The sequence below is a fragment of the Plectropomus leopardus genome, chromosome 1, assembly GCF_008729295.1.
Source record: "Plectropomus leopardus isolate mb chromosome 1, YSFRI_Pleo_2.0, whole genome shotgun sequence".
Taxonomy (NCBI): Eukaryota; Metazoa; Chordata; class Actinopteri; order Perciformes; family Serranidae; genus Plectropomus; species Plectropomus leopardus.
In genome coordinates this window covers 15,157,856-15,281,517 of record NC_056463.1, presented here as the reverse complement: position 1 = coordinate 15,281,517, position 123,662 = coordinate 15,157,856, and the positions used below count along the sequence as shown (strand labels likewise).

General features: G+C 39.1%; 5 protein-coding genes and 1 long non-coding RNA gene across 7 annotated transcripts; 3 read left to right on the top strand and 3 right to left on the bottom strand.

The window, feature by feature from the left end:
- Positions 1-2,833: 2,833 nt before the first annotated feature.
- cmtm4 (CKLF-like MARVEL transmembrane domain containing 4) lies at positions 2,834-31,866 on the bottom strand. The gene is made up of 4 exons (XM_042493362.1): positions 31,008-31,866; positions 16,249-16,425; positions 7,506-7,604; positions 2,834-6,255 (listed from the first exon to the last, which is right to left on the bottom strand). The coding sequence occupies exons 1-4, from the start codon at positions 31,191-31,193 to the stop codon at positions 6,091-6,093; spliced, it is 627 nt and encodes a 208-aa protein (XP_042349296.1). The 5' UTR covers positions 31,194-31,866; the 3' UTR covers positions 2,834-6,090.
- Positions 31,867-34,296: 2,430 nt separating this feature from the next.
- dync1li2 (dynein, cytoplasmic 1, light intermediate chain 2) lies at positions 34,297-50,099 on the bottom strand. Of its 2 annotated transcripts, none has more exons than XM_042493335.1 (13): positions 49,953-50,099; positions 49,130-49,203; positions 48,167-48,283; positions 47,818-48,048; positions 43,712-43,875; positions 42,639-42,732; positions 42,099-42,234; positions 41,695-41,806; positions 41,534-41,593; positions 40,804-40,848; positions 40,535-40,652; positions 39,378-39,506; positions 34,297-37,756 (listed from the first exon to the last, which is right to left on the bottom strand). In XM_042493335.1, exons 1-13 carry the CDS (start codon positions 50,036-50,038, stop codon positions 37,644-37,646), a joined length of 1,479 nt encoding a protein of 492 aa, XP_042349269.1. In that variant the 5' UTR covers positions 50,039-50,099; the 3' UTR covers positions 34,297-37,643. The 2 variants fall into 2 exon arrangements, with proteins under 2 accessions (XP_042349269.1, XP_042349278.1); XM_042493344.1 differs by having other exon boundaries at positions 37,639-37,751; positions 49,953-50,098.
- Positions 46,344-47,939, top strand: LOC121948088. The gene is made up of 3 exons (XR_006106129.1): positions 46,344-46,520; positions 47,319-47,442; positions 47,851-47,939. It is a non-coding gene; the product is annotated as an uncharacterized LOC121948088 (long non-coding RNA).
- A 6,616-nt stretch (positions 50,100-56,715) lies between the features above and the next one.
- Positions 56,716-61,820, top strand: si:dkey-56m19.5 (fibrous sheath CABYR-binding protein). The gene is given in 4 exon segments (XM_042486968.1): positions 56,716-56,899; positions 59,289-59,369; positions 59,372-59,824; positions 59,827-61,820. Coding segments are annotated over 3 exon segments (1,932 nt in total). The 5' UTR covers positions 56,716-56,899; positions 59,289-59,296; the 3' UTR covers positions 61,233-61,820.
- Positions 61,821-93,226: 31,406 nt separating this feature from the next.
- On the bottom strand, positions 93,227-101,304 carry nae1 (nedd8 activating enzyme E1 subunit 1). The gene is made up of 20 exons (XM_042485740.1): positions 101,208-101,304; positions 100,670-100,773; positions 100,518-100,578; positions 100,413-100,443; positions 100,147-100,218; positions 99,786-99,865; positions 99,231-99,340; positions 98,869-98,978; positions 98,720-98,782; positions 98,527-98,590; positions 98,343-98,434; positions 98,126-98,185; positions 97,859-97,992; positions 97,626-97,701; positions 96,610-96,649; positions 95,665-95,751; positions 95,490-95,582; positions 95,190-95,304; positions 93,979-94,028; positions 93,227-93,867 (listed from the first exon to the last, which is right to left on the bottom strand). Exons 1-20 carry the CDS (start codon positions 101,255-101,257, stop codon positions 93,758-93,760), a joined length of 1,602 nt encoding a protein of 533 aa, XP_042341674.1. The 5' UTR covers positions 101,258-101,304; the 3' UTR covers positions 93,227-93,757.
- A 1,147-nt stretch (positions 101,305-102,451) lies between these two features.
- On the top strand, positions 102,452-110,986 carry ca7 (carbonic anhydrase VII). The gene is made up of 7 exons (XM_042486867.1): positions 102,452-102,555; positions 103,550-103,747; positions 106,361-106,479; positions 106,711-106,806; positions 107,271-107,333; positions 107,429-107,584; positions 110,389-110,986. Exons 1-7 carry the CDS (start codon positions 102,519-102,521, stop codon positions 110,506-110,508), a joined length of 789 nt encoding a protein of 262 aa, XP_042342801.1. The 5' UTR covers positions 102,452-102,518; the 3' UTR covers positions 110,509-110,986.
- The last annotated feature ends 12,676 nt before the right edge of the window (positions 110,987-123,662 follow it).

The following is a 123,662-nucleotide window of genomic DNA, read 5'->3' as shown; positions in this document are numbered from 1 at the left end:
GTCAAAAACACCATGATATAGCATGTTGAAAAAATGACCTAAAAGGCAAGGCTATAGTATGGCAAAAATGTCAAAATTTGACACGTCCCAAAAACAGCTGACAACACCTCAAAACAGCATGAAATAGCGTGCCGAGACAAGCCATGGCATAGAAAGTGGCGAAAACAGTCAAAAACACCATGATATAGCATGTTGAAAAAATGACCTAAAAGGCAAGGCTATAGTATGGTAAAATGTCAAAATATGTCATGTCACAAAAACAGCTGAAAACACCTCAAACCAACATAAAATAGCATGCCGAGACACGCCACAGCATATAAAGATGCAAAAATGGCCCAAAACACAATGATACAGCATGTTGAAAAAATGACCGAAAAGCAAGGCTATAGTATGGCAAAAATGTCAAAATATGACACATCCCAAAAACAGCTGAAAACAACTCAAAACAGCAGAAATTAGCATACTGACACAAGCCATAGCATAGAAAGTGGCAGAAACTGTCAAAAACACCATGATATAGCATGTTGAAAAAATGACCTAGAAGGCAAGGCTATAGTATGGCAAAATGTCACAATATGTCATGTCACAAAAACAGCTGAAAACACCTCAAAACAGCATAAAATAGCGCGCTGAGACAGGCCATAGCATATAAAGATGCAAAAATGGCCCAAAACACAATGATACAGCATGTTGAAAAAATGACCAAAAAGCAAGGCTATAGTATGGCAAAAATGTCAAAATATGACACATCCTAAAAACAGCTGAAAACACCTCAAAACAGCATGAAATAGCGTGCCGAGACAAGCCATAGCATAGAGAGTTTCAAAAATTGTCAAAAACACCATGATATAGCATGTTGAAAAAATGACCTGAAAGGCAAGGCTATAGTATGGCAAAATGTCAACATATGACACGTCCCAAAAACAGCTGAAAACACCTCAAATCAACATAAAATAGGTGCTGAGACACGCCATAGCATATACAGATGCAAAAATGGCCCAAAACACCATGATATAGCATGTTCAAAAACTTACCGAAAAGCAAGGCTATAGTATGGCAAAAATGTCAAAATATGACATGTCCCAAAAAAAGCTGAAAACACATCAAAACAGCATGAAATAGCATGTCGAGACACGCCATAGCATAGAGAGTTTCAAAAATGGTCAAAAACACGATGATGTAGGATGTTGAAAAAATGACCTAAAAGGCAAGGCTATAGTATGGAAAAAATGTCAAAATATGACACGTCCCAAAAACAGCTGAAAACACAGCAAAACAGCATGAAATAGCGTGCCGAGACACACCATAGCATAGAGTTGCAGAAACAGTCAAAAACACCATGATATAGCATGTTGAAAAAATGATCTAAAAGGCAAGGCTATAGTATGGTAAAATGTCAAAATATGTCATGTCACAAAAACAGCTGAAAACACCTCAAACCAACATAAAATAGCATGCCGAGACACGCCATAGCATATAAAGATGCAAAAATGGCCCAAAACACAATGATACAGCATGTTGAAAAAATCACCAAAAAGCAAGGCTATAGTATGGCAAAAATGTCAAAATATGACATGTCTCAAAAACAGCTGAAAACAACTCAAAACAGCATGAAATAGCGTGCCGAGACAAGCCATAGCATAGAAAGTGGCGAAAACAGTCAAAAACACCATGATATAGCATGTTGAAAAAATGACCTAAAAGGCAAGGCTATAGTATGGCAAAATGTCAAAATATGACATGTCACAAAAACAGCTGAAAACACCTCAAAACAGCATAAAACAGCGTGCCGAGACACGCCACACCATAGAGAGTTGCAAAAAAGGCCAAAACACAATGATACAGCATGTTGAAAAAATGACCTAAAAGGCAAGGCTATAGTATGGCAAAACTGTCAAAATATGACATGTCCCAAAAACAGCTGAAAACACCTCAAAACAGCACAAAATAGCGTGCCAAGAGACAGCATTGCATAGAAAGTGGGAAAAACAGCCAAAAACACCATGATACAGCATGTTGAAAAAATGAACGAAAAGCAAGGCTATAGTATGGAAAAAAGTTAAAATAGTGGAATTAGCATGGAATAGCATAGCATGGAATTTTGCAAAAACATAATCATAATATGGCATGTCAAAAAAACAACCGAAAATGCCACACTATAGTATGGCGTAAAATCTCAAAATATGAGATGTCCCCAAAACAGCTGAAAACCGCATAAAATAGTGTGCTGTGATACAGCTTAGCATAGACTGTTACAAAAACAGCCAAAAATATCATAATATAGCATGGTGAGAAAATGACAGAAAATGCCATACTATAGTATGGCTAAAAATGTTAAAATGATTATTTTTTCGACATGCTTTAGTATATTTTATGCCACTTTGGATGACATACTATAGTATGACTTTTTTATTCTATTTTAGACAACATACTACACTATGACTTATTTTGCTATTTTTTACGACATACTATTCTCTCTCTTTTAAGGCATTTGGACAGAATGCAATGCTATAACTTTCATCTGTGCTCCTTTGTATGACATGTCACACTATGATTGCAAGTGGGAGAAATTTCAACCATCAAGGAGCATTAAATCCTTCTGTCTATCACCAAAACTACAGATACTGTATGTGGTTTTCACTGAACAGCAAGAAAACTCAACCATACCCCTTTGTTGTGCATAAACAACTTCAAAATAATGTTCAAATCTATATCAACACGACTCTTTTATGAATGCAGAATAGCTGTCGGTGAAATGTAAAGTCTGTGGTTCTACTGTTTTGCCCCTTTGTGCAAAAATAGTTTAAATGAAAATGTGAGCAATTTTCAATAATGTCCAAATCACTTTATTTACTATAAACTGATGTGAAGCCTTTTGCAAATGTTTTAAATACAAAAATGCAGCAAGTATGGCTCCATGCTGTACAAGAAAGATCTCGTTGTAATCAAAGCACACAGAATTAAAAAGGAAACAGAAGAACATCTCACCTCTAATCTCATCCAAACAGTCAGACTGATTGATTCTCTTCCCTATAAATACAAATAGTTCTTAACATACTGTAGCATGAAGTTGTATACAGAGAGCTGCAGCTTGATATTTTTTACAGACACAATGGTCAGTTTATATCGTCAGAGAGCATAATGCAATTGCATGATTGTGTTGTAAAGTTACAAATATTCCAACATTTTTACATCATACTCATAAACAAATCTATCAATGCAAGAGAAAGATAGAATAACATATATGATTGTCTGTTCATAAAATCAGGAGAAATTTAAGTTGTACATGATATAATTTACGAAAAACACAACAAAATCCTGATCAATCTTTTTTTTTTATAGTGTGGAATCTTTTCAGAAGTCTTACAGTTTTTATTTTTCATTAAAACCCACAGTCAAACATGTCTCTGGTCCTTTTCTCACACATGCACGCACACGCACAGTTGTAGGTTTCTGGCTGTACTGTCAGTCCACTGCACCAGGAGATGGAGCCACAGAGTCAATTTAGACCCTACACAAACATACACACTAAGAGGTCCCACACAACAGAACACACACGTGACTGTAGTGTAAATTCAATACATCAGAGCAATGTAAGACACTGAAAATTATATTTCTTCCTTCATCTGAAAAAGCAAATGATGGTGTGATTTATAAAGATTAGGCCTCCTGTTTTTTGAGTGCACTAGCCAAACAGAAACACATTTATGACGAATCGGTTTCTTGCTCTGCAATGTGGAATGATAAAGATTTCATAATACATGAAGTGTGTCATAATATACTGTAAATACATATGCTGCATGCAAATATTTTAATTTAACCAAATACAGACTGAAAGCTGTGACAGCAATGCTAAAAGTACCATATTTTTATCCCACCATGCCCACCTTCACTTCCTTTTTAAATTAATTTTCACTTCACTAAAAGAAATTAATTTCCATTCTCTATAATCCTATCATGTCTGCTAATTAGGTAGGCATTACAAATATAGCGTTCAGTTCGAAGCACACTGTAATTTCATTTCAAATGGTTCGTTAAGAATCAAAAGGTGGAAGGAGCGTGTCATTACCTGAGATAGTCTATAGGCTAAGGGTACCTACTGATGTAACTTTCAAAATAAATCTTCCTGATGAATCGTCAACTTTCATGTTACCTAAAGCCTTGGATATGTGCAAAAGTAACAAGATACTAATTATCTTATCATTGCCTGACACAACCTACTCCTGGCTCACAGTGTTGACCCAACACAGATCGCAAAATTCGAATTTTAGGAATGCTATTATGAAACTGTTTCAGATAGTTCACACACAGTATGGGACTAAATAGATGGAATGGCAGAATTGGGATCAAGTCATTGTTTTGCAAGTCCCAAGTAAGTCTAAAGTCTTTGCACTCAAGTCCCAAGTCAAGACAGACAAGTCCCACATCAAGTCCCAAGTCTTAAACTATGAGTCCCAAACAAGTCACAATCAACTTTTCATCAAATGTAATGCCATTTTAACAAGAGTGATGAAGTTAGATGAAGATAACGTTAGCGAAGCTTAGCATTAGATTACCATGTGTATATTAGCCTTGACTCACTGTTCTCTGTGCAACTTTAAATGCCGCGTCTCTGTCTGTAACTTTCTACCTGCATGTTTTGCATACTGCAATTTAGGTTTTTCGATGACAACCACGTAGTTTTTGTATACAAATGAAATTATCTTGGGTATAATTTTTTTTCACACTGGCACTCGGTAACATAATATTAATTCTTTATGGTTCTCTCCTGTAACTTGACTGGATGCTGTCAGATTGGTTCAAATAAGGTGGATCATCTGGGGATTTAAACCTCAACTAGCCGGGAAGAAACAGCAACGTTCAATGAATTAGAAAATAAATTGATTCGTGGAACACTTTTTAAATAACATACTCTTCCATCTTTGGGCTTTGGAGAAAGTATAAATAACTGTCAAGTCAAAAGACTCAAGTTCAAGTGAAGCCATAAGTCATTCGTGTTATAGACCAATTCAAGTTGTAGGCCGAACAAGTCTGTTTTTGATTTTGTCAAGTTGAGTCTAAAGTCTTTAAATCTGTGACTTGAGTCTGACTTGAGTCTAAGTCACATCAAGTCACATGACTCAAGTCCACACCTCTGTGGAATAAAGTATTTTTTTTATTGTGGTTTCATAACTGACACAAACTCACTGAATTTATTTGTGTTGCAAAGAAGTGAATATTTTTTCACTCACTCCAAAGTTTTGACCTTTTGTAGTACTGAGCATCTTTGTTGCAATTAAGAATGACCCTGTTATTTTGCAATTGCTGGCACAAGGGATCGTAGAAGTGTAGTGAAGGATGCATGTTGAAGGCATTTTTTAAAGTTAGTTGAGGTGAAGGGGAAACAAACATGTCAGCATGTGTCATCTTCAGGTCAAAATTTCTAATGTCAGCCTTACTCACAGTGAGAAACCAAAGGCTGGTGTCAGTCTCTAGGAGAGAGCACTGAAGTCTCGGTGCTTCCGTTGTGCTGCAGGTTACTGTACGCTGCTGGTCCAGCGGCTTCCTGGATCCACAATCACATTTATTACCACAGACTTCACAGACAGCGGCATGAAATAATAAAAGCAAACTGTGCAAAAGCTAACCTTCTGAAACTCTTCACAGTGAAACACAAAACTTTCTTAAAAGTCAACACCTACACCAGAACAGGAGTTGGTGCACAGTTGGAGTGAGGTTAGCCTTTTTTATTTTTGGCTCTTTGTGAAAGTCACCCTTCATACTGACTTTAAAGTGATGTGGATGAAAAGTTTTACAGAGAATACCTTTAACTCTGACTGGAGCTCTTCACTTTGGAGTCTTAATGTGTCACTGAAGCCTGATAAACAAAGCCACACAGCTCATCTGTGGCCAAGAAATGAAGATGTATTCAGTGGCTGGGCGGGCAGAGAGCACAGCTGAGGTGTTACAATGAGAAGTCAAAAGCATGTGGCGAGCTTGAGATGAGCCCTTCCACTCACGAGTAGGATAAAATACTGTTCTGAAGGCAGAGTCCATCTCCATCAGCTGCCGGCAGTGAGGCTTTCCTTTAGTCTCTCTGATTGTCTGCACTCACGCAAGCTCGGGTCTCGCCTCCATTTCTCCACGAGATGCCGTACGCGCTCGCATGTACTCACTGGTCTGAGCTGCCCCCGGACACCCATTGCCACGGCGCCACCTCCGTACAGCCAGGAAGGTGTTTATTCCATACACACCTGTCACCAGGAAGCCAAAGATCTGCATGTATGTGGAAACAGGAAGTAGAACAACAAATGTGAATAGGAACCAAAGGGCCAAACACAACATGGCCACACAGGTTCTGAAATGTGCCAATGCAAACTTGATTTAGGCACAAAAATCTGAAGACTTAGAAGACCAGCAGGATTCCTACAGTTTAAGGCAAATTAAATTTAATACTTTTCACTTTTTAATGCCATTCAGGATGAAATTTTAGACCAATTTTACAATAACCAAAACTAGGGAAAAAACTTCAAATTGATTACTTTTTAAGACTTATTTAATGCCACTCAGGATGAAACTGAAGACCAATTTTACAATAAGCAAAATCAAAAAAAAAACAAAAAAACAACAACAACAAATAAATAACCCTGAAACAACATTCTTCATGTAGAGTTACGAACTATTTTTCCAAAACATTTTATGTAACACAAAACATTAAATTTTTGCCCCATTGGAAAAAGGTTGCTCTGGTTAGCATTGGGAAAATATTTGGCATATATTGGTGATTCTTATTTTGCACGTCACTCTGTATGTGGGATTATTCCACTGCTTCAATACTCATCATGAAGCATTTAAGAAGAGAGATTCTGTAACTTATTTTAAAAACAAAACAAAAAATATTGCCCAATATTTTGACATCTTACAGTGCAACGTCAGAAAAAGCGATTCATAAAATCCTACTTTCAATGTTTTTGCATTTTTAAGACTTCTGGAAAAATGATTTAAGACAATTTAATACCAATTAAGGCCTTACTTTTAGATTAATGAATTTAAATGCCTTTTCAGACTATTTAAGAATCCGCGGGAATGTGGATGTTTTAAGGGGCACGGATAGACACATACGGATAATTGAATATAATCATGCTTGCTAAAAAAAAAAAAATACAAACACAAATGGTCTAGAGTTTAAAAATGTGCATTCGGGTTTATTTCGGCAGCTTTCTGTTCACTAATCAGAAAACATGTGAGTCAGATCAGATAGCAACTGGAGCTAACAGGCAGCAGCAGCCAGATAATTCAAACAGAACAATTCCTCAATCTTCAGCTCACCCACACACACTCGAGATAAAAAGTCAGATACCTAAATGAGACCTTTGCTGAGCTCTTGGCTGACACTAATGAAATGCATCAGTATACTTCTGCTTCGCAGGGAAACTTGATAATGAGAAGGGGAGGTTTGTAAAGATGCCTGCTATGTTTTGTTTTTGTATATCTTCGGCGAAAAAGAGACAGTTGTGACTACTCACCACTGCTGCTATTTCAGCTCCAGTGTTGTGGTTGATGCAGGCCAACACAAGAGATGACAAGAAGAAGAAGGTGGTGCTGGCAGCCGTGTTAACCAGGTCCTGCAGGAAGACACAAAAACAAACATTAAAGTGATCTGCACTATATTTTCAGAACTGAGTACCAGGTATGTCATGATGCAGAGCGATTTAAAGCATTATAATTTGTCATTTTTCATGTTTTTAGGGGTAAAACATGAAATGAAAAAGTTTTTGAATTTGAATTTTCCCAATATCACAGCCAAAATATTTGCGTTTCGGCACCACTCATAGATTGTAGAAAGGAAGTGAGGGTGAAGTGTTTAAGCCTCAAGTTTACCATTTTGGCTATTACTGTCTTAACTTTTGGAGTAAAACGTGACCATATTTGAATGAGAGGTTGGAACTTTGGAGGAGTGAGACGTTGATCGGACTGAGAACCCGAGGACAAAGGCCCGGTGGCAACTTTTCAATCACAAGTTAGCCATGCTCTAAAGTATATCCGGCTTTATTGTGTGTGTCACTATTCTAATGGGACCATACTTTACAAAATGAAGATATGATAAGATAGATGGTCACGCTGCATTAAAGAAGAAACTTGTGATTAAGAAGATAAACCTATTAAGAAAATGTTTATTGAGGAATAAATCAAGGGCCCTTTCTCAAGTACTATATATATATATATATATATATATATATATATATATATATATAAAATAACTGATAACAATGTGATTTTTGTTGGGATCTGAACCAAACAAGCATGTTCTCTTACACAAGTCTGCGTTGACATGGCATTTGTGATGGTATGTTGTGAAATATTTCATGCCAATCAAAAATTACAGCTCCAGCGATGTGGATACTACACTTGGCCATTTTGTGATTTGGATCATTATTTCAAATTATTGTACAGCCTTACTTCCAATACCAACACTTTTTTTTTTTAAAAACCCGCTTTGGGGGATACAAACATTTTTTTCTACAAAATTCTGGTTTCATTGAAAAAAAAAAAGGAATAAAACCCCTAGCACAAGCAGTTTGCCTAAATTATCAGAGTTTAAAATGGTAAAATCTGAACTCCAAAACATTTAAAAAAGACACTTGATCAATGATCATGATTGATAAAACTTGTTGGCATTGACACATTATCAATAATGAAAACGTATTATTGTTCAATACGCAGTCCGACAGAAAGTATATATCATACATGAATTAAAAAAATAAGGTACACAAAATATCTATATTGTGAACATATAATATTACTTTAATGGACATAAAGCAGTAAAAGTGATAATGCTACAACAGCTGCCTCCTGCATTTTACATTTCAATCGTTTTCATTTTTCTAACAGCAGGAGATGTTTGAATATCACTGGAGTATTAAAATAATCATACAATATCTAATTCATCACCAATGTAATGCTGCACACAAGTACAACAGAGGTACCATCGCTGATACCAAACAACTCTTTTAAAGTCCAAATACATTTGAGGCCTTTCTGCCACTGTTTATACCTGCATTAGTCTAAGGAGCAAGGCAGGCCACGTCCAGGCAGGACATCCTGGATAATGTTGTACCATGTTGAACAAACAAAAAGTTTCCTCACACTCTTCTAACCAGCCAGACTGCATACTGGTGCTTCATTATGAGTTTCAAACTGCAGGAGGGCAAAGACGCCATCAGCACACAGTTAAAAGCCACCTAGCACCTCGTATTACACACAAACACACATAACTCACGCCACCCCCAGCTTTTTACACCGGAGAATGAAAGAGACACTTCCCTTTCATGTTTTACTCTCCTGTTTTCAGCAGTACAGGCAGTGAGTAAAGGGTTAATAATGAAGTGCTCAGCCTGACTGGGGCACTGCCCTCGTGATCACATGCATGATTGTGATCACGGCAGACGTGGTCTCTCATATGACACACAGCGCTCTTACAATGGGGACTGAAACAGAGACACACGCACAGAAGAGATGAAGCTCAGCCGGGCAGAAAAACTTTGCGAGTGATCCTGCAGTTTAATCAGTAACACACTGATATGGAACCATGACACCTCGCGACATTAACTGGCACAGTTAATGTTCACCAGTGTTATAATCGCAACACACACTCAAATGCACACACTACAAACATTGCTCACAATACACACACACTCCCATCAATCTTGCCCAGCCGGTTGAACAGGAAATACTGTGTATACACATTCTAGTGAAAAGCTTCTCTACAGCTTTCAGATCCCATTTTCTCTCGAGATCCAGTCAGATCAGCTCCTGCAGTTGACTCTCAGCCTATCCTCTTCACTCATTTCCCAAATTCCATGTTTTAACCAGGCCAGCAGTCTGTAAAACCGTAAATAACATGAGTATAGACTGGACCAAACCACTGGCTCTCTGGCCCATTATTGGCTTGTATCATTGGCTTCTATCAGTGTTTAACAATCTTCTCTCTATCTGCTGAGATTCAGGGCACTGGACCAAACTGGAGTGCTTTAAAAATATAGAGTTTTAACTTTTCCCAAGCTTATTGCCTAAGGACTGAATTACTGCTGCTCCCAAAAATACATGTCTTCATTGTGGAACTGGAATACTGTCCACCATACCATCCTATCTCCCAACCTTTGTGTGAAATGTTATCATAATTTGTGTATGAATTCTTGCTTTACGGCCAAAAACATGTTTTATGAGATCGCAGTGCCCTTTGACCCCTGACCACCAAAATCTAATCAACTCACTCTTGAGTCCTAGTGGACATTTGTGCCTAATTTGAGGAAATACCCTCATGGTATTCTTGAGATATTGCGTCCGCAAAAAATGAGACAGAAGAGGTCACAGTGACTTTGCCTTTTGACTTACAAAAAATCGAATCAGTTCATCGTTGAGTCCATGTGGACATTTGTGCCAAATTTTATGAAATTCACACATGGCATTTTTGTTATATTGTGTTCACGAAAATGGGATGGACTGACTGATGGGCAAACAACCGGAAAACGTAATAACTCTAGCCACAGCTACTGCCAGCGAGGCATTTGAAACATTTGAAAACAGGCCTAGAAAAAAATCTTTTTTTCCATGTTTGTGCCTCTGTAGATATGGATCTGTGTCACAACAGGCGTCTTTTTAATAGTAAACAAAGAGTCCTCCTACAGGAGGATCAGAACTGTCATCTGAAATCAGTGATCATTTTTTTTCTCCCAAAAGAAGGTGCTTGTTTATGGGTTCATCATTTATGAACACAAAACGTTCCACGTTACTGTATGTGGTCTATACTTCTGTTGTGCTCTCAAGATAAAAGCTACCAATACTCATTGGACTGCAACTATGGAAACCCTAGAAAACGCAGCACAAGACTAATTATGAAATATTTTCTCCTGACAGTTGCAGCAGGTCCCACAGGGCCAGCTTCATGCAAAAATAAAATGTCTCTCTGGCTTTCACATCTACGCCCGATTCTTCCTGAAAGACAAATAAAGATAGCGGGGAAGTATTTCATGTCTTTTGTCTGCTTGGGTGGCAAACTTCAGCTGTCAAAACCAAGAACGCTTTTATTGGATTCCGCTCGTAGGTAAAGTAAATACAACACGAGGAAAGTGGTCTCTGCTCTGAAACAGATGATAGATTAATGACTATAGCTAATAATAACCACAAACCTCAGCTGTGTGTGTGCAGATTCAGGATGAGAGCTGTAGATCATTACCGGCAGAATAACGCAGGTTTGAACAGAGAAACAAGGATTATCATACACATGCATACATACTGTACGTACAGACAACCACTGAAACCATCAAGAATTTAAATCCTTTACTTGCAATATTATCCAGTATGCAGAGGTCCTAAATGGATGCTTTGATACCAAAATGTGTGAGTAGTTGGGATGTAAACAAATACATGATTGAAATATGAAGACATAGTGCCAATTAAACAATTACAATACAAACACCTATAAGAGTGGGCGATATATTGAATGTACTTGATGTATCATGGCTTTTTCCACATAGCATATACAAAATTGCTACAACAAACGAAAACAAAAAATAATTATTTAACTTAATTATGACAGTACTTTATTTAACATTATCACAACAGTACTTTCTTTAACTGTATTACAACAATACTTTATTTGACTTTATTATAGCAGTACTTGAATTAGCTTCATTTAACTTCACTAGGACACTACTTTATTTAACTTTATTGAAATATATTTTATTAAGTAGTTTAGTATTGTAGACATCTTTGGTGGTTTAGAGGAGATTTCAAATATCAAGATATATATTGTGTACCATAATGTAGCCTAAAAATATGGCAATATTATTCATGGACCATATCAACAAGCCCTACAGACCCATAAATCTGTGAGAAATCACAGCAAAAAATAAGGCATCCAATATACCTTCTGATCTTAGCCCATGTCCATCAGATTCTGACTACAGTATATCAAATACTACGCTACAGTGAAAACAGGAATTACTTTTTGTGATGCAGAGTTGCCATAATGAAAACAACAGTCTATGAAAAGGGTGTAGATAGTTTAAAAAACATATTGTGTGGGGTTAACACACAAATCCATCCAACTTATATATGTAAAAAGTAAAAATGGAAGTAACAGCCTATTTAACACAGAAAATTAAACAGTCTAACACCTAACATCTTTAGTCAGAGAGTGCCTCAGGAATTTTTCTGCAAACCAACCAGGAAGCAACGGTCATCCTGTTTTGCAAAAAACAAAACCAAAAAAATCAATGTGATTTTTCCACTGGACCAAACTAAGGTTTGGTGAGCAAAAGTTTATGATACTTTCACGTTTTGTTTGGCAAGATAACCTTCACAAACTAACAACACTTTAGGATTTCTGAAGCATAAATGCAATCGCCAGAGGCAAAAAGTTAATGTTAGGCTATACAAATTACACCATGGCCACTTCAATTCAACGCCGCCACCACAACTAGGCTGTAAAGCTGTGTTCGTCATGATGGTGCTCTGTTGTGTCAGTAAGCCACTTGTCAACAACCATATTTTTAAAGCCACACAAAAGCTTCAAAGTTCAAGAGAGGAATATTTACATATATTTTCATGCAATTTCAGTGTTTTAGGACTCGATCCTGGAGTTCATCATAGATGTTTTTGTGTCATAAACAGATACAGACGGCAGTTAATATGTGAGGCTGTGACAGATTAAGTCATTCATTCATACCCCATTCATTCATGCATTAACTGTGATGACATAGTGTCTGTCCCTAGAACAAAAACAACCAGAATATATTGTGCACTCTTGCCGAGTATTCAAACCGTTGCTCTCCTTACAATGACAAGACTAGTCCCTCTCTCCCTCCCCTTGCTACGCATGTTCTTCCCTGTGTCCTCAGGGTTGTCCCATTTCTGTCCCACAGCCCCTCAGCATGGCTGACAGTTATTTTGCTGTGAGAATTAGAAAAAACAATCCACGGAGTGGTCTGAATTTATCTCTCTTTCTAGCTCAGTCATGCAAACTAAACCCTGAAGTTCAACAAGTCACTAAGTGGCTTTACAACAGGAACCCTGGACTGTGCTCATTTCCTTGTTGAAGGGGCGGGAGAGGGGGTCAGGACCTGTGTTTCCCCCTCAGTGCTGCCAAAGTCATCAGAGGGTGAATTGGAGGAGATGGGATCACATAGCACATAATTGTACGATTAAAACCCTCTGAGACTCTGAACCGCATTATAAAACAGCTCACTCCACAGATGAGGGATGGCTGCGTCAGTCCACGGTTTTGAGTATGGAAACAGGGGAAGGCAGAAGAAGGGTTAGTGGTTTGTTAGCAGTCTGAAATGCTTACTCATAGTGAAAATCCCAAGGGGACGAATGTGACTGGAGCAGCTTTGAACTTGATAGACATAAACAGCATGGGGTACGGCCTACAACTGTGGGCATTGTGTGCCTGTTAACTACAACAGTTTGTAGGCAGAGCAGACTGTGAAATCAAATCAATGCTAAAAAGTGAGCAGCAGAGGGTTTTTGTGTTGTAAACACTGAATGTGTTGCTCTCCAAATATAGATTTCTCTTTACAAAATATGAAAAAACTCAATATCTTTGTGCATAACAGCATGTTTCCAGCAATAACAATGAGCCAAACCGCAGCCCACCACATCTTTGAAGAACAACCTCCTCTGTGAGTCTAATGGCAACCCACAACCAAACCTCTACTCACGCCTTTGCACACAAAAAATACACGTTAATGACATATTTGTAGACTATTAATCACCTGCGAGGAAAAATAATTAACTAGTCAGACCTGACATGAGAGGAACCAGAGAGCTTCAGGAGAAAAGAAACACACTATGCAAGAAAAAGAACAAACAGTAGGATTTTAGATTATATGGACTGCCACTCGGAGACTGTAGGAAGCGTTCATGTGGTGTCGTTCTGCCAAAATGTAGAACCCAAAAGCACACTCTCTCCTCATGTATGAGGTGGAACATTGTAACAAGGATGCCATAAAGCAATCTGATAGCTATAGTTGGATTTGGACATCTGGCTTAACATCATTACTACAATACGTACGCTGTGTGGCCTCTGGAAACACAGTTTAAGACGTTTTTTCCACTCCTCTCTGTAAAAGATACTTGGCTGCAGCTCAGAACACACCAACGTGTGCATGTAGGCAAACGCTGAAAGGCAACCAGTATCTGCTGGAGAACACCCACCAGCTCATTTGCTTACAGCTGACAATGCATATCCTGCTGGTAAAACTGAAACTCTCCACCTTCCCCCAACCAGCTCCACACTCACTACACACTTCAAGCAGATGTCCATATCAAGCTGTTTTCATTTACTGTTTTTACGTATACCTACAAAAAAGTAAGGCACCACAACTCTTACACAATCCAAATAATCGTGAGCCAGTAAATTTGTGAGAAACCCACATAATATTGAAGGCTGTGATCACATCGCAAATGCGCTGACGGATGTAAAGAAGTAAGTATAATAATAGTTGGGTTGGTCCGGTGAGAAAATTTTCAAGCCGGTTTGATATTAAACCAAACACCAGACCAGACCAGTTTAACAAATTTTACCATGTGACCGACATGAGTCAGCAATCACTCCTGGAGAGGAATAATGACACAATGTCCCAAAAGAAAACAAGTGTCTAACTTTCACATAGCACCGTGTATCACCAGAGCTTTTTGTCCACACTGAATCCATTAAATATGCACCTCTGTCCCTTTATGTAAACGAACAACATGGCTATCAGCTGTGCGCTTGCTATCTGACTGGAGACATAAAGACTAAGAGATGGTTGAGTACTTGCTATCTTCCTACGTTTGTAACATTACTTTTTTAAGTCAGAAAACATGTTTTATATTTTAATATTGATTTGAAATTACAAAAAAAAAGATACCAAATAGCAACTAACGTTAGCCTGGCTTGTTAATAACGCTGGCCATTTACCTTGGCAGAAACTTTCAGCTTCCCGACAATCTCCCTGCAGCCAGCTGACAGTGTTTAGGTTTTCGTAATGAAAAAAGTAGGGTTTTTATGAATAATGCCTCATTTCGACCTCATGAATCAATTGAATTGGCAGCAAACGTAGTAATACTGAGGTTGTTAAAGTGAGTAAAAAAATTAAAGCACTGATCTTCTACTCAAGGCAATATAAATGCTATGCTGAACTGGTGAAGAAAATTGTCAGATGCTGCCACGTTCAACAAAGAATCCAAAAACTGAGAATGTTCTTGATGAATAAGATTAAAAGGGATCTGCATTCAACAGCAACGCTATATCAAAACACCCATTAACAAACTCAGGCAGTATAATCCAAGTCTCATTTTCCCAGTCGTATGCTCAGTACTTCCCAAACATGCATTTTCACTAAACCTTAAGATTAAAACACTATCATAAACTTTCTCACGTACAGATGAGTTATGTTCCTGGGCAAGAATGTAAACGCACATGCTTTCCCAGGTGTGCTACTCACTTGCTGAAATGTTTTAAATCATAATGTTATCCAAAATGCACATGCTTGGCAAGAAGTAAGTACCTGTCTGAATAAATCAGACTGCACGAGTTGGGTGAGAGTTTGTGAAGGGATGTTTTGATATAGTTTTGCTGTTATTAAATGTGGCCCCCTCTGACTTCAAATAAGAATTTTGTCAGTTTTTGCATTTTTCACAATGGAGGCGTGCAAGAAAGACAAACTTTTCTTCACAGATTTAAGGCAACACAGATACAGAAATGATCAATTTGTGGGTGAAGTATTCCTTTAAGTCAGTTAAAACCATTTGGAGGACTCCTGCTTTTCAATTTGCTCTTATGAGATGAAGTATGTTGCTGGATTGTGAGCCAAAATGATAACCTGTCAGTCAGGCTTTGACTAAGTATGAAAGAAATATGATGAGGAATCATCTCATTAACAGTCTTGTTACTGTAACCAAATGCTTCCACACAGCATTCTTGCAAATTGTCATTGTTGCCAAAGTTGTGTTGTGTACAGTACAGAGACACGAGTAGCCTAATGATCCAAGCTGAAACTTTCCAGCCTTGCAAACTTTTCAACGCTCGAGAGTGGAAACCTGTCTCATGTTTCACATTCGAACATTTCCAACTCTAGTAGGCCCAGCGAATGTGTAAAGAAAACATTGTGGCAAAAAGGGAACACTGTTACCAACTGCCATTGTGTCTTTTGTCAGATCTCTGGTCAACAACCTTTTGTTCTAAACTCAGTCCTGCGACACTTCCTGGATGCAAGCACGTACCGTGAGGCTCCAGTTGACCTGGGGCACCTTGGTGTGCAGGTTGAGGCTGAAGATGAGGAGGAGGACTCCTGTCACCACAAAGGCACTGCAGCTGACAAACTCGAAGAAGTAGACCCCTCCACAGGGAGAACACATCATGATGGTCTCTATGCAGATGAATCCAATAAGTGATAGGACCTGAGGTGAAGAAGAACAGCAGGATACATTGAGTATAGTGAATACTGTTTATTTTAAAAGTCTCTAAATGGCAATGATATCAGTCAAACACATACCATTACTGACCGAATGACTGGAATCTGGATAAATACCACCTCATCCCAATAACTCATCCTAAAGGCTGAGCTAGTTTACAGAAAAAATATCAAACTTAGTGTCGCATAATAAAAAATCACAGAATCCTGTAGGTCGGGCCATTTCTGTAACTTTATGTGAGTGCCTGTTGGTGCTGACATTCCAAGCTTTCCAGATGATGAAGTGATTGTCCTATGAATAGACCAGAGGCTGTGAGCCCATCTCATGAGTCCCACTCCTGGCAGCCTGAAGATGCCTCCCTCCAGCCAACATCCATCAACAAACCACAGCACGGGAAGAATTCTGTTATTTAGGTGTTCCTCTTGCCATCTAGACCCCGACAAAACCACACACAGATTACCGATTGGCTCGGAGCGGTCCAAAACCCAGAGACATAACAGAACCAGGAGAATTCCACTGTGATATATGACCGACCTAAAGCAGCCAAATTTAAACCAGTTTAGACCAGATCTGCTTTGTCCACCAGAGTGGGGCAGGTTAAACGTTTTGTATTAAATGTTGACACAGTATATATTGTATAATGAGGGGTTTGAGTTAAGGGACGGTTGGAGGTTAAACTGCAAGAAAAAGGTCCATGGCAACGTTCTGAAAGCTCAAAACGGCAAATGGCACAACCACTTAAGGCCATTATTGTCTTAGCTTTTTACCCTTTGTATCACAGTCACTATGCACTTATACCTGAACCAGTTTGATTGTCAACTATGGCATGCTTTGTGTTTCACCAAAGTTTATCTCTCTTCCACACACTTACAGAGACAGTTCACCCCAGAGTCAAAAATGCATATTGTTTTCTCTTATCTGTAGTGTTATCAATCTGGATTTTTTTTTGTATGAGTTACTGTGTATTGGAGACAACAGCAATAGAGATGTCTACCTTCTCTCCAAAATAATGAAACTAGATGGTACTCATGGTGCTTAAAGCACCAAAAAGTACATTTAAAAAACTAAACAAACATAGTTTCACAGACCTATTTTCTTTCTATCAAACCATACCTGCTAAGTGTATCACTGCGCAGAGGGAAGCATGCATCTACTCATGCTCGTGACAGAGCAAAATGTAAACATTAACGGCGTCCTCCTCCGCTGAGGTGTAAAGTTGACTTGATGTTGAAACAGTTGACTACATTGCTAAATAGTACTACGGATAAGAGGGAAAATATGTATGTTTGATTTGGGGGTGAACTGTTCATTTCGGGTACAGCAGATCTGAGATACTGCAGCATGATAGTGTTTGATTACATGGGAATTTATAAATGTTCATACAATCTCCAAAGGCCAGTTTGTTTTTCAAGAGCAGGTGGGATTTAACACACTCCTATTGTTTCTCCTTCATTTACATAGGTACTTGGAAGTTGCATGAAATCCCTGTTCGTGTAATAAAGTTAATCTGAAGTCTGATGGCTGGTTTAGAAACTGCCACAGCAAAAATCAAAACAACAAACAGTATGTAGTCACAGCCTGACTGTCTCTCCTTTAGCAGCTTGTGTTGAGCTCACCAACTCATTCACTTCACTTAGAGTGCAGAAAACACAGGCGGTGTAAAGTTTCCAATAAACTGCAGATGTTATTTCTTCCATGAACAGATGACTGAAGTGCTGCTTCATTAGCTGCCTCTTCTCCATCAGCAAGTAGGGGTGGGGAAAAATCCACTCACATAAGAATTTCTATTCCCGCTTTTAACGATTCAGAATCAGCTCAAAAATCCTAAGCATTGATTATAGACTATATTTACTAAATACAGTCTATTCTTAACCCTCGAAAATGATTATCATTTAGAAAAGTCCGTTTGTCGGATCGTCTTACTTCTTTCGCCGGTGAAAGCTGTCGGCTGTCCCGTTCAGAGGGATTTCACAGATGCATCGTTGCTCTTTTAGAGGCCTCAGTATCCAGCCTGGGAATTCAGGTGCTTTTACGGGACCTTGTTCAATAAATACATAATGATAGATCCGATATTCGGTGTCTTCGTCCATATTTTATCCATATTTCGATGATAAATGTACATCAGCATTGATGCTAAACGCCATACTGGTTTCCCATGATTCATTTGGAGAGGTCAGAGGTTTGTTTTGGTCTTGTCCACCAATCGGAAGATGAGCCGACGCTTTGTATCCGGTTACGTATGCTACACGTCATCTGGAGCAAACTGCACTGTGATTGGCCGAATCCTGCTGTAGCTATCGCTCTGTGATACTGGTAGCGCCTCCTACATTAGAATAAACTCTGGAAGTCCCTATAATAATAGTAATAGAATAATAATAATAGTAACAATAATAATAGTAATAAATAATAAATAAATAAAATAAATAAATAAATAAATAAATAAATAAATAAATAAATAAATAAATAAATAATAATAATGAGACAGGGTAAATCAGGAGACAGTCTAACAAGCAGCAGGGCCTCATATGGATGTAAACTCTGTGTTCACTGCAGGCAGAGCAGGCAGGAGAATCAGGCCCCTCTCTGAAGTGTCAGGAGTGTGATGTGGCCCTCTGCATCATCACAGATAGGAGCTACTTTGCAGAATGGCACAGATAATGGGATATACAAACAACTGCAAAAACACAATGGGACTTTTTTTTTGTGTGTCCATTCTTTGAACTATAATTATTACAATGATTGTTTTTCACTTTCTGATTCCCAACACTTGGGAGAAATCTTGTACAAAAAAATATCTTGAAACTCCTGAAATTACACCTCCTATATTTTCAATAGGGAATCGATTTTGAACCAGAAATTGTTTTGAATCGAGAATCAATTCTGAATCGAATCGTGACCCCAAGAATCAAAATCGAAACCGAAATTGAATCGAATCAAATTGTGAGATACTGAACGATTCACACTCCTATCAGCAAAACACCGAATGTCTCACTGTTCCACTTTGCTCTGATGATTTGATACACGGTTGCAAGAAGAAGAAGCCTGTGGATTACACAGGAGGTGGCTCAGTGACAAGTTTTGACTAATTTGAGGTTGCCTGGGGTTTCCTCACACCGACAAATAACCCCTGACTGCAGAGAGGGTAGGTTTAAAGAATTATGCCAGTCGAGTTGGGTTTGACAGTTCAAAACAAATATTTGACAATTCATTTTGTTTTCCGTATTAAGTTTTAAATCTTGAACTGGCTCTGTGGGACGTTCAGTGTGACAGCGGTATTCAGGTAATATAAAACAAGCTACAAGCGCAGATCACAAATATGCAATAACATTTTTTTGCAAACACTAGATATCAAACAAAAACCAGAGACTGTATCATATTAACTTGATGTGAGCTGGAAATTCACTTCTTCACCTTACATTAGGTCTCTCCCTCCGTGCCACTGCCTGCATGTCTGCAGCTGCAAAGAGTAGCATGAAAGTAAAGAGCGCTCACTCCACGGCTAAATCTGAGGAACAATACATCTCCAGAAGTACACTGCACAGACAAAAACAACGGCTCAACTTGAAGTGATCTCAGTCGACTAATGGTCTCAGACTGATGATTCGAGTCTCCGTCTTTCGAGGGGGAGCCCTTGTTTATATATAGCAAAGTTTTCATTCCAGGCAACCTCAAGGTTGGATGAAAGCCATTTACACTCACATCAAGTGGGCCTTAAGACCCACAAATCATAATTAAACTAAGGCGCCAACTTCTTTGAAACCCACTCCCTCTGTGTCATCAGGGCAACAAAGTAAAGGGAATTACACGGGCATGAGTTTAAAGATGTGGTCAGATTATCTAAAGAATTTTGGTGGGCAGTGAGAGAAGGAGGAACATTAGAGGGATGGTAACATGCCTGCTATATGTGTCAGGGTAACTGGCATGGGGACAAGGAAGAGCGATGGAAAATCACAAGCGACTCGTCAGATGACAAAGAAGAAGAGAGGAAAACATTTGTGAGACATCAATGCCATGGACTAGACTATGCAATACACCAATTGTTTGTTTCGCCTTTCACAAGTTTCTTCTTTGAACCCTGAGCACACTGGTAAGATTTCTTTTAGTAACATGGGGGAAAAGCAATGAGCAACTGGGTAAGAAATGTTCCACAAATTGCGAAAAATGTGTATATTTAGAAAAAAAATATTTAAAAGCTAGGGGGAAATGGCTAAGTAAAATACAAAAAAGCTAGGGGAAAAACTATATTTATCATTATCATAATTACATATTCAAAATTATGTTACAGAATCACACCATTTTCACTTTTAACCAAATCTTGTTTGTTTTTTATTAGTTCTGTGTTTTGTTTTGTTTTTTTGGTTTTTATTTCACATTTTTTAGTTTTCTCTTGTTTCTTCTTTTTTTTCAGGTAATTTTCTGCAAAGTTTTCGCAAATGTCCTGCTATTTTTTGGGCCATTTCCTCTTTGATTGTTCAGTGTGTTCTTTCCATGTTTTTTAAAGAAATCAAGCAAATTTGCTAAAGTTTCAAAGGGTTGAAATCAAAGGTTTTAATAACATACATTATTCCATAAATCATTGTACTTGTATTACTAATTCCTGACATAATACTATGTGGCCCAAGATAAGACCCATGTCAAAAGAATATTTAAATCTTTACAGATGTTTTGCCACCAAAACAGAGCTGACAATAATAGAAAGATGCAGTCAAATAAGCATACAGCTGCAGACACAAATATCACTGGCCAATACGCTCTCAATGCAAAAATGTGTGCAACAGCTTTTGATATGGAGATGAAGTAAGAGCCGTAACCTACTTTGTGTATCTGGGTATGTGTGTCTACAAAATAGGCCCCACTTATAGAAGATGTAAGAAGAACGATAGTATCCATATTCCTTGCCTAATATAAAGACGGGTCATATACATCGCAAAGTTCACTTTTCAACAGTGAAAACTGAAAACTGACTAACAAATAATGGGTATATAAGAATCAGATTTATTTTACTGATCCCCTGGGGAAAATTGTGGTTGGTTATAGTCCCTATGATGACAAGCATAAAGAGTAATAAAGCAGAAATAAGTACAACCAAAGTATGTAAAAATGTACAATATAAATACAAGTACAGTAATAGTAAAAAAAACAACTGACACAATTATGTGAATATTTAAAAATTCTAAATATTTATGTTTTATGTGCTGAGTGTGTTAAGTGTGTAAAAATATATACTAGAAAACAGTAGTAATAAGAAACAATTAGCACCAGTATGTATGTATTAAAAATTACAAGTATTATAATGTGCTGAGTGTGTGTGGGATTAGTCATTTTTCGCAATCAGTCGAATTTTACCAATTGCACTTTCTTTATTAACCTTTTGAAACCTGAGAAAACTGGCTCGATTTCTTTTTGAAAAAACATGGGAAAAGGCAATGAGCAAGATATTAGTAAATAGTACAAGGAGATTACCTGAAAAATAGTATTAATAAACAAACAAAAATACTGAATTAAAAATTAAAATTAAAATCTTTGAAAAAATAATTAAACATTTGTGATAATTATGCAACATAATTTTAAATATGTTATTTAATTATAAAAAAAATTTTCCCCTGGATTTTTTTTTCTTTTTTCCCCTAACATATTCCCCTAGCTTTTCAAAAATAATTCCCCAAATCTACCAATTTCTTGCAGTTTATGGAACATTTCTTACCATATCACATATTGTATTTTTTCATGTTTTTGAAGAAATCACACCAAATTGCTCAGGTTTCAAATGTTTAAATACTTCTGAAAGGCATCTGAAAGTAGCACAAGAAAGTGACGTTGCTCCAGGTTTCAAAGGGTAAAGGATTTAATCTGACTCCGAAGTATCCATGTGAAACAAGCTTCAAAAGAAATCCTAACAAGGAGGGTTTGTGAAACCCACTATAGTTTCTCTCAATCTTGAATGCACCTCAGTTAGTTGCATCTCATTGCTTGACACTGCTGAACAAATGCATTTGAGAACAAGCACAAACAGTCTCATTAGCAGAAGACCCCCTCTTCCTCTTTCCTCACTCTCAGCAGCTCAGTAGCCAACCCTATTTATCCAGTTTAATGAGCAGAGTCTACTGTTTCTGACAAGCACCGTGTTGTTGTCTGATGACTGGCACTGTTGAACAGTCAGTGGAGAACTCTTCTGTTTGTGACAAGACTCTTTGTCAAAGCCTCCAAATCTCTGGCTGAGACGTCACCTCACAGGAAACATTCAAGATCCACAGATAGTCATGGTGGGAATCTCTGAGCAATGCGATTAATACCGACTATACACTGAAAGAGTTGGAAAATACTTTTAATTTTTTCTCACAGATAAAGGCAATGCAAGGTTTTTGTTCCACATTATACAATTTTACAAAGACTGGGGATCTTGCAGGGTCTACATTTTCAAGACCACATATACCACATACTTTTAGGATTATTTCCCATCCTGCTCCTGTGGAAGTTATTATTCCAAACTCCCATTGATAAATATGATATATTAACAATTTCTAACTTGTCTGTAAAAACACACAATTCTAGAAACACAAGATAAAAGCGGTCATGTGTCGACAGTATTCTTATCAATACAGCATCAATATAACCCAGAGAGATAATTTGTATTTGCATAAAAACTTTACATTTAAGATTTTGTTGCCTTGGTTAACTGCCGTGTTTTAGTGGAAGAAGACTGGGGAATAAAAGGTGGATTTCTCACTAAAATATGTGCTGGTTGGTGGATTAGGTAAAGGCCAAATTAACACAGACTCTTGTTCACTTCTTTACTATTTGCATGAGTCATGGCTTAAACTTACAACAATTTTGTTGTCAATTACGTTTGATTTTGCCAGAGCGGCAAGAAAAGAAAAAGACTGAGACCTAAAACAACTCTGAGTTTTATGACTACCTTACACCAAATGATCTAGATCATGGGAATGTGCAGCAACTGAAGTAAAACTCTAATGAATTTATTCTGTCTTTGGAAATTTGTCCGGAACAAAGAAATTACTTGAAAAGTCATTTGTTGTAATGTCGGCATTTAGTCGAGACCGTTTCGCTGTCGATATATGTTTCCTTCAACCTAAACCTAAACCTTAGCCCTAACCCTAAGCACCAAGGGGGCACTATGCTCTAACAGGGGGAAACATTATTCGACAGGGAACACATTTCAGTGCAACACTGGCATTAAACAATTACAAATGCATCTTCTGTGTTTTTAACATGGTTTATTTTTTAATCTCACTGTGTGACAACTATAAAATAAACAGAAGAATTTAATGCCAACATCTGTATTAGTACAATAGTAGCAAGTTAGAACATAAACAGAGCGCACATTATATCCATTACATTTCACCATCCAAAGGGTTTAGAAACCTACAGCCCTGCCTTATAAGATTGTTACAGGTGATCACAATTTTGAGAATTGGGTTTTAATTTTCCCATTGACTTCTCTGCTGACACATAATCTTTCAAAAGAGAATCATGATGCATCTAAGAATCGATTTTCCCTCCGCCCCTAACAAATACTAAAGCATGTTCAGAGCATGCACAGCAATCACATTACTGGTGGCACACTAAAGAAAAGTGAAAGCAAATCCACCTTCAGTAAGACAACAGTTTCATTTTGTGCAGCTGCTAAAGCTTCATTACAGCATGTAGTTGGATAGCCGTCTGTCTGTGACTGTAACACAACCAAAAAGGTTACACCCAAACAGAAGTGGAGGGCTGCACGAGCCGAGGGGTGATGTCATGTCTCTTGAAGACAGCATATTGCTTTTCCCGACTCCGAGTCCCTGTGTAGCAGGTGTCAGGCAGCCACGGTGGAGGAGGCGGGGGATCACAGAGCACCACACTGGATAATCTTGTAAGTAATGATTTTATGTCAACCTTCACCCCCTCACAACCTGTTTATCGTGCATGTGTGAGTGCACAATCATACACATCAACTCTTCTCTTCTCTCTCCCACATGCACACAAATCCTTATCTTTGGGATTAAAGCACATTATTAGTTGCCTTTAAAGGCCTGTTGAACTCAGATCCCCCTTCTTATGCACCATCTGTTCTGAGTAGAAAATTGATGGAGGAGAAAAGAGGCCTTGCTGTGGAGACCATGCAACATTATATGCTGCACTCCAAGTTGCTATGGGACCTCATGCACAAAAAAAAATTACCCAAAATGTTGAATATGCTTCAGCAGCAGCCCAAAGTTGTGTATGTGACGGAAAATGTAGCCTGAATGAAGGTTCTATTTCACCCCAGAGGATAGGGTAAGTGTGCGTTGCTGTGTGTAGGCATGCATTTCTCCCCACATGCATGTCGTCTTTACGTCTCCCTACAAGCTCCGGATAAGTAATCTTTCAACCAGAAGAGAAGGGAGCATATGGTGTCGCTCTCAGAGCAGGAAGTGCTTGATGACATTTGGGAGCATCTGGTAACTTTATTACACAATATCCACAGACTGAAAAAAACCCTACTGTAAAGTTTAATTACCACTTGTTAGAGTTGGACTTCAATTGGGCAAAACAAGGGTTGACATACCATAATAAGTGAATTATTATTTATCATGAAGTCATGAGGCTTGTGGGGAAACAAAGAGGGTTTGATTGGTGTCCTGTCAGGTCCTGTTAGGTATCAAGTTCCTGTGAGTGTAGAGGGGTAAGGGCTGAATATCAGTTCTTTGTTGACCCAGTCACAGCAGAGAGACAAAGACAAACCTGCTGTCAGGATGGACACACCTTGCTCAGGTTACATCCCACTGGGGGTTGTTTCTGATCAGTACACGGTCAGCAGCAGCCTGCGTTTCCATTCATCCAAGGAATGCCAAGTTGACTGGCTCTAAAAAAGCCTCTGCAAATGCATTTTAGTGCTCTGGTGTCAAACAGCTACGCAGCTCTATAAGCTCAGCACCTTGGTCTGTTCATAGGGAAACAGAATCTCACGGTAAACATGGGTCAAATGTCAAAAATGTCTTCCACAGTACTAACAAGGCCTGGATGTAACCTTTTCTTGGCAATGTCATGAGGACATATGAACATGGCCAGAGCAGACGGGGTGTGTGAGGCATTTAGGGCCCACTAACTTTTGAGTGACAACTGTCAAAACTGACATCATCCAAAAAGATTTAAATTCAGCCTGTATTTCATAAAGTAGAACTCATTATTCTGCCATGTGTGCAAAAATTTGTCTGAATCTTTAAAGAAGTATTTCACCAATATGGAATTATCCTCACAAAAATGAAGCCGTCTCTGTAGTAGAAAGACACAAACACTTCTGACAGTGGTGCTACATAAAAAGAAATAAGAAGAGACAAGAGGACTGTGGCATTTGCTTTTGCTTTTGCTCAAGAGGTAGAAAACCTACAACTACCAGGATGCACTGCACCCTACCAGACTAATAAAAGCTTCCGCTGGTGGGTGCCATGATGTGAACTCAACCGTTGGTTGAACTCAACAATGGTGGCTGACTAGTAACAAACAATCTCTTATTACAGTTAAAGTGTAAGCTAAAATATGTTTCTGAAAACATTTGAAGCGACAAATATGAAACTCAGTAACAGAATCTTGGGTTATCTTTAATCAGCACGGCTTATTTTTACAGTTTGATCTCAGTTTTTCAGCCTCTTTTTTCTTTTTTTGATACAAAGCTAGATTAAAATTACTGAAATATCCCTTTAAAGAAATGTGTGGTACAAAGCTGCATGTATTGCACAGTGCCAGTCTATTTTGCATTGATGCTAATCGTTACTGCATATAACTTACAAAGATGATCTATTAACAACACACAACTGCTGCCCTCTCAGCCGCAGAGCAAATTTCCACTAACACAGTGATATGAATAACAGGCACATCACCTCCTTAGCAGTGTTTTCTAGATTAACTGTGTTTGTGTTCTACATTTGCTACTCGACAGAACATTGCATGCTTTGCATTGTCATCTATCCGTTCCTAATGATCATCACACAGCCTCAGCTGGCACACAGCTAAATGATTAGAGGTCAGAACAGTAAAAAAAAAGCCAGTGAAGCTATTATCGTTTGGCAGCAAGCCTTATGGGCCTCCTCTAAGATACTGACTGTAAACTTGGATGACTTTCAATGGTCCTGTCCTTGTCGGCAGGAGATACGACTAACTCAAACTGGAAAGTCTGTATTAGCACTGAACAAACTATAGAACAAACAAATAAAAGGAACTAGGATCATATTCATGCCCCTGTATTTACCTAAGCGGTACCAGAGCTGTTACATTTCACTGCATATGATAATATGAAGGAACTTCCAGGCAAAGAGATGGGTGTGCGCTTGTTTTGTTCATCATTGTTTTACAAAGTACACCAGCCCCTCTGCGATATTTGCATTGCATATTTATCTTCCTGTGCTACATTATGCTTTTTTTGTAGTATTTACATTCTATTTGCATCAGTGTCTTAGCAATATTGTGTGCACTTTCTATTTCTGTTACACATGTGGGCATTGGTGATAAATGCTCTGAAACAAAGAGGAGCTGGTTATGACTCTTAAAACTTTTTTGGTGTCATGTTCTGTCAAGTACTAAAAGATGGCATCAAAAGTGTCACCAGAGGCAAAGATTTTGTACGGCTGCTTATATTTAGACAACAATTATTAATTAAATGTCCAGTGTGCAGGGTTTAGTTGGATATATGGGCAGAAACTTAATATAACAAGTACGTTTTCTCTCATGTATAATCACCTGACAATAAGATTTGCTGTTTTTTTGTTACCTTAGAATGAGCCATTTTTATCCACACAGGGAGCAAGTTTTTGTCCACAGATGTTCGCCATGTTGCTATGTTGCACCGCAATGTAGTTCTACAGTAGCCCAGGATGAACACACTTTAAACTGGCTCTACATACGGCCATTCGCATGTTTTTATCGGCCACCATAGTCAGCAGCCCCTCCAGGGTGAGAGTGCTGGAAAAACATTGATTTTTTAACATTAAAATGCTTTTTTCAGTGTTTTACAGGTTTAAATCGCCAGGTCAATTTGTTTTGGAGAGGAAAGTACCTCTGCAGATAATTTGGCTCCCTGTAAAAACCTCCTGAACAAAAAACCACTGTAGCAATTATAACCGCGTGACACTGGTTGCAATCTGTAATGATCACCGCTAGATACCACTAACTCCTACTAAATCTAAGATGCTGTTCCTTTAATGTTTAATAACTTTGGCTTATTCTGTAGAATAAGAAGGGTTTTGTTGAAAAGAAAAATTCTTAATGGAAAGAATCAAAAAACATATTTTACAAGCAGTGAAATGTGGGTATTGTATCAGCATAAGTTGAAAAAAAAAACAATTAGATCCCCAGCCCTACATAAGGGCCCATATGGTTTTGCATGAAAGGAATCCCTTCTGTCCAGATATTTAAATCACTGTGTACACGCTGCAACACATAAGAGCCACGAAGCCAGCCATTAGCACACATGAATAATAAGAACATGATTTTTATTGTGCTACATTCCTATAAACTGTGGGCAGCCTCTGTGGCTAAAGGAATGTTCACTGCGGAAATAAAATCAATTTTGTGCTGTCAAAGACAATATTCTCTCATTTACTGTGGGCCAGATGAAGATTGTGAATCTTCTTTTTACTGCCTGCTCCAAACTTCTCCCACACTGATGACAGATGGCTCCCTATCCTAACTTCCCACGTACACAGGAGGTAAACATTACAGGTGTGTGCAATAGCAGAGCCTGACTGTACTCCTCTGTAAGACCAGTGGGACACTCAGACACCCACAAGACTTTAACTGTTTTCAAACTTTAGAGCGAAACAAAAGTCTTAAAAGTGAAGCAGAGAAGCCAGAACTCTGCAAGATTATCTTCTAACAGTTTGGACTTCGACTTTGCTTGTGCTCTCCACAAACATTGTTAGAGGTAATTGCTACTTTCCTTAACTCTATGGTTTTTCCTGTTGTGGACACACTACATCATGTGTATGAGTGAGCAGGCCTGCGCCTGAGTTTTTTGGCACCAGAAGAAGAGAAATGGCTCTGGCTCGATAGATATTTCCTCCTCTGGTGAATTGTCAGAGCTTTGGGAGCCCTCATTTCGCTTTACTGGTGCCTCCGCACCAGTTCAGACATCTGGTTTAGGTGTATTGAGATGAAATAACAGAGAAAATGTTTTTCTAGAGACAACTACATCCTGACAAAGAAATTGTGATCATAATTATTTTGAGAAAATCAAGACCTTACGAAAACTAAGTTTTTTAAGAAATACTACTTATCACAAAAGAAAGACAATACTACTAAACTCAGTTAGATCTGCAACGATTAATCGATCCATTGTCAACTATTAAATGAATCGCCAACTACTTTAATAATCCAGTTATCAGTTTAAGTGTTTTTTGGGTTATTTTTAAGAAAAAAAAATAACATTTTCTGATTCCAGCTTCTGGTATCTTTAATCCTCTAGGACAGTAAACTGAATACTTATCGGTTTTGGACAAAACCTTCTTAGGCTTTGGGAAAAACTGATCAACATTTTTCACCAATTTCTGACATTTTACACCCCAAATGACTAATCAATTAATTGAGAAAATAATTGACAGATTTATCAACAATGAAAATAATCAGTAGTTGCCGTCCAATACTCAGTAAGATCATGACAGACGAACTGTTGGAGATAACGCCAAAGTGTACCATTAAATACAGTATGATTTTGTTGGAGCCAATGTGCATCCTTCAAAATAAGAGTCTACTAAACTTACACAATTGACATGACAGTCTGCTTTGTCAGTGGACTGTCACGTCTAAATATGGCACACTAGGTACCCTCTCGTTGGTTTTTGATATTCCGGGACAGCGTGTCAATTTACATGTTTCATGCATTGTATCTTTTTTAAATTCAATTCCATTTTTAAAGGAAAAGTACACTTTCTGCTCATTAGATGTATACAGTATTTCTCAAAATACATTCACAATATTGGTAAAACACCACGTATTTATTTTCATTTATTTTGCTTTTGCAAAAAAAGCACATGGTTAAATTTAAGGAACAACTGCACATGGTTAGGTTTAGAAAAAAACCCATCACGACTTGGCTCTGTGGTCACGCAGGAAGTGAACAGCAGACTCACGGGTGAAAGTGATTTGTTGGACCCATCCACCTCTCCTCTCATCCACCCTTTACTGACTTTCCAGCTCCTTATATAACATTTTGCCAGCTGTCTTACAAGCTGATGCCATCCTGCAGAGTTACACACTGACTGCAGCTAGTAGGATATCATACTGCAGCGAAAAGTGCCGTTTGTGTTGGTATCTAGTGTGTTTGACAAATTTACAATGGAAACAGGCTAGGCAGGCATACTCAAGGGTGTAGGTCTTGTTTACAGGTAATGATTCACCTCACTGACATCAGAAAACTAGCTGCGATGAAAGCCCCCTGCTGTGTCGCCTCACATCACCGTGTCTTGGCCAAAAAGTTGCACATGAACCCACCAAACCAACAGCCAACCATACGTTCTGTGCCTGCGTGAGACGAAATAGCCCTCCATACCAGCAGAGCGGACATCTGTATTCATCATTCAAAACGGGAAACTGGAAGACTGCCATGACGCTAGTTAGCCATATCAACAATACAATCTAAAATCAAAAGAACAAAGCATATTTACTCTGCGTAAGTGAACAATAACACAAACCACCAAGAGCTCAAAAGCAGAAGAAAAGCAATCTATCCTTACATAACAAGTTTGTTTTGACCTCCCTCCCTCTTGACTTTGGCCATTTGTTTACATTTTTCACCGCCATCAGTATTCTCATGCGGTAAGCTGAACAGCCAATCAGAGCGATTTCATTCACCAGACTCCACGGTCGCGGCTGCCACCGATTCAACAGGCTGTATAACGCAAGCAAGTCGATGAAGGCCAACAGTGCAGGACACACCACGGCGATAAGGGCCACTGTTGACCCAACGCGGGCAGACGGCTGACCGTCAGCGTGGTGTGTCACGGCCTTAAATACTGGTGGGGTCACATGCGAATGGGGGGGGGGTTGTAACTGCCCCACCGCAAGATGTTGAGTGTCAAACCATTCATTACATCCACTCTGATGATTTTTATACCCTGTATTGTGTCTTGTCTGTATCAGTTTTACTAAGATATACTCTGCCATGTTCATGTTTTTTTGTTTTGTTTTTTTGAGGGGGAAAATGTACTTTTCTAAACAGTGAGGGGGATGTGTGCTTTGTGCCCCCTGCCCCCTCCAAAATAATCTACGCCTATGGGCATACTGTAAGCATGAAACCTGACTGACCACTATCAGGGATGTGGTGCAGGGTAAACCAAGACCTGTAGAGCCACATGTATTTAAATTTTGGGTTTACCACTTCAGGGACGGAAGTAAACAGTAAGGTTTTAATGCTGAATACAGGAGAAATGTTAGTTTGGAGCTTTAAATATTAGTATTTTCCCTGAAAATAGAGTTATCCTGTCCGTATGTTAGTAGCTGCTCAGATGTTATCCACCAATGGTGCGTCACAGTTGGTTTTACTCACTTTTAAGAGGCTGCACATCACAAAAAATGAAAGTCGTGATCAAACTTACCACTTCAACCACCTTTAAAATCCCAAAGTAGGACTTGAGGTACTCCACGTCGCACCTTATCCCCCCCAACACGTTCCTTGAATGGACGGGCTCGGTGGTGGGCTGGTAGGGACTGCTGGCCCCGGAGATCATGGAAGTGTTGGAGGCCTCGCCGTCAAAGCCCTCCGCCTCCTCGGTGGTCCTCATGATGACTGTCGGCAGAAGCTGGACTCTCGACGGGCAACGTTACGACATATAAAAACCCGCTGACAAACCGCCTCAGTCGCGGGCGCAGGTTATGTTTCAGAAAGCACACTTTGTTCCATGCAGGCTGGAAGTGGCTGGAGAAAACAAACCAGACTGTCCACTTTTCATCGCCACCCCACAGAGGAAACAGCCGCGGAGGAAAACCAGGCGTTTGATGCAACCCTTGCGCTGTTTCCTCCTGGTTACAATGTTGCGTCTCTCTGAAAACTATGTTAGGCGGGTCACTTGTTCGATTCCCTGTGTCACTTCACCATGGACGGTTCTGGTGAGTTCAGCACCGCCGAAAACAAACGCCCACCGGGACTGTGTGACTCGTCTCTGCAGCCGAAAAACGTCCACCCATTATGGGCCAGAAGAACCGAGAGAGACCGTATTGTTTCCTATTGTAAACTTAGTCTGCACAGCAGCCCGCAGTCAGGCTGCCTGCTGTACGCCGCTACTCGCTATGGATGCGAGGCGGGCTTGTCTCCGCCCCTCTGAAAACTGCACATTCTTGTGTCGGCTCTGCGCCCGTTTTAAGTGCTCCCAAACAGCCTGCAAAACGGATCCAGCCGGAACCACGCCGACAGGACCGAGCTGTGCTGCATTTTTTCTGGCTCCCCGACTGGTCCTTTCTCATCGTCGGTGTGCCTCCAACCAGGCCTGATGAAAATATTTCCTCATTCTTCAGAGGATTAGTGTGCCTGCAGTGGGAAGTTTATATTGTAGTTTATCTGTCACCATCAGATCTAAATAGTTTTTGCTGTATTATCTGTAAAAGCATTTGGGGTGAAGCCAGGTAAAATGGGTCATCAGGTAAAATGTGATAAAAAGGCTTTAACATCTTGGGCTCTATTAGCAGCCAGTTTTGTTTAGTTTATTTGTACACAAGTAGCCTAAAAACTACATAAAATCCAGTTGAGAAAAAGAAACAAAAAAAAAAGTGTCAGGAGAGGTCAAGAAGCCAGAGGCTTATACAAATGGAGCCCCTCAACTTGAAAACAACAAACAATAACAAAGCAAAGAAAAAACAAACAAACCCCCCTAAACTAACATTTTACAGCAAAATACAACAAAAGATAAATGACAACAAAGAGCTAAAAAAGTTACCAGTGAGTCAACACTAATTTTAAAAAAAAAGAATTACATAGAACACAATACAAAGTAGCCTAAATAGGAAAAAAATAAATATTTAGGCTGTATTTATATAGTCACCAAACATGTTTTTGGGGTGATGCTAAAATGTGCTGATTGGGTTCACTTCTGACACACCCACCAAACAGGAGAAAACTACCTCAAAGCTCACTGCACAGTGTCACTACCTTTTGAGGAAACATGTTCAACCTGGAAACTATAGCGAAAGGGTGCACACTGTTTTGAGATTGAACGTGCCCAAATACTTACAAGGAAAGCCATGTGACATGTTTTTCTCATGCTGGTTATAAAAATTCTGCAGCTAAAATAATGAGGCTCTAACAACAAAAATAGCCTACCAGGTGCCATAACATTCTGACTTATATAAATGTGTGCCACCCTGTAAGATTTCTGATATTTATAGTATTTTTGTTATATAAAAAATATTAAATATGATACTGGGAGTCCATATCCGCCACAATACTCCAGAATTAGCCCGAATTGTTCACTGCAGACAACATGGCACCAAAGAAACAGGAAACTGAAGGACGAGGAAAGCAAAGCAGAAAAATTGGGCAATCTTTTTATAATGAATTACTACAGTATACATTATGATTTAATGAATTCATTGTTGAACTACTAAATAGATTTAACCATTTAAACAACAAGCAGAAATTACTGTAAATTATTTTTCTTGACAACACATTTTCTATATAGGAATATAGCAGAAAACCATAAGTATAAAAGTAAAATTTATAATTGCAGAGTTTTTGGTGTTTTTCTTGGTAATCTACAAAAAGTGTACCAAATTACCTGAATTAACCCTATCACTCTAAAATAAAACCTTATCAAAATATAAACAAAGAATACATTATTATTTACAGCTGTTTTCTCCGAGCTTGTTGATGCAGAAAAAGCATCATGGCTTTTTTTTTTATCAGATGTCAGGTCAAGGAAACTTTTAGAATTAAGAGATAAACGCAAAATTTCCCTTCAATGAGATAAACAATGCTTCCCTGTACTGTACCGCCCTCTAATGGCAATTAGTGGTATTAAACGGTTGCCTAGGTGATTGCAGAGAGCTACAGATGCTGCATGTCTATCTGATACTTGAATGTTGCAGAAGGCTTTTATTCATTAATGAAGTGCTGCTGTTACAAGTGGATTTTCAGTTCAAGAGAGTTCAGTTATTAAAATAGCCCTGCTGGATCTACAAAGAGTAAAGGCTCTGCAGCAAATGTGCAGAATTACCCTTTTATGGTGTTTCCACCAAAATTGTCAGGACTTCACAATGTCAGAGTGAGTCCCTGCAGCTCAAGACAAGTTCAGTGTGAGACTTTGAAATATTTTTTTATTGTCACTCAGCTAAATTAAGGACCAATTTTAGAATAGCTGAGGAAAAACAAAATACTGAAGTAAAAACTGAAATATTCCAAATGCTGACTTAATTTTAGCTTTCTAGAATGGCAAACATTGAAGATAATGAAAATACTATCATAAAAGTATCCACGTAAAGCTTGTTTATTTGTTAATTGATTGGATGCGGTAATGTGTGTTGGTTACTTTTATAGAGATCTAATTGGTATTTGCTAAGCTATTTTTGAAAAGGTAGGTATCACAAATTATTTTGAGATTTTACAATTCAATGTCAGGAAAAAGATTTGGAATATCCTACTTCCTATGTATTAGTTATTGTAAGTCTTCTGAAAGATTGACTTACGACATTTTATGACTAATTAAGGCCTTGTTTTTAGATAAATTAATTTCATGCCTTTCACAGCTTTTTACAGACTGGCAGAAACCCTGAATATTTCATATTGTTTTCTGCTTTGGTGTGGGGGTTTAGTAGGTGTTGTAGAATAATTAAAATCAATTAATCAATCAAATCAAGACCATTGTATAGATAGATGCAAAAACTGAGTCAACCAAATTTTGGATTCTTGGTTTTATTGAAGCCAGGGGTCTGATAAACATTTTTCGTATCTTTGTCGGCGTAAGAAGCGAGAATCCACATGGCAGCTTAAAGGCTACAGAGTTGTGTTAAAGTCATACAATCAAACTTCTGAATTAATTCAGGATACACAAAAAATGCAGCCAGCCATGTGCTTACAATGTCTTGATATCCTGAATACAAAAGGACTGGAAGCAGAAGCTCTTAGTCTCACATAGTTGTAGACTGTCAATAGTGGTCGAAGGCAATTCAGTTAAAGGATGTGAGGAGGCAGTTGCTTTCAACTGACATCCGAGTACAAAAGTTACAACAACGGTTCATTATTCAATCTTGGGAGCAACGTCCAACCTTTACAAAGAGTGAGTGCAACTGTGAAACCAAGCAGCATGAGAGCACTTCATTCCACTCAGCTAAATGCCAAATTTAACAAGTGTGGCCATGTTTTATGAGGAGATATCAGTGTGGTCAGTCAGGTCAAGGTGGCATTTCAAAATAATCTTTAAACAGAACGTGTCTATGGGTAGAACCACATTTGACAACACAAACAGAACATGCCTGATAAGGATGTAAACATAAACAAGGGGGTGTTTTGGGGAGGGGTCAAACCTGAAAATAATTTGGTTTATCTACTTCAAGATGTCTCAAAAACATCCCAATGAAAGTGTAACGATAGTGTTTCCTAGAGGATCGATTACATTTACAATATCACCATCAGAAAGCCATAGTTCACCACCAGGGGCACCTTCCATTACTTAAGCAGCAAACGCAGATAAACAGAGCAGTTTTAAGATGTAGATTAACTTCTATCTTAACTACTACATCTTCTAAAAAGGCAAGGCAAAAAGTAAAATAAGCATTCTGTATCTTTAACTGTAGCAACAGGGAATTAATATAAGTGTCCGAGGAAAAGTGCTTATTTCCACATGCGGTGGTGTTGCTCCTGGCTGTTCTTAAATTGTGCTTCATCCACCTCAGACCCTCAGGTGCACATTCAACCCAGTTACGAAAAGAAAAACAAACAAACAACAAAAACAATAAGCGCTTCATTTTGATCCAAAGTAAATCCAATACAGTTGTGTGGGATCATTTTTATAACAAATAAAACCCTGTGGTTATTCCCTTACAGAGCAAATTTAAGTTAATTGCATTGTGCAGACCATTTTTTAAAGAATTTACCATTATCTACTGTACACAATTATGGTACTGATTTCCGTTGACTGGTGAAACCTAAGATATGATTGAATGGAGTAAGGCATTTCTACCAATTTTATAGGGTGTTAGTCAAAACAAGAGTTCATAGGCAGGTCTGCAGTGTGGAATGCGAGGGCTCCATGCAAGAGTGGGACAAAAAATGGCCACTGGTTAATCTTATGGATGATTACAAACTATAAAAGCAGAAAATATTAACTAATATGCATCTTTGGTTCAGTGTCCCAATTCACTCGTTTTCCTTTTTTGCTATTATCTGAATAGCAAATAGCTGCTCCCGTCACACATGCCATTTATTCTGTGAAAGCTGCTGATGTACACTATCCATAAGATTAAGTAGGGCCTTGCATACAGACTTAATGATAATGTACACTTAATTCATTTTGATTATTGTGTCATGAAACCATAAACGTTGTTACAGATTATTTGATATGGTACACAGTATAATGTTTTAAATTAAAAAAATAAAAATAAAAAAAAAGAGAAATGACAGAACACAATTAAGCAACCCCTTAAGGACACACAAATGAATTAGGAGCATTCCTGTGAAGGCAGGGTGCCCAGTGTGACAAACTGTTAGCTGTACATTGAAGGCAAAGGTTGTTGTTTTAAATGGGCACTGAAGGAGACCTAACAAAAAACCCTGACTGGACAAACAGGTTTCACTACAGGGATGTGTTTCTACAGCTACTTCATGTAGAAACTGGGAATGTTTTTAACTGACATGCAAAAGTACAGTGTGAATAAAACATGTGAAACCAAAAGGAGGACAGTGCTGTCAAACACTGACGGATACAATATCTCATTTTGTTCAAACCACAGAAAATCGTTGTGTCTTTTGGCTGCAAAGTGAGTGGTTTCAGCCACAGTAAGTGTTCCTCTGAGGGACCCAAAAGTTCCATCATGTGGTTTCTTCTTTAAATATCAGCAGCCTTTTACAGTTTGTATAAAGGCATTCAATCTATTGCTCTATTGAACACTATCGACTAGGCCACAGAAATCTTATTTCTGAAAAATAACAGACCACAGGCTTGTTGTACATTAACAAAAATGTAAAATAAATTATTTGGATGACAAGAAATGGACAAAAACCTTTTAACCGATGGTGCTACAGTGCATTTCCTCTCACGTAGTAGACAAGCACCTCTACTATGACACAAACAGCTAACTGTGCGAGGCACTTAGGAGTTATAGTAGGAAAGATGCTGCCCAACCCCATCCCCCCAAATATACACACCTGTAGCTAAAGAAGCAATTCCGTTGCAACCTCTAAGCCCGCCAAATCCCAACCAGTCTCATTTAGTCAAAGAAGCTCTTTTCAGATTTTGGACAGAATTGCATTTTATACATGAATCAAAGTTAACCTGAATAGATTTTTTTGTATTTATATTTACAGAATCCTTTGAGATGAACAGGGCGAATGATATGATATGCTATCTGCTATCCGGACTTGTCGCATTAGTGTCATGACGTCAGTGGCATTTTAACATGTTATGCGATACAGATGATCATAAATCGATAGATGGTGCACAAAATAAAATAAAAGGAGAAGCCTTGTATAAATACATCAGCATCATATCCAACATTTTTTTACATACTACATCATGTATGTCTGCAAGTATTTTAATTACGTTTCTCAATGAATATATTTAAAGTTTAAATACTTTCCAATCGCAACCAAATTCCTTCCATAAGATAAGCTGAACCAGAGGACACATAACCAGTATATTTCCACTTTTTGAGCCCATGAGGAGAGCGTGTTTTACCCCAGAAACTGGGGGGCCTGCAGCCCAGCACATCCAACTGGCTGCCAGGGAGTGTGCACACATTTCCATAAGCTGTCATCCCTCACAAAATAGCATTTACAGTAGAAGAGAGGACAGAAATAAAGCCAAGCACTTATCATCTCATCAACACCTCTATCTCTGTTATCTCTCTCTTCCCACCTCACCAGAACACCAAAACATCTGATAGCATCCTGAAACTCATTTTGGTGAAACCACTGTGTGTGCTGACTGATATAGACATTGGGAATTTGGTCAATTTTTTATGCTCACATGTACATGTATATTTCCAGAGTATTAACGCAGTGGACGATGCAGCTGTTTTCGTTGCCTTCACGCTTCGTTCTCAGTCGGCGGCGGTATGTTGTTAGCTGAAACCATGGAGTCTTGTTTGCGAGTCATCCTGTCCAACTCTGCCTGGACGTCAGTCAAACCCGGCTTCTGCCCTTGGGAAAAACAGGAGACAAAGTCCAAAAGTAATCTCCTGTAGCTTCTGTGTGTACTCACAAATAATAGTTTTCTACGGCCAGCAAGCAGATGGATGGAGGTTGGATGGTGATGCGGTCCCATGCTGGAGTTTGGCGGCTCGCTGCCACAGTTAACACATGCAAAACTAATCACCAGACAAAGGGAGCATGTACTCATGCATTATCTTTTCAGCTGGGTCTCAGAGAGATGTGAACACGGCTCAGAGCTGGAACAAAAAGTACATGTCAGTGGTCCCTGCAAGGACAGATGAGTTATGCAAAGTTTCCCTGGATGCATCCAGCCATTTTACAAACATTATTTGACTTTGTTATAGTTACCTGATATAACAAAGTTAAGAAAAAACTGTTGACATGCAAAACAGCTGAGGTTACTCAAGCAAAAGAGTAGGTAAATAAAGTTAGTTGAATAGGAGAGCAGTGGGATATTACTAGGGATGGGTACCAAAACCCGGTGTCAAACAGGCACTAGCCGAATTCTTAAAGACCGGAGTATTGATTAGCTCTTCAGTCAACAGTTCTGCTATCGGTATTGGAGAAATGAAGAAAATATTTTTTTGTTTATTTAAATTGCATAAAATAGTTTGTCAGTCTCACCAACTTCATTTCTAATTTGCAGATTAAAATATTCATTTACGATGCATTTTCACTCAATGCAGAGGAGAGCTCTTTGACGGAGCCTGCAAACTGCTGCATGTGCAAGGACCAGGTAGCTTCAGCGCTGTCACTCTGTCTCAAACACACACACACACACACACACACACACACACACAGACACACAGGAGCCCTACTGTGTGTGTGTGTTAATACAAGTGCATTGTTCTGCACCTAAGGACGAAAAACACGAGCATTCTTTTAAACCATCTATCCAAAAGCACATTCATAACCACCTAGCTTAAAGTTCATCTCCTGTTACCTGACCCACCTCAGGTATGTTATAGTCTATAATAGTGATTTCTTCAGACTGATGCTATTGATGAACACTAATATATATACTGTGTATACATAGAGAATAAAGCAAATTTATTTTATTTTATTTTTAATTGTTTTTCTCTTAAAAAAACCAAAGAACCAATAAGAGCACGGTCAAATACCAGATCAATATGTAGTATCAGTAAAAGCAGTAGTGCTGTTAAAATTTTAACGATACCCATCCCTAGAGGTGACATAGAGTGAATGACATTAGTTTCATGGGGGCACTTATGACGTGAGGTTTGGTGCATACAGGCCTGTCACAAGTTTCCTCGGACTTCAGAAGTTCAGTCAAAGAAGACAACTTTTCTGATTCTCTTGTTTTAACCTTCTCTGTTTCTCTCAGGCTGTAGAGATAAAACTCCAGACAGCAAAATGGTCCACAGCCTCTATCAACAAAAGGCCGTTTCTAACTCCAATTGTCTTACAGTGCATGCAGCTTGTGCCCTGAGACGGATCTAAATACACAGGGGGCTAAAAAGTCATCAGTAATTCTTTTATGGCAGTTTTGATAAAAGAGGAACTGCTGACCTGTTAGGAAGAAGGTTTGTGATTCGGACGCTACTGTTGCTGAGGTCAGAGGTAAGCGTGCTGGAATGAGAGATTGTACCTGTTTTCTTGGCGGACCCTTGCACTCCTGCTCCAACTGCTCCACTTCCTGGGCTCCCTGGGGCCCCAGTTTTTTTACTCAACAGACTGTTGAAGAAGTTAGCCAGCACTCCCTCATTGGCAGCCCCCGCTGCAGGAAGAGGAGAAACATGGAGCTTAAAATCACTTCTTTATTAGGAAACCCCATTTTCTTATAAAAATTGTCAAAAACAACAACATTGCAAACATGAGTTTTAGGTAGGTTGTATAAATTCCTATTTGAGAATAACCCTCACCAACCATACTTTATTATGGAGTTGCTGGTTGACTTTTTTAACACTAAGACTACAGAGAACACAGTCTGATTATTAAAAGATTATCTCGCTTTAATGCCAAAAAATGAATACTGTTATGGCTCCAGATTAGCAGTCCTAGGTATCTTCAGTCACTTACATATGTATTGTTCCTGGCATGTATAATCAACTGTTTGTAGACTAAGGCCACATCTTCATCTTTAAAATTGAAGACAAAAGCCATATCAAGGGGTAATATAGTGCACCCTGGTATATGCACCACCCTAAAATCACAAGTTTGCCTCAGAAGGCTTTGCAAGCTGTACAGCATATGCATCCCCTATCTTAAATCCTTGATTTGGATAAGGAAATTAAAAAAATATGTTGATTAAGTTGCAACAAAAAGAAAACTTTTTTTTAGATCCCATTTTCTTTGACACAGATTAAGAAAAAAAGTCTAAAAAAGTGCAATTTTAAATTCACATGGGTTAACAGAGCTCTAATAAATCCAGTTAAACCCACTCTGGCTGGAATGCACAAGCCCCCTACTGCACTTAATGAGGGAGAGAAAGTCAATATTTCTGCTTAAGGGCGGTCAGCTCAGGAATCTGTCGTTACATGAAATGTTTCGGCTGTTACCTCTTGGGGGCGATATCGTAGCGCATTACAGCAAAAGATCAAAGAAATATGAAAAGGACTGTGATTAAAACTGTTTTTTTTTTGCCGGGGTCGAATTAATGTGGATGATTAAAGAGAATCCTGAATTAAATAAAAAGAACTGTGCAAACCCCTGGGACAAACAGCACAAACCAGGGAGCACAGAGTGCACTGTATGATTCTCCATAATTAGGTAAAATATAAAATTAGGCACTCATAGAGGACTTACCTTTCATGTTAGGGTCAGGCTTCTTGACTGCAGCCATTGGTGAGCTGCTGGTGACGCTGGGTTGGCCGGCGCGACCTGCGGGCCTGGGAGACCCTGAGGCTGTCCGTCCTGGAGACTCCTGCAACACAGAAACATGAGCAAGACATCTGTCAAACAAAAAACACTTAACAAAAAAATTTTTTTTCTCTAATCAAGAGAAAAAAAGATTTAATGAAAAAAAAAATCATCATTACTAAGATTTCACATTTAACAGGTGTTGAGACACTTACTGTTGCTCCTCTTGTTGGTGTGGCTGGCTGCTTTGCTAACAAAGACTGTAGAGGAAAAATAATAATAAAAAGAACAGCTTAATTTAGATGTGGCTTATGATTCATCCTCATCCTTCAACTCTAAATATTTAGCAGGGTCTTGGACAAATTGTTATTCTACTTTTTTAAAACTTTGTTTAAAAATGACTAATAAATCTACCCTCTTCCTTCTATGATTCCCACTTATTTATCTCATTTAAAAAACCTACACTGTGTATTCCACTTAAAGGTTGACAGTTTCCATCATCGTCAGTACAAACTTAATTTGTTGTATATACAAAGAGGGGTCGTTGGTGCATATAAAAGAAAAAGCAATTTGATAAAAATAAACCTCAAAAACAATGTAGAATTATCTGACTTGAAAAAAGTGAAGCCATTTCAGAGGGGATTTTTTTAGACTGTCTTCCTGGTTTATTTTTTGACAAAATGGGAAGTGAAGGTAATGTCATGTGGAAGTTGCTCACCAGTGCATGGGTACAGAATATAACTTTTGTTTAACAGTGAAAATGCCACTTTGGGATTGCAACAAAAATATTGCAAAGGACAAATTCTTGGGTCCAACTAGTCACAAGATTTAAGCCAAACTAATCCAAAATACATACTACCATATCATGCTATCCATTTTGAGAGGAGGATATCACAGCAGCTGGTGACAGAAATATTGAAATATGCACAAAAGGTTGACCCATACCTGTTGCTTCATCAGGAATACCTGCTCATCCTCTGCACTTATCTCTTTGTCATGAACCAGCTGTGAGAAGGAGCAAAGCAGAGACGTGAATGTTTATGAGACTCTGGGTTGTAATTTCATCTTTGAAAGTTCCCATTTTGTTAGTATTTGCATCACCTCACCTTTCGTACTGGAGGCTTCGTGATAAAATCTTCATATGGATCGTCGGGTCTGACTGTTGTTAGGTTTTCATGCAAAATCCCAATTTTCTTCTCATTATCCCATCCAGATGGACTGAAAAGGAAGAACAGACGGTTCAATTACAGCAGCTATTGTAGATATTTATGTAAAGTATTTCCTAGAAAAATTTGCTTTTTGGCATGTCACTGATAACAAACCAAAGGAAAGTAGGCATTTGGCAACATGGAAACCCTTTACACCTTACACTACAATGTATATTTGGAGATCACATTGCTGATAGTGCTTGACCACATTAAAGTACAGGTGTAAATGCCCTCACAACAATAATTAACAGCAATGAAAAATCAAAGAAACATGGTAAACTAAATTAACTATCTTCACTTACATGAACACTGCATCCTTCTCCACCACTAAGGCAGGCGTGGTGAACTGGAACTCATACATCTTATGCACTAAATATTTGTAAAGCAGATCCAGGTTCTTCTCCTCTTTGACTGAAGTATAGATCAGGCCAGCTCCATCTGTTTCATTTAGTTAAGGCAGCAATTGTTGGGGTAATGGCATAAAAGGTGGATTGATGAATTAATTGATCATAATCAATAAAATATAATGGGCCACATTGACTTTTTAAACATTTCTGTTTAAAAAGTCAATGTTATTGGGGCACCTGGTGGCTCAGTGGATAGAGCGGGGGCCCCATGTATAGAGGCTGTTTCCTCGCTGCACCGCCCGCAGGTTCCACTCCGGCCTCGGCCCTTTGCTGTATGGCATCCCCTCTCTCTCTCTCCCCCTTTCACATTTGTGCTGTCCTATCAATTAAAGGCAAAAATGCCCCAAAAAATAACTTTAAAAACGTAAAAAGTCATTGTTACAGATAAAATGACAATATTAATAAATATAAAGTAGTTATTTAATAAAAGGATACATCTTAAGCAAAATTGCCTGATGTGGGACTGGATGAAATCAAAGTGCTCCTCTCTGTAGTCGTGCTCCTTCTCTAGTACGCTGACTGCGTCACACTAAAGCGGAAAAATAAGAGAGGGGAAAAATAAATGTTTTAATGACAAAGACAATTAAATGTCAGCATTCACAAACAGGAACAACAAATATTTGTCCTCTGATGGGGGTCTGGCAGATCACTAATTAAAAAAAGCACATTGACCATTTTCTAGTCACAGCTAACATGTGAAGCTCTGCTCATGGCTAAACTGTGTTTCAGCACTAGCCTTTGCCCAGAGGGTTAACAAGCGAGTATAATGGCAGCTTTTTATTAGAAGATTCAGCCTCACAAAGCACAACATAAAAGTAACAGCATACATAAAAGTCCATTCTCCACCGATACAGATGTATAAGTGGGTTATATGGGGAGACTACAAAGGGTCTGAGCACAAATGTGCTCATCATGGAAGCAATTCAGGCAGCGACTCAGCAAAGAGGGAAAACTACAGGTTACAAAGGCTCTAGCTACTGGAGTTAAGAAACCACAGCCCCAGTGTAAGGGGAGTTTTGAGAGGCTTTGGACCGTGGCCACAGGTGACCTGACATAGATGGTCAAAAAAACATTCTGGAGATGACTTTGTAGTGTACCAAGTAAACTTATCCTAAAAAAGGTATCCCTGGCCTTTTTGTAGATATGGTTTTAAGAAAGAGAGCTATGAGGAACTGCATATCCCAGTGGCACACCTCTACATAGAACAAAACAGCAATGGCACATTAGAGGAATTTAGGGGAAGTACACAGTATTTAAGTATCAATTTTAAAGAGCAAAACTGGAGGCTGCATGTATGATTCATTAGAAGCTGCATTATTTAAGTATTGACGATGGTTAACTAATCTAATGCTTTTTGACACCTGCCATAGGAATTTGGAGTTGACCCTATATTTGGATGGACACAAAATGAAAACATAAAGACTATACAAACTGATCTTTTTTTTTTTAAAACACAGGTTGTCTATGGCCTCATACAAAAGATTTTTTAGGCTGTAGGAATAACTTACCTTTGTGCAAACTATTAGCACTGGAATGCCCAGGTTGTGTGTGAGTGTGTTGTCCCCAAGCGGCAGCACAACGTCCTCGTCCTCCCCTGCTGTTGGGGCCCGTCTTTGTGGGGAGGATGGGTTGGCCTCCTCAGGTTCTGTGTACTCTTGGAACGCTTTCACCACTAGGGGAAAGACAAAGGCAGCAAAAGATGGGAATTGGACCATTAGTGAACACACAACAGCAAGTGAGCTTAAAAACAATAAGATTAGTTCAGTTTCCGAAGCATTTACCTGCCTCACCTTTTCTCTTTCATTATTGGACAAAGGCATTTTTTTACGGTATTTTCAATACCATGGCAGACCTTTTTTTTTTTTTTTTTTTCAAAAACTCATTTGAGCTGTAATTTTTATAACAAAATCATAAGGCAAAATGTATATATTTAAAAGAGATCTAATCATGTGCCAGTAAGCATGAATACAAATTTTAACCCTCAGTGCTTTTGCAGACTCAAGTTAACCTGCTTGTGTGCTGCTCTTATCAAATAAAAATGCCTCTCTTACCCCAACTGGTATTAAATTGGTTTAAATTAATGATAATTTAAATTAATTATTAATTAAAATAACAGAAAAGTTATATAAAGTAACAAATTATGTGCTCAGAGTTGCTGAGATGCCTTTCAAAAAAGATCTAAACTATGAATGTGTTGGGCATTATCAACACATTCAGCAAGATCACTGAGCCTAACTTAGCTCTTTGTTGTTAATAATAAACTCTTCCAACGCTGGAAGAACACAAGAACATTAAGCTGGCCAATCATAGTTCTTGTGGTCTCCACTTAGCATCTCTGTAGCCCCAACATGTAATTTCATGAGGCACACGTCATCTTTGGTGGTACCTTTGGTAAAGCTACTCAAAGCCACTGCAACAACCAGATGCAGAACTACATTCCTGGTTGTATAGCGCAGTGTACACTGTTGTGCTCAGTTTCAAACTAAGTCTGAGATTAGATCATATACATGCATGGCACTCAACTGCCATATTATGCCCACTCCACCTTGGTAAATATGCTAAATTTCTACTCATACATTGGTCTCAGATGAAAGGTTGAAAACGATAAATACAAAATACATGACATCGTTCAAGTTTCTGTTGTGCTGCTGCATCTGTCCAGACACAAAGCCGTGAGGTGGGGTGGGGTGGGTGGGGTGGGGGGTTGCATGTGCAGAAAGCTTTGTCCTACTTCCTCAGGAGCTTCAGAAATGCAGTTGGGGACAGCCCACAAAGCCAGATTGACTTGCCACTTTGAGCCAGCTCCTTTACTCTCAAACATGGGATTTAGTATATGGGCTGAGAACTAGTGTTACAAGCAATCTCAAAGGGAACCCTCCCAGGACACAGGATTACACAAATCCAGCGCATATGCACAAACAGGTTGGCGTATGTACACTAGGAATTTAACATGCTGATTTCAAACCATCCAAAAGAAAGATTAATAAAGCAATGTCTGACCCTTTTTCAAGCTCAAGATTTTATACTGGGGACATCTGAACCTAATTTGACAGAAATTTGAGTGACTGCTAAGAGAAGTCAGATATTCATATAATCGTTTCCAGTGCAGAGGCATCAGCCTCAACGTGGTGCACATTTATTGATTGAAAACACAAAAGAGAAACCAGAAAACACATCATAAAATAGGAGTAGCTAGCTACTAGCAAAAGAGAAAACATTACTTAAATGTTATCTTCACTGCTATCCTTTTCATCATAGAGCCTCGTTTCCACCACAATGGTGTTTGAGGAAGTAGAGCACTAGATTATGCTGAAATGATGAGTTGAGTAGTCTGTATACACATTTTGATATTTAGTTTGCCATAAAATCTACAATAACTATGACTCAAAGCACACAGTTGTGAGTAATTGATACTTAAGGGTGAGATGTTGGGTGGAGTATCATTGTAAAATACAAAGTGAAACAGACAAAGAGGGACAAAGTCTATCTATCTGTTTCACAAACAAAGGTGGTGTCAAAATATGTTGGCACACATAATCAAGATCTGCTCAGTCTTCAGTAAGTTCAATATGCTGTGCTTAAAGTGCTTAAACTGTATCTCAAAAAAAGCTACAAATAAAGGTGGAGTTTCAGGCCAACTAAATGTTTGATCAGCAAATTTGGTCTCACTGGTTATTGTAATGGTTTTTTAAAACAAAAAATAACTTGTCAATGCTGTTGACTCAAAACTAAAATATTTTACATACATACTTCCAGTAATTAAAAGTGTAACCCACCTAGAGTCAAAACAAAATAGCCTTTCTCTGATACTGTGGCTAAAAAGAGAAGTCCCTGTCTTGTGACTACCACAGAAGTCGCTAAACAAAATATTTCTTATTTCAACGTGTGGTCCAGGCAGCAATAGGTTGATCCTGTAATTCAACTTGAGACGAGTCCAGCAGCATGACTACTTCAGTTGCAACACAGCAGGAGCCAGTATGTCCGGCCCACTGACTGAATTCAGACCCACTCAGTTTACGTCCTTTCCTCTCCCTGACGCTGCTGACGGAGGGGAGGGAACCATGATGCAAGACGCCTGCAAGACTCCCTGGACAAAAGCCACTCACACTCACTTCCAGTCTGTCTGTCTCTCTCTCTCACTCACATGCTCACATCTACAAATATGTAACCTGACTAGGTCTCACCAATCTGCCACTGACATCACGACAGACATGCTGGAAGATACTTTATGTGGATGACATCTCTCGGCTAAACTGGAAATCTGACCATGTCAGTGGATGGGGTCAAAACGTTGGGCCGAAAAAAAGAAAGTAGGAGGTAAGACCAAGGAATTCTGACAAAAACATATAATGTTAAGACTGAAAACAAACACACATAAAACTGAGAAGACTTCAAGAAGAAATATTCTACAGTACACACAATGATTGAAAATTTGCTCAAGTCCACATTAACTGAATACAAGTTATAATGTATTCATTCCAAACAGTGTGTCCTTTCTACTGCATTGTATGATTAATTTCAGCTATGTTTAACTAAACAGCCACTTTAACTGAATTATAAAGCCAGCTGAAAATCTGCACCCATTAAAAATCATTAGACCCAAGTGTTTGTAATTAACAATCTGCTTTAGTCATCACTTGGCTACCAGCTTCCCTTTTCTTTCTCATATGTTTGCCAGCAGACGTGTTACCACATGTCACTGTATTAGCATGTTACATGACTTTTAAGACCTGTTCTGTCAAATTCATCTGAAATCACTGAGCAGTTTGGTAATAAGTCTTTCCAGATTATAAGAGCAACAGCAGCAAGATGTCCTTGGCAGCAGACAAGAATCTCCTGTAAGACCCTGCAGGCAGAACTAACTTGCAACCTCCAAAAGTACTTTTCCAAACACAAAAGAACAGTTCATAAGCAAGAGATGATCAGTTCTAAAATTAACAGAACAACATCTGAGTGCATCACACTCATTGATCTGCAGAACTTGCCTCCAGCCAGAGCACACAGCTGAGGATCATGGGCCTCTCTGGTGATGACCTAGAAACATCCATGACAATGTGTAATGTTATACAGTGCTTCCACGCTGCGCAGCCACCAATCTCTCATTCTCCCCAGCAGACAGGCAGCAAGGAGACCGGCTCTTATTATGCAAGACTCCCAATGCTTCAAACCACGGATGCTTCAGGCACTTTTCCTGAGTGCCGTTTCTTTGAAACCTTCTACTGAGATATACAATTCCACAGTATGTATGCATGTCATACTTCAATTTTTGCTGATTTTTTAACTTTGAGATATAAAATGACCAACTTGTAATAGGTCACCACCTTACATCAATTTTATTCAACTGTCTGTTGTAATTAAACAAAGCCTCGTTCAGATTTACACTAGTAGCTGCCTTTTTAGCTATAAACCAGCAATAAACCATGCCTCTTAAAAATACCACAAACCTCTTAGAGGTTGCCACATAGTTATGAATGTCCAGCGAGGTCCAGCAGAATTTTTAAAAAGCCTTCTATAAATAAAAGCCTTTTGTTTATTACCAGTTCACTCATCGTTGACGTTTTATTGTCGTTCCCATACGATCCAAAATGCAATTAACTTCAACAACATTACTTACTCTTCTGCTCCATTTCTCTCATGTCTTCTGGAGGAATCTTGAGCTTGTCCACATGGTCACGGAGGACACTGGCCCACTTCTGCAGTGACTCCATAATGGTCCATGGCCGTGACATATCCGCAACGAACACAGCTAGACAGTCAGGAAGAGATTGAGCTGAAACAGCAAACTTCAGCAGGCCTTTGTGGTACAGGTCTCCATCCAGGATCCACACATTACAGCGAGTAAGGTCTGGAAAGGAAACCAAAACACTAGGTTATACACAATATTATTATTGTTTTTAGCCACTTATTTTGAAAATGCTACTGCTGTATAACAAGTAAAGAAAAGCTACAGCAGGAAAACTCACCATCTCTGTCTTCGTCATGGACATTTAAGTACAGATACTCCAGTCCTCTTCCTCTCTTGTTGTGATCAGTTCCTTGAAGTTTGGCCATGAGTGCTGTTTTTCCTGATCCATCCTCACCTGGAAGATATTTCATCCATCAGCTTGCATGTAATATCATTTCATTATTAAAGCAGCCGTAATATTGTTCAATACATTATGTCATTGTGGATATTTTAGAATAATAATGGATGGGATGTTGCAAAAAAATAATATTAAATCATATCTTGATTTAGGATGCAATGATATGGTATTTTCCTGGTTCATGAACTGTCCCCCGAAAATATTACACAGTATGATTGTATAACAGTATTACTATTATTTATAGTTACAATTCATTCATTCATTTGGTTGAATAAATGTTTTATTACTATAATTGAAATGTTTTTAATCAAAAATGTGTAAAAATTCTACCTTTTGAAAATACCTAAAATAATTATGAGAATCTCTGTCCAGTTACACTGTTCTCAATATAACAAAGAGGCAATTGCACACTGTATGAACCATCAATTTTTAAACATGGTATGCACTGAAACCGGTATATCACTGCAACCCCAATCTTGACTTTACAATCTAGGTTTCCACTTTAAATGCAATGACTATGCAGATGTTGTCATGGCTGTTGGAGGCTGCAGTGTCTCGCACACATCCTTCTGGTCGAACAGCAATATTTCTCACATTTTCGAAGCCCAACCCATATAAGTACACCCCCACCCAAGATCTCTCTGAATTTGGGTTTATTATATCTTCCTTTGGGAGCGTGTGGGAAGAAACACAGTTTAAAGTGCAGACTGTTTTAAAAGTCAGAAAGGTTTTAGTTTTCATCTTGTGCTTTTGTGAGTTCAGTGTTGTTTTGCAGTTTGCAGCCCCCCCCCACACTCCAAACACTGCAGGAGACTTTCACACATGCAGATTAATTACACTTACCAAATATCAGGATATTTTTTCCCGATGGCAATTTTAAACTCGAACTAGTTGACACTTCACTCAGTATTGAGGTCCTACAAGACAACAAAACAGACAGTTGACAGTTGAGTGGCGCAATGACAGCTCCAAATCTCTAAATGTTAATGTGAACACACAAAGATATTGGTCAGCTTGTGTTACCTAACTTCACTATTACTTCCAACGCTGAATAATATTATTCAACTGTTTCAAGCCCAGTTAGCTCAGTGATGTGTCCACGACAACACAAAAAGACAGGAAATGATAAGTCATTTCCACTGACCGGTACGTTAGCATAAATACCTAGGGATTTGAATTCATCTAATCTGAGAAGTCAAAGTATAATAATAGCGAAAAAAGGCAAAGTTAATTTCCGCATAACGTTACTCCAGTTGACGTTAGTCGGTTGTGGTATAGCTTTTTTACGTCCCTGTTAGCTTGTTGTATCCTGCATAAAGAAGCTAGTTTTTAGATGTTCCCTTGACACGAACTATCAAATCTAACATTCACTTATGAATGACTCTTTAAAATTTCACTCGTTCATTTAAACATGTTCATTTCATTAGTAAAAGTAATAAGCAATCTTGCCTAACTACAATGTAGCTATTCAGCCACTTCGCTGACGTTAGCCGAGCTGCTAACACGGTTAACGTTAGCACACAGACCGCCCAGCTAACGTCGCTGCTAGCCGGGCCGGTGTTTGATTGTGAGCAACCGGCAGTGACAAAGCAGAACCGTAACGGCTGTGTTTTTCTGAGTCGGACCTCGGCAGACGTGAAGTTGTTAAAAGAATAACAGAACTTGCCAAAGGTTTTGTCCTTCTTCCTCTTCGTTGTTGTTGTCGCCTGTCCCGGCTGCGCCCGGGAGCTGTTTCTCCAGAACGGGAGCCATCTTCTCTTTCTACAACCACAAAGGCAAGGCCCTGCTGCTGCTGGGGCACCGCAAGCACCGCCTTCATCCAACCGGCCCAGGGTGCGTTGCATTCATGCACCGCTTCGTCGCGCCGGGACTGTGGGTACACCGCTGCACAACCGACGTTCGGTGTAATAGCTGCAAAGAGTTTTTATTTGCTTTAGTAATTATTATAAAGTAATAAAAGTGTATATGTACAGTATATGATAATAAAATATAAAAAGGGGGATTTTACTATTTTTTTTGTGTCGCAAGTGTGGATTCAAACATCAAGCACTTCTGGCCGCATGCCAAAAAGTGATGTCATGCAGGTTTTTGCCCTTTAACAGCTGATCGAGAACACCGTGTGATAGCAACACTTGACTTGTGACCAGAAGTTCAACATCCCGATAGCCCATAGCAATTTTCAGTGTTGATTTAACCTTTTAATTCTTCATCCTAGAAATTTACCAGCTATGCTCCACGGATAAGAATGGGACCAATTCCAAGTCGGTCAATTTTAGCACCTCAAATCTGTTTATTTTAGTTAGTGATTTAAGGTAGCCTATCATTTAGGTGTAATTACAGCTTTCGTGAATCACATGCACTTGTACTTCTGCTAGCAAAGCTGGTTCTCAGCATGGACACAGATGGGTGCAGCTTGAACATACACATTTCTAGGATTTTAGGACATTTCTAGGATTTATGATTTTTCAAGGATTTAAGGACAGTTCTTGGATTTTGGAACATTTCTAGGATTGTTGTACTTTTCTAGGATTTTAGGACATCTTGTAGATTTAAGGGCATTAAAAGATTTATAGACATTTCTGGGATTTTAGGACATTTTGCAGATTTAAGGGCATTAACAGGATTTATAGACATTTCTCGGATTTTAGGACATATTGAGGATTTATGTTTCTTGGATTTAGGGCATTTTCAGGATTGTAGGACATTTCCAGGATTTAGGGTCTTGGCTAGGACCCCTGTCAGGGGGAGTGGGGGGATCCTCCCAGGCCCTTTTTTGTTTAACAAGCTCTATTTTGATGCTGTTTTGTGTACTCTGGCACTTTGTGTACAAAAAAATACAAAAACAATCCCCTGTGTGAATCACTTTATTTTTTATTGTGAATTAGAAAATGGTTGGGCCACCCAGCACCCCCCCCCCCCCCCCCCCACACACACACACACACACCACCCCATTTAAAACAGTCTATAACTGTGCTTGTCTGCTCGTCTTCACTATATGCACGAAAAAGCGAGACAGGCTCTGAAGGGGAGTCACGGTTGCCCAGCAGTCTAATAAACACATACCATGAAGGTATCCATAGATACAGCTGTTACTGTTACTAATTCAAGAACTAATATTACTATAAAAGGATGTTGATTTGGCACAACAAAAAAAGGTTATTTCAATAGGGCTGAGAATGATAAAAGGAGTATTGTTTGGGCTGTTTATTGTTCCAGTACGCCTACGAGTGTTAGATGGCCAGTAACATTTATTCAAAAGTGTTGCAAGGACAAAAAAAAATGAGTGTGCCAGCCAGCCCAGCTCCAGTGCCACCATCAGTCCAAACATTACTCCCTTTTTTAGGGAAAATCACATCAAGCCTTTTACTCTGGAACTACATTATCAATAAACAACTTTGTCTACCTACAGTGGTTTTCGCATTAAGATGAGTCAAATAAATTGAAACTGAACCCATTAAATTAAAACCATCATACATTTGGTTATAACTCAAATTACAATCTTTACCAGCCTTCAGCATACCAAAATAAGGCTTTGTGGGATATCATTTTGCATTTACAATGTTATACTACTGTTTTGAAAAGAAATCTCCAGTAGAGGGTGCTATTCACGTTTCTCTGAATAGGTAGATATAAAAACCAAATCATTTTTTAGCACACCTCTTCTCCCTTTCATGAAAAGGCTGATAGGCATACTTGAAACATTTAAACTGACACTTGATGAAACAATATGAAAGTGTAATATCATTATTATAGTGCCCAAAAATCATTGTGGCTATCAGCAAGTCAGGCAAATCAAATTAAATTCTATTAAAATTAAATGCAGAAAAATCTATAATCCATAAACCACAACTTTAATTTAATAACGAACAGACTGTTTTAAGATGGGCCTAATCGGTTGATAATTATCAGTGGATTTGAGTTGGTGTGCAGGTGTCATAATTCCATTTCTAGTAACAGTTCACCTATCGGGTTTGTGTGTGTAACCGTATTCTTGTTAGCACTGCTGACATTTTCAGGTGGTGAACTACAGTATGCCCCCGAGATAAACTTAGCCATGCAGCACAGTTATCATCTAACGTTTTTTTAAAAGGGGGCTTTTATGAGGAGCACAACATATAAATGTTTCAAAAATTTTCACCACAATTTGTGTTGCTGCAACCTACGTACGAGTAGTAATAGACTATATGTCAACATCAACACAAAATCAACATTTGATTTTCTTAAAAATGTTGAGAAAATTGTGCTAAAAACATAGTTTGAGTTCTCCATGTTGAATGGCTTTAGGAAACTGAGCTTCAATTGTGAAGAGAACATTAATTATGAAGATACATTTTGAGAGGATGAAATTATGTTATTAGTTAATTCATGTATTCATTAAATACATTAACCTGTCCACGTTATAGCCTCCCTTGCACTGGGAAAGCCCCTGCGACCCCAGCAATAATTGCACATTCCTGCATGCACTAAGATATAAAATTGTAGCATGTTGTAGCACCCAACACCTGTTTCTTTATTTCTCCGTCTCTTCAGTTTGTGGGTCAGTCCAGGCCAAAAGGGCCAGGACTTGCAGACAGATGAGCTTTGGATATTTTCATGAAAACTCTGGGGGGTTTCCAAGGCCTCCCCTTGATATGTCTGTGAGTCCTCTGTCTATGTGGAGCAGCGCAGTTGGCTGCAGTGGTGGTTATACTCATGGGAATGCATTCCAGAGCTTTTGCATCATGTGAAACTCAGCCTTTGCTGCCCCTTTGTCACTGTTTAGCTCTGCTGCCAGCAGGGAAAACAAACAAGAGGGATATAAGTTTCCCTTTTTTTTTCTTCAACAGATAGGAACTAAAACTTTGTGGCAGAAAAAAGGCAAATAATACTAATGGTACATGTTTAAATAGTACAGTTTAGTTTTTAAATTTATAAAGTTTAAGAAATAGATCTAACAAGATCAACTAAATAAGACATTTCTTATTTTTCTAGTATCTCTGTGACAGTCAGGTTTCTTTGTTTGTTTTTGTAGGTATTTCCGTGTTTGGGAAAAACTTGTTGTTGTACACAATCTGATATGCACATTTCACAATTTTTTAATGTAACTAGATGTTTGTATAAAACATTAAAATTGTGTCATTTTTACATCTAAAATGTTCATTGTGTAGATTATTATCTCCATATAAAATAGGTTTTCTCTATAGCTGCTTTGTTGTGCAATGAGCTCTTGTAACAGGAGAGTGTGCTGTCTCCTCAATAATACTCCCTGTTTGGTATTACTACATGTGAAACATGAGCGATAAATGTATTTACTTAAAGATCCCTGCATGAGAAAAACACAAGAGGGCGAAAGAAGAGATAACAAGAAAGTCCCTCTACCAACTCCCAAAATCGTCACATCCACAAGGACAACATCTAGTATAGAGTATATACTATAATGTTAATAAAACATGAAATTTTACACATTTACTGTGGCACATGCACTGAGACACAGTATTTCTTGCTTTATTGCCTGTTGAATGTATACTCTATCTATGACAGGTAGCAACTATTGTTTTAATTGCATTAAATCTCCTTAAAAATCCCTCTCATCTAGGCTTAAACAAGGACTAAAAAACCAGTTTGGCTTCTTTCCAAAGCGCTTTTCTCATTGAAACCCAGGTTGTTGATTTTTAAGTGATGTAATCAGACCGTCAGGCCCATTGTTGTGAGATTTGTAATGCCTTTTGTGCAGTTTCACTGAGGCAAACTGTAAAGGAAAATGAGTTTGTGTGAATGATCAGGGGAAAAAGCCAATCTCACCTTTATTTGCAAGTGGAAATGAGTGGACTGCAGCTGGGAGAGATGTGAAGATACTGATAAAATTAAATTATAGCAGTTTAAATTGGATTACATGAGGTGATTGACTGCTAAGAGCACTTCATACTTATTGTAAATTTATATTTGTTTTGCTGGAGAAAAAATGCAAGTCTGTTATTCCCCAACTCTATATCTGATCATTATCATTGGTTCTCAGTGTGTTGCAAAGGCATGCTGGGTCAAACTGTTAAAGAAGACACCACGTTCACCTGAAGGGTCAGTTGTTGAATTTCATTAAGTCTCACCCGGACCACCTTGTTCCATTAACACATGGAAGGCAAATAGCAAAGAGGCGCAATGCATCAGAATACTTGGCACTATTCAGAGTGAATTTTTGGTCCTCTTAACAACCCTGACAAGAACCTTATATTCATTTAAAGCCAGGCATGGGATAGCACGAAACACTCACGACAACCTGTTGTGTTCCTGAATGCAGACCTATCTATAATGTCACATGATTGTGATTATATATTCAGAAGCACACATTGATCCAAAGATTGATGTTTATGTAGTTTTCATGGCTCAAGAATAAAGAGTAGCTTCAGCAACAGACTCCTCCAACCCCGCTGTCTGAGGGAGCGATACAGGAAATCATTCCTGCCTGCTGCCATCAGACTGTTCAACACATCCACCTCTGTCAGACCTGTGGTCACTGTCACTGAACTGGACTAAACTCTGTCACTCCACATCCAAACAGTACAGACTGCAGTATGTGTGTATGCATATCATGTATATATATGTACAAATATATAACATCGGATCGTCGCCTGGTATTGTATTATAAATATTATATATTATACATCACTATATATATATATATATATATATATATATATATATATACCATTATTATTATTCTATCATTATTATTATTATATTACATTATACACAACGTTGGTCATCAGACATAAAAATGTCAAGTGCTAATGTCATGATGCTGATACTATTATTAATATTAATATTATGGATATTATTACTACTATTATTATTATTATTACTACTATTATTAATACTATCACTACTATTATGTGTGCGATGCCTTCAAACTGATGTTATTACCATTATTAGTATTATATGTACACCTCTACATATTCCCCTTATTCTGCTGTCATCATTACCATGCTCATGTGTATCCTTACCATCATCAGATTGCACCTTACTACTGCATTTGCACTACCTCAGCATTCAATTTATTCTATTTTTATATATTTATGTTTATTTCTATCTTCTATTATTCTTCTTATTTTTCTGTGTATGTCTCTGTATGTCTTACGTGCCAAGCTGCTGTGACAACTAAATTTCCCTCCGGGGATCAATAAAGTCGTCTAAGTCTAAGTCTAAGTCTAAACAGTGGTGAAAGAAGTGCTCAGATCCTTTACTTAATTAAAAACACTAATACCACATTGTAAAAGTACTCTGCAACAAGTTAAAGTCCCGCATTGAAATTTTACTTATGTAAAAGCAGTATATTCAAGAAAAAGTACTCAAACTTTTAAAAGTAAGTGTACCAAATGCAGAAAAACCAAAACAAACAAAACACCCAACTCAAAATTAGGGAAAAAAATCTTAAAAAAAGACAAGAAATCCTAAAATCTTGAAATAAGAAGATAAATGGAAAATAAACCACCATAAAAACAAAAAAAAATTAAAAATAATAATAATCAGAAAACACCTCCCAAAAACTAAAAGTCTTTATGCAAAAACTTCAATGTTTATCAAAATAGTTGGCAATTAATTTTCTGTCAATCAACTGATTGATCAAGAAACTAATCATCACAGCTGTACTTAAATAAAGAGTTAGGTAATTTGTTAAATAACAAAACATCATATTTTAGAAACACTCCTTGTGTTTTTTATGCAAAATTAAGCAAAACTGTCAGATAAATTTTGTAAAAAGTAAAAAGCGCAACATTTCCCCAAAAGATGTAATGGAGTAAAAGTATTACGTGATATGAAAAGAAAGTACTCAAGTAAAGTACAAGCACCTCAAATTTGTACATAAGTACAGTACTTGAGTAAATGTAGTTAGCCACTTTACAGCACTGAGGGTAAACATCATTTTACATATATTAATTCAATATAGCACGTTAAAAGCAAATAAAAGCGGATTGCTTTGCAATTCTCCCAGAATGCCTGTAAACATGTTATGCTTCTTGTCGTAATTACTGTGTATGACGCAAGTAGGGATGAGCACACATGTAACAGCAGAAAAAAAAGAATAAAAAAAAACCCACCAAGGAATCACTGTAATTGTCTATGGAGATTAGTGTGTGTTTGTGCTGCACAAGTGGTATCACTGCCATAATGCCTCCCATGCATAATTTATATTTTAGTAATACTCCTGTGGGGAGGGAGAGTACATGAATCCTATATCATTATTTATTTGGCAAAGCCAGAGCAGAGAAGAAATAAAAATTTTACAAAGTGAAACTGCACCGGTTTGCGCACAATCACCTTCATTCGGCAGATGTATTTACACAACAGAGAAATGAGCCCTGTGCAGCGGAGTGGGTGTGTTCGGGAGAGGAGGGGTTAAAGATTGGGAGCGTATAAATTGCAGACGGAGCAGTAGTGGGGTAGGCTGGATTGTGATAGCGACAGATGTCTAGAAAACTGTGAGAGGGCACTCCTCAGTTACAACACAGTCCCACACTGCACCTCGGAGAGCAGAGCAGGGGCGGAATCTGCAGCTGTCACTCCAAAGGTTTACCTCCATTATCACATCCAGCCGGAGCCTGGAAAAGAAGTCCAACTGATCTCTCACTACAAACACAGGTTGGTCTCATTATTAATATTATTTAATTTGTCTTATGTTTTATGTTTTATTTGCAACATGTGTAGAATTTGTGTTTTGTGGGTGAAAAGAAAGAAAGAAAAAAGTGAGTAAGAAGGAAAGATGCCTCTGAGCTGCAGCTCACCCATTGTTCTCTCTCTCTCTCTCTCTTTGGCTTTTTCCCATTATGCAAATTTGTACAATTCAAGGCTGTTTATTTTTAAGGCAGGATTTTTTCTTTCTTCTTTTTTTTTCCTCGTCCTCAGCGGTCGAATTTGATTTAGTGCGTCTTCTCAGGCAGCAGCGCTTTTTTAAAAGTAGGCCAAGCGATTAAAAAAACACCTAGAATAAAGAAAAGCGCAAACAAAGTTATGAAGTTGGTGTGTTTCTAGTGAATTGAAGCGTTATTGTGCTGGTTTTCTTTGGTGTGTCCGACATTTTCAAATGCTCGTGAACAAAAAGGGCAGAGCAGCTGAGAGAAGCAGCGGTGGGTGGGAGGGTTGAAATGGGGGATGGAGACCCCTCTTCAGCTTTTATCACTCAAGTGTGCAGTGTATGGTGTAATTCTTCTTTATGGTAGCCTAGGCGTATATATTACACCAGTGCAGATTAGCATCAGCGTTTGCTGCCAATTTAGCCCAGCCCATTACTTTTGTCAGTGAGTATCTGTTGGTGAGGGATCCCCATCCTTTGTTACCGGCCGGCACATGCTGCCCTGCCTTCTTTATCTTTCTGCTGTGCTTAAAGCTTTGTGTCCACTGTACATTTGGTTTTTCGCATTTTCTCAGAAATGGGCTTGAAAAACATGTCACTGCAAATCCAGAATGATTTGAGGTCAAAATATGAGGTTTATCCCCAAACTGTAGGCTACATTATTGCTTTGTCTGATTTGGAGGCCGGAGACATCAAGAGTGTTTTGGTGAAAAAATAGGCAATATGAATTCAACCACATAATATTGTATCATTATTGGCAAGACCTAGGTAAAAAAAAGGGAAAAAAAAGGCAGAATTGTTGGTGTAAAAGCAGATATAGTGATTGTACTGTTCATTTTACTGTAAATTGGTGTAACAGATGTGCAGCATATCTATCGTGGTGAATGGCGCATCCTGTCTTAATTCCTCCATTGCAGCACTATGGACAGTTCCCAGATTGTCGTACCCACATTGTGCCCTGCAGGGTAAAATCTCCAATTGTGTTATGTTGGACATAAAAAAAAAAAAACCCCATAAATTTCCAGCTTTCCTTGGAATATCGTCTGTCAGGCCGATACAGGCTGATGAAATGATCAGACTGGGATTGAATAGGAATGTAATATAAACCTGTAATTTCTATTCTGCAGAAGCATGGGCTGTCTCATCTTGAAACAGGTGGATTTGTTTAGGGTCAGCTGAAACACCATCAGTAAGATAAAGTTGAACTTCAGTTCTCTATTCTGTCACTAAAAGGAAGTAGCATTATGTTGCAATCCCTGACTGTTCCTCTATAGCCACGACAGAGCTGACACATTCACACAAAGAAGTATAGTAGTACTACGTGCTGTATTAACAGAATGTGCCAGTCTCATGTTTTACACTCATCTGTAGTTTAAAAAGAAAATCCAGCTTTATAATTCATTCCTTGCATGTGAATGTAATTGCAGGATCTAAATTATGTGGTCTTGTGAGATGCTACATTATAATGTAGTTTGTCATACTGAGAGAGGAATAGTTTTATGTCTACATCATAGATGTTCAACTCAGAGTTGTGGGCTCATTTGGCACCGAGCCTTACCCAGCATTCCTGAAAGGGTAGCGAGTCTGTGGAGTTGTCTGATCTCTGTAAGGTTCCCATGCATTTACATTTGTTTTCTAGCCAAACTTTGCTTGGCAGAGAGCAGTTTCCTAATTGAACTTCTAGTTCACTTCTAAACAATAGATTTCTCTCCATTCGCCTTTCTGACAGAACACTGTTTTACATTTGAAAGAATTTAAGTCAAACCCAGGCTGCATTTCAGAAAGTATGACAAAAAACATTCCTAATGTTCACGTGAGATGTATAAATTTTAATTACTTAATGAAAGTAGGACTACCTCTGTTCTTGTGTGGTATAGTGGTTCAGTGGTTAGCATTGTTGCATCATGAAGCCAACTTCCTGGGTTTGAAGTCAGACAGCTGTGACCTTTTAGTGATTTTGCATGTTTTTGTGTTGGCATGGATTTTGACCCTATTCATTTGAGATGAACTGGAAACTGGAAATTCCCTGTAGGTATCAAACTGTCTTTAAAATGTTTTGAATGTTTATAACATATATATTCCCAAACAAGATATTGCAGAACAATTTAGTTGTTTTAAACATTCATTTTTGTATCTCTTACTGTTTATTAAAAGGCACTTTCATCAACTTGTTTCTAGGTGAAACCATGGGAGGCAAACTGAGCAAGAAGAGGAAGGGATATGATGTGAGTGACCCCAAAGAGACAAAGGATGGGACTGCAACGCGGCTAAAGCGGAGGCACCCACAGAAGCTGAGGTGAAAGCTGAGGCAAGCAATGTGGTGGAGCAAGCTGTGGAGTCTGCTGTAGCAGCAGTAACTGAATCTGTAAAAGCTCCAGAAGAGCCCAAATCTGCACCTCCAGAGGAGCCAGCTCCAGTAGAGGCAGCTCCAGTAGAAGAACCACCTGCAGCAGAAGAGAAGGCAGCTCCAGTAGAGGAACCACCTGCGGCAGAAGAGAAGGCAGCCCCAGTAGAGGAACCACCTGCGGCAGCAGAGAAGGCAGCTCCAGTGGAGGAACCACCTGCGGCAGAAGAGAAGGCAGCTCCAGTAGAGGAACCACCTGCGGCAGCAGAGAAGGCAGCTCCAGTGGAGGAACCACCTGCGGCAGCAGAGAAGGCAGCTCCAGTAGAGGAACCACCTGCGGCAGCAGAGAAGGCAGCTCCAGTCGAGGAACCAGAGCGTCGTGTAGGAAGGCAGCTCCAGTGGAGGAACCACCTGCGGCAGAAGAGAAGGCAGCTCCAGTGGAGGAACCACCTGCGGCAGAAGAGAAGGCAGCTCCAGTGGAGGAACCACCTGCGGCAGCAGAGAAGGGAGCTCCAGTAGCAGAAGAACCAGTGGCACCAGTAGAGGAACCAGTCGTAGCTGCGCAAGAATCTGTTCCAGCAGCAGAGGAACCAACTCCTGCAGCAGTAGATCCGGCCCCAGTAGTTGAAGAACAAGCTCCAGTCGAGGAACAAGCTCCAGTTGAGCTCCCAGTGGCTCTAGCAGCACCAGAAGAACCAGTGCCAAGTGAGGTTGAACCTGAGTCTGCAGCTGCACCCGAAGAGGCTCCTGCAGAAGAACCTGCTCTAGCTGTGGTATCTGTGTCAGAGTCAGAGGTTTCTGCCAGCACTGAGGAAGCACCCAAGGACCAAGAGCCAGAGCCCATCCCAGAGACTGTTATTGAGCCAGAGGCCACTGTGGAGGAGACAGTGGTTCCTGCTGCTGTCCATGAACCAGAGCCAGTGGCTGAGCTAGTTGCAGAGCCAGTGCTGGAGCAAGCCCCAGAACCAGAGCAAACCACTGAGCCAGAGCCAGCAGCAGAGCTTGAGGCAGAGCCAGAGCAAGAACCAGAGCCAGAACCAGAGCTAGAATCCGAGGAAGCACCCAAGCCAGAACCCGTACAAGAGCAAGCACCAGAGCCAGAGCTTGAACAATCACCAGAGCCAGAACCGGAGCAGGTACTAGAGCCCGAACCAGTGGCTGATGCATTAGAATCTGCAGCAAAAGTAGAAGAAGTTGAGCCAGAACCAGTTGCAGCCACAGCCAACGTTACTGAACATGAGAATGTGGAAGCAGAAGCACCTGAGGTTTTGGGGAGTGCAGCAGATGAGCTCCCCACTGAAGATCAGCCTGTAGAGGAGGAGTCTGCTACAACAGAAGCCTCCGCCACTGAGGCGGCAGCTGAGCCAGAAGCAGCAGAACCCGTCCCTGAGATTGTCATCTCAGAGTCTATCTCTGCCTGCGAAATTACCGCTGAGTCTGAAGAGGTAGCTGAGGCCTCTGTGGAAGAGGTGCCTTGCCCAGAGGCTGAGGTTGAAAGCAAGATGGAAAATGGAGATATTGAGAGCTCTCCTGTTACAGAGGATGTGGCAGAAGTAGATGCACTCCCAGCTGTGAATGGAGAGTGTGCAGATTCTGCTGCCACAGAGACAGAGGAATGTGTTAATGGTGATGAAAAGCCTGAGGAGACGCCTATCAAGGAGCAGAGTGACTTTGAACTGAAAAAGGAGGTGAATCTGGGTGGTGATGTCAATGAAGTTCCAGATGCAGTCTCCGACTTGGCAGACGGTCTCAGCACTGAGGTCACCCAGGCTGTCTGAAAAAGAAGCCATCTTTCTAATCAATGTGAATTCAGTTTAATCCTCAGATGGTGCGAGAAAGCCATCAAGGTATCAGAAACACAGCTAGGCTTTCTGGAATGCTGTAACCACCGCAATGTCTATCGTGGTGACTCAGGCAAAAGGATGTTTTCTTTTGAGTAACCAAAAATGAAATGCAACCACTTGAGGATAGAAAGAGACAGAGAGAGACAGAAAGAGAGAGACTGAGAGAGAGAGAGTAAGTGAGACATAAGTGCAGAGAGGAGACTTGAATTTGGAATTGGAGGTTGAGCGCAGACATACAGTGAAACTGCACAGCAGAGCAAAAAATACTGGACAGCAAATATGATATTAACGAATGAATAAATCTGTCTTTGTGTGTGAGCCCGAATATTAGAAAGTGGTTTATTGGAACAGCATTCGTCATTAGTATATTATCTGATTTAGAATGTCATTTATCCTTTCTATAACTATATGCAGAGACATGACATAAATGTTTTGGCCTTTTATAATAATGGTACCTGTGAGGACTGCTCATTTTAAATTGATTGTTCGGAATAGAGAATAAAAAGAGATTGTTATAGCCTACAGTGATCTTCTTTTCTTTTCATGCATTTTCTCAGCATCAAGTGTGTTGCAACTGTCTAAAGCACTGAGTAAGTAAGATTTATTGTAATTTACTTTAAGCTATGGGTCAGACTTTCTTATTGAAGGAGCAGTGTGCAAGATTTAGGGGGATTTAGTGGCATCTAGTGGTGAGGATTGGAGATTGCAACCAGCTGAAACTTCTCTCGGTTAAAATTTGTTCAGTGTTGTTCAGGAGGTTTTTACCGTGAGCTGAATTATCTGCAGAGTTCTCTACCTCTCCAACACAAATGGACCAGGTGATTAAAACACGTAAAAACAATGAATAAAGCAGTTTCACATTACATATCAGTGTTTCTCTATCACTGTCTTTGGAGGGGTGGCGAACTATGGAGGCAGACATGAAGATTCGAAAACACAAATGGTCCTATCTCGAACCAGTGCTTGGTTTGTCCATTCTGTGCGCTGCTGTAGAAATGTGGCAGTGCAGCATCACAATCTCCATCTATGAAAATCCAGCACAATTTCACTCCCAACTCTTCAAATACCGCCACTTTGTCAGTGATGTCGAAGTAGTGGTATTTGAGAAATTGGGATACGAAAATGTTGGAGCATCCACAATGTATAAAGATAAAAATTCCAAGGTAACAAAAACATAATGATTCTTATTTTCAGGTGATTATATACTAAAGAAAACTATACTACGATACTTTTTATATTAGTCTATATTTCATTTCTGTCAATATATGACCTTTAAATGAATCCAACAATTCTCACTCATTTCCAACTGTAAAATCCAAGAGTTACGTCATTTTGCATTGCTGTTGCAAAAGAAGTAGAACAACATTATTTGCAGAACACCCAGGCTCTGTTAATTTCAAACCACTTGTTGACATCCACTGCCACCACAGCTCATATTAGCTCTAGAGGGTCAGAGTTTGACTGATTATTCATATCTACGAAGAGCAACGTCCTTCAGGTCATTGGCCCACATTACAAATTCGTTGGTTGGTTGAATATGGCCGCCAATTTGTATGCAGCCTCATGATTGGGCGAACTAAAGGATTTCACTGTACACAAAGAAATCAGTCTATTTTCTTAGGTAATCTTCCTCACCTCTTTTCTTTCACATTACCATGCCTACAGCTGAGGCTCCATGCCATAGCAGCACACCCTGCCAACATTTCACAGATCCATACCGGCAAGGGGGAACTAAAGGGGGGAGGGGCAGGAATGCTTGCAGGAGGCAGAGAAAAGGAAGAGGGGGTAGGGGGAGGGCGTTGTGGGATGAAAGCAAGTGCTATGATGCTGTACAGAGGGAAAGAAGATAGATGCTCTCTCTAGCTGCACACAGTTTTACTATTTCACAGACTGAAATTAGGCAAGCGATGGGGATGCGCATAGGCAGATGCTAATTCGCGGGGATAAACATGTTTTGACACCTACTTGATGCCCTCTTGTAGAATGCTGCCACGCCTGCTGCTCACACCAGTGCCAAAGACTTGAGGGTCTTTGTCACGCAGGTGCTAACGCACATACATTAACAAGAGGGAGTAAAATGATATTTGTGCTTCTGTGCATCTGTGTGTGTGCGGACAGTGGAGGAGGTGGGGCAGTGTGAGTGCATGTGTGTAAGGTGGAGGGTGGGCCTGAGTAGAGTATGGTCATCCAACCTTGAAATAACTACTGGGCCATGGGTCAGAACATCAGAGGAGATCTGATAGTGATAACGGTAACCTCCCATAGAAGTAGCTCCATAATGGGCCCATCCACATACCAGCTCTCTCTGGTTTCTTAAAAAAAGAAGAAAAAACTCCTGCACTGCTCATTTATGAAAGGAATGTTGTGGAGAGGGTTCGGGGGCTGGGAGGATGAAGTCGCTGGCATGTTTTCATATTTCTTGCTGAAGAGTTTTGCCAAAATGACTTACTGTGTATGCAAGCGGGCTGCTGTCACAGGTTTCTGATTAGGAAACTATTTATCAGTTCAACAGAGAGATGCTACCTGAAGGTGCAGTAAATGATGATCTGAACAATTGAGGCAACACACAGTGCTTCAGCTAGATGTTACACAAAATAGTTTTATGTAAGTGTTATGTGCTGTTTTTTTAAGCTTTTAAAGGAACAGTGTGTAAGATTTTGTGGCATCTGGTGGTGAGGACTATAGATTGCAACCAGCTAAAACTTCTCCTGGTCAGAATTCCCTCAGTGTTCATTGTTCAAGAGGTTTTTTCAGGGAGCAGAATTATCAGCAGAGGTCCTTTCTTCTCCAAAACAAACAGAGCCAGTAATTTATACTGGTAAAAACACAGAATAAAGCTGTACAGATCTGAGTTTTTCTGTCACTTTCAGCTTATCGTGGAGGGGCTGCTAACAATGGTGGCTGGTGTAAACACACAAATGGCCCTATCTAGAGCCAGTGTTTGGTTTGTCCCTTCTGGGTTACTGTAGAAACATGGCAATGCAACATGGCAGAATCTGTGGACGAGGACCCGCACCCTTTGCAGATAAAAATGACTCATTCTAAGTTAACAGAAACATAACAATTCTTATTTTCTTCTAATACACTGAACAAAACACACTTATTCTATTGTATTTCATATCTGCCAATATATACCCCAACACACTAGTACTTTAAATATCTTCACTTTCAAATCACTATTAGGTTAAACTCACAGACCTTCATTATTTATAGAACTGCACTTCAAAGAGAGTTAGTTTGGCACTATGGACCTGCTAACCTTCAACGAACAATAGATATCCGGGGGTAGCACTGTAAAAAAAAAAAAAGAAAGAAAAAAAGGGAGACCCTTCAAATTAAGCATGACTGTTGTTTTTAGAAGCTGAACTGATAAAAGCCAAAGAATTTCTTTTTTCAAATAGTTATTTATTCTTGACAAAATTGACACAAATATGGTCACTACTAAAGTCCTATACTGAAGGCTCATCTTTTCCACATTTCCCTGTTTCTTTCTTTTGCTTTTATGTGTGTGTTCATGTGGGAGAACAGGGTTCTTGTCTTGTGCATCTTGATTTAAACACTGCCCTAAAGTTGCATAGTTGTGAAAGGCCAGCTGCACTGCCTGGTTACCCCAACACTATGCGCTCTATATGCAGGCCCCTGCACAAAGCTCAGACTGTGTTCCAGCTTCTTTTTTCCCTGTGTGAAAACTAGCCTGCAGGCTTTAGCTATCCCCGATTGATGCCTCTGAGAAGCAAAGGGAAAAAGAAAACCTGAACTAAATCCAAAGGATATATTATGAGGAAATTCACGAGGCACTGACCTCAGTCAAGTTTTCAAGTTTGTTTTTTCTTTCTTTTGGCCAGTTGAGTATCAAAGACACAGATCCAGAAATCACTGTTGATGTCTTTTTAACAGACTCATCAACATGCTATGGATGCTTTAATAGTTGACTCAGTGCTAAGTGTTTGCATGTATGAGAAGTAGAGAGGGAAAGGGGAAAAATTAACATGAACAAATAACAACATCCATAGTGGATTAGACACAGGTTATTATTGATTATTTAAAGCCCCAAATGTTTTTTCTATGCCACTCTTTTTTTTACTGTCCAGTTTGTTACTACATTTACTTTTTTCCATTTCATTTGAAAACCAGAATTCTGACTGTGCACACTTCTGTACTATATGGTGCCCTCAAAGCAAAAGTGAAACGAAAAAGTACTGTCTGGTATTTACACTGCTTCCCCCTTATCCCACAATACAGTGCTCTGTAATTCATAGATGCAGAAATTACCAATGTGTTACAAATTATGATGATAACTAAGTGTCCAAAGTCTTACTTTTCAGTTGACTAGTGAGCAAAGTGTTTAGAGTCTATTATGTAGGGAGTAGGGAATGAATGAAAGAATGAATAAGAAAAGTTATTTTGGACAAAGCAACTAAGTAAAAGTTTAGGATGAAAAACTTTCAGTTATTAAGCATCTAAGACTTAAAAAAAATCAAGACAGTTGGCAGCATAAGCAAAAGCAACATTAAAGTTGTCATCAGCTTTGATTTTTATAAATATGCAGCCCAGTTGCCACAAGAAAATGTTAGCCTCATATGTTTTTGCAAACCACAAATACTTTACATGTGCACATTTCATGTGTATCATGTCAAAGTTTATAAAGTTACTTAGCAGCACATTGTGGTATTTCCCAGCAACGTTTGTAGCACCAAACCTGGGTGTTTTTTATTAAACCTGGGTGGTTTTAGTGGCATATCACAGCATTTCCTGGTGCCATTTGAGTCACTGAACCTGGCTGTTTTCCACTGACACACTGTGGAGTTTCACAGTGACATCTAAGTCATCAAAACTGTATTTTTCACTGACCCTTCCCTGCCATACCAGCAGCTTGTGCAAACAAACATGGGTGTTTTAAGCCAAAACATGAACTTTTCCTAACCACAACCAAATAATTTTTGGGCCCAATCCCAACCCAGCATTGTTTAGAGGTGTAAGTTTGATTATATCCACTACAAAGTAAGTTTGCAAAAATGCACAATAAAAACATTTTTCTTTTGGGATATTGGGTTGAAATGTGCTAAACCCTGATTAATACAAAGAAATACATGCATTACCTTTTTCCAACTGCACCCTGTCCATTGTTGGTTTGAAATGCAAAAATCACACGTGTGATATCACCAAAACCGTCCAAACTTTGGCAGAAAATGCTTTATTCATGTGGAACTTATATGCCTGTGGTAATAAACTGATTAAGAAAATGTGGTTTAAGGGCCTCTTAAGTTTTATTGTCCATGTAGAGGACTGAGGCGTTACACTCTGCATTTAGCTGTCTCCACCTCATAACAAACTTTCCTAATACAATATTTAACAGGACTGTTTTTACACACCTTTCTCTATCTAGGAGGCTGTCACATTGAATGGCTCCTGTGTGCATCTGGGAAGGAATCTTTAAGTTTCCTTTTGGTTATTACTATGATAACAACACAGAGGATGTGAGTGTGACTGCTCAGACTTCTGAAATGCTTTCTAATGCAAGAGACACTCTTTCTTTCACTTCATCCACTCAGCTGGAGTAGATAATAAGAGCCAGGTGGCCAAATTACAGCAACAGCTGATCACTATTTATTATTCAAGCAAGAGGGTGTCAGAGCAAGAGTACAGACAGGAAAACACACACTAAACACAGTCAAAAGCAAACAACTTTTGCCTTTTCACTCTCTCTCATCACAGACAGACACACAAACACACTGATGTCAAAGGCTTTTTCTGTGATGACTGTAAAGGGACTTCCTCTCTTTCCTATTATGTCCTCGCAAGCGGTCAGTCAGGAGAGGATGCACTAAGTAACTGACATGCTGAAAGAGCAGGAGTGTTTTTATGGATTCACCTCCTGGTTCAGAACGTGCCTACATAAGCAAACTGTGATTGTTCTAATTTTCTCTCTGGCTGAATCTTTCTTGCTCTCTGTGTCTGTCTTTTACACATTTTCAGCCATGCTGTCTCCCCTCATCTTGCCTCTGGACCTGTAAATCTTTTTAGCCACTTTCTCACTCACTCTCTCTCTCTCTCTCTCTCTCTCTCGTTTGGCTGTGGTTCACCCACCCACCCCCGAATCCATCCATCTGGATATGCTCACTAATGCTGTCATTGTATCAGAGCGGGCAAAAAACCTATTAGACGGAGCTCGGTGGTAGTAAGGATCAATATTGATCCATAGGGTAAGTCTAATGGGCGCTGAGAGTAGCAGTGATTCCCCTTTGTCTGCTCAAAGATCCCATCACCCTTAACTCCTCACACATGCACACTGTCTCTCTCACAACCACACGCACGCACACACACACACACACACACACACACACACACACACACACACACACACACACACACACACACACACAAACACACAAAATGGGCAGTTGTAAAATGCTCACTCAGCACAGCAGCTGCATCAGCAGTGTGAGACAGAATAGAAAGCAGCGTCTTTGTTTCTGTGTGTGTGTGTGTGTGTGTGTGTGTGTGTGTGTGTGTGTGTGAGTGTGTGAGGGGTAAATGTGAATAATTGTAAGCTATCTATGTAAACAGTATCTATTTAGACATTTAAGGGCATTTGGATTCTCAGGCATACCTATATGTATTTCTCTTTCTCAGGCATTCCAGCCTATTAAGATGAGAACAACCAGAAGATTCAGGTCCACACACACACACACACACACACACACACACACACACACACATTTTTTTTCAAAAACCTATCTAGGTTTTGACATAACAAAGTGTAGCAGGTAGCAGTGTTGGTGTCATCTCACTTTTCATTTTGGCTCAACACCTGCTGAGACTTTCAGTGCTCATGCAGTTGTATCAGCAAGTATTCAATGTCACGTTGTTTGCTAGGTAGCACCAAAATGTAAGTTGAGACAGCAACCACAACTGCTACATTCATCATTCTTTGGAATTCGGACACAATAGGTCTGTTTTTTTACAGCAGGCATGGCTTGTAATAGCAGGAAGAGAACACAGGTGTTACTAATAGCATTAGCAATGGCCCATTTCCATTCAGGTGTACCAGTAAGCTATGACAGTGTGACAATTTGCCAGATTGTGCAGAATCAGGACCCTGGCTGTGTCTGAAATCCCTCATTTACCAATTCCTAAAAAAATGGACCCTCAGTGGTTAACTATAAAGAAAGAATTATAATGAAATCTGGGACACTTATGAACCATTGTCATTTAGCATCAACACTGACAGGTGCAGAGTCGCATAAATGTTAATTTTTGCAACCATAAAATGCATTGCATCATGGGATTGTAAACATAAGTAATAATACTGACTTTATTCAAACAGTACCTTACAAAACAAAGCTTCAAAGTCCTTTACAGCAAAAACAAAGAAGGGGAAGAAGAAGCTCCAGTCACCTTAAGGCCCAGACACACAAAACCAACATCAAAGAACTTGCCAACTTTTGCATCTCTTCATGACACCTGTGACTTTAGTCAAAAAGTTGCACATGAACATACAACAAAGATACAACTGATGGCCAGCTAGCATGTATGTTCTGTGCCTGAATGAGAGGAAATAACTCTATACTCGCAGGTGGCGACAGCCTGTATAAGTCATTCAAAAAGGGAAACCGGAAGACCGTTGTGACACTAATTAGCACATTAACAACACAATCCAATGTTGAAAGAACAAAATATATTTACAATGTGTTACAATAACACAAAGGAAACATTTCTGCTAAAGAGCTCAATGGCTAAAAAATCTTACCTATTATATAAGTTTGTTTCAGCCGCGCTCCCTCTTGATTTTAACCCTATTTACTTTCCTCACTTCTATTTCTCTTCTCCTGTGCTCAGCTGAATTGCCAGTCAGAGTGGTTACATTCCCTGATGGGCTCTGGGGTCTTTAGTGACAAGTCAAGATATAACAAGGTAGGACATAATAAAGAAAACATCTAAGGTGCCACAATTTATTGGGACATATCCTACAGTTGCCTGGATATTAGCTCTATGCATGATTTGCATTATACAACATGTATTTATTGTAAACAAAAGGGGACCCAGAAAATATCCCTGGGGGACCCCATAAAAAAAGGAGCACAAGATCACCACGCAAAACAGTTAACATGCCATGAAAACTACATTTTTTGTTTACTTGTGGTATTTTGTGAGGGCACAATATAGACCATAAAATTCACACAATCAAACACTGTAAAGATAACGCACTACAGTAAATAGTTTGGACACAGTCCCTAAAAATCAAAGCAGCTACATGCAATTCAGCTATCATTTATTTTATTATTTACACCGGTGCTTTGCCCACATGACAATGTGGCAATCTGTGAAAAAAGTCCTATACCCCCTTAATTAGTTTGTACCCCTCTCTAAACCTACTGTGCACTTCTGCAGAACTGTCATTTATATTGTATTTAAATCAAATCAAAAATATTATTGTTACATTTGTTAGGCACTTCATTTGTGTAGAAATGCCAGTGCATACACATAACTGGACAAATGACAAGCAAAGGATAAAAATATACAGCGCAGCTGAAAAAAACACTTATTCATGTGATGCCATCACAGCGCCACTCCTTATAGTCATTTCCCAAATGTCATGATAAAATCAAATGCTTATTGGGTTAGAGTTGTTCATACACACACATACAGAATACACAAATACACTCTCACTAAAACCAGTCAAGCTCAGATAAGACTTTTTTTTACATTTGTTGTCCAAAATGAAAAACTAAGGAGTAGACAATCTGCACAGCTTAACACACTCCATCTTCAGACCTTCGGTTCAGAATTTTCCCACTAAAGGGTTTCAAAAATGAAAGTTTTACTCTTTAATTAAACTAAAGATGCTTAAATACATGTATTTGCTACATAGATAACAAGGCAGTCATGTGATATCACAGTAAACAAACAAATCAACACGCAAAGTTCAACACTGAACACACACCTGTTATCTCGGCTTAGTCAGTGAAAGAGAGGCTGCTTACAGGGAGCGCATAAGCCCAGTGTGTGTTTTAGATTAGAGATGGAAACTCATTCTGTGTGCAGTCACCTTGATCAAGCCTCCGGGCCTCAAGGAAACATGCAGTGAGAAGTTCATTCCTCTCTTTGACTTCTTTAGCCTTCCCCCCTGTGTAAGGTACACTCGACTATGTTTGAAACAATACTGAGGAAGGAACAATAATACAACCAAGCTCAGACAGAACAGAGCACATTGTGCTTTCCTCAAGTGTTCAAGTTTTTAGTGTGCAGATTAATGAGGGCAATCAGAGAGTTGGTTGTATAAGCCATAAAACAAAGTTTACCAAAAAATTACGTTTATATGAGAACAGAAAACTGCTTTGTGAGTCAACAGAGTACAAATAAGTGGATGCAGTATTCCTCTATCAGTTTATAACAAAAACAATAAGAACGATAATGTAAGGATTGTTATAAGATATAGGAGCTGTTTGCTTTTAGTAGCAGCTGAAACTACGGGAAACATGTCATATTACACAACCTGCCTTTTATCAAAAAACACAGAAAGCACTTTTGGCTGTTCGATTTTTATTTAAAAATGTTCTAATACAGTTCCTGTGCCCTTGTAATCCAACTCCAACTGTAAATTGTTTCAGCCCCAGCCACCATGGCTGCAGAGGAGTGTCCATTGGGGAGAGATGACCTTCACTGTGCCTCTGGTGACAGAGCTAAATCAAAGCTGCTGCTTGTTTAAGACAGCCACTGCACACTGGCTTCACGGCCCCTGGTGAATTATTTATACATTAAATGAAATGACCTCTGGCACTTTGAAGACAGCGGGGATAGAGCAAGGACAAGACAGGCAGAAAAACAGATAGGGGGGAGGGCAGAGAGAAAGTTGCTGAGACAAAGAAGGATTTTTACTGTATATTTGTACATACATGAGATTTAAAGCAGGGAGGGAGCCAATGGAGGGAGAGAAACTGATAGCTCAGCTCACAATAGGAGCCTGCAGGGGTTCATATTTGAGGTCTTTCCCAACCTGTTGGAGCAGCAATGTGCTCTCTCTTACTCTCTTTCTCCCTCTGTATGTATGTGTTCGCTTGAATGTCTATCTTTGTGAGAACCAAGATGACTTTTGCCCCTGGAAAATGCATTGGTGGATTACTGAATGGGCCTACTGGACACAGACAGGGGTCCAAGTGTCAGGGCCCGCCGAGTCTTCACCTGCATAATTAACCTCACTTGTCACTCAAATTAACACGGAATAACTACGAAAGGACGCAAAGTGATCACAAAGACACACAAAAAGACCCAAAAAAGACAGAAAATTATCTAAAAGAGACACAAATTTAGCCAAAAATAGATCAAATTACCTCAAAGAGACACAAAGACACCACAGAGACACAAAATATCAACTGGACAAAAAAAAGACTGAAAAAGCAGCTGTTAGCAGAGCAGCTAATTCAAAGAGGAAAACAGCAGCCGTAAATATCTGTAAACTGGAAAAGCTATGAGATTTGAGAGCTCCTTAACCTCTGAGCAGAGGACGAAATCAGTGGCCATATATCAGAGAAGACAAATGATTGCGAATGACATTTTATGCCTTTGTTATTGATTAGAAAGCCCTGCCAATGCATATATTATATACCACACTAGAGGCCTATGCTGCTGCGTCAAACGTCAAGCCAATCATGCCTCTTTTGATTGCATCTCTGCAGTGATGCTGTGTGAAATCACACACTGGGGCCAAATGATGCTGTCACCATTTAGTTCAAGGCAGAACTAGGCAAAACAAGGGTGGGGGGCTTCGTCGTTGTGGGGCCTTTTGCACATCTGTGCCCAGGGGCACATTGTTTCATAATTCACCCATGGGAAAGTGAGGGGAAGTTTTGGAAAGGTCAAGACATTTGAACCAGTCCTCACAAATGTACAGGTATGTTTGAAGGTGAGGACTTAGTTTTAGGTTAAACTAAAGGACTGGATCAGTTGTTATGCTTGAGATTAGGGCTAGGGTCTTGAGAATGCATTATGTCAATGAGGGTCCTCAGAAGGATGAAAAGCACAATGAGGCAGTAGTCGACTTACAAGCAGAGTAGTCAACTCTGTCAGCATCCATCTGAAAGCTATTCAAGCAGGATATTCAGTTATGCAACACACACACACACACACACACGCATGGACGCAGGCACGCATGCACGCACATACGCACGCACACACACACACGCACACACACACACACAGATACAGACAACTCCTGCCTCCTGCAAATTCCATTTAAACACAATTATGCATTGGTGATTAATGTTGAAGGTGAGTGTTCAGTCAGTGCAGGAAGTTCATATGGCTCAGAAAAAAATAAGGTGACAGGTCAGGGCAATGGATGAGTGAGTGAGTGTTTGGCACTGGCTCCAGATTCCTGTGTTTGTGTCTCTACACTACTACTAATACTAATACTAATACTACTAATACTACTGACATTTTTATGATTTTACCTTGACCATGATCTTCCTCTAACACTTGCAGTTGTAGGCTAGTTGTATGAACCACACTCTAACTTTGACGCGTTACCACTCCATACAAGTCAAGCTATGACGCACCAATACACCTTCAGTGTGTGTTTTGGACACTCAGGGCAAGCATGTCAATTTACGCTTGTTACATGTATTGTGTCTTCTCAAAACAAACTTCTATATTCACAGGAAATGTAGTTTCCGCTTGTTGAACGTATACACTCTCTTTTCACAATAAACTTAAAAATGTAGACACAATCTTTATCTTTATGTTTACTTCTTGGGTTTAGGCGACAAAAGAACATGGTTAGGTTATGATTATGGTTTGGTTTAAAATAAGCAGTTTTTAAAAAATATTATTTTTTGGCTTTTGCCTTTGCTCTATAAGACAGATTAAGTGTGAAAGGAACGCCCCATAAGTACATATTTTACTAACGTAAAGTACGCATGTCACTGGCAACTATCTTACACGTTTCACAGGGGGAATGAACAGTGGTCTCCCAGGTGAAAGTCCAGAGTTTGTTTGACCCATCCACTTCCCTTTATGCCTGCTCTTTGTGGATTTTCTCACTCTTTAAAGTGAGAAAGTTAAAGTTGCTTGGAGTATAAAAAAATGCCGCTATCTGGTGCATGCTATACCTACCTGCTTTATGAGGGCATTCATAGTGAATTATAATGCATTCATAATGCTTTATGACCACACTCATAAACACATGTAATGCTTGCTGATGCACTATAACAGCAGTTATAAAAAATAGATGAGACTTGACTAAATTGAATAAATGACTTGAATTGATTTGAATGAATTATGGCTATCAAGTGTCTTGACCAAAGTTCTTGACCAGTTATAAACAATAGCTTGCCTAATTGGGCTTATAATGCATTATAAACACCTATACTCACCTACACACACACACACACACACACACAAACACACACACACACACACACACATCAACAATCAACTGTAGTGAGGGCTCACCATACGCTATAACAGCCAATGCAGTATCATAAGTTATCATTGTATGCGTTAAGTAAAGTGAGGTACATATTATACATGTAATCATGCATGTTTCATTGTAATGTTTCAATGTTGGTGTTAAGTAAGATGAAATGCATTGTCATGCATTTATAACATGCTGCATCATAAGTGATTAATTCCTACCATACACTGGAGTACTTTGGAAAGATTTTGAAAAGTTTTCAGTCACAGAGTCACATTTAGCAAAGACTCAGATCTTGCAGGGTCACCATTTGCAAGATTGTTAGCTTAAAAAAGGAAAAAAAGTGGACAGAAACAGTTGCAGCCCTTGAAATCCCCACTTATGATACTGCATGGATTGTTTTAGCATACTATAAGTACTTATCACAGTTGATTGTTAATGTGTGTATAGGTTAGTATAGGTATTTATAATGCATTATAAGCCCAATAAGTCAACCTCTTGTTTAAAACTAGTCACGCCCATCCAAAAAACACCTGATAGCTATAATCTTTTCAAGTCATTTTAACCTCTGGTTTATAACTAGTCAGGAGTATCAATAAGACAATAAGACACTTGATATATATAATTCATTATAGGTCACATGTTTTATGACTGTTAAAGTGCATCTGTAAGCATTATGTGTGTTTATGAGTGTAGTCATAAAGCATTATGTATGCATTATAATTCACTATGAATGCCCTCATAATACATTATAGATGAAGTCTTCATAAAAAAGTGTTCATGAATTTCCTCTCATCTTTGATTCTTTACTCATCCATCCTTCCACTACATGTAACCCTACTGAATGAATGACAGCTTTGCAGAGCAGCTGTCTTGTCAACTGTTTGTTTGACCTGATTGAACGGCAGGCTGAATATAAACCTTTCTGTCTAACTGGTGTTAGCTAATAGATTATCATACAAAAACTAAACCTGACGCTGGAATCTGTCACTCCTGTTTGGTACCAAATTGATACGCTGAGGTTTCAATTCAGTCATCATGGAAAAATTAAGAGTAAAAGGTTGGCAATCATGTAGAAGACAACAAGCAAATTCTACAGGAAGCCAACCATGAAATGGAGATGTGTTGGAAAACAGTGTAATAGGCAGGTTGACAGAGGGACTGACTGGTATGACAGCTTGAAATGTCACATTCTTCTTGAACACACTCACACAAATGTTAGGGTGGACCTCAGATGAGAAGGTATGGAAAGTAGAGGTGTTTCTTAGGTGCAAATACACTCCACTTCATGTTATACTTCAGTATAGACTATTAGACACTGATAATTGTTCTGTAGCAGGTAGATGCAGAAGTGCTTCTTTTAGCAGCCAGAGAGAAATAGCAGCTTAAAGCATCTGTCACCCACAGTCCAGCTGCTGCACATGAGCAGCAGTCACAGGCAAACGTGAACATACCCGAAGGGGTCAAATTGTAGTTACATTTTAAAGACTTTTTACAAAATGCTGTAGTTTTGTTTGACTCCCTTTCTTCACAATTTTGGCAAAATCTCACAATGGTGATTACAAAACAAAACAAAACAAAACAGCACAACAGTGTGTTTTATCACAAGGGTTTAAAAGTGCTGGCACTACATACAAACTGGAGAGAAAGTCTGCATAAACGCATTCCAGAAAAGTTAGAGCTGAGCTGGTGAAAAAAATCTGACTCAGTATCTCTCAACTGAATTCATGCATATCCTAATAAACCTGAGTATTGTTTTACAGCAGCCGAAGAGTGTTCTTTGTGTTCCTTTTGTCTTGGCCTGTCAACATGTGTTCAACTGTGGAGGACACTAAAGTGCTCTGGCAGATCGTCATCCCAGCTTTTCACGTCTGCTTATGTCAGCAGAGAGGGAGAGGGAGAAATGGAGACAGAGTGAAAGTGGGATTTCTTTCTATTCAAATTAGCAACAAATAAGCATTGACAATTTTGCAGGGGGATTACATTTTTCGCCACCATAAACGAGAACATTGCAGACATTTTTCTCCTATAAAACATAATGATTATTTGTCAAATAACACTGGTTCTCCTATTCAGCATGTTCCATATGAATTATCCCACCTTAAGGCTATGCTATTTCCCACAGATGAGCCATTATATACCTACTACCATATACCATTTAACTGACTTTTTAATTTAAAGATGAGCTGTGTGGCTCATTTTGTATACAAATTCCTGCTATGTTTTCAGAATGAGGCAGACAAGACTCATAAAAAAGGAATCTAGCTTGGATACACAGCAGATACACGCATAAACACAGCCCACCTCCCAACAGACACAACCAAAATCAGTTCGTAGTCTTTTTTTTTTTTTGCGTTTTTGTGCATTTTTTAAAAGTTAGTTTTTTGGTGGCTACATCTGCGCACTAGTGTCCATGAAAGAGAAACCGAAGTGAAGGTGGCTGACAAAAGCACTGAGACAGAAAGTGTGGGTTAGAGGAAGGTGGGTGGGTGGGGGGTGGGAGGGTGGTCTCATTGTATTAGAGCAACAAGGACTTTAAACTAGCCCCTCCTTCAGATGCACTTACTGGGCGAGTGCCGGGACCTCCTTCTGTCGCTGACCCCCTGCACGCCTCATTAAATCCCTTAACTTTGTCATAGATTCATCCCAACAGACACATGCACGGATACATCAATGCACACGTAAACACACACACATATAATACACAAAGTGCCCTGTTCCTCTACCCCCCTGCCCCCCTCGCCCATGATGCCCCTGGCCCACGGCATTGCCATATGTCCACCACACAGGCACTGGCAGCTCCTCACTGCTTTGTACTCTCGGCACACATACTCCAACCTACAGCAACATGTGAGAAAGACCCTGCAGAATGACTGGCAGGCAACTACAAAACACCCCAGGCTTTTATGAAAGATGGTGATTCAGTTGATCCCTGTGTTGCCTGACAGGAATACTTTTCAATTGGTATAGACATGATCAAAATAGAACACTTTTCATCCACTGAAACCTCCTACGTTTCATGGCAGTTTTTTGACTTAATGGATTACATATTCCCTTTTGAGTTAGGACATTTGTGCAAGCTTATTTTCGGGGCAGTGCTTGCTGCAAACAGAGCCTTTTAAAAGTCTTTTTTAATAGTGAATAATATAACAAACCAGGTTTTTATGGCTTATATTTTTCTATGTTTTTGTTTTCCTGACAATCAATATGTAACATTTTGTTTGTGCTGTGGATAGGTTTTTATAAAAAACTTTGATGCGTTCTGCCACAAAATTCTAGCTTTTGTGCCTCTAGCTTTTGTTTTACATTGAGAGAAATCAATAAACATCCCTCTGTGGATTATAAATGTTTCACAAGCCTTTGGTGTTCCTATAATGTGGCCCCTCACTGAGCCACTTCTAATGCCCTTTAATGTTACATGTTGCACCTTTTGTGTCACTCAGTGAGGATCACCACTGTCTCTGCAGGGTTACTGTGTGCAGTGTGTGCAGCAAGGTAATCATTTGACAGTGTTGATTTTCCATCGTCTAGGCCGTGGCAACCATTGACAAGAGTCCAGTGATGTACTATACTCCTTTCACTCACGATCTTGTTTAAAAGCGGTCTGCCGTAACTTTTTTCACAGTAATCAAGTGATCATTTCAGGGTTAATGGTTAGAAGCCAAGAGTACATTTGCAAATGGTGGCAGCGTCATACTTTACAAATTTCTGTCAAATTTCAGATGCATTTGCGCTGCATGCATGGCCTGCAAGAATGCTGTTTGTTTCACCGAGTGAAATCTGTCAAAATTAACATGTGAGGAAATTATCTCATGTTGCAAATCACAGCTTGTATGTTGCAATGTTGAGCAAAGGGGCCATGAGGCCTTAGACACTTCCTAAATCTTTACTCCTATCTTATCTCACTTTATGATGACAGTTAGGATTACCAAAGCATGTTTCCTAACTCCATTTAGGGGGAAAAACCATCGTATCTTAGGACAGAAATTTAGACATAACAGGACCATTTCAACTTAAATATTTTCCAAGTCAGGAATCCTAAATTAGGAGGCATAGACCCTGTTCTAAATGCAAGATAACTGCCAAAACTGACAGTAGCACTGCTGTTAGCTCGATATGGCAACGGCAATGAAGATGGGAAACCTTATGATGACACTTTCCATTTCCCAAACAGTGTAATAATGGCCATATATTGATTGCAAAGACAATTTATTAATAATAAATTCATAGTTATTGACAATTAAAATAATTTATAATTATTTTAGATTTGATCAAAATCCTACACTGACACAAATAGTGCCTTTGACTCATTGTCGCTAAAGTTAAACACCAGTCTTTTCTTTTTTGTTTGTTTGTTTGTTTTCATCCACAATAGAAAGCTAGCTGGCCAGTGACAAGGCAGAGCTGTTAATATTAAACCTGGTCCTTCTCGAGTTGCCTAACCAAAGATACAAATTTGCCAAATGAAGAATCAACAAACAGTTCTGGGGACTCCCTGAGAGGAACTGTACACTGGGGAGCTCCCCTATAGGCTACATCCATACCTTTAGGCGCTTGTTTCTCTGTTTGCATTCGCATCACCAATAGGAACGCTTAAGTGAAGTACTGTAAGCTGGCTGACAGTAGCACTGTTACTTTTCCTTAATGAGTCAAACTCGCATTGTATAACCACCGTTGCATTTATGCTTGGTGAAGCCTGAATTTAACCATCGGTCTATTTGGCCAGTGTCTCCCATTTTTTTTGTTACAGGCTGATATTTGAGTTTTGTTTTAAAAATGGCGGTTGCTGTGCTTGACCAATCAACATACACTTAAGATATCTTAACCAATGACCATACACTTATGTCACTCTATGCTGGTCTTGTGCTGGAAGAGTACCTTCTTTGGAAAGGAGCTTGAACAGTCTCTAAAACCGTGTTCTACGAGCTACGATTGTTCAGTTCTTGCTGTGTGGACACAACAAAAAGAGGGTTTCTTGGAACTATGCAAAAGTCTTTCCAATATGAAAACATATAGTTAGGATTTCCAAAGATAAGAGGTCAGAAGGGACATAGCCATGACTTTTGGAAATGCATCTGTAACAGGATTTTTTCTATGTCTGAAACGTAAACAGTTAGGGTATTTTTCTATGATGAAACCTCAGATCTAAAACATTTTTGAACTGGAAGATAATATATTTGTTTATCAGAGAAAACTTTGATACCAAAATACCACAAAAATCATACATGATATGACCACGTGCAAAAATATGAGAAATTAACCTTCCTTACTGCTGTTACCTTCTTTTTATACAATAAGGTTGGTGATTCCATGTTGACTGAGAAACACTGGGGTTTTACTCTGTAACAAACCCAATAAATCACTTAGAGAATTTGCCATGTGACAGGAGAATAAAAGATGAAAGAGAACACAAATAAAGCTATGAAAAAAGGAACGCTCAGCCATGTTTTTGGACTTTTTCACAAAGATGAGAACTGACAAGCTGGCATTGAACATATTGACAGTATAGTCAACATCGCCATGTCAAATTAAGGCATACACAGCATGAGATTTTATTTAATAAGTAAGTCTGTGTGAAGAACTAATTCCCTCCCATAAATAGTGATTAGTAGAAAATACTGCCAGTGAAGGTAAGAAAGATAGAGGAGAGGTAGAAAAGATGTACACAAAGAGAGATGATAAGAGGAAAGGCGGGATTAAGTGAACAATGAAGATGGGCCCCCCTCCCCTTCACTGTATTGTGGCGATGGGCCTGGTGAGCGATAGGAACAGGTAGAGCCAGCAGAGTGACTCAGCAGCGGGCACTGGGACGTGACCCAGATCCACCACTGCTATGCATTTCTGATGGAGAAGTGTCAGGCAAAGCAGGTCAGGACCGGCCATCACTCCAAACTGTTACTGACATTCAAAAGGCAACGAAGGAACAGCTTCCCTGGCACCACTTAGCAAGACAGCCAACTCAGCTGATGCTCAGGGGAAAGCAGGGAGGTAGGGAGGCAGGAGGAGAGCTGTACCGTGTGTGTGTGTGTGTGTTTGGGTGTGTGTGTGTCCACTTGCATGTGTGTAAATCTAAAGACGAAACCTCCCAGAAAGATTCCCAATAAGTTTCTTTCCAAAAAACAACAATAAGTTATCCTTCATAATTTTGCTGTGCGGCTACAAGTACAAGCTGCTGACTTTCTCCTGACCCCTGCACTGCTTATTGAATACAGAGGCTTATGGAGAATGATAAGATTACACTAGTTCATGTGCAAAAGAAGTGAGCAAGCAGCATTTCACATTGTATGTATGTACTTTGTATATACTCACACTAATATGAGATTACAGCTAATTAACCCTCTTAACCGTTGAGATCTTACTGTAGAAACCTCTACAAACAGAGTCCTATTATTCCGAGTGGTGAACGCAGCCTGCTGCAGAACATGGAATGTAAAACACTCCTTTGAGATGAGACGTCCTGTGTTTTTCTTCAAAGCGTGCCTGTAAGAGGGGAAGGGGTGAGGAAGGGGAGGATGTAGTGGGAGCGTGAGTGCAGGCAGAGATTGTAGAGAGCCGACGTGCATAGACAACTCAAGTGGTGCTGTTACTTGAGGATTTCTTATGTTAAAAACAACTCGCAAAAGAACAAAAGTGGCTCTTTTGAAGGCCACTGTAAAATAACTACATGTGGTCGCATTGGAAGGGTCAATCTGACACCCTGATCGTATACATTTTAAGGGAATACTTTGACATTTTGATAATACACTTTTTCGCTCTCTTGAGGTGAGAAATAGATGCCACTTGAAAGTCTGCATGGTAATTATGAAGCTGAATCAAATCGTTTTCACATGTTTTGTGTCAGTGGACTTCCATGTCTACATATCACACTCGAGGTATCTTTCTGTGTCTGCTATTGACATTCTGGGATGCCACTACCAATGCCGGGATGTAAACAAAAGCACATGGTAATTTTTAGACATCAAAAGCGGGTGGTAAGATTAAGGCAACATAAGTACAGTATGTGGTTAGATACATACATATTCAGACGGGAAGCAAACACCATCCTCCAGGGTGAAATTCCTGGGTTTGTCGGGCCCATCCGCCACCTCTCCTGCCCGCTCTATAGGCACCCTTGTGCCATATATTATATCATTACTGGAGGCGTTTCAACCTGACACTGTCCGGTGGCATATCATGCAGACGCGACAGGTTTCTTCCAGCCACGTTATCAAATGATGCCACCTGTCCACCTATCATACATCCACGCCAGGTAACACTGAGAAAAGTTCCATCTGATCGTGTTACCAACAGATATCATACCGCCATGGAAGGAAGCCTTTGGCATCTGTATCTTACGCTAAAATCACTGACAAAGCAGTGACTTCAGATTGGGAACAGGCTGATCAAGCAGATGGTTAACTTAGTTTAGCATAAAGATTGGAAACACGGGGAAACAACTAGCATAGCTAAATCTGCCTTGCAGCACTGGTAAAATTGGTAATCATTCCTCATTATATCTAAAAAAATGAATACAGAAAGTATGGTGGGCCACTGTTGAAGCAGGGCGTTGGTCAGTGATGAATGTTTACGTGTTGTGTCAAAGTCTGTTTCCTCATGGATTAATGTTTCCCCTTATCTTAACCTGACCTCAACCTCACCTTTGCCTCCCTGCGAGGCCTAACCATAACCTCATCTAAACTCTAAACTCTCCTCCCAAGCATGGAGGACAGCGCTGTAGCAAACAGTGCTTGTAAGATCCCACCAATCGACCCAGTGGGTATTATCAGCAGTAGCAGTGACGGCCAAACAAAAACGCAGGATTAAAGTTTTAATAAACCAGCATTGTCCTTTGAGGAATAGTTTGACATTTTGGGAAATGTGCTCTGTTGCAAAGAATTAGATGGGAGGATCGATACCACTGTATCAGTTTAAGAACGCCTTGGCTATCATCTTGGACAATAAAGCCATTGGGGGCAAGGGCCAATATTTTGGACTGATTCGGTGCAGTCAGCAGATATCTGGGTCAAGACTTCCTCTTCCACACACTGATCATTTCCACTAATCTGATATGTGCATGAACACAGATAAATTAAAACAACAAAACAAAAAAGCTAAATTCTCACCTCTCATCCAAGAGGCAAAATGTCCTCAAGAAACTCAAACGAGTCCAGTTGCCTTCGATTGACCACTTAAAATTATCATGAACTGGATAACTGAGAATCTTCACAAACATAAAGCCAAACTGATTTCATTCAGACTGCATTTCAATACCACTTGAACAACAAACAGACTATAAATGGAAACCAGAACACTTCTAACACTAAATTCTTGTCCAGTCAGCTACAGATTCTGCATACATATGCAGCTGTTTAATGAGAGGATTAGACACTAAATTTTTTTTGCGGGCCTCTGTTGAGGTAACCCCTTCCTCATACATTCTGCATACATATGTAGAATCGGTTAGAGATTATGTTAAATATCATCTTTGTACGTGAAATATAAAGCTACAGCCAGCAGCCAGTTAGCTTAGCTTAACATAAAGACTGGGAACAAGGGGCTACAGCTAGCCTAGCTTTGTCTGAAAATAATAAAACCCACCAAACCAGAACCTCTATGGCTCACTAATCGACACATTTTATCTTGTTTGTTGCTTTTTTTGCAGTTATGCAATACACGCTGGACTACTTTTTGGCTAGGATCAGTAACTTTTCCAGATAAATATAATACTATTACCTAAACTCTCTTGGCTTTTCCAGAAGTAGCTGAATACAACATCTCATTGAACATCAACTTCTTTGAGAAGACTGATTTTAGACTGTTCTGACATGAGATTTACAAATAAGTTCTTTTTCAACACTGAGATGGAAAGATAAAGAGATGTCAGAGGGATGGAGAGGCTGTGGAAACTGTTGCATCAGCAGCTCAGATTTACTTGTCAGCATGTGTGTGAGTTTGCAACTCTGTATCTGATGTTTTCTTGTGTGATATATTTCTATGTGTTTACAAAGAATCCTCTGGCAGAACAAAACTGAATAAGTGTGTGTGTGTGTGTGTGTGTGTTTGCGTGTGTCTGCATTAGATAATATTCTTACAGCCACAGACATCTTCCCAAAGCGTTCTGCCAGGCCTCAGTCTCGAAACATGGCAGCACAACCCTCCTCTTGAATCTGATTGCACCACACACCCCCTGCCGTCTAATGAGAGGATTAGACACTACATATTTGTTGCGATCCCCTGTTGAGCTTACCCCTTCCTTTCCCTCTCTCTGTCTCCTCCTCCTCCTCCACTCCGTCAGGCCTACTGCTGTGTTTATGGGTCTCTGTGGCTCAATAGAGTATCTGCTTGCCCTGCTGACACAAACATTCACGCACGCGCAAATACAACCTCTAAACGCCTACGAACACCCACACATGTGGGCACATAAACTCATGTATACACACACACAAAGCCAGCCTACACACAGCAGAGAAGATATTTATGCTCAAAATGTTTGGGATTGAAACACGCAGTAAATGGAGGGGCCTCTGTTTCCCCCCTCACAAGCGGATTCTCCTCTGTAGTTTGTGGTGAGTATGATTGTGTGGTGAGCATCAAAGGATCTGAGGATGATCAGCTCCATCCTCTCAGTGTGTCAATAAGAGATATAAAGCTGAATCAGACCTGCCAGTATAATTACAGGCAGGAATCTGAAGAATGTTGTGATCTGAACTGAGCCTGACACCATGTATAGGGCCCCATGCAGCTGATTTACCCACTCCCAAAATGAGTGGGTGTATGTGGGGGGATTTTGACCTTGGTGTTAGTGGGTGCTATTTGTTATGAATGACACCTCTTCCACAGTTTTCCCAGCAACGTGCATCAGGTAACACATCTGGTAAATCACTAACTTTGACTGATACTGAGGGAAAACTTCACCCCAAAATAACAAAATACATGTTTTACCTCTCACTTGTAGTGCTTTTTATCAGTCTAGATTGTTTGTATGTGAGCTGCCGAGTGTTGGAGATATTGGGCGTACACGTCTGCCCTCTCTTGAGTTTAATGGAACTAGGTAGCGCTTGGCTTGTGGTACTCAAGGCGCAAAATATGTATACATGTATATATATATACATTTAAAAAGCATATCCTAAGCATAATCCTCATAGAACAGTTTATATGATACAATACGAATTGGCGCCCCAGAAATGATGTTATGTCCTCATTGTAAATTTACATAATTGACTTCAAGTTATGAAAGTTAGATTTAGGAAAATAAACATGGTAGGGATTTAACCTTGAAATGACTCAAAGTTTACATGGTTCTGAACATACGTCTCTGTGGAAAAGTCTGTGGTTTTGTGAACCATCCACCACCCCTACCTCGGACCTCTGCCTTGTTTACACTCATCAGCATATTGGTCATGTGATCGCAGCCTTCCAAAATATGTGGGTTATGGAAGAATTACAGGCTCATGATTATATGAAATGTACATGCAAATTGATGCACACTTCCTTCTGCACAGTGACAAGGTTGGTGGGTGTAGTTTGTTAAAAAGAAAATAGTTCTGACATGAAACTGCTCACAACAAAGTCTGTAGATTACCTTGAATAACCAGGTCATAATTTCTGGAAAGAAACATTGCTGTTGACTTTTCCAAATGCATTTTTTGGTGCTTTTAACATCACAAGCAGAGTGCAATCTAGTTCAATTATATTGGAGAGAGGGCAGACATCTCTACGGCCAATATCTCCAACTCTCGCCAAACCACAACAAGATTGATAAATAGCACTGCAGAAAAAGGTGAGAGGAAAAATATGTATTTTTGATTTGGGGGTTAACTGTTCCTTTAAACTGATTATGGAGGCATTTAGTAGTGGAGCTGCATCACTCTACAATACTTTTACAAGCCATTTTCTCACTGCACTCTCTGAGCCAATGAGCTCCAGTTTGAGCTTCTGAGGTTTACCATATACAGCCTGCAGTGTGCTCAGCTCTCCTTCATCCAGAGCAGAAAGAGGCCGTGTCACTTATCTGAGGAATTCACCCTGAACATCTCCTCTTCATAAACACTCCCCTGTGGAGCTCATCCCTCTCACACACAGTCTCTTTCTTTCACACACACACCCCTCTGGATCTATATAGCTTGTGAATAGCAGAAAGCAAAATCTATACTAGTGTGTGTCTAACCAAAACAATATTCATCATGCAAATCCTGCATGACCACAGACACCACCTGGAACTTCCATAAACTGCCCACATTGCTGACATTGTCTTCATGTTTTCAGTTTCGTGGCTGCACCAAACAGGTGGTCCTCATTAATGCTTGTCTTGAAAAATGAGTCGAGACAAGGAAAGCAAGGAAGCAAAGCGTCCCTCACGACAGTGTTTGTGTTGATGGAGTTTTTTGTACAAATCCTGAGAAAAAAATTCCTAAGAGATCAGTTCAATTTGCGTGTCGCGCCACCGTGAAACATCTCTCTTTGTAGGAACTGACAATGTATTGTCGACGTGCGGAAATTATTTGTCTCCACCTCAAACGAGCAGATCACTATCTGACAAAAGCATTAAACACAGAGGAAGGTTGTGTTTTACTCCAGAATGGAATTCCAACCTCCTCGTTTCCGACTGATCTCAGCGATGAGGAGAATGTCAGAGTACGGCGACGGAGATAAGAATGGCACCTGGGGAATGTACTGTAGAGCACATTTATAAAGGAAATAATATGCTAGAAATGAGCAAACATGCTTTCATATCCAATGAACAGCCAATAAAGAGAGAAGGATATGAGCCTCAGCTGAATGTGTGAAGAAGAATGTAAACACTAGTGTATTGTTTAACTGGGACCAGGAAGTTACGTAGACTGCAGATCAATCATTGAAATATTCCGCATACTGTAAATCAGAGCGGCTGTCTGTGTCCTGTGAGTATGTGCACTATGCCCCATTTTGTCCGTACACTGATGTGTGTGTGCCTGCTGCAAGTGTGCATTTAGGGGTGTAACGTGACACCCCGGTCTCAAAGGGGGGGGACTAAATCTCTGACCCCATCTGGAGATGCCGACTTCCAGACTCTCTATAAAGGCTCAGCTGCTAATGGAACATGAATCTGGATGAATGGATGGATGTGTACAGACAATACGCCAATTACCCCCCTGCATCCACCAACGTCGCCCCAAATACAAGACAGTCAGAGAAGATAGCAAACCAAAATATATCACTGGGGCAATGTAAAGCCTAATGCGGCTGAGATTTGATCTAATTAGATTAGATGTAACAGGTGAAACTAATAACATTAAAGATGGCTCTTAATGTCCCAGTAAGCCAAGACAGTGAGCCAAAATGTACCAGGATCTTGAAACTGGAGCAACTAAATGAAATTCAGCCATTATTTATTTTATTGTTTATAAAATATGTCCCTATCTAACTGTATCTTCTTTTAAATCACTTTTGAAAACGTATTTTTATCGAAAGGCATTCATTTAATTTCTCTTTAAAGGATTATTTTATTAATATATTGTACCTTACTCCTGAAATTGCACTTGAATCTTGCTCTGCTCTGTTTTGTTTATAAATCCAACCATTGTTTTTACATTTTTCTTTTGTGTTGTATTTTTTGCTATTTAACATTTTTTGTGTGTTGTTCCATATTTTGCATTTGTGTTGTGTGTATTTTGTGGTTTTAAGTGTAAAGCACTTTGTAACGTTGGTTTTGATAAGTGCTACATAAATTAACTTTATTATTATTATTATTTTGGATGAGTCTGGTGAAAACAACTTATACAACCACAATGTTTACAAACTAGAATGGCTGAAGAAATGTTGATAGAAGCCTCAAAAACATTGTTTTCTGGCTCATTCAAAATATCAGTGCACTCTATCAAAATCATGCAGTCACACTATCATTAGGTCACATGGCTGGCGCAAAGATATGTTGTACAGTAGTCCATTTTACATTGACAAATCACCTCTGCAGAGTCACATACAACCACAGGGGGCGCCCCACAGAGTGATGCAACATTCATAGGAGTGGCCAGATGGGGCCACTAAAAATGTTGGGGTAGAAAGATTGGCACCAAGTTTTCAATTGCAAAAATGTCTTTTAATTATGTGTTTCTTTTGCCCTATGTCCCAATGCTTTTGATGTTTTTGTAGAGCACTCTGAATTGCCTTCTTGCTGAAATGTGCTAATTAAGTAGACTTGCCTTGCTCTGCCAAAAGCCATAAATTCCAGGAATTCCCTTATGTTTTGGAAGTATATGGTCTCGTTGAAAACTATGTCAATATGTATGGAGAGTTAAGGAATCACATACTGATGTACTTTCTTATTTTACAATTTGTATCACTAATTATCTAATGTGCATAGACTAATACTGGTGCTGTTAACATCTTGAGTTCCAACACAGTGTTGCTTTAAATAGCTATGTAGGCTATCTATACGTGTGTTACGTGATTCATTGCTTCATTCATGGCTGGTTGTCTTTTTATTTAAAAGGACAAATATACAGTTTTAATTTGGAGGAGTACTAAATTGATTGTAAGGAAAAAAACATCCCCCCATCCCCCTTTGTGGGCACCAGTGACAATTACACATGTTGAAATGAGTTATGTTGAAGAACTGTTGTTTGGGTGTTTATCTTCTGTCCCAGCATTGTCTGTTTTGTATACACAGTATGCATCTATAAAAAGTTGATCACAGATATTATTGGACATCGCCTGTTTTTATTGATGTTCATTGTTAACTTGATTGTACTCAGATGACTCTCTGTATGAGCTGTTTTCTAAACTCTGCTCCATAAACAACACTAGTTTTCAAAAAGCAGAATAGCTAGATGACAATATGCCTGGAATTAATCATATAGACTTGCAACTCTTTGTGTTGTCACTGACATCTCCACAAGGAAGTTTTTGTCAACAGCTCCCTGCTTGAATGATGTGAGCCCCAGTGTGAGCTGTGAGTTTGTTTTGCTCGGCTGGGAAAATGCAGCACAGACATACCCCTCAGTCGCTCTTCCCTCCTTGTGTGCATGCATGTGTATACACTGTATTGCATTCTGTATTCACATGTTATATAACCAGGAGAGAATTGGACTGGTTTTTAAATACCTTCCAGTTTTGGGAGAGGTCATAGTCATATCTTTGCCTCAGTCAGTGGATTGGATACCAACTGTCCTGTGTGTGTGTGTGTTACATGAACTCATTAACAATGCATCTGGAAAGCATATAACCATTAAGGTCTGGCAGCTGGGACAGCTCCACCCTCACTGACTCCGGCTGGCTAAAACTGCATTGCTGTTAAGTGTAAAGCACAAACCACAAACCCTATAGACCACTCAAACAAGATGAAATGTGCACATACATGAAACATGCACAGTGGTACTAATATATCATCTTTTAAATACTAATCTACCCTTTTAAGTCTCACTCAATCGGGCATTCATTTATATATTCTACATTTGCATGGTTTGACTTTATATGGTTTTAAAGGTCTCTACATGTTATTAACAAGGAGAACAAAACTGTTGCTGTGGCATTGTTCGTGTCTTTCCTTCATTTCCACAAGGGTCTGCATGCATTGTACATATACATTCCTCAGTCACAGCTCCATCTGTTTGTAGGAAGAATGGAGAGGCCCTCAGCAGACCCCTGAGAGGTTTTAAGTATGCCGGCCTCCTGCAGTCTCCAAGCAAACACACTGAATACTCCACTCTGCTCGGGCAGGCCGGTTTTAATTCAGCCTGGGCCTCACGAGGAGGTGAACCAGTTGGACTCCAGCCAGGTAAATGGCTCAAACTAACAGCCATGAGCTATCAGAAGACATCACTCTCAAACCTCTGCACGCCTATCCGCTGCCTTCACTCCTCTCTTTGCTCGTAAAATACAACCTTTTATTCAGTGACGGGGTGTAACAAGGGGACACACAGCCCCTCGTCCTTGTGGGAGATATAAGCACCAGTCTGCCACCTTTACTTTGCAATTTCTTTCATTTCCCTAAGATGACTCATCTGTTTCCCCTCCCCCCTTTTTCTCTCCCGTTATTGCTTAAGGCTTCCAGCGAGAGTCATCATTGGCAGTGCGGCCCTTCTGCAGGCTGTGCTTCTGATTTACTGATTGATTTTAGCATTAACGACCAGCCCCTCCTCTCCACTAAACCCAAACACACACACACACACACACACACACACACACAAGTGGGCACACACACATTATCTATTGTCAGGCCTCTTCTGTGGCTTTAAGATAAAGCGGTTACAAGACCCTGAAAGCTGAGGTCTTAATGCACGGAGGGCAACAGAGGAGGCAGAGTAAAGCTGTGTGTGTGGAGGTGTGGAAAAGGTGGGTTTCCATATTGTTTCTGAAGTAAATCTACAAATTATAGGTAGATTTGCCACCTGTTTTTAGGGCTTAAGTTATTCCTACAATGGCACATCTAGTTGACAAATGAGTGTCGGTTTGAGCTTAATAGCAAATTCCCCCTAATGTTTATCTCTCAGGCCCAAAACTTTAGTATCTCATTCACTCTCATGGCCCTCATAGTGATATTTTTGGCCGCAGCAGGCAAGAGTTTTTAGTAAAAGCTTTAAAAACTGACGGCACACTAACTGTTCAACACTAAACAGCAGACAGACACAGCTAAGGACTAGTTGGTAAACACAGTGGAGCATTTAACAGATAAAGATTCAGATATTTCCCTCAGGGGTTAGCAGAGATTAAAAAAAGTTTTTAAAAAAGGAGCTAAAAGAGAGCAAATATTGGACTTTTGTTCACCAGGTGGCCAGAAACACGACTCCAAATGAATGATGATGTTTCTCCATAACTGCTGGATGTTTAAATAACCGTTTGCTAAGAAGTTCACCATGTGAACTTAAAAGGCAATAATAAGTCAATGTTGTGTTAACAACTCGTTTCTGCTGCCCCGGGTGGCAAAAAAATCTGTTGCTGCAGGTTTACAGTAAGATTATATAACTTTTGAAGGATGAAAAAGCACTTTCATTCTCTTACAAATAAAAAGTTGAGCTCCTAAGCTATAAAATAGACCTTTGCTCAGTTCGATCCTCTCAGGGTTTTTGTAGCTTGTGGCTAACATTAGCAAGCTTTAGAGAAAAGGTTCAGTAACTGACATTACTGATTCAGTGGCAGATTTTATAACTCTTCTATACATTTTTGGCATTTTACCGTTGTTCTGTACTGTCAGTTGTGGGCACAGCGATTGTTGTTCAGCAGAAGTTACATAGGCTCGCTTTAATGCAAAGATGTGACTTCATTCTCATCAGTTTGAATCAAGCATCCTAGTTTGCTGCAGACAGCGTTGCTTGTTCAAGAGCAAAGGAAACATGATACTGTATGTACTGAAAGGACAGTGGCGTGGCTGCGTGCTTCTTAAACCCTGAAATCATGACCTGCAGGCACGCAACAGCCACGAGTAACTATCACTTTGATGCATGTTCTTTAACAGATTCAGAGAGAAAAAACACACGCACCAGCAAAGCATGAACTGAAGTAGGAAAGAAAAGCCATGAGCAAAGGATGTAGAACGAATCAATTTGAAAAGAAAAAATCAATTTAGTAACACATGATAAAGGGAGAGATTTAAAAAACAAGTTTTCCTTGGAAAAGAAATCCCACTCGCTGTCATCTTTACAAAGTTCAAATGTGTCTTTAAGAGTTAATTCATTTCCATTACTTTTAAGAAGCAAAGATATAACCACTTGCTAATAAACCATGAAACTGCTGCTTACTGACACATGTACAGACACTTGCCTAATTACATAATACAGGCACATTTCCCTCTTTTTGTACTGCATGTACAGGGATGTATTTAAGCACACTACTCCACCAACCATCAAGACAAAATGTACTATCACGTGACAGGGAAACAAATATGTTAGTCTGCCAAGCTACTGCAAGAAAGCACTGTTTGCTGTAGCTGTTGTACTGGTTTTGGTGAACAATGAAAAAACTACACTGTGTACCACTTATGTTTCACAACACAGTGTTTTACACCAGCTATTTAAAAATCATGTGATAAGCTTCTGTAGGAGGAATGTGTTTTTTTCTCGACAAAAGGCTGTTTTCACTGACATGTCTTTACATTTCAATTAGTTAAATGAGCATAAAACCAGTACATATCTGTTATTTTCACTTTTGATCTCTTCAATCGGTCAACTAACGATGGGCAAGTGTACCATTTACTCAACAATGTTTACCTTATGAACACTTCAATAAAAATGTGCCTGAAAAGAAAAAAAAAAGGGAGTCAAAAGCCAAAGCCAAAGCTGGTTGTCAGAAAAACAGGTCTCCTTGGACTGTTTGTTTCTACAGTATGTTATCTCTTGTCAGTCACCATCAACCACCAAGAGTGGGGGGTGCTGGGTTACAGGGAGACACACCAGCCACTGCCAGGACTCTGATAGTGAAGAAGAATAACTGAAGTCGTCCTGGTGTGTTTAAAATGGTCAACTCTGAATGCTTTATGTTGGGATGCTGACACAGCTCTATACAAACTGGACGCACACTGATCAAAATCTGACCTTAAGCCGCTTCTGCAACATTGTTAAGTGTCATTGTTGGAAAGAAACAGTGGAGGAGTAGATGTATAAAACTCATGTAAACTATGTTTGGGAATATGAAGAGAGAAAAAACCAAAAACTTCTCAGTGTCCAGGATTTTCACTGACAAAATTTCCACGAATTTTTAAGGAGCCAGAATATTTTTCTGTTTTGTGCCCAAATTGCCCAGCAATTTTCAAACATATCCAATTCAGACTTTATTCAACATAATCTAAGCTAGCTGGCAAACATGAGGGAAGAGACGCACCACGAAAAAAGAATGAAGGTACGCACACGATGGTAAACAAAATGTTGTCACACATCGACACATACCAGAGCTACATTATGTTGACAGATACAGAAAATAAATTTGTTAAAAATAAAGTTGCATTACCTGGAAGGTTATCCACAAAATAGTATTGTACCTTTTCCCCTACACAACAAAATTCAATGACTCAAAAAATTCTATTATTTTTTACTAATTCCATGAATTTTCCAGGCCCTGGAAAATGTGATTGTGAAATTCCATGCCTTTCTCAAGTTTTCCATGACTATGGGAACCCTGAATATAGGAGATAAAAATCTTCATTCATATAACTGAAAGATGTCCAATGTCTGAACGACCAATAAAACACATTGCTCAAATAATGTTAATGTTTAGTTTGTTTGAAGGAAACTCTACTCCCTCAGTGTTGTCTTTATTTCAGAGGCGAACTGGGAGAGAGGTGCACACCTGGCAGGATTTAAAGCATATAAGAGGTAATGGATGCACTTCTGATGAACTTATTATTTAACTGAGCTTTTTTTCAGTCTCTAACTTTACAAAACCGTCTGGTTTGGCGTAACAAACCTGGCACTTCTACGACACGATAATCTTAAGAGGCAGTGGGTGGATGGATGGACACATGATAATCTTTTAGGCAGTGGATGAAATCTTCATTTAGGAAATGGCCAGAGTACTTCTTGGCAACCTGCTCTATCCTTTCTCAGACGGAGGGAGATGGAGGGTGTGAGTGTGTGAGAGGATGTGAGACAGATCGTTGCATGGGGAGAGCTGGAGGGGACAAGAGGGAAAAGATCTGCTGAAGGCAAATTTCCATTCTGCCAAAGTCTGGGAGAAAAAAAAAAAACAAATGACAAACTTCACCCTGCCCAAGAGTTACATCACAATGACCCTCATAACATAACTCTCCAGCAGGACTCTGTGCTGCCTATCGGATCATATTTAAAGCGAAGACCATCATCCTACGGTTAATAACTAACACTGCAAGTTTTTTTGTTAACATCCCACAGCTGATTACGTCAAATGCAGTCTGTATCAAATGGTCAGTGTTCAGGAATTGGTCAACAAACAAATAAAGTTGGAACATTATGCTGATCTATGAATAGTAAAATGTGTAAGGGTGCCCTCTGGTGTTGGATAAAATAATGCCATCAAAGTCTAGATTTCTATTCAGTAATTTAGAAGAAAAATGTTATAATAACTGTTTTTTTTTTTTACTTTGATCCAATAAACATGAAGTTGAAAAAAGTTCAATTAACCCAAGTTGCATGTGAGTCCTGTCATGGGGCAAGTCACATTAGGAGCTTCTCAAGAAGCTCACATGCTTGTTATCTAGCATTTATTCAGGCTAAATAACTGTGTAATCCTTGTTTCAACGAGGTCAACGAGGGATGGGTGCAGATGTTTACCACACTGTAAAAACACTGGAAGCCCAAAGGAAAAATCATTTTTGGGTATGCTTAAGCAAACACATTCAGACGATAAACAGTAGATGCTGGACAAGAGATCATCCAAAAGACAGAAAAACAGTCTGCACATTTGACTATGCTCCTGTGAACAAATTTAATTTAATTTAATGACTACCACTTAGTGTTAATTAAATTAATTATCTGTTCATGTGAGCACAGTCTAGTGTGCAGACTCTTTTTTGGTATTTTACAAATCAATTCTGCGCGCTGCACAACATGTGTGCTGAATAACTTCACCTTTGACATAAAAATTCACAAAATCCGGTTAAATATTTAATGTTTTTTATAGCAATGCAAGAGACTTAAACACTACATACAGCATATTTATTTTTTCCATTTTGATCAAAAAACTTACACCTTGATCCAAACACAATACAATAAGAGACAGTTGTGACTGAAGTATACAAAGTGCTGCTACATAAATGTGGAGTTTCACAGGAGAAAATACCACATAAGTGTTCTGACATTGTTAGATTCAGTGCCAGCTTTGTTTAAAGATGACTGCCACAAAAAAGATATAATCTATGGGTGCTATCCTGATTTCTTCCCCTTCAAAGACAAGGCTCTCTGGTCAATGGTCTAAAGAGTCCTGACCTGATCTTCTGCATGAGATGCATTTTTAGGTTTTAGTGCAGACATTTTGGCAGTTATCCCATTTAAATGTGATAAAAATGCAATTTGTCTTCCTACTTTCAGATTAGATTTATGAAAACAAGTTGGTAAATGTCTCTTTTGATCTTGCTGTTTTCTCTGTTAACATCTGTAAGCAAACTCGGGATCAGTAACTGTATTCACAGCTGTAATGTAGCGGAGGTCTGTGACATTGCGTTGTAAATGAAAGTGTTGTTGAAGGGCACAAACTGGTGGCTGATGATCTTGATGGCCTCCTGAGCAGCAGATCCTACAGAAAAACCATCGAGAAAGGATAAATAAACATCTTGGATTTATGAGCACAGTAAAGGTGGGATATGCTGTCTTTGGGATCTTGAATTTATAAGAGCTTAAATTTTACCTCCCAAAAATGCAGCAACTGTGTGTGGCTCCGCTGCACCATATCGACAGCTGTATGTTAGGAAAAGAATAAAACTTGTTAATAAGTTCTTTACATTATGTCTTTTTTGTCTCTTTTAAGGTCAAAAACAAAAGAGAAATGGGTGGCAGCTTCTTCTGTAACTGATTGTGTTAAACAGGCATATAATATCATTTCACATCAATCGCACGTTCCTGAATCAAAATGAATCGAAGTGAAATCTCATCGTGGCAGACTGTGATATCTGCAGATATGGTACAGTTGTCCAAAGAATCAATTTCCTATCGTGATGAAACTGGTGAATTACACCCCTAATGCTGGGTTTACTGATTGGATAGTTAAAGGCTGCGCCAAATAATTAAGTGAAGTAAAGTTTACTTTAAATGGACTCCACTATCACACATCAAACAGAACATGGGATAAGTTAACCTTCGGGGCTTTCTGTCAGAAAACCCTTTCTAGAAGAAATGCTTTCATTTGAACCCAAACCATTATCTTCTTCCTAAAACTTCAAGCCTAACTGGCTCAAAGCCCTGAAGGCTAACTTCTCCCAACAGCCAAAACACATGGATTAAAAACATCATTTAACACTAGTATAACATTTCTCTCAATGCTAACTGTTAATTTTTTTCTCATCACGCTGTATTAGCTCAAGCACTGTTACACTGCATAAATTAGCCTAGCGGCTAGAGGAGTTTTCTACTCATAGCTTAAGACATTCCATGTATTATTTAAAATCTTTCTTACTCACCGTTGGTTAAAGTCACTGCGTCTCCCAACAGAGCAGCATAGGTGGATTTCAGCTTGCATGCACGGTTTTTTCAGTGTAAATTGGTTGAAATAGAGCAGCTAATGTTGCTGCAGGAGGTTAGCGGAGTGAGATGCCCGTCCAGGCAGGTACATCGTCGGATATTTCATGCCAGCACAGCTTACCTTTGGCATGTGCTTTGTCTGTTGACCCTTATTTTCGCCAAAAATTGAAAATATTTCCACAGCGCTGATGTTATTCTCACCACACGTGCCGCAGTTTGACAGTGACACAGCATTTCAAAATAGCGGCGTATTCTTACGATGACAATTTTGATCGATGTTTTCACTTTGAATAGATCGCATTGGATCGTGATCAATAAACTGATTGATCAATCCAGATCGATGGATCGTTACCCCCCTACCCAGCAGCGACCATGACTTACAACTCATGGATGTAGTCGTCCTTGATGTTGACGTTGAGGCTGTACTCCTGCAATAGGCTGTTCACACAGAGCTTTAGTTTGCTGATGTCGTCCTCCACCTGGTAGTTATAAACTCCTGTCAGAAAAAAAGAAATGACAACTTATATTTCTGTACACTGGCATCAGGAGAAATTATCTACAAAATTCTGTAGAGAAAAATCAGACTTTGATTTGCAGATAGTTTGATTTTGTGAAGTTCCATGGAGGTGTTTCACATCTTTGTTCAAGTCTTTAAAGAAAGATCTGTAAAAATGTCCGTACCTGGATAGCGGGAGTGCTGCTGATAGAAGCGATCAACAGCACGAAGCATGAGGTAGAAGACCATTTCGCTATCTGGATTGTCCATGCTTGAGGCTGGGAACACATAGCTATCATTAATATGTGAACATGCTTTACCAGAAGAGAGAATAGAAAAGGAAACCTATTTCCAACTTACTGATTTCATCTTTATTTACTGAATCCACACTATATTCTTCAGCCAGAGATCTGCAGCGCACCACCCGCAGGAAGGATGAGTTCTTACCTGGACATTAACACAAACACCTACGGTTAGTAATCAAGTTATTGCATATGCAGCAATAGTCACCAGTAGAGCATATTTTGTGCCACTTAAGGGCTAAATGATATGGAAAGAATCAAACATCACAATATTTTTGACCAAATACCTCAATATCAATATTGCACTGATACTGTAGGGTTGACTTTTGGTGCTTTCACAAAAATATTTACACAATAAGATTTTTGATAACTTTATTTATATACCACTTTTCAGACAAGCAAAACTGTAACATAAAGTGCTTCATACAATAAACCAAAAACTCTCCTGTAATGCCGGCTTTAAAATCCCCCCATTGACATTACAAGCAAAATCACGATATCAAAATATCCTGGTATCGATAGATCTACATATTGCCCAATCTTAGTCTACTTGTTCATAGCCTGAGTTATCTTGAGTCCACATTGGACATGCAGTGACAACATCACGAATGTGAACAGTAGCCATGACCAAAGAAAACTTTTGAAGTCAGAAAATGCAACACATGACAGACGTGGTGCCTTCAAGATGATAAATTAGTAACTAATGCAACTGATGAAAACATCGCGTGTGGAAGTTTCAATTCACGCATTATTCCAATGTATGTTCACACGTTTGTCTAACTGTTTACACGGATAATAAACTATCTTCAGGAATAATTAGATATGGCAGTGGGCAGTAAATAAAGGCGCTACTAACTAATTTGGAAACGTTCTTGTGAAATTTAGTGTGAACAGCATATTGCAGTAATCAGGTTGAGCTCAGATTTACGTGTATGTAAACAACTTTATATAACAGAATAAAAATGTGAGTGTGAGGACCGTTGATAAAGGATGGACTACTTACAGAACAGCTTGATGTCCTTTTCAGAGATGCTCTCTGGTGGCTAACAGAAGGAAAGGAAAATAATTTCAGAGGAAATCCATTTAAATCAAATGCATTTTAAGTAACACAATTCACAATTCCAGGGCAAAATATATTAAATGCTGTGATAATTTAATTCTTCGACAGCTGTATGTAAGACTGACTGAAAAAAAACAATGACAACACAAAGATGGAAACACTGGTTTCCAACTGAAGTAACAGCAGATTTTAGATCTGCATATTTAACCAGTATTTATGATGCACACATAATCATTTAGTCCCTTTTTTGGGGGGGCATGTCACATACTTTCATTTGACCACTACTTTCTGGATACATTTCCCTATACCTACCCTCTTAAACTGCTTTCACATATTAATCAGAGACTGCAGATGGCAAACTAGGATCATTTTGTGGGCTAGAACAGGATGGGCAAATTAGGTGAGGCTGGCAGAGAACACCAGCAACAGTGAGAATAGACAGCCAAGTTTTTGGCGTCCTCAGCAACAGAATTAATAACTGGATGTCACATAGCTCCTTAACACAGGGAGACAGGTTTTTTTGGACCATTATTGAATATCACTAGAAACACCGTGTAAAATAAGGTCATAATAATTTTAATTAAAACATTTCATTCCAATCTTTATACACAATACAGCATCGCCACTGCAACATATCATCACGCATGCTTCGTGTCCAACCTGCCACTCCTTTGGAAAGTTTGTTTGTTTTTCTGGTGGTGTCCAGGTGTTTTCCATCTACCGCCTGCCTGTTTCCATGTGAATTAGCCTTTAAAAAGGTGCTACGACAGCAATACTGTCTCACTGGTTTTTAAGTACCTGTTGTGATGATCAGATCAAGCGCTTCCTAGTCAAAGCTAATTCATCTTCACTTATCATTTATTTTGAGCACACTAGAAATTCATTTAATGAAGCCCTAAATTCAAACCCAGACGAGCTTAAATACTCTCATTCAGTGAGTATGTGGGTTTACAACATACCTTTCCAACAGATTGCAATAGACTCTCTACATGCTTTGAAACAGCTGCGGCATCCTGCATGGCCTTTTCCCTGTAACTGAAATAAAACACAAAAAAGTGAACGGCAACACAAACTCACAACATTATACAACACATTATTAGAAAGAGACACATAAAACTGAACCTACTGCTGTATCAAATAACTCCTCAAGTATTTTTCTGTTACAGCTGGCATCCACATATTCTACACTTACACATTCTGAAGGTTGATGAACTTCTCAGAGTCTGCGATCATATCTGGGATGGTTCCCCGTAGAGGTAGGTTTCCACTGCCTTCATTGAGAGCAAACTCCTTGACCGCTCGCAGCATCACCCAGAAGGACGGGGTCTTTGTTTAACACACACCAAAAGAGTATATGCTACAATTTACAAAGGTAATAATCTGAACAAAAAATATGAAACTATGATATAACTATGTGTGTATTTCTTAACAGAATAATCTCAGAAAAAAAAGTTGATACCTGTGATGTGATATTGTTACACTGCTCACTGTTAAAGAGGTCTTCAACAGCACCGGGAATCTGTAAAAGCAAGAGATGTTACCACAAGAGTCTCATAAGACTCAACTGTTCAATGTGGCACTAAAGAAACGGAGCGACTGAGAGTTTAAATGGTGCAATAAGTTGAACTGGACACAAGATAACTCTTAAAAACCCAGATATAATTGAGATCTGGCACCTTGGTTGGATTCAAAGCAGTATTGACATTCTTAATAGCTTCTTCAAAGTTTTCTTCATCCTCTGGGACGCCATTCTCATTCTTCAGGATCCCTGAAAGAACAAAAAGATTCACAGATCACTTTGCATTAAACAGCCGATTACCTGTACTTATAAGCAAATACAGTCCACAGGTCCACAGATACCTTCTCGAATCAACTGTCTGAAGGCCTCTTTCTCCTTGTAATTTTTTGGTGGCTGACAGTTGTGCTACAACAACAACAACAGTAGGGTGACATTTTATTATACAGCAACACTAATGAGAACAGTCGAGCTTAAATATCAGTGGTGGAGTATTTATCAGACATGTTAACATGAAGGAGGACAGATTTACTGCACCTCACTGAGCCATTTCTCCAGGTGCTTAGCAACGATGATAATCCAAGGTGTGTGACTGTGATCCTGTAGATTAAATTAAAAATAAAAATGAGTAGTATTAGTGTAAAGCTGACACAGTTTAAACTGACGAATGTGCCCAAAGTACACACCTTTTTGTCCATACTGTCAAGGTCGTAGGACTGAATGTGGTTCTTGAACTCAGCAAAAGGCTGGTATAACCTCAGGTCCTCCAAGGCATTGTCTGGGTGGGATTCAATCACTGAAAAGAGAGATGTTAAAATACTTTTTTTATATGTAATTTTACATATAAACCATGAGCCACGGTGAAATTGCCATGTCACACAAAGTGTGGATATGCACAGTTTGCAATTGCATGGGTTCATGATCTAGTCTGAACAGAAAGCATTACGTTTAGATATAATATCAATCAAAACTTAAATTAAAGGTTGTAATTTAATGTGTTGCAATGTCATAATAAGCAAAGTACAAAGCAAAATGCTGTTGAACTAACCCGTGTGCTCCTGCACCACTAGTCTCATGTAGCCGATCAGGCCGTAGCTTTTACAGACGAGGAAAGGTACAGAGGCACTCCACAGGACTGAGCCTAGCCTCAAACATGTGCTGTTGGATTTAAGAGAAAATGTTAAGTTAAATGAAAATAAAAAAAAAAAAACAATAAAAATCAATTCGCATAAAAGATTTCACAAATATAGTGGTAAGAGGTAAACAAATTCTATCAAATCAAAAAGGTTTAAATCCCCCTGCTAATTACAATATGTGAATGGCAACATGTTTTGTAATCTCTGGATGGATCAGAGCCACCAAACTTATCAAAAAAAAAAAAACACACGGAAGGCTCTTGCACTTTCAACAAGCATAAACAAGTTGCTTCATCATATTTCTTTAAGATAAATCTGTCCATGATGGACTAAAATAAAAGCTGAGATATTTCTTTAAAACTACACTGAAATATTCTAGTTCAGTAAACGATCGGTTCCTTAATAATTTCTCACTAACTCTATAGTTAAAATAACATTTTGAAGTAAAAATGAACTAAATCTGATACCTTTCTGGCAATTGGACACCGATGACTATGGTAAACCTGTGGAAAAACTCTGGATCGTTGTCCAGAAGCTTGTCTGGACTCTGCAGGCGTAACACAAAATACAAGAGGGATCTCTGTCACTGTCAGTCATGACACTCATACATACATTTACATATTTACATAGCATATGTTGTATTCATAATCTACTTTTATGCAACGAAAACTTAACATTTTTAACTTCTAAGTTCACACAAGGTATTTTGTCAAATGGCTTATGTGTATTAGTGTGATAAAACATTTATGTGTTTTCAGTTCCTACTGAAACATTGTAATAATTTTGAAACCATCCTTGCGACTGTGTCAAAACTTCAACAATACCAACCTCCTCGACAAAGTTTCCAGAGACGTCACTGTTAAGTTCTTGTAGTAGCTCAGTGGCAGCCTGTGCTCTGTTCTGCAACATAAAAACTAAGGTCAGGGCTCATAAAAACATGCTAATCCATGGCACTTTTAAGTCTATTAAACAATGACCTTAAGAATAACCAGATGCAGATGCAGGTGGAAAAAATGGGCTAACGAACTGTGTGTCTGTGGGTGCACTTGCAGATGTTCATAACACGTAAGTTATTTTTTTTCAGCATAGCATACCTTTCCAATGCTGTTGTTGCTGAGGAAAAAGCTGTAAGACAAGATCAAGAGGTCAACACACAAGCCAGGCAAACACATATTTAAAACTGAAATTTGTTGTCTTACTTGTTTCCAGCATCTTCCCCAGAAACGGTGTGTCCATCAACAATAGTGAATGCTCCAATACCTGAGGAAAAAGATCAATGAATCCAATCAGGAAGATGCAATCATCTGTTCCTGCAGCATCAACACAAACACTGACAGTCACATCTGTTTACCTGGAAGTACCAAGTTCTTCAGTATCTCTGTCCCAGTTGCTGTGGCGTTGATGAGACAAACGTGTGCATTCTCCAGCGAGTCTTGACCATGATCTCCCCACAGTCTGAAACACAACACGGGCAGATGTTGCCATCTAGTGACACAATTCATCCTCAACCGCTGTAAAAACACAGCTAGACACATTGCAAGAATGACTGAGCTAATGCTATGACAGCTTCAGCAGCACTAACGATAGCATGTATTTACTCTATCCTACCATGAAACACAATGAATATAAATCATGCCTGTCATTAGACAACTTTGTTATTCTGAAGGGCAAACACGCACCAAACAGAAAATCAGAGCAACCCCTCCATTGACCTTACAGCTACAGTATTTGTTAGCTCGCCGATGCTGTTTTCACACATAGCAAGCTAACGCTAGCTATCGTTCACACTCCTGCCTCACCAACGTTTCTGCTGTGAGAAAGAAACCCGACGATATTTAGCAAAGGGAATACAAATTCTCTGTGAAACCTACAATATAGTTTTAATTTACCTGAGCTGCCTGTCGTATTTCTGCTCTTTAGAGGCTTTGGTTGCTGCCATGGTATCTTTCCAATGAGTGACAACACCTACGGACGCATTTTTACTTCCGCAACGACACATTCGTCACAAACATGCCCGCGCGGAAATTCAGCTGCGCACTTTCGACACAAATTCTCAAAACTTTACCCGGAATAATGTTATTGAATTGTGACATAAATATTGTGTTAGTAATACATACAAAAACTCTCTTATTCGCTGAATATAAACAGAAAAAATGTGTTGAGGCAGTGGCACTCACAGACATGCTGAGGATATATATATATATATACAAATAAAAAAAATACACACACATATGTAGGCAGTATAGCCAGTGAAACTGACTGAAGCCTACAGTTATGTCATCACATTGCTCATTTTTTATCTTATTTTATCTTTGTAAAGTGTCATTGAGTGCTGAGAAAGGCACTTATAAATAAAATGTATTCTTCTTATTATTTTATCTTTGATACTTCAAAGATATTCAGTTTAAGAAAAGATGCACATCCTCACATTTAAAAAGTTGGAAATCCAGAGTGTCGAACAGTTTTTGAAACACTCAGTCATTATCATTTTCTAAAATTGATTGATCAATATAAACCAGACTGATTTAACAAAATGGCAAGCAACTACAGTGCATTTTGTACACAGAGTAAACAGTTCTTTATATGACATATTGACAATAAATCAACAAATAAAAAGAGTAAATTATGAAAAGGTACAAAGTGTAGAATAAAATATATAAAACAGCACAAAAGCATAGAAGAGCAACATTATTTTAGACTTCACTTTAAGTAGTGGGCTATTAAAGTAGATGATGTTTGCAGGACCATTAGACATGCATTTGTTCGCTATTAAATGACACTCTTCACAATAATAGTCTAAAATGACAGGCTTATCAGACATTATCATTTTAGCTAGAAAATACTTTTATGATAATAAGGCTACATACAATAACAATGTTGGTAATATAATCGCATTGCAGGCCTAATAATATTTTCCTGAAATCATTTAATTTGAAAAAAAAACCCAGCCAGTGACATCAGACAAACTAAGCTTCAAAACCTCGACAGGTGGACTATGTTCGCGTGTGTGCGTGCCGCGCGCGCGTGTGTGGGCTTGCAGGGGCGTGTCAAGAAAGGGATAATTGCCCTCCCCTTGGACCACTAGATAAACTTGATCAATAGCTGCACTGGCTGAAACCTGTGTCCGTCCTCCACGTGCACGCAGGAGTGCAGGAGTCAAACCGACAGATTGGTCAGACTTGAATCCACTTACAGGGACAATGCCCGGGAGTCACTGGGGATATGGAAAACAGGACGGTAAGACCTCACAGCATCCGAGCTGCCGGCAGAGTCTTTACCTCTTTCTCCTTCATAATTTTGGTTGTTAATTAACCTGCGATCCTACAATCCAGTTTTACTGCTGTTTCGTTTTTCTGGGAGGCATTGCGCGTTCTTTCAAGAGGAGTAAAATAGAGACTGTTAATGCGAGATTAGCCTCGTGCTTAAAGGGATGTCACCTTTACCTGACTTTACACCCGATCTGCCCTGCGCTCGTGACTGAGAAACATTGCACTGCCACAGTGTCATGGCCAAAATATATGTTTTCAAGACAAGATGTTGTATTTATTGTGTTACAATGCTTGGGATGAGTCTTGAGTGACTTTAACATTTGATTCTTTGGGTCTTAATTTTATTCTGATGGTCCCACCTGTAGGCTAAGTTTTTGCTTTAGAAACAGACTTTGATCAGTCAGCGGTTAATAGTTCAAACTAAATGTTAAATGAGACACTAAAGCGTTATTCTGGAAAAAAAAAATGAATCATTGTCTTTGCAGTTGACCCAGAGAAATCTGCTTTTTGTTTTTAGTTTTGTTGAATTTATTCATGTGTTTTTCAGTAAATACACACAAACATTCAGACACCCCCACCCTCCCCAGACACCTAAGAAGGAAATAAATTAGAGGGAAAAAAGAGAAATACAAAAATAATACTAACAATAGTAATATAAATAGCAATTTTGAAAATAAAATCTATACAACTAAAATAAAATTTCATGATAAATTATATATAAACAAAGGCTCATTGGATTGTTAAAACACTTTGAAACACTAATAGTTTACCTTGTAAAAAAAATATACTGCATATACACATAAAGATTCATACATATATACACACATAAACAGGATGAAGTGCTGTTGTTGTAAAGTACATTTGATCAAAACACCGTGAACTGGACCTGAAAGCATAAATGCAGTGCTGGGTGTATTTAAGCTGTCGAAAATGTTCTGTTGCTTCATCGTGGTCTTTTTAAGGTCCATCTGTGTGGCACAAAAGCTTCCCCGTTGCCCAGGGGAACAGGCAGTCTCCAATTGACATCGTCCCTCAACAGGCTGTGCATGACGCCAATCTGGGTCCGATTGTCCTAAACTACGATCACTGTACCTCCATCAACATCGCCAACAACGGACACTCTGTCGTTGTGGAGTTTGAAGACTCAGATGACCGTTCAGGTGAGAAAAATTGTCCTTATTTACTTCTAACTTCTGAAAGCAAAGGTCACACAAGCAAGTCAGTTGAAATGTGAATAGATATTAACATCTTGGCATGGACTGTGTGAACTGATACGATCTATGACTGTATTAATGATTATTGACAGCCTTGTTTTTGACAGAGATCACAGTTCAGGGATCATTTGATGTCTAATGTCAGCAACATGCAGGAAATCTGCACTCAAAGTTTACTTTCAATAAACACATGCTTGAAAGGTTGGATTACCTTCATTTTAAGAAAAGTGCAAACCATGTGCACAACTGACCATAATCAGAGGTTACAAAAAAGCCTGCTTATGCTGCAGGAAAGTGAAGGCAGCAGTTAACTGTATGAGTATCTGTCTGCTGGACAAGAGATATAATAATGTCAGATGATCTCAGTGGTTATTATGACCCCATTTGCTTTTATCACTGGGTGGATCCACGTTAACCACCCCATCATCAACATGAATGATAAGCTCAGAAATGTGGGGTTGTTTGGCTCAGACAGTTTCCACAGAGCAAGCAAGTGGCTATCACCAAAACTGGTTTCTGAAAAAGGAGACCTGCAGGAAAACCACTGCCCTTCCTCAGCATTTCTCCGTAGATCAAATGAGGTTCACAAATCCCCCTAAACCTCCTGTTGTCACTTTGCCACATGTAACTAAGTCTATCTGTACACATGCATATATATATTTACACATGACAGTGTTCTGTGTCATTGTTGTTTTGATAAGAAAAGAAGGGTCGATGCATAGCATTCAAGTACATAAAACCTGTAACAAAATATCATATTACCATATTAGAATACCAAACATGACAGGAGTCAAGTTAATTATAATTTCTTTCTTAAGGCAGTCATTAATGTTGGCATTACCAAGGTCTAATTTTACAACTTTATTATCATCTTTAACTACCTGATTCAGCACATAAGTTATGATACTCAAGATAAAGAATTCGTCATACCTGCTACTATTGCATTTCTGTAGTAAACTGTTTTTTTTTAACAGATAAGATTGTTCATCCCCCCTCCTTCCCAATAAACACATCAACGGAGAAGATGACTTTCACAAAATTTAACACATATTCACCATAAATTGATGCAGGAAATGCACAAATTGTATAAAAAAAAGCTCTCAAAAAATGCAAGTAATTGAGTGTGTGATGCTAAAAAACTTCCAGTTAAGGTCCCGGAACCCCAATTTTATATGTTTCACCCCAACTATTGAAATGAAACCTACAACCTTGCCTGTGAATATCCTCCATCTATATTGTAAGATAGACTAGATAAGTGTTTTGCTCTCTGTGCCATTCATGCCTCGCTAATCTGACCTGGACTGATGTGTGGCCTGTTTGTCAGAAGGATGTCAGCAGCATCACAATGAATAACAGTCAGATTAAACTGGTGTTCATACCCAGCAGCATCAGCCAGTTATAGGCTCTGAAAACAGTCTGTACTATTCTGATAATTGGCTGAACGTCATTATGACATATTAATGTTTCTATTCATCCTTCGTGGCCAATGGACCTGAATGTAAAGCTGAACCAAGCTAAAAGTAGCTTTAACGTCGCTTTATTTAGCAGAGGATTGTCTATTTGTGTCACAAACTAAAGCTTGCACTGCAAAGCTCTTGTGATAGATTTGTTGGTAAAGCAGACGGTCTGTCTGTTGGTGCTCTTGTCTCAGCTTTGAGTTAGAAATTGAATTTAAAGGAGCAGTGTGTAGGATTAAGTGACATCTAGCAGTGAGGTTTGCTGATTGAAACCAGCTGAAACTTCTTCTGGTTGGAACTCCTTCAGTGTTAATCGTTCAGGAGGATTTTACCAGGAGCTGAATTCCTCACTGAGACAAATGAATCAGTGAAAAACAGGTGAAAACATGGAATAAAGCAGTTTAACGTGGCAAATCAGTGTTTCTTTAATAGTCTTTGGCTCGTATCAGACTGGCCACTGGTTCAGAACCTGATTGTGTGCGCTCTCCTATTTTTTCTGATAACTTAAGATCCAGATGATGTTTTTTTTCTGGGAACTGAATTACCTACAGAGGTCTCTTCCTCTCCAAAACAAACAGTCCAGTTGATAAAAACCAGTAAAAACGCAGAATAATACAGTTTCACATAAAAAAAATCAGTTTTTTTCTGCATATGCCAAAATGAGAGTGGCTCTATCTAAAGCCAGTGTCTGGTTTGTCTGTTCTGGACTACTGTAGAAACATGGCGGTGCAACATGGTGAACTACGTAGATAAGGACCCACCCCCTATGTCGATATAAATGCTTCATTCTATGGTAACAAAACCACAATGATTCTTATTTTCAGGTGATTCTTACACTAAAAAGAAGTATACTTATAGTATATTCAATTTCTGCCAATATATACCCCTATATCCTACGCACGAAACCCTTTGAGTATGCTGGGTGTTACCAGGTTGACTCAACATGCATTGTTGCTGTTTGGGTGATGCTGCACACATGATGCTGTGTGCTGCTGGAGAGCAGTTTGTGTAACAGCCACAGAGGGTTAGGGGTGTGGGCGTGTGTGAGAATGCCAAACGTTTTTGTTATTTTATGTGTTTTACATCTCCTGATCTTCCGCAGTGATCCGGGGAGGCCCTCTTGACAACCCCTACAGGCTGAAACAGTTTCACTTCCACTGGGGTGGAAAGGGCTGCCAGGGCTCTGAGCACACTGTTGCAGGAAGGGGCTATGATTCTGAGGTCTGTGTCCGAATACTTCAGTTTGTCACTGTCTTATTATAAAATCCAAATTAACCCATTTTTGGCTTAGGTATGATTATGTATATGTAGTTTTGCTATGAAATAAAAGCTGCTTTAAAGAATTATAGTATTTTTTGTTTGTGCATTAATGTTGCATGTGACTTCATTTAATTCTGTAAAAGCCAGTTCTGTTTCTCTGAGTCTTTCTTTCCTCCTCTTTGCCCCCTCTAGCTTCATTTAGTTCACTGGGATGCTGTAAAGTACAAGACGTTTGGGGAGGCGGCAGCAGCTCCTGACGGCCTCGCAGTCCTCGGTATCTTTTTAGAAGTAAGATGTTTCTCTTAAGCGTACTCCCATTTTCTATCCCTGTGTTTCTTCTCCATTTTGTATTAGTGTAACAGTTTCGCAGTTGTTTTTTAGGTCATGGCAAGTTGAACAGAAGCAAATGCAGAATGATGTGTTGTAGTCCAGCAATTCTGTACTCATTCAGAATTTTATCGTCACTTAAATTTAAAGTCTAAGATGTGGGCAGTGATTTCGAAAGGTTGGAGAAGATGTAAGCTAATGAGAAAAAACTATTTGTCGCAAAGCTTCATTATGACAATAAGACTTAACATAGTAGTTTCTTACAGTAATTACTGCCCTTATGAGTGTTGTGTTTCTGATATGTATCACCCTCAACAAAAATGAACATTTGGGATATTTTGTTGATTATATATACAAAGATTTTATATGGATTCACTTCAAAAGTCTCAAATGAAATCCAAAAGCAATACTGTGTGTTTTGTAAGACAGGTGACGACCACAGATGGCTCCACACACTAACAGACGCTCTGTATATGGTGAAGTATAAGGTATGCACTATGATCTTCACTGGATTTTATCATGTGTAATATAATTTTATATTGCAGTGATATAAAAGCTGTTGTCTTTCTGTTTCTGTTTACAGGGCAGTGTCACCGATTTCAAAGGTTTCAACCCCAAGTGCCTCCTGCCCAGCAGCCTCCACTACTGGACGTACCTGGGATCACTGACCACCCCCCCTCTACACGAGAGCGTCATCTGGATCGTCGTGAAGGAGCCAATTATAGTGTCTGAAAAACAGGTATGTGTGTGTTTGTGTGTTTTGCAAACATGTTCCTGTCACCACAATACGTGCCAGATTTCCAACACGTAGAACATCGTGATAGTTATTTATTATTCCAGGTCAGGTGGCTTGCCATTCGTACACAGCATTAACACCAACACAATGGTTTTAGCTGCAGGCCAATGGTGGGAAACCACTCAACTACAACTAGATCTACAATCACTGCTTAAAATGAGGCAATTACAGTACCATATTTGTACAAGCCAAACATCTCTCATTCACAATAAATGGAAAAATATATATTAGATAAATATTCATATCTGAAATAAGACAAATAGACAAAGTGGACATCATATTTTCTTGATTCCGAACTGCACATGTTATTAAATATAAAAGAGACCGGCTAGATTTACTTTTTGTAATCTAATATATACCATACAGGATATCCTAAAAACAATGCATGGACCATAGACTGTATATAAAGATGGACAACATGACAGTTCTCCCAAAGTGTAACTTTTCAATCTTGATCGCCCCCTGGTGTCTGGCTGCAGTATAGGCCATAAAGCTCACCCCATCATGTTAGTGAATGGGACATAAGCCAAACTAAAAACTCAAAGTACAAGCCAAATAACTTTTTTACAAAGATGGTCTCTGTCACTGAAGGTAGTTCTCATCGCTATAATGTTTGTTCAAGTGTGTGTTTTTTATGATAAGTTTGGTTTTAATGAGTTATCAATTATAAGAAAAGGGGATTTTTCCACGATGATTGACAGCTGTGACAGCCAATCAGTGTGCTCGCATTCAATGGGGCTGCTTGCAATTGGTCAGACGGGTGTTTTGGCGGGAGCTCCCCACCATGGATATCGCTACTGTACAGAATTTACACTCCGGCTCTCAGCATCACCAGTGCAGCATGGCAACGCCTGTATCTCGGATATTTCACTTAATCATGGTAGGGGTAACTGGTGGCGCGTTGTCCATTTTTATTTACAGTCTATGGTATTGACTCTTACAGAAGTGATCCCTCTCAGTCATCACTTGTGAGCCTCCAGAAGTGCCTCGCAGTGTATTTTCCTGCAGAGACTCTGCCATCTGCGTGTATTTTTCATCGTATTTTCATTTATGGGTGTGTGCCCTCACAGCACTCAGGTGAGGTCTGGACTTTATAAAAAGGTAGCGACTTTGTACCAGGCAGACATCCAAGGGACAAACTGCCGAAGAAGCAAGAATCTGGGGTTGGCTTTTACTTTTCAATTTTGCCGGCAAGCATTTTGACAGTAACTTACAATCCTTCGTAGAATACCTTCAGCTAACACTGTCATACCAGGAGACAGACGTTTTTTGTGTGATCCATGCATCCATTTTTCTGCATAATGTTAGGCTACATGCTCTGCTAGCCACTGCTTCCTTCGCTGTCAAACAAAGTTGAGCATCACTGGATCAGTATGCCAGGTTTGAGTCATGGTGGGGTTTACCACTGTGCTTTACTAAGTCCTAAATTTACTGTTTGGCCCCAAGGTATGATGCTTTATTTAGCAATAGGCCAGAGCAAGAGTGAGTATCATCATGGGGGATGCCGTGTTTAGGGCTGACTTGTTTTCATCCTCCCCTCTTAACGCTGAATTTAATCAAAGAGTTTAAGCCTGGTAACTCCAGGTTGCTGACAAGTTAAGCTGAATAACCGGATGTCTGCAGCACATGCTGTCCAGGTCCCCCTGTGAGCAGGCCCCGTGGCGACTGCCACCATCCTCTGGATTAGACACTCCCACTTTGTTGATCTCTTTTAGTCTAGTTCCCCATTTTTAAGTCCAGGACTGTACGTGAGGAGTCGGGAGTTTTAATGACGGCGGCACCTCGGGGTGTAGCCACGAACGATTCGTCTTTAAACCCATGTTTGAAGCATAGCTGGGGGTGAGGCGTAAGCTGGGCAACTGGCCCCACAACCTACGACTCCAGGCCTCAAGCCTTTGATCCCCTCCAGCTGATTATCCTGATGGATGGACGGCTGGATGTGTGCAGGGCTTTAATTGAGAAATGCTTGCATGGAGACCCAGCAGGGAAAAGCCCTTATATAAGAGGGTATTATTTTGTTTTTCATTTTCCCTCATAATTGTAGACATAGAGCTAAAAGGGAAATACCAAAAAGAGGTTGGGATGTGTAAGTAATTAGGTTTTTGAAAGTGGCACAAGTTAAAGGTCCAGTTAGAGGGATTTAGAGGCATCCGCTGGCAGATATGGTGTATATTATTCAGAATGATGTTTTCATTAGTTTATAATCAACTGAAAAAAGGGACATACATTTCACCACTGGATGCCACTAAATCCTACACACAAGACCTTTAATGTAAGTCTGGTGATATTCAGTATTTTTCTTGTCAACAACTGCCATTAAGAGAACATAATATTAATGACGTTGATCATATTAATCACAAGTTTCATCACAATATAAAATTACATTGATTCTTTGGATCACTCCTGGTTACAACCCTGCTAAGTATTGTCTGTGCAGCTTGATAATGTTTATTTATTTGTGCCATACATCTTCATTGTTGACCAAAAACTATTTAACACATCATTGTGTCACACATCCCACACACAGGGTAGGAAAGTATTCGAAAAAGGACAAATGTGTCATGGGGTTTGGTCTTCTAATGGGATTTCTTAATATGCAGAATATCACCACACTTAACCTTTTTAATGTGCTTGTATTATATAGTGTGGAGCAAAAGTTGTGTACAGAACCTGTTTAACACCAGAATGTCAATTTCTCTGCAAACATATTAAGAGAAAACACTGTCTTTCTGTCTTACCCGATGCAGCTGGGCAAGTTTAGAACGCTTCTGTTCACTGGAGAGGAAGAGGATCAGAGGACACGCATGGAAAACAACTTCAGGCCTCCTCAGCCTCTCAAAGGAAGGAAAGTGCGCTCCTCCAATTAATGTGACCCCGAGAGATCTGAAGCCAAACACAACAAAGGCTCTTTTAGACAACAGTGAATGCATTAATTTGATTGTACTTTTTTACATCATGGTAGCTTGTCCTGAGGATTTCTGATTTTCTTTGTACAAAAGAGTCATTGTCATCACCGCCGTCACCTTGAGATGCACGCGTCCCTCTACTGGTCAGAAGCTTCATGGCAGTAGGATGAATAAATTTTTCAGCGATTAAGGGAAAAATAAAAGGGATATTATAAAGAAATAAGATCATGATAAGACTTTGTAAATTTATTTGACTACTCTGTGCTATTTGCCGATATTATCATAATATTTTAATCTCTATTTTGATGAAGATTCAAAGGCTGGATGTGTACTTGTACCTCCATAGCTGTTCAAGAAAAAAAACAAGTGCTGTCGTGACCTCTTGTAAGGTGCTATTATATGTAAATATTACATGTACTGTATGTGCATCTAGTAAGTCTGTACTCTCATGCAGTCTGTTGGTGTTTGCAGCCTAACATCACAACACTCTGCCATCTACAGGTCCACGACCTCAGCCTCCCTGCTGATCCCAGTGGATCCCATGTTGATCCAGCCTGTTGCTGGTGGATTCCCAGTCCTTGTGGCCATAGATCCCTTCCAGTCCAACAATCCCACCTCCAGTTGGGATTGGATTAGTGCTTTGTTTGCTTAAACTGCTCCATTTGACCATGACATAGGGCATGAAAGTCTCAGGTCCTTTAGAGCTCAAGAGACTGAGACTTTCACGCCCTATGTCATGGTCAAATGGAGCAGTTTAAGCAAACAAAGCACTAATCCAATCCCAACTGGAGGTGGGATTGTTGGACTGGCAAAGCATGAATAATGTATTTGTCTTTAAACTGCATCCTGCTTGAAGTGCTCCTGGTCTGGTGACTTTACTATGCATAGACGCACACTGTTATTAACAGCTCACCTCTGAAGCTGCAATGTAAGGGAAACACGCACAGTCCAGTTTGTTAATGTCTGACAGAGGCTCCGGTGTCTCACTCTGGAGAGTAATGGCAGCTTTGTGTAATACTGGTTCTTATTTAGATGGACTTGGTATGGCAGGGAGAAGCTTATTTTTGTTCCCAAACTGCACAACAAAATGCACACATAAAAAAATGGCACCTCATTTACAATTGTTTTATGTTGTTGAACATGAAAATTGTAATTTATGGGTGGTTTGAATATTTTTGTAATGCATTTAACATCTTGCCATGTTTGCTGTATCAAAATAAAATTTGAAGTTAGTTTTACTGTGTTTTCTTCTCCCATTTGAAGACAGACATTAACAAATTTAGCAGTTTTCAAGCTTTTGCTCTCAGCTTAACACTGCACATTTCCAGGTTTGTTGTTGAGTGTTTTAAATCCAGTCAAATGGCAAATATCAAGTTGTTGACAGACAAGTACACAAGCAGACCTCTAAATTCGTAAAATACAGCTGATGGTCTCTCCTCTTACTATCAAGCATTGTTCACCTTCTTTGTTTGAGCTGCTGTAACTGAACCTTGTACCTGGTATCTACAATATGTTTTTGGACAGAGGAGCCATTCAAGCAAATGTTTAAACTTGCTCTCACTGATCAGAAGTAGCAACACTTGGTTTAAGGTTTAATTAGTAGCCAGATTTTAGCCTGCAGCGGCGGGGGACAGAGAAGAGCACGAACTGTGATCACAGTCAATTATTTACCAACTGTTTTCATCGAGACAGTTTGATTTGCCCCTTAAATTCGGAATGTTTAAATACTTAGTTATTTTCAATAAGCTAATGTTGAAATAAATCCAATGGGATGAGGCTGTAACGTAGAGGGAGGCCATTACACCACTTTGTACAGGCATAGATTTCAGGTTTCAATTTCAATATTTAGTGCACTTGTAGCAGAGGACTTATTTAGAGACTTATATAAAAAAAAAAATGTCCTTGTATCAATAAAGTACCATGTCTGTCACAACCACTGGTAAACTAACAAAGTGATTGAAAGTAATCCAGTCAAGTCAAACAAGTAGTTGAAATCTTTAGAGTCAGTAGGGAGTGGATGAGTGAAAATGTGCCGCAAAAACAAACAAAGAGGTGTGCTGAGGAGGTCTGCAAGCACTGAATGACTGCTGATCCGTCTTATGTGTACATACAGCACACTGGGCCCATCAAACCACTGATTGCAATCATTCAAGTCTACTGCCAATGACAAAACACAGCACCAGCAGAGGAAACAAGCAGAGGGGCCGTCACATGTCCGATAAACTGAACCTCTTAAAAAAAGATACTCTTGAGGGAGAAACCCCTCCTTGCTCATCCAGAGACACACACACACACAAAAACACAACTATCTGTGAATGGATACACTTATAACATATATATATATATATATATATATATATATATATATATATATATATATATATATATATATATATAAAAACAGCTTCTTATTCACATTTGGATTTAATAAAGCAGTGTTTTTCCCAAACCTCTCCTCGAGTATCACTTGTCCTGAATGTGTTGGGTCTCTCTGCTGTAACAAAGCTGATTCAAATGATCAACTCGTTTTGAACTCTCGAAGATGCTTGATAATGAGCTGATTATTTAATTCAGCTGTGTTGGAGCAGGGAGACATTTAAAACATGCAGGTCAAGTGGTACTCAAGGAGAAGTTTGGAAACACGGTAGTAAGGAAATTCTAAAAAACAAAAAACAAAAACAAAAAAAACAGTCAAATGTTTTCACTTTTGCTATTTGATTACACTTATGAGTTTTGACAGTAGGAGGTATACAAAGTATCACGTGAACTTCTTTTAATCTAAATTCATTCTTCTGTGGCTTTAATGTGTAGCTACAATATTTGTCCAACAGATGGCAAGATGGAGTTAAATTTGAAACATTAAAAAACTAATTAAAAAACTAGACTGTGTGGTCTTATATTGTGGTTATTAGATTAGGTTTTACAAAATGATAATTGTGACAAAATATGTCTTTTAACTGAAATGAAAATCAGGGTATTTAGTTTGATTTAACAGATTTAAGATCTTTGTGAGGTCAGAATTATGATTAGAAGAAATAAGATTTAAAAATAGTATTACTCTGAGATTTTAAAAACTAGGTCCAAATGTAATGCAAGAAAACCATAGAAAGCAGTCATAAAACAAATTCCCTCTCAACCTTTAAACCATAATCTGTTTGATCTAATAGTGACACACATCGACATTTGCACTGATGATGACTTTATGAAGATGATTTTATACCTAACTTTTATCATTGTATTTTTTGTTTAGTTAATTTATCAACTTATCACTGCAAATTACTGATGTGTTTGACTTAATGATCTATGGAAACATTCTTGTTTGTTTTTCATTGTGTCTTGTAAGGTGTCATTGAGGGCTTTGAAAGGCGCCTATATACAAAAATTTATTGTTATTATTATTGTTATTATTATTATTACTTCTTATTTTTTCAGCTTTATTTTCTTTTACAGACATGATTTAATTTTCCTGTTTTTTTATGATGATGTTTTTGTCATTTACTCAATGGATTCAGGTTATTTCGGTCTTCCTGTAGGTGGCAGCATCTACTCTCTGTTGTGCCACATGCAGTGAGCACTCTGTTTTTCTTTTTATCAGACACAAGGTTTGCTTTTAATAAAGTAAAAATAAACCACAGACAACTGTAAGACATCTTGAAATGGCTTCATGTGACAGTTACATGGTGTATTTCATAGAAAATGGCTGACAACCACAGAAACTCATATCCCACATCTGTATTTTCTGCTATCAGTAACACTTGACCTTGCCTTTTGTCCGTCCTCTCTGCCACTATGTACGTATTGTCTGAATCAAGAGGTTGCATTACCCCATCTGGTTTCATTTCCATCTAATTGCTGATGGCTGTGGAAAAATCCAGTTTCAGGTTAATGAATAAGGAATGAAAGTGGGGGTGTGTGAAGTATATTTAACACATATTCTCAAATAATCCTTCCAAAATAGCATCAGGGAGCTTTATTGAGACTGAGAATACCTGAGCAGGCACATCATCTGCAGCCACAATCGATGTGCCATGTAATATGATATTACAGTCAGGCCTCAGAAATAGAGTCAGTCACGCGTATTTTTAGCATCAGGATATCTATACTTGCTTGTTGTAGTGATTTTTCCCAGACACAGCAACATCTGAGCAACTTGTGAAATACAAACCGGGACAAACGAGCAGCAGGAAAAGTTGCTGGTCAGACAGAAGAATTAAGTTTTTCAGAGTGTTTGAATGAACTACATGTTTGTTAAATGATGAAAAACGGAGGCTGCACTTGCCCTTTACTTTCCTTTTTTAGGTACCTCATCATCAATTTATATATGCAACACATGTATGTCTACCCATGTCTACAACTCAAAGGTTAATCTACTAATATAGTGTATACACAGTATTTTAAATTCCTCTAAAGGAGCAATCCACTAATGTTACATGTCAAATTCAATTTATTAGTCACGAGAAGTTGGCTAACATTCATCCTGAAAGTGTTTCATAAGTAGCAGTAGTGCATAAATTGTATTAAAATGTACTCAAAGTATGGCTTCAGTCAGTGTTATATCTGCATATTATTGTATTATTGTTAATGATGCATCAGCATTTTATGTTGCAGCTGGTTGCAGGAGGAGCTCATTTTAATTAATAGACTGTTGAGTGGATAAACTTACTGCAAATGAAAATATTTACATACAGTGCAAATACCTCAAAATTGTACTCAAGTAAAGTACTTGAGTAAATATACTCAGTTACATTTCACCATAGCTAAGGGCATGGAGTTTGAAAGATGGGGCAGTTACAGGACAGAGGGTAATTAGTAACAAAAAAAACTGTTATTGATTTGCACTATGAGAATGAAAGGTTTCAGTGTTTTTGAGCTTGTACAAAACAGAGACTAAAAGTTATGATACTCTGACCTTTGCTGTGGTGATTTTGACCCCTAACCATATCGAGGTGCATTAATAAATTGCTGTAAAGCCCTTTTAAGTGACGTTTAATTATCTGATTTCATACCAAATATATCAGATTTTTGTTAACAGTCATGAAGCTGCAAAGTCTTAGACCACACGTACCACAAAAAACACTACTTAATATAAACCAGACTACTGTATCTAACCCTCTAATCTCAGCTTTTATGACGCCATGAGTCGCCTCTGTTTCAGCAGTTAAAGCTTGAAAACAGGACACTCCATTCCTAAATCCTTTTAAGTTTCCCAATATTGTCAAGGACAGCGATTCTATCTGGCAATCAGGGGACATGGCCAACGGTACAGTTGCCATGGATACAAACAGCACATGTAGCACAACACAGTTGTTGGCCAGCTCATATCTCCCCTACTTGTCTATGAGCCCGTGATCCATCGCCATCACCCTGTCAGAAAATAAAACCATACTTCAAAAATATCCAACGCTTCTTTCCCCTAAACACCCCGCTGGTGACACGTGTGTGTTTCTGATTCATTAGAGAGCTTTATTTAGCAGCATGTTATCTATTCTTCAGGGGACGGGCCTGTGATCTCCAACTTATTCCATCCAAACCAACCACACACACACACACACACACACACAGCACCTGTCCTCTCTGGATGCTGACGTTTGGCCCTCACCGAGGTTCACGGTCGGGTTTTAGGGTTCAACTGTAACAAATTACCAATGAATATACACCCTTTATAGGTTGAGTATATACACCAGATGACATTACGGTTGTCAGGCAGTGGCCTTGGTTCACAGAGTGGTTTATAAATCACAGCAGAAGAGAAGAGATGAGATTCCCTCTCTTGGGTGCTCTGTTGGTGGTCTGTTATGATAATTAAAGAAAACAGAGCGTTGCTGTGATGGGAGAGAGGTCACGATCTGTAATTGTATACTGGGCTGTCGGCTCTTGAACCATAAAGGCCTTGATCTATGGACTATATTTGAGAAAATATCTATTAGCTCCCTCTTGCCTTGATTTTTGGCCTCTCTTGGTATATGTACAGTAAATGTTGACTGAGACATCATCCGTAAGGTATGACAGTCACGCCCTGACCCCTGACATCTGATCTCAACAGTGTGGGGTTACCCAGCATCGAGCCATGACATATTCTGAGTGGGCAAACGACACCTACATGGTCTTCCGGGAACTCGTCTGACTTTACTCGATGACCCTCCAAGATCTCGCTGTTTGCACACAGTGTCTATGGCAACACACAGTCAGTGCTGCGTCACGCCTCAGTCAACAACTATTTATTTCAAACGCGACGTCTGTTTAAAATCAGTGTCACAAACATTTGGCTTACTGAGGAGAAATATAAAACTAACACCGGTGGGGTTAAGAATCAGGGAATTATATTCCGAGCAAAGTTGCTGAGAGTTGATACAAACCAGCCATCACAGATATTACAATAAACAGGTGTTCAAATTGGCTGGACAGCCTCCTGCTTTATTGGTGTCATTTCCTCTGCAGGAATTACTAAACCATCTTCCAGTGAATACTGATATGATACATTTTAAAGGCATCTCTTTTGACACTGGTACAATTTTTTATAGTGTACCATATAGCTGACACACCATATAAACGCCACTATGATGCCATCCTCTACGAATTATTTTGAATGACTGCTGATCATTAGACATCATGTTTTCATAAGCGTGACCTACTCAATGACTTCTGAAGTACTAACAAAATCCTGCATGACCAGAGACTGGGGCACAGTAATGCTTTAGCCAAAAAGTAATGTTTGCATGTTAACATGCTCACAGTTAACATGCTGATTAGGGTTGCAACAGTTTATTACAGAGATGTAATTAATGTAATTAAAATCAGATACAAAGACCCTTTAAGGAATGACAAAAAAGGTTTTTCGGGGGTTAAAAAAAAATTATATTATTATAATTGAAACTTGAACCTTTTTTTTTTTATAAAAGTATGTGTAAAAAGTCTCCCTTTTGAAAACAGATCAAACAAAGGTGGGATTCTCCATAGTTAAGTAAATGTAAACAGAATGATACCATGGTGTACCTTGAAACCATATTAAAACTCTGATGCTGATGTTTATCAGGTGATATTAACCAGATTTACCATCTTAGTTTTTTATTTTTAGCACACAAATATTTTCTTGTTAGCTCTGAATACATTGTTCAGCTTTAACTGATGGTATTATGAATCAAAGAATTGGGCAAATTGAAATTTGAGCCCTGTCTACACAGATATTTTTATTAAAATCAGATGTTTTTCCCTCCGTTTTTAAAAAGTAATTCTGTCCACATGACTTCAGTTTTACAAATCATCTCCGTACACACTTGAATGCAAAAATGACTCCAAACACTTTCCGACACTGACTGGAGCTCTCATCACTGCTGATTTCTGTTCAATATTAGGATGAAGGATCTCACTCAGACATACCAGTGGTGCTCTGGACATGTGCAAGTTTTTCCTCCAGTCCTCATTGACAACAATCTCTTTCTCAAAATTGTCCCACCATTTGCCTGTTCGACCTGGCCTGATGTAAAACAGTTTTTTCTGGCAGACTTTAAAACTGTGGACACTGAGGTGAACCAAAAACATTGGGCCCAGTATCCGTTTGACCAGAAAGTGGTGCAGCAATACTTATTTAAGTGTCAAGTAGTCATTAGACCAAGCAGTGCTTACAAAATGTAACCAACCAATAGTCCACCATTCTTGTTATTGTTTCTGGCTCATGTTCATCAGACAGTAGGGATGCAAAAATTGAGGCACACCATTGTATCCTAGACTTTTATATGTCCACACAGAAACACAGCAACCTGAGTAAAATCTTCACCTTAGAAAGTGATTTTATCTGGTGAATCTTCTAGTGGCCTAGAACTCTGTGTGTAGATGAAGGGGCCAAAACTCGGCAGAATCTGTTTAAAAAACATCTGTATATGTGTAGACAGGACCTTAGACCTAATGGTAGTGTTAAAAGAAAAATGAAGGGATAAGTTTTTACCAAATATCCACAATCCGTACAAAGGTCAAGACGTATTTTACATAAAACCACAAATCAGCTTTATGGTGACGTTAAAGGAAAAGTCGCCAAAGTCAGAAGGATACATCCTCTGAGGACCATGAATGTCTGAACAAAATGTGGCAATCCATCCAATAGTTTCTGAGATGTTTTAGCCTGGTACAAAATTGGTGTATATGTCTGGTGAAATATAACAGATGGTGTAGAAGAATTAAATCAGGTATATACTTAGTTTTTGAAATTTAGAACAATTCATTCATGTAAGTTCAACTCAAGTGAAGCAGTCCAAGTGAACTCGTTCAAAGCTTATTTAAATTCCCTCCCCAGACAGACTAATTAAAGAGTGACCTGATAACTTAATGGGTCTGACTGGGATAGACCCATGTGATCATCTCTGTCTGTCTCTCTGGATCGTCTCCAAAACATCACAGGCCTTTGACCGCTTTGATCTGCAACAACTCCCACAACCAACCACCGCCGACACATTCAAGTCAGAGGGGTCAGTCATGCACCCAGAAGCGTCACAAGTTTCCAAGATCTCTATCCTCCAAGCCCACTGGGTCAAAAATAGTCCCTGTTAGCCTTTTATAAATCAGAGTGTTTCTATAAAAAGCCTTTGGCTGACCAGAAACCTGGGCTGAAGCCACATCACCCTATCTTTAGCTTTATTTATGTCCTGGTGTTGACAGCGCCACTTGCAAAGCTTTCCAGTCACTGTTCAATAGGTCACATGTGTGCCGAGACCTCAGCCCCGATGTTGGAAAGCACCGTCGAGTAAAAACCGTAATCAGTGGGTCTACAGCTCCGGCCAACCTGAATCCCGTACAGAAAAACCTAACAGCTGCTGAGTTAACGGCTTGATGATTCTTGCCCTCAGATTCTTTCCATCCACTTAGTGTTTATGGAGCTCTCGTCTGATGACAGATAAGCATGTCCACTATTGTGAAATGATGATTAGCATTATGTCACATGACTAGGACTATTGTTACACGGACGCTGTAAAAATAGAAAGACCCATAACTGTGGCTTTATTTAACTCATGTCACTGTCTTTTGATGATCTTTTTTTCATTCATTGCATATAAACCCTCATCCTCAGCTTTTCTGCTGGGCGCCTCAGTCCCTCGCACTTTTATTGCTGCAGCATGCAGCCTTGTCATGGGGATAACATCTTACTGAGGAGTTCAAAAAAGCAGACAGTATTACCAGAAAGGCTAGTTTGTATTACAAAACAAGACATGAAAAGAGGAGCGGATGAGTGCAAGCTCAAGACAAAGATGAAATACAGAACAAATATAAGGTGAGTACAAAGGAATATGTTTTACACTATTATGTGTGGCTCTGCAGTTTATGTGAATGGAACTAATTTATTTCAGATGTTAGATGAGTCATTCAATGTATTTCAGTTCCTTACATTTGGGTAAATTAAATGTGTGGAGAATAAAGAATGGGTGTATTTGCAGGAAATGTGATTATAGTTCGCCTCACTGGTTACATCGATAATATTTTTTTGTTAGGTTAGTGCCATTATTGTAGCCTTGTCTCATCCAATGCATGCTGAGAAAGGCTTAAGTGAGGCCCTGTGACCCTGAATAGTTAAAAATAATTTCTCTGCAAGACTGTAATAGATAGAAGGTAGCAAAACACACTGGACAAGTTATATTATCCATTCAAATGTAGAACACAATGCTACATAAACATAACGCAAAGCAATTGTATATACTTTATAATATATATAATAACTGCAAACAATATAGAGGGGTCTTGTGATTTAAATGTCAGTTGATTGCAACATCATGATCTTCTGTCTAAACCGAGATTGAAAAATGTTATTGCCATGAAATAATAAAGAATAAAACATACTGTATTATTGGTGCTAGCCCTTAAAAAATGCTAAGCTTCTTCTTGAATGCCTCATGAAAGTATCCCGTTGCAAGAAAGTTGAAACCTGGATTGACATCAGTTTTCTTGTCCTGCATTCAGACGCCTTTTATGAGCATTTAATCTTTTGCAATGAGAGCAGGTTGGCAACCATGTGCTTTTGTTGACTGAACGCAACCACAGTCTTTTGTTGCCTAACCGTGTGCTTTGATTAACATCCCAGCATTGGTTGCACCATCCCAAAACATCACCAGCAGAAGCAAGTGTATACCTAGAGCATAATATGTTGAAGCAGAAGTCCACTGACAAAAGGGCAATATGTGACAATTTGTGACAAGAATGTATTGAAATGAAATACAAATGGTCTTCTTCTTATTTAAAGAAATCTGAGTGTGTTACTACTCCTCTGTGACCTTTCCTCTTCACCCTCTTTCCCTGTAACCCCTCTCTCATGTTTTTTGTCGAGAATATTACAGAGCAGAGTTGGCCCACACAAAGACAGCAAGGTCTCATCCCACTCAAGCTTCAGTTCATGACTGATGGCGGTGGCCGCATTCACAGTGAACAGAGATAGTGTAGGTGGACTGTGTGTATGTGTGTCTGTGTCTGTGTGTGTGGGCTTATTACTCTCTTCACAAGACCGCAGCATTGTTACACTAAAAGCCTCAGAGCCTCTGAATGTGGGCGCTGCCACATCTTAATGTACAAGTGCCTGTTGCTCTCTCCTCAGCTTCTCCATGAAATTATTATTTAAACCAATGCAGTGAAAAGGTGGTCATCGTTTCTATTTATAATCCCTTATTGAACCTTGCATTGTATCTGTGTTGAGTCTGAGGAGTGCAATCATGCAAATGCTGTCGATAAGATGGAGATGTGTCAGTGCTTGTCGATGATGTGCGTGGGATGAGTGAGTCTGAGAGGAATGAATGATTAGAACATTTTCATCTGATTGTGTGGCTGCTACTTTGCAGTTTCTGCCACCGTCACTTATAAGGAGATGGAGATGTGAGGACCCTCTACAGAGACTTTCCTCCTTATTAAAATGCAGACTGAATAACAGAAATTTTGATGTGATGATGATCATTCATCACCAACTGTGACCAACCATGAGCAGAAAACAATGTTCTAAATGGATCTTCAGTTCATTTGTTTTTTACAAGGGTGGCCAGAGGAGGCCACTGAAAATCTTAAGGTGTCACACAAAAACCGAAAGTCATAGCTGAATTTGAGGAATTTGATTTTGCTGTTGAAGTGGTCTATTTAGGCTAGTTTAATTATAAAGACTATTTCAATATGGAGAGTTAAGGAATCACATAACATTTTGAATTCCACAACAATCCTGTTTAAATGTGTTAGGTGATTCATTGTTGTTTCAACAGGCTGGTTGTCCTTTTCTTCAAAAAGACCAATATGCAGCTTTAAGAGGTACATAGGTAAGTAACAAAACATTTACTGTAAACAAGCCTTTTCAAGTTTAGGGGCAGGTTCGAACTGGCCATCAGGCAATTCTGGCTCCTGATGTTGGGACAGCCCATCTAATAGGCTACTGATACTGTAAGACAAGTGCTGTGCATGTAATGTCAGAGGTCAAGTGTGAAATAAATGAAACCAAGACAGAGAGCAGAGTAACTGGAGTGTAAATACAAATTAGATGGATAGAGGAGCTAAATAATAAAAAGTGGAAAGTCAGAGACAAAAATCAGCTGCTCAGTCAAACCATGTTTAGGGGAAAAATTTGGAGCATTATTTAGCCCCCGATCTTTGTCTAGTTTCAAAATAATCGGCCTCCTTTGCACTAACTGAAAAAGGTGAGTCAATAGCTTCTTAAAGACGATAATGTTGTCCTCTAACTATTTTTGCCAGGGGGGTCCAGCAATTATAACAGGAAGGTCATAGTCACCCTGGTCCCCCTTTGGGTGCACCACTGTTTCAGGTAAGCTTGTTTAGATTTTTCAAATGGCAAGATTTAGGAGAACTGTTTAGAAAAAATGAAAATTCTGCTGATGAAGATCATGTGGATGGCCAGAAAGCTCCAGAACAGCTAGTGGATTTTTTTTTTTTTAATTTAAAATACAGTATCCCCCATGAATGTTGATTAATATTAAGTAACAAGTCACATTAAAATAATTGAAATCCTAAAATTTTGCCTGAGCGAAAAGCTACACAAAACCCTTTTTTGTTACCATAGAAACAAGTTGCAGGTTATTAAAAGCAAGGCCGGAAAGAAATGAAGGAGATGATGATAAAAAAGGTAATTTTCTTCTCTTTTGCTCATGTCCTTTAACATATGCTCTGATTTTTAGAATAACATGCACAGTTGGTGTCACAGAGGACTTTTCATGATGCTTTCTGGATATTTTATCATTCAGCAGCCTTTGTCCTGATCCCTGATACGAACCTTTTGTGATCCTCTTTCACGGTCCTCTCCAGTTGTGAAGCATGTTTTGCCTCCGTCACTCTCATGTGGATATTTAAGTGCTGCATGCAATATATTAAAGCAATAATCATATATAGTGTATTCCCTCTGTTGTCCATTAGCTTGATGAATTAAAGAATAAACCTGCTTGGTGATATCTGATATTTTACTTATTGTCAAAAAATCACATAAAATGACTAAAACGAAAAATGAATGGATACTACTACCAAACACACACCAGTTAGCCATATAGTTGCACGGGGTGACATGTTTTCTTCATGGCTATGGACCTGGGCACCAGAGTTTATTGCGGGTCTTTCTCACATACATTTTGCCGCTGCTGTAAATACACACAAAATTCAGAGCAGAAAATAGTGGCTGTCTTACTCCTGTTTGAGTAACATTTTCTAAAAGCTGCAGTGCCCAAATTGTTTTAGGAAACTATGGGAAAAGCCATTTTAAAAATGAAAGTATGTATTTGTGAAGCATTTTTAAATAATGGTCTTGAGGATGAGAGTCATGAGCAGGCTACGGAAGTGTGTGTGTGTGTGTGTGTGTGTGTGTGTGTGTGTGTGTGTGTGTGTCATGTCCCCTGGATAATATTAAATTAAATTTTTAAAAGTAGCAAATTAACAAATTGACAAATTAAAGACCGAGTTACAATAAATTGGTGCATAATAATGAAATTAAAAGAAGAATGTTGTGTTTCATATGAGTCTTCTCTGTTACTGAAACTAAACCTTAGCCGGTCTTATCCTTTAAGCACCATCATATTCACACTTCTGTATGACACCACACATGTTGCTGATGATTATTAGTCAATTAGTCATTTAGGATTTTTTTTGTCTGTCATGTTATA

Excerpts from the sequence above, each read along its gene's own strand:
- cmtm4 (XM_042493362.1), bottom strand. The coding sequence starts at position 31,193 with ATGAGGACCACCGAGGAGGCGGAGGGCTTTGACGGCGAGGCCTCCAAC. Across the intron at positions 7,605-16,248 it reads AGGTCAACTGGAGCCTCACG|GACCTGGTTAACACGGCTGC; the intron begins GTACGTGCTTGC and ends GTCTTCCTGCAG. Across the intron at positions 6,256-7,505 it reads GAGCTGAAATAGCAGCAGTG|ATCTTTGGCTTCCTGGTGAC; the intron begins GTGAGTAGTCAC and ends ACATACATGCAG.
- dync1li2 (XM_042493335.1), bottom strand. The coding sequence starts at position 50,038 with ATGGCTCCCGTTCTGGAGAAACAGCTCCCGGGCGCAGCCGGGACAGGC. Across the intron at positions 48,284-49,129 it reads AAAAAATATCCTGATATTTG|GTGAGGATGGATCAGGAAAA; the intron begins GTAAGTGTAATT and ends AATATCTTCCAG. Across the intron at positions 40,849-41,533 it reads TATTCCTGATGAAGCAACAG|TCTTTGTTAGCAAAGCAGCC; the intron begins GTATGGGTCAAC and ends TTTCCTCTACAG.
- nae1 (XM_042485740.1), bottom strand. The coding sequence starts at position 101,257 with ATGGCAGCAACCAAAGCCTCTAAAGAGCAGAAATACGACAGGCAGCTC. Across the intron at positions 96,650-97,625 it reads TATTGCAATCTGTTGGAAAG|CCACCAGAGAGCATCTCTGA; the intron begins GTATGTTGTAAA and ends TCCTTCTGTTAG. Across the intron at positions 95,583-95,664 it reads AGTAAATAAAGATGAAATCA|CCTCAAGCATGGACAATCCA; the intron begins GTAAGTTGGAAA and ends ATGTGTTCCCAG.
- ca7 (XM_042486867.1), top strand. The coding sequence starts at position 102,519 with ATGCCCGGGAGTCACTGGGGATATGGAAAACAGGACG. Across the intron at positions 107,334-107,428 it reads TGTATATGGTGAAGTATAAG|GGCAGTGTCACCGATTTCAA; the intron begins GTATGCACTATG and ends TTCTGTTTACAG. Across the intron at positions 107,585-110,388 it reads TTATAGTGTCTGAAAAACAG|CTGGGCAAGTTTAGAACGCT; the intron begins GTATGTGTGTGT and ends TACCCGATGCAG.